Raw genomic sequence first — 144,179 nt, forward strand, 5'->3', positions numbered from 1 at the left:
CATAAAGTATCTGAGCAGCATAGATTTTTCTCACATAACACCTTAAATTAGAAGATATTAAATAGAATTCAGCTCTTTCTTTTTTCTTCTTTTTTAATTTTACCTTCACGTCCACCCTTCTGACTAGATCCATGGGAGTCTGGCATCTCTGGACCACACTGGAAGAAGAGTTGTTTTGGGTCCCACATTAAATGTACAAACAAAAACTGATGAACAAAGGAAAGGTTTTAAGTAAATTTATGATTTTCTGTTGGGCTGCATTCATAGGCATCCTGGTCCACAGGTTGGACATTCCTCTGAGAGGCTAGATATGTATGTTTGTTTCTGTGCATTCATTTACCCCTCAGTGTTGCTGATCCGGGACTCCGATTTCTAGATTATTGTTTCTGCCTTTTACTTGTAGCGTATTATTTATATTAATAACAATCAGTCTGCTTTTGCCTCAAACTTGTTATTTTCTAAACTGTGACTTTCCCGCCTGACCAATAGGTCTGAGTTTCCACATTGTCATTACATCATTGCTGCTCCTCTTTTGAGAGGTGATCTCTAGTCAGAAACAAGATTAATATATAAAGAAACCCTCATTTACTTCTTCATACTTTTTCTAAGTTATTAAAGTCATTCTCCCATAACAATGGCCAACAGGGGCTCACAAAAATTTATCCTTTAGGTAAAAAACACTATTTATAAAATTAATTTTAGGCAAATAAAACTTTAAATTTTATTCACTGAAAATGTGACCAAAATTTGAGTATCATGGTATTGTTTACACTTACAAAGCAGACATCCTGTTTAAATATGGCTTGGTGTTACATCTTAAGACTAGTTAGAATGTCCCTCCTCAAAAGAAAAAATATATACAAAAAACGCCCTGAACAAACCTTGAATCATTAAAACAAAATTCATATTTGTGTGGATATTGAAGGAGTCGAGATTTCCTTCTACATTTATAATTCATGAGGGACACCTTCAGAGCCTTCTACATAATTTAAAATTAGCCTGTAGTACATTTTTGCATCTAGTTTACTCACACACCAGTACTGTAAATATGTACATAGAATATGTTTTTTAGGTATTTATTCACTTTTGTTTGTAATGAATCTCTGATGTCAATTCTGGATGCTTTATATTATAGATCTATCATTATCTTGACACATACTGAGGAAATTTCATCAGACTTCTTAGCTTCACTCATATATAATGTGTAATGGGCAGCAGAAGAAACTCTGTATTTTTGAAATTCCCAGACACTGAGCATAAAAAATATATTTGCTTTAGTACATAGACCTCCGAGATATTCTTTACAGAAATGTGGAAAGTTACAATAGGAAGGAAGAGAAAAAACAAGTTAGGTAGCTGTGGTGTGGCAGCCTGCCCAATAGTCATGACAAGACTGCAATGTTTACTGTGTAGCATTTGAAACAACATCTTGCACTGCACTGTACAGAAGTAATTAGGGAGCGGCTCCCTAGGCTACTTTCATTAACACTATTTTGAAGGAGCAAAATAACATCTAGGATAAGTTTCATTAGAGGCACATCAAAGCTGATGAGGTTCCTATATTACATAGATACATATTACTATTATAAATATATATTATGTACTTATATTTACATACATATTATTTACAATTTTTTACCTAAAAATGTAGTTTTTAAATATTGTGGCTCAAAGGATACAGATCATGAGAAGACCATATCGAAACAAGTGAAATAAAGGTATTAAATATTTAATTGATATTCGGACTTACTCAGGGGAAAGTCAATTTTGGTTTTATATATGAATTACAACCTAACAGCATTTTTCAAAATCAAAATGTAAAAACTAATATTGGTGCTAGTCTGTTTTAATGGATTAAAATTCTATTATTTTACTCTTTGCATTAATAAGTTTCTATTTTACAAAAAATATTTATAGAATACAAGTGACATGGCTGAATCTTGAAATGGGAAATGAGTACATTACAGTGTGAACAACACATATCTAAGTGCCACAAACACATAAGAAGTAACATAATGAGGTTTCTCCTCTACGGTGATCCAAGTCCCTTTAAGGAGATGAAACAACTGGAACTCAGAACAAAACAAAACAGGAGAACAACTTATGTAAACTTTATTGTTTCATAAAGTTAACAAGTATATAGAAATTTTAGCAAAGAAAATGATGCCTATAGCTGAAATAGTAAGGTGGGGTCTCATAGAGGAAAAATGGTTTGGTTTCATGCAGAAGCCCTGGTACAATTAGAAAAGGAGAGAGAATAGGGCATTGTTATTTCTGAAAAAAAAAAAAAAAGGATGAAAAAAGGCATAGGGTGTATATGAGGAGGACAAAAGGAAGAAGGCAAATATAAATACCAGACAGCTTGAAAAAGAATTTATCTGTTGCGGGTAGAATAACGTTCCCTCGAGATATCCAAGTCCTAATTTTCTAGATTTGTGAGTATGTCAGGTTATATGGCAAAGGAGAATAAAGTTGCAGATAGATTTAAAGGATGCTAATCAGTTGACCTTAAAATAGGGAAATGATCCTGAATTATTGGAGAGAGCCCAGTGTTTTCACAAATGTCCCGAAGTGTCAACAAGGGAAACATTAGAGTCAAAGAATTTGAGAGGGAGCTATAACCATAATAGCAAGGTCAGAGAAGAGATATGAGGAGTATTCAACGCTAATTTGTGAACTTTGCAAATGGAAAAAAAAGCGGGGGCAGGGCCCCAGCTAAGAAATACTGGAAGCTGAAAATGTCAAGGAAAAGATTAACTTCCTAGAGCTTCCAGAAAGTAACGAAGCTCTGATAGGGTCACTGAATAAGACCTGTGGCATTCTTCTAACACACACACACACACACACACACACACACACACACACACATACACAAATTATAATTATTAGAAGATCATAAATTTGTATTGATTTACACTATTATGTTTGTGGTTATTTATTCTAGACTAATTGCCTGAAAGCTTGGTTAGTAATCATCTCAAGTGTAAAGATCAACACTTCAGTGAAGAAAGCCATATTTTATTAATGGTGTGAAAGAAGAATTCAAGAGAAAATAAAGAAAATTATACATTTTTAAGTAAAACAAAAACATTGGGGGCAAAGTAGATAAATTACCAAAATTTTTTCTGGATATCAGTACCTTAATTCAGTATGAACCCGATGAACACATACTATAAAATGTAATGTAGATAAAATATTTTATTTAAATTGTAATTTCAGATACGTGCACACAAAATGCATTATATCATAAAAAACTTTTCCAAAATGTACATTTATTGACATTTCATTTTTAAAAGGTATTGCCACAGGAGATAAAGTAATAATGTACCACGGTGGAGGAACCTTTCCCCCAGCCTCCTAGCTTTTACTGGCTGGTCTAACAATAAAATCGAAACAAGACAAGTTGACAGGAGAAGAAAACAATATTAATGTGCCCTTATGGAGGCCTCATAAAATGGAACCTAAAGAAATTACCAAAGAAGTTAGCTCTTACAGTTTTAGACAAACAATGCATTTGTAAAGAATTGAAAAGACAAAGAAGTTTGGGCTTGGGGTAGTAAATTAGTAAAGAAGTTAACAAGGTTTGCTTCCACAGCCTCGGTGGGTGGCTCTGTATTCCTTATCTCTGGTTGGAATAATGCCATTCTACCACCTGATGCAAGGGGAGTATCTTCCTTAGGATAGATTTATTTCCTGCTTTCAGAGAGACACAAAGGAGGGTCAGAGTGTCCTTGTACAGGCTGGTTTTCAACCAACTTTATTTTGAAATCATTAATATATCAAAATGCTGTATTTTGAGGTGGCAAATTTTACTCCCACCTTTGCAACTTCCCAAGAAGTTTAACAGCCCAGAACTAGCTGAGGTGTTAGACTGTTCCATCTCACTGAACCAGTCTCTTAGTGCTGTCAAGAGGACAATTCAGTCAATGAGTTGGGTTTCATTTTAGAAGCAGGTAATACAGGTGGGTTTACAAGCTGAGGCCCATGGTGCAAACAATCAGGTATTTAAGAAGAGGAAATGTTATTGAAAAATTAATAATTAAAGCAAATTATAAACCAGTTTTTTAGTTCTGAGGGTAGCCAGTTGATATTTCTAGATGACAGGGTGAAAGACTCTTTTGTAGTTCGAATGTCTCTGATGTTTTGGGTGCTCACTCAGGTAAACTTTCTGAGTGGCCCGTACAATAATAGCAACAAAGATAGTCTAAACATGAGCTATTGTGTTGATTTCTCTGAAGTGTGTATCAAATTGCCTCACTTCAGTTTAGGCATTCAGGAAAAAGGGCAATTTTAGTTTCAATGATTTCAAATCAGAAGAGTGGAAGAAAATTAAAAAAATGAAAAACATGCATTTGAAGAGCTGTTGATGTACATCTGAGGAAACTAGAAGAATGTAAGATCCAGTCCAGTTTACAAGTAAATAGTAAACTCTCAAAGACAATGATTAGAACTAGAATCTTATATCTACAATTGTATATTATAGTTTATGCTGAAACATTATCCTCTCTCTACAACTGCCCCCATTTTTACTAAAGACAGTTAATAGTAGAAGTAATTGGTTTATAAAATAAAGCTAATTATATTTGTCCTCATTATTTATTTACATAAGAGAAGCAAGTAGAGCGATTGATTACATAGGCTCATATTAAATAAGCTTTCCTGGAACTTTTTATAAGTGACCTCACATATAACTTTTAACAGCCTCCTGAGGTCAGGAAATACAAGCCAAGTACTTATCATCAGACTTTGCCTAAAATATCTATATATTTGGGTGAATTTCTTTCTTCCTGAGGTCTCAAAAATATCTTGAGGCCCCTAGGTCTGTAAGAAGGAACCTTCCTTTTTCATTTGGTAGGGATACTGGGAACCCTGTAAGCAAGTTACCAGGACATTTTCCCCAAGGGACTTTATTTACACCATGAAGTCAACCTTAGGTTCTTAAAACAAGCTTGTCATGTCTACGTCCATTCACATCCTCACCTGTGACCTTCTAGCCAAAGCTTGGCAGCACGAACAGTATTTTCTTTACGTCTTGTTACAAGAGATTCTTTTTAAATTAATGTAAATAACTGTTGTGTCATGAAAATACAAAAATACTGACGGAGATTTTCCAGAATCTGGAGGAATCCTCTAGAGAGAAAAAAAATGTTTCAATTTTAATTATAGGTATCACTTACCAAATTGTTGTAGTTATAGTTAGCTTAAGAGAAAATATCTGGAAACCAAAGATTAAACAATTAGTAATATTTCAAGTAAGAATTCACAAAAAATTATCATGTTCCTCAGTTCATTTAATAATATTGTATTAATTATTTTTGTGCTTGCTCTTTCTGTTAGCAGTTTCATGAAGCCATTAGTTTCTCTGTTTATGCCCTGTAGTTCTAACCTAGTTCAGCGGTGTGATCTGTAAGTCATCAGGGACCTATATTCCAGAGTACTTGTCAGGATCCTGTCCATGAATCTTCTGGTAGGTGAAGCACTTTTGTAAGAGTATCAGAGTAAATCCATAAGTGTCTGTAAATGACAAAAGACTTTCAAACATGTATATTTGTTAGAGATTTGATTAGACTTCATTATAATAAAATTGACAAGGACATTTAGTTATTGGACAATGCCTTCCACATATTTTAACACATCAAATAAGCCTAATAAATGTAACATCCCTCTGTATAGGAAAAAGAAGCAATACTTTTTAGCTTTTTCAGAGAATTTCTGAAATATACCTTAAGGGGGCAAAAGGACTTTATTTAGAATTTGATTTGGGGAAATATGTCAAAAAATCAAAATATTTAGACATTTGACTAAATGGGTTCATAGATCATTATGAACAATAGTTAATTACCTATTTTAACCAAAGTAACAATAATAGATTGCAAAAGAAAATATAGAAGATTGTATAACTGTTAGCAAAATTTAACTCTTTTAATACTGAGAATATTTAGTCTTCTTAAGTAACAAAAGGCTTGTTTAAGACAATCTGAAGCATAGAACATTATTTTGGTAAAACAAAATGTTTGCTTTCTAAACAGCTTATCCCAAAAGCAAAGAAGACCCTTCATAATCTTACCAAGAGTAGAGCAATAGTCTAAGAAAATTTTTTTCTTTTGATAAACAGAAAAATAAATTCCAATTTGGCAACAGATTTTTATATTAAATTTTATTTACCTTAGTTTATTTCAATCTTAGCCAGCTAGACCACACATTCAATTTTCTTTCCAAAGATTCCACTTTTACAAAGCCTTTAGAACTTCTTTTTGCTTTTGCATTTAAATTTTGTCCCATTATTCCTCTTTCATATTTTGTCCCTCTTTCAGGCAAAATTACATTTTTTCCCTCTATAAAAGTATTTTCATTCCTTATACCTTCTCTTACTAAACATACACATCCTATTTTTTTGCACTAAACATTATTTTCTGTATTATATCTAGTAGTTTTAATTATACATATTAGTAAAAATTCTGCCCTGGCTGGTGTGGCTCAGTGAATTGAGTGCCAGCCTGAGAACAAAAGGGTCACTGGTTCTATTATCAGTCAGGGCACATGCCTGGGTTAAGGGCCAGGTCCCCAGTGGGAGGTGCAAAATAGGCAACCACGCACTGATGTTTCTCACCCATTCATTCTCTCTCCTTTACCCTCTCTCTAAAAATAAATAAATAAAATACTTTAAAAATAAAAATATAGAAATTCTTAACCCTTAGAGACCTTATTTTCTAATGAAAACTATGTACGGGCATACCTCATAAATATTGCGAGTTCAGTTCTAAGCCATTTTAAAAGTTGAGTATCACAATACCAAGTTATAATGTCTGCTGTCTTACATTCAATTTGTAAAAATATACATTTGTGAAGTACAACAGAATGAAGCACAATAAAATGAGGTGTGCCTATAAGTACTTACAAACCGTTATAGTAGTTTTTTAAATAAACAAATTAATGAGTATATTTTATAATGTTTAGAAGGATATGCTTCTGCATAGTATCTGTTTTTTATTTGAACAAGACATTTTTATTAACAGATGCATATATCTTTGGTTCCTCTGAAATAATAGGTCAAAATTAGGTAAATTTAGACTTGAATAGCAATTAATTTATCAGTATTTTATCTCATTTGGAAATAATACAGACATTTATTAAATTCCTATAGTTCTCATTTCATTTATCTTAGCAACATTCCAAAAGTAAAAGTTACTAAAGAGATTTAAAATGCTCTAATCAACAGCTCTGGCCAGTGTAGCTCAGTGGATTGAGCATGGGCCTGCGAACCAAACAACCTCAGTTCAATTCCCAGTCAGGCCACATTCCTGGTTTGCTGGCCAGTTCCCAGCAGGGAACACATGAGATGCAAACACATTGATATTTCTCTCCCTCTCTCCTTCCCTTCCCCTCTAAAGAAAAATAAATAAAATCTTAAAAAACTCTCATAAACAAACATTACTGAAATGTTTACTTAAAAACTTTTCATTTCACCTGTATCTATTTATTTGTTCCCAAGAATTATGTCTAGATCACCTATAAAAACTTTATTAGACCTTTGATAACATCAGTCATTAGGTTAAATTATTATATTTGGCTGAAAATTTTTATAATAGAGATATCAGTAACTTACATGAATAATAAACTAAGGTAGAATAAATTATTTTATCTGCAGTGTACTTAAAGTTGATAGCATGCCTAATTATTTAATCCGAAAAATTCAAAATAGTGTTTACTGAAATTATACTAGAATACATGAAACTGAAACTATTCAATTTTAAGCACTTATTTGTAAGTAAATTAAATAGAGCTCTTGTGTAAATTAAAAGTATCTGAGATAGAAAAATACCATCTCTATAATGTACATATATAAAACATATAGGCAGGCAAAACAAACATGTGTTAGTTCTCATTTGAAATTATTAGCCATGGTTCATCTATATCATAAAACTCACTAGCTTGTAAATCATTGTATTTTTGGCAGATAAAATAAGGTTATAATTTGGGTAAGAGAAACTTTTAAATAGTTTGTATTTTTTTAAAGGCCTTCTTTTGTTTATTTTTATTAATCTCAACACACTTATTTATTTTTTATTTATTCTATTGTTGTTCAAGTACAGTTGTCTACATTTATCCCCCATCCCAGCCATCCCCACCTCCCTCTCCTGATTCCACCCCACCTTGGCTTTGACCTTGTGTCCTTTTTAGTTGTTCCTGAAAACCCTTCCCCTCTTTCCCACCATTATCGCCTCTCACCTCCCCTCTGGTTAATGCCAGATTGTATTTAATTCCAACGCACTTTTAATTACCTAACTGAGCATTTACAGTGTAAAGTCTTGGTAGAAATTATACCTTGGAGGTACATACAGAAGAAAAATGCAAATTTTCTCTTAGGAGTTTTGGAGTATAGTTACCTACTGTACAAAGTCTTAAGCAATTATTACTTTAATTTTTCTTCTTATTTAAAGTGCAGGGCAATTGTTTTTACCAATGTTCTGCTATTTACAATACCTCAAAATCTCTAAAGGCACATAGGAAGGGGTCAGAGTAAATTTTGAGTTATTCTGCATCATGCTTTTGTTTTTCTTAAGACTTAAGTTCCAAATAAATAATTATTTACTTTAACTCTTATTTTTTTGCATTCCTGTAAACCATCTTCAAAGGACATTGCATAGGAAGGTTTCTGACTGTCAGAGACTGATTATAGAGCCTTGCAAAGGATATATTGTCCACCCTAGGTTCTTCTACTAAACTTATTTCCTAGATTTTAGTATTTACATGAGTAATTTGGGGGTCTAGAGATTAGACCACAAATATTTTAGGTAATTTAAAGTTAAAAATAAGCATCTAGCTGTTTAAGGAATTTTCTTGGAAGGTAGAATAGTTAATTTATTGAGGAGATGAGGCAAATTTATAAAAGAGGAATTTACATGAGTCGTGTACTTTATTTTGTTCCAAGTTTAATTTCTGAAAATTTAGGAGAATCCCTAAAGGAGTCCCTAGAAGCTAGGTGTTACGCTTTTTTTTGTCCATTTTTTTAAAATTTGAATTTCTTATAGGTACCAATAAAACAATTATTTAAAATGAAAGGATGAAAGAAATAGACGAAAAACTGTACTTGAAAAATAACTAAATAAAATTTTAAAAAATAAAATAAATAAAATGAAAGCTCCCTATTTTTTTTTAATTTAGAAGTTTTCCCAGTTTAGAGGATCCATTGTTTGACCATTGATGAGTAGGATTTTCTCAACAGAGCATTTTGCTCTTCTCTGTTGAGAAGCAAAACAATACACGTTTTTATGGCTTAACCACTGTTTCAGACGCATCTCAAAGAAAGTGGAAGAAAAATCAGAGTCCTCACAAGATCAAAGACGTTTAGTCCCAAAGACAGTCTATGAAAGCATAGATCTTTGTTGCATAGGCAGGAAGGCTGTCATAGTGAAAATGGTGTCTCTGGTTGCTCATAGAAGCTTGAAAAGCCTATAGTCACAAACTTGCTAACCTGTGACATCAGGCCAGTGCTGATGTTGGAATGGCCAGTGCTATTGGAATTTAACCAGCCTTGACAAAGCAATAAAGGTGAGATGCCAAAAACTCTTTTAAGGACCTGGACCCCTTGTAACACCATCTGAGAGCTGGCATGGCTGTACTAAGAGTGTGCTGTGTATGACTTCACACTGAGGATCCTTGGTCTATTTGACTGGCCACAAGACATACCCAGGTAGGTAAGTCCACTTTATGGATGGTGGAAAACAGAAAAAATATTCTCACTGATCATAAAACTAAGCTTTCAGAACATAAAAGACAAATAAATTAAAAACCTTATGCAGTTTTTACATAGGGAACCCACTGCAAAAGTTGTCCAAACGGATACCAGTCAGTGAAAACTATGAACTCAGCAGTCTGTGAGGACAGCTTGAACTTATGGGCCTCTGCCTGACTTATTACCCTATGGTATTTCCTTTTTATGACAAATGTCACAACAAAGAAAAAGGTGACCTTCTCTGAAAGAAAAGGGTCAATAAAAATGAGTATTCATTTACCAAATATCAGTCACTATGTACAAGGAACTAGTTCCACAAATACTTTCTTCTACTAATTTATAATTAGAGAGAAAATGTACCTCACTCTTTTTGCTTCCACCAAATCCCACAGAGATCTGATAGGGTGACATGGTAAGAATTTTTACTTTCTGCTGGTTTTTTGACAGAGAACACAGGATCTCTTTGTGTGCCAATAGCATTCAATTACTGAAGATCCTGCCAACCACACCAAATATCAGGGAAGAAAAAGAAAGTATTCAACTGTTCTAGGCTTTTCTGGCTGTTTAAGAATTAAACAGACATGAGGCAGATTAACAGGACAAAAATCAAGTTTAATTTTGTATGTACAGAAGTCCCAAAGATACAGGACCAATGTAGGCAGCTTGTATATTTTGTAGACAGAGAAACAATAAATTTGTAAAGAATTGACAAGACAAAGAAATTTGGGCTTAGGGTAGTAAATTAATAAAGGTGTAACAAGGATGTTTCACAGCCTTCTGAGCCTTGTATTCCACTATCCTTGGAAATAAGGAAGTCTCTCTACCTCCTGGTATAGGGAAGATCATTTTTATAGGGGGATTTAATTACTGTTTCCTGGGAGACAGAGAGGCGGGAGGGGTCCTCCTTGCACTGACTATTTCTCAAGTAACTTTAATTCAAAACAATCAATATGAGAAACTGGCATATTTGGGAATGGCAAATTTTGCTCTCCCACAATGGTTTTAAGAATATCTTTAGGTTGAAATAATATAATCAATTCATAATATTCTACTTTAATTATAAACTTAAGGTACAATGCATTTAATTTAATCCCTTTCAACATAATGCATGTAATAACTTATAAATAATGAACATTATTATTTGCTATTACTATTACTATTCTAACCATAGATCTATCTCAGTCCACTATGGTTTTTCCCTAACTAACATAAAATGCTTAATAGACTATAAGTAACTTATTTGTTTGTTCTTTATTTTAAATTGAAATTGTTTCAGTGGGTAATAGAATTTTACTTACTTTATCTCTTTCTTTAGATAGACCCCAGGGCATTTTACTAATTTGAGCACCTCTCTATTAACCATTTTGAGATTCCAAATTGCATTAACAAGAATATTTCAGTCCACCAGCCCTCAAGGTCTTATTTGTGAAGATAGGAGTAATTGTGAAATTCCTATCTGCATTGCCACTTATTCCATTTTATGTGTGAATGTGTGGATAAAAACAAGCTGTTGGAATGCACATTGGTATGTAAGCATCAGTCTTTTATGCCTTTTCATCTCATAGGTTACCTATGTCTAACCCTGATTCTATAGTAAACATTTCAAAGAAAGAAATGTGTTTTTAAAGAGAGTAATTTTTGATTTAGGAAAGGAAAATAAATGTTCTAATTATTTTTATTATAGTAGCATTGTTGTAATGAATTACATTAATTTTGTCTATAGAGCAATATATTTATATATGAAAATAATTATTCAAATCTATAATATTGTATTATTTAGTGGTTATGTATTTTTATAAGTAGTCCAAACTGTATAATTGCTTAATATCAACCACTCTTATCATTTAAGTTTGTTTTTTTTATTTCTTCATTGTTGTTCTCTTGCACTCTGGATGTGTTCAATATTTACCAATAAAAAGACTGAAGCTCCTACTCCAATTCTCTAAATAAGAAACATTTTATTGAGTTTGTCTAAAAATGAAGTGGTAGGATTTGTAGACCACCTTTGTAGGCGAGAATCATTTGAATGATCACTAACAAACATGTCATATGTTTAAATGGAAATAGATACAAAATCTAATAAGAACTTTCTAACTGCAGAAGTATTCCTCGCTTTATTTCTGGTTGTACCTTGCAATTTTTCTCCTAATATCTGGTCTGTAAATTCTGGAAATCAAAATTATTTTTGGAATAACCACAAGGCATTATTTTACTTTTTCACTTCTTTGACATAGCTGCTAATGCAAAAGCCACATTGAATGTAAGGGAAGGTAAAAATCAGGCAAAAGTCATTAAACTGTAATAGTAGTCATTGGAAGAAAAATAAAATGTCAACTTCACTTAAGATAAACATGTATTTGATTAAATAAATTGAAATACACCTTTAAAACAAAATTCTGATCTTTAAGATCTTTAAAATGTTTTTTGCAATAATATGAGAGGTGAATTGTAGCTACCAACATTTCAGCGTTTGGCAGACATTTTGTTAAAAATGAACTGAGCTGCCATTTCAAAAAAATGTTCAGAAAGCCTCCAGCCATGTACTATGAAAAACAGGACATTTGTTGAAGAAGATACAAGAAACAGGGAACAATAGGACAATGATGCCTCAGTCCCCTTCAAAGAAGGCACCTTGGGACCTCACACAGTTCTCCCGATCACCATCAGCTGCCCTGTCGTTATTTTCCAGAATCTCATCTATGGTCTGAAATCTTTTCCTTTTCAAAGGTGGTTTTAGTTTTGGGGAAAAGCCAGGAGTCACAGGATGATTTTTTTCTGGCTGGACTTAATATATTTAATTTAAAATTGAACTTTTTAAGAGAAACTTAAAATTTTGAAAGACTTGTATATGCCACTATGAGCGTCCTAATTCTTAAAGACTTCATAATTATATCAGTGGTGATATTAACAGATAAAATTTGTTGATGTTTTAAATAAAAAGGTATAAGCCTTAAAACTACATAATTTAGTGAACCAATTTAAAAAATTTATTATATTTTTATTACCATTTAACTACCTTATACCCTTCTCCCTCCTGTAATCAGCACAATGTTGTCCATGTCATGAGTCCTCTTTCCATTGCTAGAGTCCATCCTCAACCAACCTTCCATCCCAGATAGCTGTCATCTGCTCTCCATCTATTTTCCTTGTTAGTGTAGTCTGTTCATTAGATTCCACATATGAGTGAAATCATATGGTATTTGTCTTCTCTGACTGGATCTTTCACTTAGCATAATGTTGTCCATGTCCATCTACGCTGTTGAAAAGGGTAAAATGTTCTTCTTTTTATAGCCATGTAGTATTCATTGTGTAAATGTCCCATAGGTGTTTTATCTAGTCATCTACTGATGGACACTTGGGCTACTTCCATTTCTTGGCAATTGTAAATAATGTTGCACTGAACATAAGGGTGTGTATGTTCTATCAAATTAGTGTTTTGTGTTTCTTCAGATATATTCCTAGTAGTGTGATTGTTAGGTCAAAAGGCAGATCCATTTTTAATTTGTTAAGGTATTTCCATACTGCGTTCCACAGTGGTTGCACTAATCTACATTTCCACCAACAGTGCAAAAGGATTCCCTTTTCTCTACATTTTCAGCAGCCCTTGTTGTTGATTTATTGATGATAGCCATTCTGACGGGTGTGATATGATGTTTTATTGTTGTTTTAATTTGCATTTTCCTAATGATTGAGCATCTTTTCCTGTGTCTATTGTCCATCTGCATGTCCTCTTTGGAGAAGTGTCTATTCAGGTCCTTTACCCATTTTTTAATTGGATTGTTTTTTTATGGCATTGAGTTTTGTATGTTCTTTATATATTTTAGATATTAACATCTTATCAGATATGTTGATGAATATGTTCTCCCATTTCATGACCTATACTTGGAAAATTATAATATTTTTAAGAAATAAATCAAAGAAAGTACAAATAAGTGGAAGCATGTACCATGTTCAGGTAGGAAGAATTAATATCATCAAAATGTCAATCCTACCCAAAGCAATCTATACATACAAGTGTAATTGTATTCTTTACACACAAATGTGCAATTTCTATCAATATTCCAATGACATTTCACTAAATTAGAACAAATATTTTAAAAATGTATATGGAACCACAACAGGCCTCCCATGGCAACAGTGATCCTGAGAAAGAACAAAGTTGTACAAATCATGCTACCTAGTATCAAACTATACTATCAAACTATGCCATAGTAATCAAAACAGCATGGTACTGGCATAAAAACAATACATAGGCCAATGAAACAGAATAGAGAACCCAGAAGTATACTTACACATTTATAGTCAATTAATATTTGACTATAGGGGAAGAAAGAAAATACAGTGGGCTAAAGATAGTTTATTTGATAAATGGTGTTGGGAAAATTGGACAGATAACATGCATAAAATAAAACTAGACCATCTTCTCATACCACACACAAAAATATATTCAAAATGGAGTTAAGACTTGAATGTTAGAGCAAAAACCATAAAAATCCTAGAGGAAAACATAGTAAAACCTCAGATATTGCATGTAGTAATATTTTATCTGATATATCTCCCCAGGCAAGAGAAGCAAAAGATAAAATAAACAAATGGGACTACATCAAACTAAAAAGTTTTTACACAGTAAAGGAGACTATCAACAAAATAAAAAGTGAACTTATACTTCAAATGAGTAACATATTTCTTCAAAGTGAAAATTATACCAGTGGAAATTAATGTTAATATGAAAGTACTAAATTTTTTTATTTATTTATTTTTATTGATTATGCCATTACATTTGCTCTATTCCCCCCTCCCTTCCCCTCCACCCTGCATACCCCTCCCCCACCATTTCCCCCTTTAGTTCATGAACATGTGTCTCAAATTCTTTAGATTCTGTATTTCCCCTACTATTCTTACCCTCCCCCCTATGTATTTTCTATCTACTGTCTATGCTACTTATTTTCTGTACCTTCTCCCCCCTTCCCCTCTTCCCACTCCCCCTGTTGCTAACCCTCCCTGAGATCTTCATTTCTATGGTTCTGCTCCTGATCTAGCTATCCTCTTAGTTTGCTTTTGTTTTAGGTGTGGTTGTTAATAACTGTGAGTTTGCTGTCCTTTCACTGTTCATCTTTTTTATCTTCTTTTTCTTAGGTAAGTCCCTTTAACATTTCATATAATAAGGGCTTGGTGATGATGAACTCCTTGAATTTGGTCTTATCTGAGAAGCACTTTATCTGTCCTTCCATTCTAAATGAAAGTTTTGCTGGGTAGAGCAATCTTGGTTGTAGATCTTTGGTTTTCATGACTTGGAATACCTCTTTCCAGCCCCTTCTTGCCTGTAAGGTCTCTTTTGAGAAATCAGCTGACAGTCTGATGGGAACTCCTTTGTAGGTGACTGTCCCCTTAGCTCTTGCTGCTTCTAGGATTCTCTCCTTCATTTTAATCTTGGCTAATGTAATTATGATGTGCCTTGGTGTGTTCCTTCTTGAGTCCAACTTCTTTGGGACTCTCTGAGCTTCCTGGATTTCTCGGAAGTCTATTTCCTTTGCCATCTTGGGGAAATTCTCCTTTATTATTTGTTCAAATAATTTTTCAACTGGTGGTTGTGCCTTTCCCCCCTTCTGGTACCCCTATAATTCGGATGTTGGAACGTTTAAAGATGTCCTGGAGGTTCCTAAGCTTCTCCTCATTTTTCTGAATTCTTATTTCTTCATTCCTTTCTGTTTGATCATTTTTTTCTTCCTTCTGGTCCTCTCCCTTGATTTGAGTCCCAATTTTCTTTCCATTACTATTGGTATCTTTTGTATCACCATTCATTTCAATTAATTTAGCTTCCATATGTTTCTCTAATTTGTGACTAAAATCAACCAGTTCTGTAAGGATCCTTATAACCAGTGTTTTGAACTGTGCATCTGAAAGACTGGCTATTTCTTCATCACTTAGGTCTATCGGTTCTGGGGCTCTGAGTTGTCCTAGAGCCATTTTTGGTCTATTCGTGCTGTTAAGTGAGCGGAGCGAAGCCTTAGTTGTTTACCAGGACGGGGTGACCCAGGTCGCTAGTTTGTGACGCTGTGTGTGGTGGCGGGGTCAGAGAGGGAGCAAAGGCGGTCCCCTCCGCTAGCCCAGCGCAACCAGTCACTCCGCACGCCTGGGGTTTATCCAATGGGAATTGTGCAAGCCTGCTGCACCGCGCGGGTTTCCCTTCTCACTGGTTTCTCCGCCGCGCCTCTTCCCTGTGCGCTCCGGCAGCCAGCTCGCTGGCGATCAGCGCCCTCGGTTGCCTGCGCGCACCGCCCCGGGAATTTTTTCTTGCTAACCTGCTCCGCTGCTGGCCTCGCTCCTCGTACCGGTCCAGCCGAGTATCTAGTTGTCCTTTGGACTCCGTATTGTCGATTTTCCGTGTGGCTTGGTTGTGACTGCTGTTAAAAATAGTTGTTCTTAGATTTGGTTGTGCACAGAGGCGAGGTGGATCCTCCATCTACGTCTCCATCTTGGTGGAAGTCCCCTTTCAGACCTCTTTTTAATTGCTTCTTTTCTGGGTGTACTTGCGGAAAAACACCCCTTGCACCTTCCCGAAAATCTCATAATCCACTGATATCAGGGTGTCCCCTTCTGCCATATTCCTGCTCAAATATTTAAGGCTAATCGAACTGATGGGCACGCCCCGGGCCTGGCCTGGGCTCTCTCTCCCGGTTCTTCTGTCCAGAGGACGGAAAATCGCCAGCAACCACCACGGCTCGGGTTCCCCCAGGAGCTGAAAGTACTAAAATTTAATGGTAAATTTTCAGATTCCACATTGCAACTTTTAATAAATTATCATATGTTGAGTTTGGTATAATATAAAGAATAGCTAATATTATTTAAGAAGACTTATAAAATACTTTCTTTTTTCTCACTAGATATTGTGGGAGCTTTGCTTTTCTTCATATATTTTAATAAAAAATATCAAAATTGTTATCTTCTACTAAGCCAGCAATTTAAATATTTACATAAGTGAACACATATACTATGTATCTCACTAACTTTTAATTATTTTGGAAACATAATTTTTATTTTTACAAAAGACATTAGTTTTCACCAAATTGCAATTCATTTCATATTGTAAATATAAAACAAACATTTTTATTTTAATCTGGAAATTTTAGTTTAGATTTAGTTTAGCTACATTAAGATAAAACTCACCAAGAGTCTCTACAATTTTCGATAGAAGGCAGACATTTATTGTCTCAAGCCGTTTTGTCTCTTGATCTAAGTATGCATTACACAAAGTTCACTCTGAGATAAATAACTGCGCTGTATATATTTTTGCTTTGTCCCCCTTTATATATGTAAGCTATGTTACACAGTAAAAACTTTTTAAAATAAAGTTCGATAGCGTATTTTTGGAAAACCCTTCTTTTTATTGCAAGACCCTCCCCCACACACCACAAAGCACAATGACTAGAAAAGTGGATAACCGAGATTGTTGTGGTTAGCTGCCCTGTAATCTGCCTTGGAATAACACCGAATCTCTAAAAATTAAGCACATATTAATCCCAGCAATATATTTATACCTTTATGCTTTAAATACCAAATTTTATCATACAAACATCATGATTACCTATAATATTATTTCTTCCTTTCTGATGTTTATACTTTGTTTCCTTAACATTATTTCATTGGCTAAAAAATGTCATACAGTATTGAATAAAATAGATAAATGCAGTCTATTCTATTTTTTTTAATTTCCAAAAGAGCAGTTTTAACAATTCAGTTCCAAGTATGGTATTTGATCATTTTCTTTAAATTAAAGAATACATATTGTGGAAACCATTTATGTAACTTAAGAAATGTTTAAAACTTTGAATAAATATGTAACTTTATTCGATGATTTTTCCACAATTATTAAAATGACTATATAGGTTACTTCAGTTATTCTCTCATTGTGGTAAGTTGCATACCTATTTTTAATGTTAAATAAAATTTATTTTTTGTATAAACCCAATTTAATCATATTATTATTATAACTATATTTCCTTGTTTATTGTATTAAGTATTTTGAGCATGTTCATGATGACCTACAAATATTCTTTCTTATGAAGATTTCAAGATTTATTTTTGAAATTAACCTGACCTCATAAAATAAATGGAGTAGTAATCTTTTTTTCATATTTTTCAAGACTTTGTATTTTATTTAATTAAATTTATTACTTTGAGATCATTGTAAAATTACGAGTTGTAAGAAACAATACACAAATATCCTTTATGAATTTACTAAAATGGAAACATTTTGTATAACTATATATATTTCACTATCAAAATGTTGATATTAATACAATGAAGACAAATAATCTCATGAATTAAACAACATATTGTGTTGCCCTTTTATATTCCCACTGCATCCCTCCTAACCTGTACCCCATCCCTGACCCATGATAAAAATAATGTTTTCCACTTCTATAATTTTATCTTTAAAAGTGTTATATAAATGAAACCATAAGGTATATAGTTGGCTTATTGCAATCAGTGTAATTCTCTGGAATTATATCTAGCTATTGCCTTTATGAATTATTATTTCTTTTTATTGTGGTGTAGTGTGCCCTGGTATAGATGTGCCACAGTATGTTGAACTATTTACCCACTGAAGGAAATTCAGGTAGTTTCAGTTTGGAACTATTATGAATAAGGCCTATATGAATATTCATGTGTAGAACTTTGTGTGAATGAAACATTTTCCTTTTTTCTAAGGTTAAATGGCTGGGAGTATAATTTTTGGGTCATATAGTAATTACATGTTTTAGCTAACATACTTTTTAAAATTGAAGTGAAATTTGCATAACAAAGACAACCATGTTAAAATGTGTAATTCAGTAGCATTAATGCATTCATAATGTACAAGCATTATCTATTTCCAAAATAATCCATTACACCCAAAGGAGGTTTTATACAATTAAACAATCTCTCTCCACCTGTCTTTACTACCAGCCTTGACAATCACTAATCTGCTTTTTGTGTACATATTGAACTATATTTGATATATTATATAAATTGAATTATAATTATGTAATTTGTATATGTGACTTTCTGTGTCTGGCTTCTTTCACTTAGCATAATGTTTTCTTATGTTTCTTAGGTTTCTTAGGTTTATCTATTACTGTAGTGTGTATTAGTACTTAATTCTTTTTTAGAGCTAATTCATTATAAGAATATAGTACATCAATAAGTATAAATCCATCTGATGATGGGTATTTGGCTTGTTCCTACATCTTGGCTATTATAATTAGTGTGTCTATCAATATTTGTGTCCAAGTAATTGTTTGAATATGTGTTCCCAATGCTTGTGAGTATATATCCAAGAATGTAATTGCTGGGTCATATGGAAGTTCTATGAATGACTTGTTGAGGAATCACCAAAATTGAGACAGCATTTGTGAGGCTCTCTAGTGTAGGAAAATTCACATGTACTTAACATATTCTAATCCAAGGTAGGGATTTTTAATAGAGCTCATCATAATTTGTAAGTCCTTAGATTTCAATTCTTGATGCTTGTGTAACCTCATGAAGCTGTCGAAAGTCATGATCAGTTCCTCAAATTTTCTTATCTTGTTAGAAATCCAGCTGATTTCTACTGAATTGGTAAAAGTCTCAGGAAAACAATAGCTTCTATAACACTAATAATATACTAGGTCTCCAAATCTCCCTGGATCCTGGCCCAGTTATTTTTCAGAGTTAGAAAACGGGTTTTAAAATATTTTTCCAATCTTTGACTATTTTAAGTGGGAATATCTATGCAGATAATTAGCCTGCTATTAATAAAAATGGAATATACAGATAAACTATTATTTTATTATTTAGTTGCTCACACTAGAGATTCATTCTAAATGAGTGCCAAATCTATTACTCACTACCTGCTCTGAAAAGAAAACTTTTTCTTTCCATTACATTCAAATACATTCCTGTGTGCAAAAAAGACATTCATCTCTTTTCTTTGAGGTTTATACTTTGCCAGTAACTCTTTCAAAGCAGTTTATCTGCCTCTGTTAGATATCATTTTGCCGAAAATGTTATATTCCTTCACGATCAATTCCAAAAATGTCTTTCTTGTTCTTTGAGAACTCTTGAATTTTTTCTAGAATATTTTTGAATATGTGATTCCTGGAAGTGAAATAATGTTTTCTGCATTAAATATAAAATGCTGTATGGGGTTGATGAAAAAGGGGCATGAGCAAGTTTTTATAGTGGTGGAATTATTCAATATCTTAGTTGTATTGATGTTTACACAAATATGTGTGTCAAAATCAATAGAATTTTACAACAAAAAGGTGAATTTTACTGTATATCAATTTTTAAAGTGAAGAAAAATATAATTGGGAGGGAAAGAAAGCTTGTGTAATTTTCTCCTTAAGAAAATGTAAGTACAGATTGGCCCACATACTAACCATACTCAAGGATTCATAGCAAAAGTCAAAGAGTATTTATAGTCCTGGCAGACTCATTATTCTGTGCTCTCTAAGAAAGTCATTGTGACTTTCTGCATCTGATCTACATTGTTCAATATCGTAGCCAATAGCCACATCTGGCTGTGTAAATTTAAATTTATTAAAATTACATACATTAAATTTTAGTTTCTCAGTCACTCTAACCACACTTCAAGTGCCCAATAATAAAAATATGCTACAGGCTACTATTTTGGACTGGGCAGATATAGTGTATCCCCACTATCACAGAGAACTCTATTAAGACAGTTCAGTTCTAGATAGTTATTTAATTAATTTTAAGAGACAACCCAACAATTGAATTTTTCCAGCCCTTCATCTTTGGAAATATCTGTTAAAAAGTACATATGCTATACCAACTATCTTGCACAATTTATATTAAATATGAACTTACTATGAGCAATGTGTTATATGCTGGTTAGTAGTTATAAAAATAATTCAAGATATTATTCTGTTCCTTAAAACATTTAAAATAACAATAAAATTAAGTATATGCAAATACACACTATAGCTTAAAGTAGTTCTTAACATAAGAATGTCATCAAGCATGACACAATCCTAGTATAAAAATAAAGAAGAATAAATTTTGTCACCATAAAAATGCGTATGAATCGCTTTTTAGGTCATTAAACTAGATATATTATGGAATAACTTGGGGCCATAAGAATGTGTGATACTTTATAAGAAGATGTAATGAAATCCATAAAATATTCTATGAAATATCATAAGGTACAATATTCTAAGTGGAAAAGAGGATAGAAGTAGAGATAGAAACCCAGAGAATTCTGTGCTTAACTAATACATTAAGAAACCTAAGCTAAATATATCTATCTGTTCTATGGAGGAACATCATACTAGACATAATTCTTGAGATTTGTTAGTCCTTGATACCAAGTAAGCACTTTTACCAAATATAATTTAGTTTGCAAAGTTGAGTAATAGTTCTGAACTAGAGTGATTCCATTATGTAAGTGTGTTAAGAGTATGACTATGATAGCCTGAATGTGGTAGGTTAGGGTCTAGTGTGGAAATAGGGTTAGTAGTTAGGCACAAAACTAATGTTTTGATAATAGACATGGAAAGGTGTGGATGGATGGGAGAGACAGCAACACAATTTCACCTCTGCCGTAGCCAACCTGATATTCTTTTTCAAAGAATGCAGAAAGAATGGATACATTTAGTAGTGAATAAAATTTTGTCTTAAAGAGGCAAATGATCAAATAAGAAAGAAAATATTTTTATAAATAGTACTGATCTTAGGATTTATTGCACCTGAATTTCTATCTATAATGAAAAAATTAAAACTACTAAAAGTGAAAGAAAATTACATCTCACATAATAATTGCTAATATTTATATATCACTAAATATTTGCAGTATAATCTTTTTTTTAATATTTTATTTATTTATCTTTAGAGGGGAAGGGAAGGAGAGAGGGAGAGAAATATCAATGTATGGTTGCCTTTCAAGCGTCCCCTGCTGGGAAGTGGACTGCAGGGAACCGGTCTGCAACTCCGGTATGTGCCCTGACTGGGAATCGAACCGTGATTGTCTGGTTCGCAAGCCCGCGCTCAATGCAGTATAATCTTTTTATTACTATGTTTGTAGGTTGCTTCTTCTCCACAATCTCCCCAACACCTGTGCAAACTTGAGCATCTTTTCATATGTATATGTTGGCCATTTCTATGCCTTTTTGGGAGAAGTGTGTGTTCAGGTCCTCTGTCCAGTTTTTAATTGGATTGCTTTTTTGTTGTTGTTGAGTTGTATTTTATGTATATAAATTATTGAGTTGTATTTTATACACATAAATAATACATATATAAAATTATTTATGTATGCATTATATATAATATACCCACATATGGTGAGTATATTACATATGTGTATACATATATATGTATATATGTGTCCAATTTTCAATTGGATTTTTCATTGAGTTTTATTATATATTTGGGTATTATATATGTGTATATACATATATAAATAAACATTTATATCTATATAAAAACAAAGCATGCATTTTATTTATATATAAATAGTTCACATATTTATATATTTATACATATATATTTATGTATAAATTAATTACATATATACATATATTTGGGTATTAACCTCTTATCAGAGGTGTTGTTTGAAAATATCTTCTCCCATTTGGTTGATTGCCATTTTTTGATGGTTTCTTTTTCTGTGTATAAGCTTTTTAACTGTACATAGTAATGTTCATTTATTTTTGCTTGTACTTCCCTTTGAAGTGAAATTAATAAAATTCTCTCTAAGGCCACAGTACTAAACTAAACAAATCATTTTAAACAAGAAACTTAGCAAATAGCAAAAATGGATTGCAATCTTGAGATCACTTGCTCGTAAACCGAAAGTAGAAATTTTAAAAAGTAAGACCAAATGTAATACAATAAATTCACTTTAAAATATGTGTAATATTAAGGTATGTTAGATATTTTTACATTATATTTTTATAAAGATCATAATTTTCTACGATATTTTTAAAAAGAAATCGTGTTTAATACAATTTTGACATCCAACATTGAGTTATTTCCAATTTTATCACTAAATTATCATAAATTAAATGTTTCTGTTAATCATACCTACAGATATTATAGTTTTAGATTCAAGAAAATGCTTTTTCCCTAGCTATATTAACTCATTAATAAAATACCAAATACCTCTTTAAGATCAGCAAGAATAAATTTCTCTCATTACCATCTCTCGTTTTCTTTTTTTTTAAAATATTTTATTTATTTAGGTTTAGAGGGGAAGGGAAGGAGAGAGGGATAGAAACATCAATGTATGGTTGCCTTTCGTGCGTCCCCTGCTGGGAACTGGTCTGCAGGGAACAGGTCTGCAACCCAGGCATGTGCCCTGACTGGGAATCAACTGCAATTGTCTGGTTCCCAGGCCCGTGCTCAATCCACTGAGCTACACCAGCCAGGGCATGATCTCCCCTTTTCTATCATTGCACATAGTTTAGAATCTTTCAACAGGGTTTTAGTCCTATGTAATTCTTCAATTCAGAAAATATAAATAAACTCAATTTTTTTGTATAATGCATTTTTACTTTCAGTTGTCTTACTATCCATATTGATTTTATTCTCCTGTTTTCTAACTTATTTATGTTGACTCCATATATTTTATAATCATCAAAATTCATGACAACTGAAAAAATGTGTCCATCAGTGGTAATTCATTTATATTTAAATATTCCATAGTATAAAGTATATTAAAAGTAATTTTAGTAGCAGTTAAATATATGGGTAGATGTCTATTTTGAAAGTATACATTATTTTTTACAACGAAATTCCATAATACAATACATCTGCCAATACCCATAGAAGCAGTTTATGAAATGGCGAACTATAAAAGATTATGTATTATATCTTTTCATTAAAATATTTGTGCATTGAATGATTATTAAAATATAATTTCACATCTTTAACTCAAAAACCTGTGTTGCTTATGTAGGAAATGTTAGATTGAATCACTCTAAATATGCACAAATATTCACAACTCTTCTATCTGTCCTTTTGGATAATGGGTATGAAAGCTTACTCTGAAACTGAAAAGTACTCCTTTAAGTGTAATATTTTATGAAAATGCAATTTTACAATTGACAGTAGAAAGGAAAATTGCTTTTTGTGTACTTACTTTAAAATAACTATTAAAGTTTCCTCTTTTCTTTTGAGATCTTGACATTAGCCCAGACATCAGCAATTTTTCAACTTAACTACAATAAATCCATTAAGTAAGTTATTAAATTTCTCATTAATAGCATGGGTGTCATGTTTGACTCTCTCCTATCCTGGATTCAAAGAAGTTCAATAGATTAATGCTTTCTATACTCAATTTATAATAGTTTCCTTTTATGTCTACCACTTAGTCTTTTCATTTTATATTTTTTAAGAAGCATAAACTGACAACATAAAAAAATGTTGATTTCTGTTTTCTTTTCTTTCTTCTTTGGTATTTCCAGAAATTTTCAATAGAGATATTTTAATAATTACTCAAGTAGTTGAGTGCCAAGGCTTGAATTATCATTTGATTTTATAGCCAAATAATCATTTGAAATGCCTGGAGACAGATGTGAATATGTAGATACAAAAAGTATAAATCGGAGTTTCTCAATATGGTACTTCAATGAACTATGTAGGCCTGTTTAAGCATAATCTAAATTCTATATTTTATAAATATATATAATTAAATACTAATATCAACATGTAACTTAACCTATTAAAAGCTTGCAGAACTCATTAATCCACAATGTTCTCTGAACTTTTATGTCCCCAGCACTTCTCTGAGTAGTAGAAATAGGAAAGGCAATAAAGGCTAATAGAGACGGCCTCTAAGAAGTATGCACACCGTGAAGAACTCAGGCATGTCACAAACACATAAGTTTGTGCTATAAGGAAACATAGACTGAATATTCTATCAAGACTGTGTAAACTAGGTGTCTTCCCATAGGAAGGAATACTTGAACGGATAGCTGATGTCTGAACAAAACTCAGGAGTTAGCAGAACAGGATTCTAGCCGGGAGGAAGGGTACCTTCCAATACAATAGATCAGACACCAAGGGGCTTTGGGAAAACACAAAGAGCTTTAAATAGCTGTAGTGCATGGTACAAGAGGGAACAGTCATGAAATAGGCTACAGAGATTATCAGATGCCAGGTCAAATTGATGATGTTAAGGAATTTTGGATTTAAATCCAAGGCAAAAGGGAGAGTTGGAGAACCTTGTAAAAGGTGTGCACATGCTCAGATTTGCATTAGTGTGAGCAATGCAATGCCAGGTTTATAAGTTATGGACCAAGAAAATCTCGTGTGAGGCAGCCTTAGTAAAACAAGGCTTAATTGTATAAAGATGGGAAAAGTCTTACTTGTGTAAAGATGGGAAAGATGAAGTAATCTGGGTGAAAAACAATACAGATAAGACCAGGAAAAGACTTCTTTGGCTGACAAGTATGAGTGATATTTTAATAAATATGATGTCTAGAAAGTTCACCAAAAAAGATTCCCCTTTTAACATTTTAAGTTATGTTCAATACATATACAGTATTGAATCTGCAAAGGAACATAATAAGATAATTTTCAACATATATAAGCATATAGTTACAGAATGTATTGTTGTGCACTGATCCTACCACCTCAAAGAAATGTGTTTAGTAGCCACCATAAAGTAATCTCCACCATTACTTGTTAGCCTTTGTATAAAGCAAGAAAACATCCAAGAATTTTCAAATAAATTATGAACATTCCTATTTTGTGTACATATTTAGGCTTTATTTTAATGATATGATCTTACTAAACGAGGATATATGTTACAGACCTCTTTGAAATAATTTCCTAAAATCTACTTTTGTCTCACAGTCACACCTCTCTTTTTATAATGCTTTTCATTAGTGTAGATAGGAAAGCAAAGTTTGGATTTCAGTCAGTGACAGTAAGCTAACTCTACATGGTACAGCTCATTTCTGTTATTAAGCAGGATGAATGAGGTACTATTTTATTCTGGCTTAAACTGAAGGCTTTTAGATTACATGTGCATATTAGTGCACCATTATACCCTGACAAATTATTGGCTATTTTCTTTTTTCAAAAATAGGATGAAACTTTGACCACATTATATTAAGTGTCTTTTTGAGAAAAGAATTATGGGCCACTACTTTCATTTTTAAGAAAGTTTGCTTCTTACTCTGTTCTAAATTGAAAAACAAGTCTAAAGTTAATTGAAGTAACCTATCATTTTTCTTTGCAGAATGCAACATAACTCCTACAGGATCATTTAACATTTATGCAGATCATTTTTTTCAGTGCACTTTACATACCAGATTCATTAGCAGAGGAAAGCAGCTCCATTAAATGAGGAAGAAACCACTCTTTCCACCAAGTTTTCCTCTATTCTTGACCCTCTGCATTCTTTTGTGTGGTCTTTTAACCTCATGATTTCTTGGTAATGATGTTCTACATGTCTACAAGTTTAATATTTGTTTAGAGAAAATTTTTTCAGTAAAATTATAATATCACACAAAGACAATCCAAAGACAAACCTATAGTTTCAATTTATTGGGAAATATAAGAGAATATGTTTTTCTATTACTATTTAGCCATGTGATATAATCTATGTATCTCAAAGCATATGTGTGATATAAGGGGTTTGTGTTTAGAGTTATTAGGTAATAAAATCTTATAGATTATAGTCATGATATTTATAGATTTTAGGTGACATATGTTGAATTGTTTAAATAAAATAATTTCTATATAAATTTATTCTTTTCTGAGTGACATAGAACAAGCTACCTGTACATGTGACGGTTCATGAATCACTATGGGAAGATTGAACATAGTTGTGTTTTCTGAATTTGTACAGTAATTTATTTTAAAATAGCTCTTCTATAAAATATGTAATCTCTAAGTGCATGAAATTTCTCTAATGAGAAAGGAAATATAATAAGTAAACATACAGCCTCTTGGTAATTCATCAAATAGTTATACCTTCTTGTGCAGCAATAGATGCATACACATCATTCAGGCTTAATGAAGATTAGCAAAACTATATGGCAAGTTTGGGCAGTTGGTCAGTAAGTCTATTTTCAAAACCAGCATAAAGGCTACTCTAACCATTACCACTTCTTTATTGTACTCAGCTATGTTATTTACTCTTACACTATGCTCAATGTACCATTCTGAGTATAGGAAGCTTGTAATCACTGGACAGCCCATCACTATTTTCCAGGAGTGAGATTTCACTAGCCTGAATGGAGTGGTACAGTGCAAAATAAGTTGTGGAGTCAATTGGTGGCTTTAACTTAGAAAGTTGAGGCTCACTTACAGCATGGAATAAAAGCGTCGTTCATTTCCATTTTACTGGCGTTTCCTTGTTTGTGATGGCAGTGAACCATGAAAGCATACTATCACCATAAAGATTGTCAGCAATAGTTCCCACATCAACAACTGTGTGTATCCTTTGGACAGGAACATACAAAACAACTTAGGCATCATGAGTGTAGTGTATGTGCAAATGCCACCAAAATGAAGTAGAGATAATCATTCTGGCAGACTGGGATTTGATGGCTATGTGCTACCTAAACAGCATCCCTATATTCAAAGACACTGCTAACCTTCACACAAATGAGAATTTCATGTACATGCTCTTCTGTGTACCAATCCCAAACACATCTTTTGAAGATATGTTCTATAGTATTAAAGTTACCAAAGTACTTTTATGTCAATAAAGTGGAGAAGCAAACTTTGGGTAAACTGCTGAGGGATAGTCTAGGATACATTAAGATGAGGCTGTTGCCTGTAAATGCATAGTGAGATCCACCATTTCTGCAGTAAAAATCATTTTAGCTGCAGCAAGTGTTGGGATAAACCTCACTGTCTCCATTATCAGGCCTCAAAATAATTCAAAAGCAAAAGTGGCATTTAGATGTTGTGGAGACACTGATCCAACTCTTTTTCCATGACACTGGGAATGTTTCATCTTCCACTGATACTACTTCAGACCCTGTTATGTGAGAGAAAGGCAACTACAATTTTTCCCTTCATATACTATATGTAGACAACATTAAATCTACTAGAGAAAATATGTGTGCATGTAGAAATACCCAATACACACATGATAAAGTTGTAACTATAAAATATCACCACTTCAAGAGGATACTATAGAAAGAACAGAAAGGAGAAAGAGAATGGATGGAAAATGTTCTATGGATGATCTCTCTAAGAAGATATATTTAATCAGATCCTAAGAAGTTGAGTCATGTGATGTCTTAGGGTATGTATATAGGAACACTGAGGTTGCTAATAAGTTGGTAGGTACAAATAATTAAAAGACCACTGTTATCTGCAATGTAGTGAAAAATTACAAGAATATATAAAATGGAGTTAGAGTAATGAGTTAAAGTAAAAGGAGTGAGGAGAGAATGGGTAATGCCTCTATCAAGACAGTGTAGGGGATAATAAAGAATTATTAGAATTATTCTAATAATTCTATTATTCTATTGTAAGGCAATGGAAAGCCATTGCATATATGGTTTGATCAAAACTGCACAAAAACAAATATAGGCACACACATGTACACATACAAGGTCTGCCCAGAAGCTATTCAGCCAAGCAATATGAAAAATACAGACATTTAATGAACAAGATACAAGATACAATAAACATTGTGTATTGGACAAGGACAGTCAGACGCCTTCAAATTAGGCACCTTGTGGCCTAACAGTTCTCCCAATCACTATCAGCTGCCCATTGTACCTTCCTGAATCTCATCTACAGTCTAAAACCCCTTCCCTTTCAATGGTGATTTTAGTTTTTGGAAAAGCCTAAATTCAGAGGGTGCCAAATCTGGGCCTTGAGGTGCTGAGTCTCCTGGGTGATTTAATGTTTTGTCAAAAAACTCTCCCTGAGAGGTGATACATGCATGAGCTGATGTATTGACATGATGAAGCTTCCAGTCACCAGTTGCATATACCCATGGACTTCTACATCATTTAAAAAGTTTCTGCGGAAGGATTTTCAAGCTTAATGCAAAATTTGATGCAGATTTATTGCTCTACTCACTCAATAATTTTGTGACAGCCACATAGTACACATGCTCACTCAATAGCATCTACTGCCCCCAATGACTAGTACAGTGAAGTCATCATTGTTCATTCATGCACATTCCAGTCCACTCTCGTTGGCTGCCAGTTTACAGCAATGCTGCACAAACCATTTCTACTATATTAACAGTGGTTAGACATTTTCCGGACAGAATTCATATATCCATATATCTATATGCGTAGGTCAATGCTTATTTAGAACTGTATATTAGTTTATTGTGTTATATATTTACATAAAGCATATAAAATATATAAAAATAAATGTTAACTGCTATGCAGAAACTGTATCAGAGAGATGAAATTGAGGATAATTTTCTCCTAGGGCAGCCATAACAATATACTACTGACCAGATAACTTTAAAGAAAGAAATCTATTTCCTCAAAGTTCTGTAGGCTAGGAGTCCAAAGTGAAGGGAGTCTAAAACCCATGCAGATTTGTTTCCTTCTGAAGCCTGTCTCTTTGGCTTGCAAAGAGTGACATTAGCTCTTTGACTATCATGGCCTTTTTCACTGTGCACTCCTGGTGTCTCTTCTCCTTTTTATAGGAACAATAATGGGATCACATTAGGGCTCAACCCTTATGACCTTGTTTAACCTTAAATACCTACTTAATAGCCCTATCTCTAAATACAGTTACATTGTGAATCAGAGCTTCCACATATGAATTTGGAGGGGGACAAACTGCAGTTCATTAGAGGAGAGAAGAAAGAGCAATCACAGTTTTTTTTTAACTAATCATAAATAGCACTGGAATTACATATTGCCTGTAAAATGGAAAAAAAGGAAGTAAATCTAAGTGAAATTTAACTTGGTAAGAGGTTAGGAAATTGAAGGAATAAATAAATTATGTGAATTAAGAACACCATTTGTATTGGCTCTTACATGACAAGAACTTGTTTTAGGCACTGGTGAGTTGGCAGCAAACAAATATTTTAAGTCTAATTCACTATGAGAGGATTTAGCTTTATTTAAAATTCAGAGATAGGTTTTTTGGAGGAATTTTCATGATAAGCCTTATAAATACAAAAAGAATTATAGGAAACAGACTTCTCAAAAAAATCCCAATTTATAAATAAAGCATTTTCATTTGAATAGGATCAAAAACAAAATAAAACACTTGAATGGTTGTTTTATATATAATCCAGACATCAAATGATGCATAATAAAACTTGCAATGATTAATTGGGCATTGGGTAAAATTAATACTTTAAATTTACTATCTGTACAAACTGATAAGAGTTGGAATATGCAGTATAATATTATATATACATGAGTTGGTCAATCTTTTCAATATTTCATATTCTCTACCAAAGATTAATTGGTAGGATCATTATGAAAGACCAAGTAATAACTTACACATGTATAACCAGTCAGTATTATGTTATAACCAGAAAATTATTCTGTATTATTAAACATACATTCTGATTCATATTGACTAGCCCTCATCTGTTTATTTTTAAATGTGTGATAATTAGCTTTGAAAGTTAAATCACTTAGGCTTTCTATGCAGGCAATGGTTAAATTAGATGCTGACAATAGTGAGCTTCATCATGGCAGCATTTTGGAAGCACAGCAAGCATGTCGGTTATAATTAGAACATTTGGACAGGGAACTAAAGAAATGAATTTACATTGAGGATCATCACAGGTAACTGTGAACATCATCATTCTGGTTAACAACAATAATACATTAAAAATTAAGCTGATCTTCTTAAAAATTTCAACCATAAATAATACTATTCTTAAGAGTGTAATAAGAAATTTTGATTTATTACTAAGTACACCTTCTGTGAAGAGGAGTAGTTAATAAGCTGTTGAACTTAAAATGATAAAAAAGAAGGGTGAGATCTGGGCCATTATAATTTTAATAGAAGGTGTATTATAATGCACCACTTCTCTTTAAAAAGGTTTTACAGTTTGAGGATGTTAGAATAAATTTGGACATGGTCCTCCATCTCCATCTGCAGGGGGGTTTGTATTTATATTTTTTCTCTCTGTTATTTTAAATACAGGCAAACTTAATTATTTTCCTATAAAGGGTTTGGTGATTGCTGGGGAAAGGGCATATAGGGGGACTAAATGGTAATGGAAAAGTATAATAAAGATTATATAAAAAGTAGACTTCCAGCCAAGTTGGAGCATAGGTAGATATGCTTGGCTTCCTCACACAGTTGAAAGAAGGACAACAACAAAGTTAAAAAAAAACACCAGAACCACCAGAAAATTGAACTGTATGGAATTCTGACAACCAAGGAGTTAAAGGAGAAACATTCATTCAGACTCATAGGAGGAGTGGAAATGACAGTCAGGGCAGAGAAGATGTGCAGCAAGGCAGTAGCTGGATGACCAGGTGGCAAGGTGGAGTCTGATGAGTCAGACAGTCCCATGTTTGCCTTCAGATTAGCTGGGAGGAACAACTGGGGAGTGAGATAGACTGAGCAACCCAGGGTTCCAGCAATAAAGGGTGGGCAATTAAAGCCTCAAAACACCTACTATAAAAACTTGTAGGGGTTATAGTGGTGGGAAAAACAGTCTCATAGGAGAATCCACTGGAGAGGCCAACAGAATTTTAGAACATGCATAAATCCATGCATCTGGAAATCAGCACCAGAAAAATGTAATTTGCTTGTGGGTAGAAGGGGAAGTGACTGAAAATGGGGCAAGAACTCAGCAAGCAGCCTTGTTTCTTCTCTTAACCTGCCCCCCCATACAGCACCACAATGCAGCAAAGTGGGTTGCCTCACCTTGGCCAATACTGAAGGTTCCACCTCTTACAACATAACAGGTGTGCCAAGACAAAGAAATATGGCTCAAATGGAAGAACAGATCAAAACTTCAAAAAAAGAACTAAGCAACAAGAAGATAGCCAACCTTTCAGATGCAAAGTTCAAAACACTGATTATCAGGATGCTCATAGAAATGACAGTATAGATCAAAATAGGGGAAGAAGTAAAGGCTGCGCAAAGTGAAATAATGAAAAATGTACAGGAAGCCAAGAGTGAAGGGAATGAAACCGGGATTCAAATCAGCATTTTGGAACAAAAGGACAAAATAAACATCCAACCAGAATAAGATGAAGGAACAAGAATTAAAAAAAAACTGAGGGGAGGTTTAGAAATCACTGGGACAACCTTAAATTTCCCAACATCCAAATCATAAGGGTGCCAGAAGAAGAAGAGGAAGAGCAAGAAATTGAAAACATAATAGAAAAAATAATGAAGGAAAATGTCCCCAATCCGGCAATGGAAATAGACTTCTAAGAAGTCCAGGAAGCTCAGAGAGTCCCAAAGAAATTGGACCCAAGGAAGAACACATTGAAACACATGATAATAACATTATCCAAGATAAAAGATAAGGAGAGACCCTTGAAAGTAGCAAGAGAAAAGGAGACAGTTACTTATAAAAGCATTCCCATAAGACTATCAGATGATTTCTCAAAAGAAACCTTGCAGACAAGAAGGAACTGGAAAGAAGTATTTGAAGTCATGAAAGGCAAGGACCTACATCAAAGATTACTCTATTCAGCAACGCTATCATTTAGAATGGAAGGGCGGATGAAGTGCTTCCCAGATAAGTTCAAGTTCAAGGAGTTCATCATCACCAAGCTCTTATTATATGAAATATTAAAGGGAATTAGCTAAGAAAAAGATCAAAACCATTAACAGTAAAATGACAACAAACTAACAACTGCCAAACCTAAAAAACTGAAACAAAACCTCAGCAAACAACTAGAACAAGAACAGAATCACAGAAATGGAGATCATGGGGTGGGTATCAATGGGGAGGGAGCAGAGTGAAAAATGGGGGAAAAGGTACAGGAAATAAGAAGCATAAAGTGTAGGTACAAAGTAGACAGGGGGAGGTTAAGAATAGTATGGGAAATGGAGAAGCCAAAGAACTTATATGTACAACCCACGGACATGAATTAACTGGAGGAATGATGGTGGGAGGGAAGGCACAGGGCTGAGGGGGATAAAAGGGAGGAAAGAAATGAAACAATTGTAATAGCATAATCAATAAAATATACTTAAATGATACAATTCAAAAAGAATGGCTGATAGCCCAACCGAAACATCAATTTTTCACATGTAGTATCCACTTCCCCTTTCTCTACTAGCTAAATTGTGTTTGTTATGATAGTCTTTGAAATCAAAAATAAAAAATAAAAAAAATTATATAAAAAATAAAGGATTGGGTCTTGTCAGATAATTGAAATAACATGGATAGCCTTGTGATTAATAATTATTTGATTCAACAAAATGTGAATTTGTTTGTTATGCATTTTGGTTCAACTTAGCATAATTTAATAATTCTGAGCACCAAATTTCAATCATAGTAAAAACACTCAAGTTTAAATGTTATTTGATAAGGATCCAGCCATTGCACTGTGAATACTAAAATAAAATAACTTACAAAAACCAAGCTTTTAGCATCAAAATAAATAAATGGTCTGATAATTCTCTCTGATTAGTAAGCCATCAAAATGTATTAAATTTTTAGATGAAAGTAAATATGTGTAGACACGATGAATTATGTTTGGAAAAAGAAAACCTTTGTTGTGTAGACTAAAGGAAAGACTAAGAACAATAGACCATCAATACACTCATACACACAGGAATAAACAAAAGTAAGTTTACAGTTGTAGGTATGAAAAATAATACAATAATAAATAATACAAGAATAAATGGTACTCCACTTATAAACCTACTTTCGTTATTTTATATATACATATGCATGTGTATATATACATATATCGATATATATCTATATGTACGCTTATTTATTTACTAAAGAAGTCTCACAACAAAATGAAAACAAAAATAGAATATTATCATATAATGTTAGATGTGGATGTTTCCTTACCTTAGATGTCAAATAGTCTCAGCTTCCTTCTTTTCTTAACTCCTGACAGATGTTTCCTCAATATGCATTGCTAATAGTAAACAATGTAGAATTTGAGAGGGCATTTTGGTGAAATCTGCCATATCTTTTCTCTTCCTTCCAAGGTAAGTATGCATTTACTGAATTAGTCTCAGCAGTAAGAGTAGGCATGTGATCCTACTAATCTCATCTACTGTAAAGAAATTCACATGCCCAAATTGCAGACAGTAAAACACAGAAAGGTGTGCATTAGAAATATGTAGCTCCAATAGTACCTGGCAGATATTCACTGATCACAAGAATAAGGCTTAGAATGAAGCAGACGCTAAAGATCAGACTCCCAGAAAAGTAGAATTGCAAGAAACAAACTTAGATCCTTGATGACATAGTGAGGGACTCAACTAAGTTTGAAACTAATTAACCCCCAGATGTTCTGTAATATGAGTATTTATACTCATATTTGCTTATGGTTTAAAACAATTTGAGTTTAGTTATTCATTTCAGTAATTGTAGCTGAAAAACTCCAAATGTTAAGCAAACCGCCCTCCATTTTGATGACCCTTCTTTACATACTTAGCAATTGTTGATTTTCCCCTGAATAGTGACAACTGTACCTGATTACAGTATATTTGAAGTCTTCAAATTACTCCATAGCACAGGAATTGTTTTTGTCACTTGATTGGGAAACCAAACGTTAAATGGGGTAGACAAAGAAACATGACATCCAGATCTCCACCCAGGAAGGACTTGGTGTCCACCTGCAGGAACCGTGGTCAGCAAACAGCCTCCAGTGGTCAGTTCCCTCATGATCTATTTCAGCTGTAGGGACCCACTTCACCCACTGTCACACCCTTCTCAAGATGGCCTGAATCTGTTGACTGAGCCAGGTAGCACTAAAAAGGTCTTGCCATTTCAGTCTAACACAGAATAAGTCACACAGGAAGCGCTTAGTTTTGCGTGCCACAACAGATTTGATGAAGCTTTTTGCTGGGCCTTTATCACAGTTAAACTTTCAGACCAATTCTGTTTTCCTCCACCTCACTTTGATTGTTCTTGATCAACATACATTTTGTAACCCAAACTCTATCTTTATGTCCATTTCTGTAACATGAAACCTGAAACATTAAGCTCTAAGCTATATTTAGCATATGTTGCCAACCCTAAAGGTACGTATTAGAATTTTAGAGAGTAACATTTTTAAGTGTTTTACTTAAAATGTAATCAAGACATATATCAACTTTATCCATCTCATCATTATAACACCTATTGAATTTTCTAGCATTTTCTATTATTTCTTCAGCTTAATTAGGATTAAGTAACATGTGCATGGATTTTTTTTGTATGAATGCTCTTGGGATGGTTAATTTAATGTGTTAACTTGGTTGGCCCAATCAATGCCCATATACATGGTCCAGCAATAGTAAAGCCTGCTTGAGTCTGGTTGGTAGGATAATAATATGGGTGTCATAATTTACAGTTTTAGTTTGAAAATTTCACCTAAAATGTCGTATGGTGTGTTTGAGTGCTATATTGCTGTTACAGAATTACATGCTTATGATTTTTTAATAAAGATTTTTGTACTAAAAAAGGGATGTTATTTGTGCTAGACCCTGTGTTTGGCCATTATACTGGGTATTTGTGTGATGATATTTCAGAATAAGGTTAACATTTAAATTAGTGAACTTTGAAAAAGTAGATTGGTTCTGTTTCTCTGCAAAACACCAACTAATAAGTACCTAATATATAATAGATGCTCAATAAATTTTAACTTTTGAAACTAATCAAGAATTTATGATAAGGGGCAAACTTGTAGAAAAAATGTGTGGCATAGTACATGCTCAATGAAGACCAATTGTACAAAATAGCCTATTGATTATTGTACAAGATTAAGGTGATGATGAAATTCAGATATAGCAGACATTTTCCCATTGAATTGAAGACATGTATCTTCCAATTAGGCATGAGTATTTAAAAATGTTATATAAAATTAAAGAATAATCAGAGTCATTAACATTGGATATTGCAGTTAGCTACAGTTTTCTGCAACTGATGAAAATTATATGTTGAATACATACACGTAAAGCTATAATGTAGAATTGATAAAAAGAAATGTACAGCTAGGTAAGTTATGGTGTCAATTCAGACACTTCAGCTGCACCATGGCCCAATAGTTATACCAAACTGGGGACAATAAATACATTTTTCTTATTTTTTTATTTGTTGATTTCTGAGAGAGAGAGAAGTAAAGATAGAGATCATTTTTCCCCCACTCAATTCATTTATGACTTGTTTCCTGTGTGTGCCCTGGCTGGGGATTGAACCTGAAACCTTGGTGTATCAGAACAACACTCTATACAGCTCAGCAACCTGGCTAGGGTTAATAAATACAATTTTAATTTAAAAATTTATAAATAGCCCTGGCTGGTGTGGCTCAGTGGGATCAAGCATGGGCCTGTGAAGCAAAGGGTCACTGGTTCAATTCCCAGTCAGGGCACATGCCTGGGTTGCAGGTCAAGTCCTCAGCAGGAGACATATGAGAGGCAACCACACACTGATGTTTCTCTTCCTCTCTCTCCCTCCCTTCCCTTCTCTCTAAAAATAACTTTTAAAAAATCTAAAAATACCATGAATAAATTACTACAGATTACCTTGGAAAACAAACTTTGAAGTTTCATAATATGATAGGAAAAAAGGATTAATGATCAAATAAAAGGATATAACTATAAGAAAATATAACTCACATTCACCATATCAAAGAATAATATCTGCCAGGTTAAAAGTAATAATTTAAGATAGAGCTGCAATAATTGTCAGTATTGTAGAGTGAAATGTAAAAAAATGTGTTAAGTGATTAGAAGTAAAGTTGTCTAGTGTCTTTGTATTGTTCAGATAAATCACAGCAGCACTGATTAGTTTGTGACTTTCAAACAGTAAACATACATGAAAATTTGCAAGGAATGCACTAAAATAACAGAATGGTAGTGAAATATGTTCATTCCAAACTAGCAGAGGGAGAAAATGGAAAGTGGAGAAAAATCAATTCAAAATGGTTAAAAATGTGAAAAATATAAATTAGAGAATACTGTGTTAAAATAAGTCAAATATAGCAATAATTAAAATAAATGTAAATAAATTACATTTTCTGGTTAACAGAGTTTGTCAGATTGGATTAACATATATCTATATGCTGTTTGCATGAAAAGATATGTAAAATAAAAGAATACACAAGACAGTATTAAAAGGTGAAAAATGTAATGCCAGGTAAATGCCAAGTGAAAGAAACATGAGATATGTTGATATCATATATAAAAATTAGTCTCACCAGTAATAAAAAATTTTACACTTGCTGCACTTCATACACTGGTCTCCAGTTATAAAACCAATCTGCATTATCCTAAAAAGGTGAAACACATCTTTCTCAATTACGAATAGCTCAAGAAGAAAAATTATAAGAATAATGAGATTAAAAAAATTGACTAATTAATACATACTCTTCTCAAGCACACACAGGCTGTTAATAAATATTAGACTCACACATAACCATAATACAAATTTAATAAATTTCACAGTATGGATGCAATGATTGTTTCTGACTAAGTAGTAAGAAAAAGAATAACCAAATTACCTCAGAAAACCTAGGAATGTAAGTAAGTGATATAAAAAGCAATACGCTGAAGATGGCAGGCCAGATACAATATATCAGGAGATTCAGTGGCCATTTGGCTACTGCACCACTTCTAGAACTTCCCCCATCTGACCTTGTTGTTATAACAGATAATAAATGTTTTTATTATTTAACAATCTTCACAGGTAATTAATATTATTACCTATGAAGCCGTAAATAATCTAAGTTAGCCATGTCTACTTGTAAAACATGGTTTCATAATACCTTACACCAGATATTGGTGATGTTGAGGTCACGCTGACAGGCACACACATTCACACAGACATTCAGAGAAATAAATTATAAATTAAAATATTAAGTTAAATACATTTACATACATTGCTATTCATTGTCAAACTCTACTTTTGGTCGTTACAAAAAAATTCTCTATTTTTTTTCTCTCTCTGTACCTCATTGTACCTCAGGAGAAAGGAGTGAGTTAACCAGACTGGAGAGTTTGGGAGGAAAATCAGGGCAATGCATTACCTTCCTTCCTCCCCTCTTGGTTAGCAGCAACCTATTTCAGGAAATAGAATTCTCTTCTACAGCTCTGTGTCATCAGTTTCAAAAGGGCAGACTGGAGATGGCAGTTACACAGTTTTAGATAGAGAGTTAAATTCAACCAAGTATGCAGATTTTTTTGTTTAAGCAGGAACTATTTAAACAAAATGCAAATTATGGGATTTGTGGCAGTGGATTTTAAGCAGAGAGTGAAACATTTGGCATGGATACGTTGAATAGGTTTATACTCTGGCAGTTTTTAATGAATATCAAGCAACTTCGTGAATTTGATGACTTGCAATGTCCTTTTTTATGCGGCAAGACTGGTTTTATACTTGTGTCGTTGGCGATTAATGGTTGAGACACCTGGGCAATGCTGACGGACGATTCTCCATGAATATTCCTCTTGCATTTCTGTATGTATTTTGACAATGTTTATTTCAGACAATCCATTCAAAGATATTTATATAGTAAATAGCCTTGTAGTACAATATAAAGATAATTTCTCCCTTCCAGAGAGAAGGCAGGTTTATTTGTTTTTCAGGATACTAAAGATAATGTCAACCTCTGAGGCAAAGATAGAGCATGTTTGCTACTAGTATCCTTAAGAGTTTGAGGTTATTCTAAGCTTGGGTTCTCTCAGCCGTGACACAAATCTTCTGTGTGCAGCCATGTCTCATTATTCCGTGGGATGGGAGGTGATGCAAACATAGAGCTCACGCTGCATGTGCCTGAAGTAACAAAGTCTTCTGTCTCTGACCAGAAAACTGTTTTCTCTGTCAGTCCCATAAGCTGTGGCAGGCTAATGGTTCAGCTTGCAGGTAAGGTGAACTCTCATATGGTACCCAGTCCGTGAGAAAAAAAAGTCTCAGGTTATTTTCTGTTTCGATAAAATGATTGCTGCTGGCATTTTGGTGTCTATTTTTACAAGACAAATACTTAAAAATATTTTAATGGGAAAGCTACTGTATTACAAATTCCCTGTGGGTTTTAGCAAGAAGTATTCCTCAAAAAGTTCTCTAAGGACATCATGGACCTCAAAACCTTAGGGATGGTGTGGGCCCTCCAGAAAAGAAGGTACCATCAGGGTTACAAATAAATGACAAAACTCTAGGTTGTACTTGGTGTTAGGTTGGCTTTTGCTACATAAAATGCCTAGTATGATTTACAAATAAGGCTGGGGCGGGGTTAAAAATTGTTAGCGTCTGTCAGGAGAACCATCAAAGCTGCTTATAATCTGCAAGGCAGCTGAACTCTACTGATGCTACAGAGCTATACTGAAGTCTGGGCTTCAGATGGCCTCTAGGGTCTGAAGTGAAAACTCAGAAGAGACTATCTTTGACTTCATGTGGTTTGTTCAGGTTGACTCTGTATTTGTTCCTTACAATGAACATAATTATAGCTTTATGTTCTTGAAAAGTATGATATGGTTTATTCATAAACAAAAACAAAACTAGGAACCTTTTGGCAAAAAGAAACTTTCACCTTTTTAAGTTGATAAAGATGGACAATTCTGTATATTCAATAAAAACCTTAAGATTTTTCTAACCCTTGCTGCTAAAAGTGTGCTCCACTAACCAAAAGCATCGGCATCAGCCACAATGTATCTTACAAGTGAGTACATTTCTTGCACCCCAGTCCAGGAACTGGAATGTGACTGTTAGGAGAATCTTGGGAGATTTTTACTTGCGTTGAATCTTCAGAAGTATAGATTTAGGGTTGTCTCTGGGGATTAGGCATGCTCAGGAAATTGAAAAAAATTAAAGATAAACCAAAGATTTGAAAATTGTACTTATCAAAACATGGTAAGTACATGAAAACACGAAAAAATGAAGAAAGAAAAGCTGATTAAGCTAGAGAAGACAAACGTTTCCTTAGGAAATAGAATGGGCTTTTAAGTGGCAGAATGTTAAAGAGTTTAAACATGAAATCTTAAATACCATAAACTTATACATAAAGGACAAATAAATGCCCTTACTTCTATAAAAATAGATTTAAACCCTTGCTAGATCAGAAAGAGTGACCAGTGCTCTAAGACATCTAACCAAAGCAAGAATCAGGTTTCAGAGAGTAAATTGAAATGGACTAAGGAAATAATTAAGTAATACTTCTTAAAGCTACAATAGAAAATGCAAAATAACAGCAAACACAGTTACACAAGTGTTTATATAAAATCTGGGCAGTTTTGAGTGGAATAGGTCAGGAAGATAGCATAAAATATTTCAAGATAACTGAACAAATTTCATCATGAAACAATATTTGACACAATGAATTCTATTATTGTATGAGTGTTTTGAGGAGACACAATTAGGAAATAGGTGGAATTTGTAAGAGAGACAATACTTTACCCATCTTAGGTTTTTAGCTGGAAATCTTTAACAGAAAGACAGATTATCAAAATAAAAAGCAGTTTTATTAACATATGCAGTGCATATCATGCATGAGAAACCTAAAACAAAGAGTAACTCAAAGTGGTGTCTTAGAACTCTGGCTTATATATTATAGCACCTTCAACAAAGAACAATACACCTGCAGAGAAATTTAAAAAAACAAAACAAAAACATTTAGGCTTCCGAGGGTGGCAGTCTTGAGAAGGTTAAAAAATGGGAGAGGACTATTACAGTAAGGTTTATTTGTATATTTCTTTGGTGCTGTCTCTGGACTAATCAGAATCTGTCTCTGTTAAAAGAGAATTTATATCCTGTCTTCAGGAGGAAAAGAGGAGTGCATAGAGAGCTTTTTTGCATTTACTGTTTCTTAATTTAAGTCAAAGAGACATATCTTGAGCTAACATATTAAAAATCAAAGAGAAGACAAAGAATAAAATACAAAAAGGAGTGAGATACAATAATGGATGGAAACTAAGCTGTAGACAGTCTGCTGAGAGAATCTCTCATGGGTAGAAAACTGATATGGGCATGGGTCTGCAGTGCCTGTGGCGTCATTGATGACATATGAGACAAATTCACAGGGACTACCGAGTCCTGTGGAGGAAAAGGGACTGCTCGGCTACTCCCTCAAGGGGGTAGTGGCTCAGAGTGGCCTTAGCCACTCTCCCAGGGGTAGAGCATGCTGATCCTTGCCTAGCCAGGCTTTTATTGGGTTTAATTTGCACAGGAATACAGGCAACGCTCATTAATCATTGTCAGGCAGTAAGGATCAAACAGTAGAGAGCATACAAAGAACTATTAGGGATTCTTCTGAGTCAGGGTCTATCAGCTAAAAGGCTACAAAACTTTGGGAAACAAACTTATTTTCTGGTCGGGCCTTTATCATTTAACTAAGAGCATTCTGAGCAAAGCAGGCTTCACAGGATTGTACATGTCCTTTCCCAGGCCTGGTCACCTGAGAAGCCTGCCCTTTCCAGCACAGGGCTGCACCGCCCTCTGTCATTGTTTCAGGCTTAAGTCAGGCAGGGGAGGCAGATAGCCAAGGAATTCTTGGAGACTTCTCCTGGACAGAATGAGGACTCAGGCTTTGTCAAAGCTTAGGGGTGAGGGTATATCATCCCCTTTCTCCACAGCCCCTCAAGTCCTTCCCTGGGGCTTCCACCTGACCATGCCTGTCTTAGGTTGTTCCCCCCCTTGGGGAATCTTGCCCGTCATTGGCTAACTGATCAAGCATTGGGAGCCAGTTATGAAAAAAGGAGCAGAAGCAGTGCTCCTGCCAGGGAGATAAGCTTTGTCTCCTTAGTGGCTTATGGTCTGAAGGTCAATCACTCAGCCTTGGCCATGGGGGAAGGGGGTTACAGCTCCTGAAACCAAGCAGAGTGGCTCCCAACAGAAAACCTTCTAGGTAGAACTATGCAAAATATGTATACAATGAGTGTATGTACAAGTATCTTGAATACCTGATGATTTTAGTAGATACAAAGGTAATTGATTATATTTTTGAATTATGAAAGATCCCACCATTCAAGACCCAAAAGAAGACATTAGCAAAATATCTGAGACAGAAAGCAAAGAAACGTAAATTTAAAATATTTTATTTCACTAGAAAGAACTGAATTACATTAAGTAGGAGAGAGAAGAGTCAAACTATAGAGTATTTAAATTGTTTAATTTTAAGTAAGCCATCCTTAGGAAAACAAAAACACTAGTGACATATTATGCTAGGAAAAAATTACCACTGTAGAAAAATATGTAGCATAAAAATGCTATCAAAGTTATGCATTATTCTAAAGGAAAGGTAGTGTGAAATGAAGCATGTGGCAGATGCACCAATGGTGGCTTTAGTCCAGAAAACCACTGTGGATAAATTTTCAGTTAAAAAACAATATGGAGTTAAAGAATTGCCCAGGGGAATGGGGTCCATAAGCTGAAGATGACACTTGGCACAGGACAGAGAGGCCTACTCACGAGAGGTAGTAAAAGCCATGCTACTAACAAATTCCACTTCCACATAGGGTTGTTCTGCCAAATATATAGGTGCCAAGAGGAACCATTAAGTAAGAGCTTGAGTAAGCCTGATGGGAAAGAAAGACTGGTCAAATAAACCATGGTGATTGAGAATGTCATCTTTGCAAATTTCTAAATTTTGCCAGAAGGCTGGGGTGTCTCAAATGGTGTTCTAAGAGAGGAAACATTTGTATAATGGAATTTCCCTCCAAATGTTCTAAACATAGTGCCATGATTAACTTCCTTATGTGAAATTTTTTTCCCTAATCTAGCTTATATTAGCAAACCATAGGCTCTGGACACTTGGCATATATTCACTAGAACACTGGCAAAGCTGAACCCCAGATGTTCCCTCTATGACATTTCCCTCAAATCCTATTGAGTTTTTGCTACGGTCTTTGGCAGGACTGAGTATGGGCTTCTAAAAACAAAATTTTGTCAAGCTTAACTACACTAGTGCCTAAGATTTGGCATGTTTTTCTAAGTTTATGGGAGGATGTGCCAGTGTTGAAATGATGTCTTTTAAGACTGGATTTTTTTTAAAGTGAGGCATAGCAGAGACTTGTCATTGATCTTCTACAATTTTTTAAAGAACTAACTCATTCAGTGAAACACCAAGACCATAGCTCTCTAAGGAACCATTGATTCACCAGCTTTTAAAAAGAACCTCTCTGATTTGTTCAGATAGAATGGCAGATGAAAGAGGAATAAAACATTGGGGAAAAAAGTTAATGTGACTTTTTTTTACTTTAGATTATTATGAGAATGTTACTTTGAGATTAAATTATTAACATTAATTTACAAGGGAAATTAATAATTGAACTTTACGTTTTCCTTTGGAAAATTACAAATGGAATGATTTATATACAAATTTAGAAAATATCCATTAACACTGTGTTTCTAATATCTTAATATTGTTATCTAGTCACAGAGCAGGCTGTTTGAAGAGTTATGTTGAAAAAAATGGCCAAAACAATTTTGGGTCAAATAATAAAATAGTGCATTTTGAGCCTTGAGAAGTTTTAATTAATGAGATATTCCAATCCTTTTCATTTCTTTTGGGGGGCAAAAATTACTGTTCATCAGTGATCCTAGAAAAATTCTCACATGACCAGGGGTTAACATGGAGATGAGGCAATCATCATCTGCTGATCACTCCTCTGATTCTGGATTAGCCACAGCTTTAATGCTTAGGTCCTTAAATTCAACCAGTTAAGAAACTTGGCAATGTTAGACTAGGAATGTTCCTTCTTCATCTCTGAATTTAAGAAGAGCCATTTCCCCTATAATCGCTTGACGACTTTTTACCACCTATTCCTTATCTTCTTGGGAAAGAGCAATGATTAAATTTGATCTGGAAGGAGAAAATGATTTGTATCGCTCATTCTTTCTCTGAGTTTTGATTTTTTTGGGGGGAATAGACTCTCATGAAAAATCTCATTCTGCTTTGTTTCTCTATAATTGAATTTTACAGGCGATGTTCTGATATTGCATAGGAATTCTTGCCTCGGTCCCACACTGTCTGTAAAAGGCAAGGGCAGAAATGCTCTCATTCTACAGTTCATTAAGAATGAAGCAATAATGAATAAAGAATAAACTGCTCAGCAAATCATATTTGAGTCTCTTTATGCAGTACTCCTTTATCATGTTTTTTTAAATAATTTGAGAATTTGGATAAATAAAATTAATTTTATTTGTCAGACGCCTTCTGACACATAGACTCATGTTTTCTTTTTTGTAAAATTATCACCTTTTGCAATAAATTTGTGCCAATATTGCTAATATTGTACTTTTCATTATTTTGCCAAAGAGCTTTCAATTGTAGTTCCAAGTTGACTTGCCAGAAGAATTCAATTTTTACATATGAAATTAGTTTATTATATTTATATGACACTTAAAATGCTTTTTATCATAATATTTATATGAAATTATACAGAACACTTATGTACTTGTTTACTCAATATAATATAAGATTAATGAGGGAAGGATGTGTTTCTTATTGGTATTTAAACCCTAACACTTAGTTCAATGTCTGGTACATTATAGGGAAATCTATAAACACCTGTTGATAACTGAATAGTTTCAACCTTTATGCTAAATTTAATTTTTTTCTCAAGGAGCATCAATATATATTAAATACCTAGTGATATATGATAGGAAATGATATAAAATATTATTGGTTCAATAAACTACTTTTTCATGAGTTTGAAAGGCCAAGGATAGGAAGTAATTTGCTAATTAGCAATGGAATTTAAATCTGAAAATTGCTATGAAGTGCACTTAAATCTCTGAGGTATCGTGGAAAGCTAAAATTAAACCCATACTATTGAGAGGAATTCATGAAGCATTATAAAAAGTACAGATTAGAGGAACACAATGCTCTTCTATAGCAATGATATAAAGTAATAGAGAGGTATTAAAACAGAGATATCCTATAATGCAGATAAAATATGGGGGGTAACTTCTTTCTATAGTTGTCCCAGTTTCCTACAGGTGTCTGTTTCAAGCTTATTTATCAATCATTAACACATAAAATTTTACTTCTGATATAATGATACATATTTGTTCCCTTTGTGGGGGAAAGAAGAATGGGCTAGTGGGTATGGCATTTTCCTTAACCAGGACAGCACCAGTCCACCACAAACCCAGGGGCACAGTAAACCAAGATAACAGCTAAGTAGGTACAAGTTACACTCGCTTCCTCCCAGGACCAAACTGGAATTACAGCTAAAATATAGAACAGTCAACCTGAATAACCAACTGAAGACTAGCTGAACAGAAGACTTGTGATGAAAGATTTACAGAAGAAGCCACATCAAGATTGGTAGAAAAGATGGAGAGGAGAAAAAAAAGCTGGCCCTGAACCACTTGCGTCAGTTAAGAATCTGGAGGGATATCTCAGCTTCAAATGTTCCTTCCCCCTGAGGAGCATGGGGCCTCAATCCCGTGCTGGGCTCCCCAGCCCAAAGCACTAGAACTGGGAAGTGGAGCCTATATAACATCTGTTTGTGAAAATCAGCAGGGATTCTGTCCACAAGGAGAGATGAAAGTCTTCTAGAAACCCAGATGCCCTCTTAAAGGGCCAGAGCACACTATCTCATTTACAGCCACTCACCCTGCACTCCTTTGGAGGGAAGGTGAGTGAAACTAGAGTCCTATGAGAAAAGACAAGTTTTGTAGCTCTAGGGAGAAAGCTGAAGGGACAACCACCAGTGTCTCTGTGCTGAGTCCATAACCTCCACTGCAGATGTCATTGTTCTTGGGTGAAAAACCACCCTCCTTATGGCATCCACCTGGGGAAAAACAAGGTTCCAGCCCCTGGGTTCCCTGTCACCCTATTCTGCAGAGCTCACACCATGCTGAGAAGTCAGCTGTTTAGGCAGAGTTGTGGAGGTCTGGGCAGACTCGGGGTATCAGTGACGGAGTTGTGGAACTTTTGGATGGGCCCATTACCCCTACTTTTACTTGAATACAACAGGCACTACCTTTTGACAAAAGATATACTAGCCCTATGTCACCCTGTAGAGCCTGATCTCTCCAGGAGGTCCAGGTAGAATGAGGAACAGATTAAATTGTGTAGCCTTAGACTGGAGGCCATTATTTTCCTCACACCTTCAACTGGTACAGAGTTTTCCCTTCGCATAGAGACATGTTGATTAGTTTGGGCCTGATGATCTCTGCTGGCCTCTTCCTGACAACACCTTGAGACCCCACCCCTGGAAATTTTGCTGAGTGGCCTCAGACCTATGACTGACAAAGAAATTGATCCTGTATCATTCTGATAAACACTGCCTGCTCTTACATGGTGTCTCATTGATACTCTACTTCATGCAAATTGCATATAGCCAGGGGCTTGCAGTGAATGTGCCTAAATGGCTGCCATCAGAGGGAGGCAAGCAAACTACCATCTTGGGGAGCCTTGGGCCTTTTGCTGACCAGATCTCTGGCCCAGTGCTGTTGAAAGCTTGCCTTGGTGTGCAGCTGGGCTTTTCCTACACATATCCAGGCCCAGCAAAAGTGGCCACAGACTGTGGATCATTTTATACCTCCAAACTGGTTGCCCAAGGCCAGTCACAGGCAGCACCTGACATTGAGAGGCACCAGAGTCCCTCCCAAGAGGCCACAGACCCAACACATCCAGTGGCAAGTTTCAGACAACATCAGAGCCAGATCCATGAGTTCCACAAGCACAACATCCAATGGGAGATCCTGACAGGCATTAGACCATGCTGAGGCAAATTTCTCTCCATGTCATCATCTCCCGCACAACAGCTGGGACACTGTCGTGAGAGTCAGTCCTCACAGTCAGCCAGCATGAAGATTAACCCCACACTTAAACAGGACAGCAGCAATCAAGACTTGACTGCAATGAAGGGCTCACATAACTCATAAAATGGACATTCTGGGAGTACCCACCTTGGATAATAAAGGAGATGGTGTCACTGGGTCCCACAGACACCTACTATGTAAGACTGGGAGACACAGCAGACCCACCCAATTAACAGAAATAAACATAAAGAAATAGTTAAAATGGGGAGATAAATAAACACACCTAATGAAAGAACAAAAGAAATTTTTTAGACAGAGCTAAATGAAATGGTGGCAAGCAATCTACAGATAAATAGTTCCAAAAATTGCCATAAAAATGTTCAAGGAACTTAGTGGCACTTCAACAAAATAAAAAAGGACATATAAACCATAAAAAAATAACCCATCAGAAATGAAGAATACAATACCTGAAATGAAAAAAAAAAAGCCCTACATGAAATTAACTGTAAGTTAGATAAAGCAGAAAATTGAATCAGTGATTTGGAAGACAAGGTAGAAGAAAACACTCATCTAGAGCAGAATAAAAAAAAAAGAATTTAAATTACGATGATACATTAAGGGTCTTTTGGGACAAGAGGAAACAAACAACATATACATCATAGGAGTACCAGAAAGGGAAAAGAGAGCAAGAGATTGAGAGCATATTTGAAGAAATAATGATTTAACCATCCCTAACCTATTGAAGAAAAAAGACAACCAAGTTTAGGAAGCACAAAGAGTTCCCCAGAAAATGAACCCAAAAAGACCTCTCAAAAAAACATCATACTTGAATGCCAAAACTAAAAGGAAAAGAGGAAATTTTAAATGCAGCAGGAGAAGGACAATTAGTTAACCCAGAAAGGAGCTCTTGTAACACTGTACACTGATTCCTCAATAGAAATATTTCAGGCCAGAAGGGATTGGCACAAAATAATCAAAGTGATTAAAAGGAAGGACTACAAACAAGCCTACTTTACTCAACAACATTATTATTTAAAATTGAAGAAGAAATAAAAAGTTTCCCAAACACAAAAAAGCTAAAGGAATTCATTAGCATCAATTTAGTATTACAGAAAATGTTAAAGGGTCTTTTTTAGTAAGAAAGAAAAAGAAAGAGAGCAAGAAGCATAATTAAAAAAGATAAAATGTAATAAGGACAGACCTGTCAATAGCTGTTTTAAATGTAAATGACTTAAAGGCTCCAAACAAAAGACATAGGGCAGCTGATGGATAAGAAAACAAGACTCATACATGTGCTGTCTACAAGAGACTCACCTGAGAACAAAAGACACACAGAGACTAAAAGCAAAAAGACTGAAAAGATATTTCATGCAAATTGAAACAGATGAGCTGGGGTAGCAATATTTATATCAGACAAAATAGACGTTAAAACAAAGACTGTAATAAGACACAAAGAAAGATAATACACAATAATAAAACAATCAATCCCAAACGAAGATACAATCCTTGCAAATGTTATGCAACCAACATAGCAATACTTAAATATATAAAGCAAAGATGGATGGCTACAAAAACAGAGATCATAGTATAGTCATAACAAAAAAATAACACTCCTTGGATATAAATGGATAGATCATCCAGACATAATGACAACAAGAAAACAGCGGCCTTGACACACTACATCAAATGGATTTAATTATGTCCAGAACATTTCACCCCAAAGTAGCATAATGTATAGTACTCTCAGGTTCACATGGAACATTTTCTAAGATAGACCACCTGTTAGGACACAAGATGAGTCTCAAAAAATTTAAGAAGACTGAAATCATATCAAGCATCTTCTCTGACTGTAATAAAATGAAACTAGAAATAAATCAATAACAAGGAAAAAACCTGAAAACACACAAATATGTTACTATTTATGTTACTAAATATGTTACAGCTAAATAACATGTTACTAAACAAAGATGGGTTAACAATTAGATCAAGGGAGAAATCAAAAGATACTTTGAAATAATTAAAAATAAGAACACAACAACCCAAAATCTATGAGACATGGCAAGAGCAGTCATAAGAGGAAAATTCATAACATAACAAACCTATCTCAAGAAAAACAAAAAATCTTAAATAAACAGTCCAACCTTAGACTTGAAGGAACCACAAAAAGAACAACAATGCCCAATGTGAGTAGAAGAAAGGAAATAATAAAGATCAGAGCAGAAAAAAACAAAGTAGAGGTTAAAAAACATCAATGAAATCAAGAGTTGCGTTTTTTTAAAGTAAATGAGACTGACAAACTTTTAACCAGACTCAACAAGAAAAAAAGAGAGAGGCTCCAAATAAAATCAGAAGTGAAAAGGAGAAATAACAAATGACACAACAGAGGTGCAAAGATTATTTTAAAAATACCATAAACAAGCACATGCCACCAAATTAAACAATCTGGAAGCAATCAGTAATTCCTAGAAAGATCTGATCTTTCAAAATTGAATTAAGAAAATCTGAAGTGAGTACAACTAATGAAATTGAAGCAGTAATTAAAAAACCTTCAACAAACAAAATTCTTATACCAGATGGCTTCACCGGTGAATTTGTTCAAATGTGCAAAGAAGAAGCATCACCTATTTTCTGCAACTACCTCAAACAAACTAAGAGGAGAGATGGCTCCCAAGCTCATTTTATGAAAGCAGCATTATCTTAATTTCAAAACCATATAAAACACTATAAAATATAGGCCAATACTGCTGGTGAATATAGATGCAAAAATCTCAATAAAATATTAGCAAACTGAATCCAGTAATACATTAAAAAAGATTATCATAGAACTAAAGAAGTAATCCAAAATTTATAGAGAATTACAAAAGACTCCAAATACCCACAGCAATCATGAAAAGAAGACAAATTAAGAAGTATTACACTACTTGACATGAAACTATATTACAAAGTCATCATGATTAAAACAGCCTGGTACTGGCATGAAAACAGATCCATGGAACAGAGTAGAGAACCCAGAGATAAACCAAGATCAATATGGTCAAACAATATTTGACAAAGGAGGCAAAAACATACAATGGAGTAAAGACAATATATTTAATAAATCATGTCATAGACAGATATGTGCAAAACTAAAAATAAATGACATGTACTCCATATACAAGAATAAACTCAAAATAGTTTAAAGTATTAAATGTGAGACTGGAAACTATAAAAATTCTAAGAAAAAACATCAATGGTAAAATCGCAGACATTTCTTTTAATAATATTTTTTGACATATCCTTTGGCAAAAGAAACAAAAAATAAATAAATGAGCTACAAAGTTGAATTTGCACAGCATAGAAAACATCAACAAAATGTAAAGATAACCCACTGAATGAGAACACATGTTCACCAATGGTACAGGGTTACTATCCAAAATTTATAAGAAATTCATACAACTCAACACCAGAAAACAAACTATCCAATTAAAAAATGGGCAAAGAACCTGAACAGACATTTCTCCAAAGAGGACATAGAGATGGCCAGTAGACACATGAAAAGATGCTTAATGTTACTAATCATCAAAGAAACACAAATTAAAGTCACAACAAGATATCTCCTCACAACTGTCAGATTCATATAATTAATTCAAACAACAAGTGTTGGCAAGGATGTGTAGAAAAGAGAACCCTTGTGCACTTTGGGGGGAAATGCAGACTGATGCAACCAGTATGTAAAATATGTGGAGTTTCCTCAAAAATTTAAAAATAGAATTATTCTATAACCCAGTGATTCTACTTCTGGGTATATATCCAAATTAACCCAAAATACTAATTTGAAAAAAAAAATATATATATATATATATATACCCCTATATTTATTGCAGCATTATTTTCAATAACCAAACTATGGAAACAATCCATGCCCATCAATAGATAAGCAGATAAAAAGGATGTTTATACACACACACACACACACACACACATACATATATATATATAATATTACTCAGCCACTAAAAAGAACAGAACCTTAGCTTTTGTGACAGCATGGATGAACTTACAGAGTATTACCCTGAGTGATCTGTCAGTCAGAGAAAAACAGATACCATATGATTTTACTTATATGTAAAATTTCAAAAAGAGAAACAGACTCATGGATACAGAGAACAGTCCGATGGTTGTCAGAGGGGAGGGGATCAAGGAACTGGGTAAATAAGGTGAGTTGGTTAAGTAGCACAGATTCTTAGTTTCAAAATAGTCTTGGTGTTGTAAAGTACAGCATAGAAAATAAGGCCAGTAATTGTAATACTACGTATAGTGCCAGTTTGGTATAAGAAATATCAGATGGAGGTGGGCGCCTTCTAGTACAGGCTTCCCCTGCTATGATAGTCATTGTTGCGAGAGGCCATGTTTAGCTTCAGTGAATTTCTTTTGAAGACTCTTTCAACATGTTTGCCCATTTCATGATGGTTGATTTACAAGTGCACCTGCCCACACTGCATGGGTGTTCAGCAGTTTTTGACCAAAAACAGCATGACCCTAATGCCCCACCCTCCCTATTTACCTAGTCTCACCCACAGTAACATTTTCTTTTGTTTGTTTCACTAGATGAAAAAAAGTCCTCAAAGAGAAACATATTGCTGATGTGGAAGAGGTGAAACAAAAAAATGGTAGAAGCACTAAAAAGCATCAAAGTCAGCAAGTTCAAAAACTGTTTTGAGCAGTGGAAAAAACATCTTGATAGGTGTATTGCATCAAGTGGAAAGTACTTTGAAGGTGACTAAAGTTTGAACATGTAAGAATGAATGAATACACAATTTTTATTAAAATATTTTAGGGTTTTTGGTGGAGCCTCCTTGTATATGAGAGTCTGATCACTATGCTGAACACCTGAAACTAATACAAAATAATATTAAATGTAACTGTAATTGAAAAAAAAATAAAAGAAGGCTGACTAGAATAAAAACACTAAGATATTTATTTTGAATTTTTAATCTATACTCATAAATGAAGAACCATCTCTAATTTTTCAGTTACTTAACATTTTTTGAACTAAGGCTATACTAGTTCATGAAACAAAATATCCCAGAGACACATATTTTTATTTTCTCTACTTTGAAAAAATTTAAGTAACAGAAACTATCTGTCTATTGCTGTTGGAGACTGTCCTACCTAGTTTCAGGAGCTGTAAGCTCTCCAACAGGTGAAAAGGCCCCATGGGCTAGGGGACCTTGAAACCATAAACCACTAAGGAGACAAAACTTATTGTCCTGGCATGGGTGCAACCTCTGCCCCCTTTACTTCACCCTGCTTGGCCCCTGGAGGGTGGCAGGATAGTCAATGATGGGTAAGATTTCTTAAGGAAGGAACAACCTAAGACAGGCACAGTCAGGAAGGGGTTATAAAGGAAGGATTTAGGGGATTATGGAGGAGGGGCAAAAGACCCTCATCCCTCAGCTTTATCATAGCCTGAGTTCTCATTCTCTCTGTATAAAGTCTTCTAATCTCTTGGCTATCTTACTTCTCCTGCCAGATTCAGTCCTGAAGCAATGCTGAAGTGGGGTGCAGCCCTGTATGGGGATGGCAGTTCCCAGCGGGGGAATAATCAGGCCTAAGAAAGAATGCATAAAATCCTGTGAAACTTGCTTTGTAAAGAATGCCCTCAATTTAAATGATAAGAATCCGAGCATAAAATGAGTTTGTTTCCCAAAGTTTTACAGCCCTTTGGTGTCACTCTATCTATCTGACCTTGACTCAGAATAAGGCCTTATAGTTTTTGAATGATATCTATTGCTCAATCATTACTGCCTCACAATGACTAGTGAGCTTAATGTATATGCCCTGCATTTCTATGCAAACTAAATCCAATAAAAGCCCAGGGAAAGAGGTTCTCAAGGTCTTTTTCCTCTGAGACATTAGCCAGCCTTTTCTCCCCAACCAGATCATGTCTTGATAGATTTATTCTCATCCATTGTGACCAGGAGAGCTCTGCAGGACAGAGATCCCCCACACATTAAAAATATGAAAGAATTTTCTTATGAAAACTCTTTTCTTTGATTTACTGATCATGTTAGGTATATATCCACAGTTTCTTATAAATTTAGGTAATGACTGTTCTTGATTTTATTGTACATATTAGAGTAACTTAGAAAGTTATCCTTTTTACATCCATGTTCAAATACATATAATATAGTGTTAAAGAAAAATGCAGCCTAAAAAGCTTATTTAATTAATCAAAACCCTAACAAAACACAGATAGTGTTACAAGACAGGGACTGGTTCAGAGAAGGTCTGCCTCAAGCCAGCCTGTAGTGTGTGGGTTCTTCACTTTATGTAGGGAAGATGCCACAACATGAATCCCGGTAATTTTGAGAATTTATTAAAACTTGGGAGAGTGAAACAAAGACAAGACCTAGAGTAGAAGAATTTATCTTCTTTTTTTTAGATAAGTCCCTTTAACATTTTATGTAATAAAGGCTTGGTAATGATGAACTCCTCTAACTCCGTTATATGGGAAGCACGTTATCTGCCCTTCTATTCTAAATGAGAGCTTTGCTGCATAGAGTAATCTTGCATGTAGGTCTTTGCCTTTCATGTCTTGGAATACTTCTTTCTAGTCCCTTCTTGCCTACGAGGTTTCTTTTGAGAAATCAGCTTATAGTCTTATGGGAACTCCTTTGTAGGTAACTATCTCCTTTTCTCTTGCAGTTTTTAAGATTCTCTCCTTCTCTTTAATCTTGGGTAATGTAAATATGATGTGCCTTTGTGTTTGCTTCTTTGGGTCCAACTTTTTCGGGACCCCGGAGTTTTCTGGACTTCCTGGAAATCTATTTCTTTTGCCAAATTAGGGACATTCTCCATTAAGTTTTCAAATAAGTTTTCAATTTCTTGTTCTTCCTCTATTCCTTCTGGCACCCCTGTGATTCAGATGCTGGTATGTTTAAAGTTGTCCCAGAGGTTCTTAAGCCACTCCTCATTTTTTTTTGAATTCTTGTTTTTTCATTCTGTTCTGGTTGAATGTTTATTTCTTCTTTTGGCACAAACCATTGATTTGAGGCCTGATTTCTTTCCCTTCACTCTTGGTTTCCTGTACATTTCCCTTTATTTCACTCTCCATAATCTTCACTTTTTTCTTTCTTTTGAGACCATACTCAACCATTTCTGTGAGCATCCTGATTACTAATGTTTTGAACTCTGCATCTGATAAGTTGCCTATATCTGCAACACTTTGTTGTATTTTTTTCTGGAGTTTTGATCTGTTCTTTCATTTGGGCCATATTTTCTTGCCTCAGTGCACCTATTACATTGTACGAGGTGGAGCCTTAGTTATTCTCCAGGGCCAGGCAACCCACATTGCTGCCTGTGGCTGCATTGTTCCCATAGAAGGAACCATGCTGCTTGCTCAGCTCTTGGCCAGCTTTCAGTCACTTCCTCTGCTAGCCACAAGCAAATTAGGCCCTTCTGGGGCTGATTCCAGGATGTGTGGGTTTGTGTATGTTCTAGGACCCTGTGGGTCTTTCCAGTGAACTCTCCTGTGAGGCTGGTAGTTTCTCATGCAGCCTCAACCCCCACCAATTTTTCTGGTCAGAGGTTTTGAGGCTTTATCTCTCCATGCTGGAACCCTGGGTTGTGTGGTCTATGTCACTCCCCAGTTGTTCCTACCAGTTTATCTGCAGATAAATGTGGGGTTTCCTATTCCCCCAGCTTCTACTTCACCCAGCTCACCAGCAGCCACCTTGCCATAAGTCCTCTCCATCCAAGCTGCCTGTCTCCACCCCTCCTTTTGGTTTGGGGAAATGTTCCTTATTTAACTCCTTGGTTGTCCCACTTCCATACAGTTCAATTTTCTGGCAGTTCTGGTTGTTTCTTGTTTTTAAATTTGTTGTTGTCCTTCTTTTGGTTGTGCCAGGAGGCAATATCTATCTACCTATGCCTCTACCTTGTCTGGAAGTCCTCAGATGTCATTAATTGGATCTCTGTTCTCTATTTCCCAGGCCAGGGAGATTTAAACTATGTGTTCTTTGGTTATAGAAGAGAGATAGGAACCATTTGGTTTCAAGTGTTCTTGGCTAGGGGAGACAAAGTCTTATGATTCACCCGCTGGTTGTAACTTGCTCAAACAATTTGTCCTTGTTTAATTTTCTTGTCTGTTTCCCATTCCACTTGCTCAGAAATTTTCCTAGTTTTTTACTATGCTGTCACAAATGTACATTCAAAATTAGGTAAATTTAGGAAAACTACTAGAAATAGAGTATTTATTATAAAAAGTGTAAGCAATCGTGAAAGAAACCAAGAATGGTGACACCTTCCAGTTCTGGAAATGACATGAAATCAGTGCCACTCTTTGAACTGAAGAAGGACAGGAAACTTAGAGGAACCTGGGCAGAGCAGCTGCAGATATGAGAGCTGCTCACCCAGAGCTGTGGCTTCTTTGATAGTATGTAGCCACCTCATCGTGACCCAGAGCAGAAGAACCTGAGGCATAAGCTCCCCACTTACCCTTTGTTCAGATCTATGTGCAATGTGAATACTCCTACCAATAAAAATAAAAACAAAACGAAACAAAAACCCTTTCTTTACTCCATAATAATCTTTCTTTAGATACTACTTTATAAAGAAAAACCCCCACAAAACTTCAAATGATGAGTATATATTTGCTGTCTCTAATTTCATTCTTCCTATTTTCTATTGAGCTACCCTCAAGGAGGCTTCCACATAAACTCACTTCACTGAAGGTACTATTTACATGGTCACCAGTAACCTAAATATCACTAAGTCCAATAGACAATTCCCAGCCTCCATCTTAATGTACTATCATCAGCTTTTCATACCATTAGTCACTTCTTTCTTTTTGGTACATTTCTTCATTTCATTCTGTGGCATCTTCTTCTGTTTCTTCCTTAACTTACTTTCCTCTCCTTTCCATTTTCCTTTTCTGGCTTCTGATTGTGTCTTCAATATACAATGGTGGAACATACCTGGACTCTGTCCTGGAGCTTCTTCTTCACACTCTCTATACTCACTTCTTTAGGTGTTGAGTCTCATGGTTTTAAATACCACCTACATATTAGTAACTCTCAAAAATTTTTAAGCTCTAGCATTAATCCAAACTTCAGACTTGTGTGTTGAAACACCTACTCAAGCTCAATATGTTGCCCAGAGAAATCTCATGCTCAATATATCCATAACTAAAATCTGATTTTATTGGACTCGTTCTTCCCACAATCTTTCCCATATCAGTAAAGTGTTATTCCAGTCCAAAAACAACTGTGGCCAAAACAATCAAAACCACAACAGCAAATTAAAAAAAAAAAACTTGATGTCATGTTAATTTTTATATTTTTCTCTTCCTGCACATCTAATCTGCTTATAACTACTTTAGGCTTTAACTGTCAAAAAATAAGCAAAATTCATCTATAATTCACTAATTCATTATTCCACCAACCACTGCCTGAAGCACTGCCATAATATCCCAACCAATTTCCCTGATTCTGTCTTTGAGGCCCTAAAGCCTAGTCTCAAAATAAAAGGGAAAACATTTTTTTAAGTAGATCATCAGCCATGGCTGGTGTAGCTCAGTGGATTGAACACGGGCCTGTGAAGCAAAGGGTTGCCAGTTCGATTCCCAGTCAGGGCACATGTCTGGGTTGCAGGCCAGGTCCCCAGTAGAGGACACATGAGAGGCAACCACACATTGATGTTTCTCTCCCACTTTCTCCTTCCCTTCCCCTGTCTCTAAAAATAAATAAATAAAATATTTTAAAAAATAAATAAATAAAATAAAAGTAGATAATCATACCTCTGCTTCAAAACTTTAATAACTTTCAGATGTAGTAACGTATTCAGAAATTTGGGGATGTATTACGCATCCTAGAGTATCTGCACTCCCTACTCTGGCCTCCTCGCTCTGACTCTGTTTACTACTTTTTTTCTTGGTGGGTCTACTCCCCCACACTGGTTTCACTACTATTCCTGTAAAAATCCTGGTATTTATCTGCCTTGGGAAGTTTGCATTTGTTTTCCTTTAGCTTAAAAGATTCTTCTTCTTTGTAAATATAGATTCTCTTTCTCTTTCTTTCCTAGCACAAAGTTATTGTTCTCAAAAAGGCCTTCTCAACCAACCTTCTCATTCTTTTCTTCATACGTACTACCTGGCACATATTGCTCTGATATACTATGATTTTATTTATTTATTTTACTTTATTTTATTACTTTCTTCCAAGTTTTTAATGTAATATCAACAAGAGGAGAGAGTTATGCCGCCTTTTTGCTATAACTCAATAAGAGCTTCCAGCATATAGCTAGTATGCAATAAATATTTTCTGAATGAATTATTTCTTTTATTTTGCTTTTCCTTTAGGTTAATCATATTTATTTTGCCAACAGTGGATTTAATTGACCTAGAATTTTATATAAATAAAAAATACAATAGACATTCTTTGAGATCCAGCTTCTTTCAGCATATTTTTGAAATCTATTTTTACTATTGAATAGATTAGTAATTCACATATGTGAATAGTGCTATTTTTGAGGAATGTATTGCACTTGATGTGTCCATTCCCATATTAGGAAAGAAAAATGTGCTGCTTCCAGTTTGAGTCTACTGTGAATAAACTACTAGGATTACATATGTCCACAGTATTTTTGGTCATATATATATATATATATATATATTTTTTCTTCAATACAAATGTAAAAGGTAGAATCATTAGTTTGTAAGAAACTGCTAAACTATTTCTCATCTTATACCATTTTGCATTTCCTACGAGATTTTTGGTGGCTTCAAATTATCACCAAACACTCCTTTTTATTTTTATTCATTCTAAGTTATATAATGCTATCATGTTGTAATTTTTAATTTACATTTCTAAATTAAATAAAGAGTTGGCACTTTCTCATGGGCTTATTGATGATTTGTGCACAATTTTGATGAAATAACTGTTCGAGTCTTTTGAGCCTTTTTATTTGATATTTTATTAAATACTTTAAGGAGTACTTTATGTGGTCTGTATTTAAATTATTTATTAGAACACACAATGATAATGTCATTTCCAAAATTGTGGTTTATCTACCCATTTTCTTAGAAATGTCATTGGAAAAGCAGGATCTTAAAAATTTTCATTTTGAAGTCTGTTTATCTTTTTAATTTATTTTACAAATAGTATTTTCTGCATTTGGACTATTAAATCATTGTTTATCCTAAGGTTACAAAGATAATTTTTCTCAGTTTTTTCTAGAAGCATTATATTTTAGCCTTTGTGCTTAGGGTTATTATATATTTCCAGTTATTTTTTTGTATATGTGAGGTGCATATGTGTGAGAATTGAAGTTCATTTTCCCCCATATGAATAGTCAGTTTTTCCATTACCACTTTTAATTGACTTTTTTTCTCCATAGAATTACATTGGCCAATTCGTTGGAAACCAACTCATCATGTAAATATAGGTGCATTTCTGATTCTCTATTTTTCTCTGTTGATTGCTTTGTCTATTCTTACATCAATACCACAAATTCTTGATTAATATAGCTTTATATTAGCTTTTTAAGTAAAGTGGTGTTATTACTCAATAAGTTCCTTTTCTAAAGACTAATCTAAGTATTACTTAAATTGGACTTTTTATTTATTTAAATTTTTAAATTAGCTTATCAATGTTCACAAAGGGGAAGTATAGAAAAACTTTGATTGGAATTGTGTTAATCTTATAGAACAATTTATGCAGAATTGGAACCTTAAACAATTTTGAATTTTTCATTTCATCAACATACTATGTATCTTAACTTTATTTGAATTTTCTATAATATATCTTAGGATGATTTATAGTTTATAATGTATATGTTCTTCACATTCTGTGTCACCTGTTTTCCAATGACTAAAAACAGTATTTCATATTTTTTTCAGCTTACAGCACCTTAAATACAAAGACTTTCTAATACCACCAGAGTAACCATCAGATCTAAAATCAAAGGTCCCTTTTACTAGATTTTAAAATTTAATTTTATAGCCCTGGCTGGTGTAGCTCAGTGGATTGGGCGTGGGCCTGTGAACCAAAGCATCCTGGTTCGATTCCCAGTCAGGGCACATGCCTGGGTTGCAGGTCGAGTTCCCAGTAGAAGACGTGAAAGAGGCAACCACACACTGGTGTTTCTTTCCCTTTCTCCCTCCTTTACCCATCCTCTATAAATAAAAAAAAATTAAATCTTAAAAAAAATTTTAACTGATTTATATATATTTTACCTATGTCAAACACCTCCATCTTATCTTTCAGATACAACTTAATGTTTACATCAGTTTTTTTTTTAAATTTTTTAGGGGAAGGGAAGGAGGAACACCAGGACCTGCCTGCAACCCGGTGTGCTGCTGGCCGCCTCTTCGCCCGCCCGCGGCGCAACCTGAGCCAACACATCACAGTTTCTTTACAGCATACCCTATATAAAAGCAGCACCTGCCTGTAACACGATGCCACTGATAATTCGTCAGTACCCTATTAAGGTCTCAGAAACAAGCAGAAGTTTGATTTGAAGCCCTGAAACTTGCATGGACTTAGTATTTCACATTCCACACTTGACCTTCATAACAAATTACAAGCCATGGGACTTAAGATCTGATCCCATAGAACTTCATACTCTTTGATATAACTATCTTTCCATTCCTTAACTTATATTTTCTTATTTTGCCAAAATCAAAAACACATATTGACATTGATTTGCATTTAATTCACAAATATTTATTATGTATTTGTTGAATTAATTAGCACTTTTTAATGTAAACTATTGATTGGATGAATAAAACCATTTCCCAAATTCCTTCTAATAGTGTAATTAAAAATTACTAGATACACAATCTAGCTTTCTTTCCATTTTAACATTATCTACTATAAATTGTGAAAAGGAGTAGTAATCAATAAGTTTCACAAGTATTGATGTCTTCCTTCCATTTTAAGAAGACAGAATACTTCATGTATATGTATATATATGTATATGTATAACATACATATGCATATGTATGTGTATGTGTGTATGTATGTTTGTATATAAAATTACACATACAGAACTCCCTTTCTCCTCAGCAAAAGACCTTACTAAAACGACATGACAAAGGAGAGATTTGTGCACAGTTCGCTTCATCTTATAACTTTTTTAGATCAACTGATTCTGTGTACAGCAACCTAAATAGCAAATCCTATGCTATATTCGTGAACTCTTCCTCTGAGCATTAATCCGAAGTTGCCATAGCAACAAGTTGGTAAATCAGTAAATGTATATTAATATTCAGATAAACCTTGAACAATTGTGACAATACTTATTTATCAGATTCCCTCCCATTTCTTGAAATTTTTCTAGGTACAGCTCTGCTGAATTCTAATTATACACCTGCTTATGTCAGTTGAAACTCATTGTTTTAGAACCTTAAAATAATGAATGCTTTCTATTTGGGAAAATATTATATTGTAGTGATAGAAACATTTTTTTATATTTGTCAAAAGTCAAAAATACAGAGACCTTTCATGTAAATGCTAAGCAGCAGCGATAAAAGTAGTGAGCAACACTAATAAAATTCATCTTAGAGAACTTTTTATGAGTGTTACATTTACTCGATAAACTCAAACACATAAATATTAGCCAGAGAGAAATAGTAACTTTGGGGTTGTTTTTCAGCAAGATAAGGGCCATTAAGTTGAAACAACCCATGTTTAAAAAATGGTGTTGAAAGGAGTTACTGGTAGAACAAATTTCAAGTACCAAATGTACTCAGATAATATGTGACTTTCAGGAATAATGTTGCCTCAACTTGGTCAAGGAACAATCACTTAGGCAGGGAATATGTGCAGTAGACAATAAAGTCTATTATCGTGATTTATTTAGTGCCATTAGAAAAATTTATGAGGGAAATGAGGGGTCATAAAAATATTCAATGGAGGAAAATTAACATTAGGTCTTTAAAAATTAAGTAAATGTAATATGAATTTTTCCTCTCTCTCTCTGACCCCTCTCAAGCTACACTTAGTCTCATTCTCTTGCTCTCTCTTTGTATTTTTTCTAATGCTTGACAAATTACCCAAACTGGTATAAAAAACATTGTCTCTATGCCAGTGTCTCTTATTTGAATGGATGATAAAAAGCCTCTAGTGATTTGAATCTAGTTTTGCTATTTATTCTATGATCACCTCTGTATATCAATTTGATTTTGAATACTAGCCTCCAAGTTGTACTTGCACATACTGCACTGGAAAATTTATTTGTTTTTCACTTTTATGCCTAGGTTTTGGTTATAGTTTCTTTATATTTTAGAGTATATTCATAGGAGCATATTGCAATGAAAACTTGGCATATATATTTTTGTTATTTTTTATTTTATTATTATTGGTTCCTGGTAGTTGTCACCACTATGTATGAGTGGTGTTATTTTAGGGAAGTAATGAATGATTTTTGAACTAGAGAGATAAAGTCTCAATAGAATACACCTACTCTGTGCTTGATATTTAAAGTCTTCAGCACAGAGTTTCTTAACTTTGTGTGCTTGGATGGTCTTTACCGTGAATGAACCCTTTGAAATGTCAGATATTTTTCTTTTCTCTTTTTAAATATTTAAATGTATTTTTAAGTACAGAAGTTGTGTTAGATGGGCACTGGACATACCAGGGGAACACTTTGTAAAATATATGATTGTGCAGCTGCTAGGCTGTACACCTGAAACTAATACAAGATATTATTGAATATAAAATGTAATTGAAAAATAAGATTAAAAAAAAGACAAGCAATGAAGTTTCCTTTGCAGTCAATATTGCCCTTAAGATTTATATAGTAAAATCAGTATTTATATGCTACTAATTAGTATGACTAATATTTGTATACTTTGGGCTTATAGGATAATTCATCAATTAGTTAATAAATTATTCATAAAATAAAAAGGATCCAATTTATATTTTAAATGGCTATCATCCTTTAAGATATGACTCAAGTCCCACTGACTGCTCTCCATGAGGTTCTCTTTGGCACCTCTCTCTGTCTAGCCTTAATAATCTCACTCTGCTGGATGCTGAGAATGTTAACCTCTCTACAATTTATTTGTCAATCAATTGGATGCTGCACTGGGGTATCTCTTCTATTACCCTTTGAATTATTGTATTTTTATTGCTGTTAGTATTTCGAGAGTTTCCACATTTCTTTATATTCTTCAAAAGTTCCTAGAACAGTGTTACTGCAAGTGTTCCAGTCTGCATACTTTTTAAAATAAAAAAATGTATTCATTAACCAGTCAAATACGTATTCATTTGTTCCTTCACTCAACAAGTATTTGCTCCACGCCTGGCCCTGCACCAGGTGATGCTTGGACACAATGATGACCATGACCCCGGCTCTGGCCTCAAGGAACTCCCAGTCTATTGAAGAAGACAAACATTAAGCAATCATTAATTTCATTAGATTAACAATTAGAAAGTGATGACTACTGGGGAAGAAAGTAAAAATCATGAGACTATCAAATAAGGAGACCCGAGGTCAGGGTAACATGTGAGCAGACCCCTGAAGACTGAGATGGGATTAGGCAGCCGCTGAAGAAATACTCCTGAACTGAGTCAGGGTGGCCCCAGTAATGGTGGCGGGGTGATGGTAATTGCACCTTCACTCTGCTAAGTGCAGTTATAGATGAACTCACTGACTCCTCAATATAGGCCCATTCTGCTGCTGAAAAAACTGAGGTTCAGAGAGATGAGATGATTTATTTTTGAAGAAAAAGTGTGTTATAGCACATTGCCAACACCTATGTCCAAATAATGTTATAATAACTAATCTAGTCACATCATTCACCATGACTTCTAAATTAAATAAATGGCCATCTCTTTATAACTAATTTTAAATTAATGTCATTATTTTAAAAAATGGATAAGTATCGCAAAATGCTGCTGCAAAATTTTCAAAGTCTCTACTTACGGTATTTTGTATCGTATCTATGGTACTTAAGCTAAAATATAGAAAAATTGGGTCCATTTAACCAAATTCCATGTGGGCAAGAACTTGGAGCAGATTTAACTCACTGCCTGGCACATGACTACAGAGCAGCAAAGACAGTAGAATCCACTAATGGCTAAATTTGGACTCATAGACGTGCTGGAAAACCAAGAAACTTAATCAGAATGCTTACTCATGTATGCATGTAATTATAAATACAAAAGGTGTGTTATTGAAACCACAGAATTTGATGAAAGATCAGTTGTAGAATATGATGGGGCTATGTAACTAAGAAACCCCATTAACAAAAAGTTATTAAATAACAAGTTGTAAGAGAGAAAAAAAGTAAGGGAATGAAAAGATGAGAAGAACTCTCCAAGAGAATCCTCAACTGTGGAAGACTTTAAAATATAGATATTTCTCATAGCTTAATTGGCTTTGTCAACAGCATTTAAATGACAGGTGAAAAAGTTCCTCTCTAAAAAGAGTTGGGATACAGCATAATAGTAGGATAATCAATGGAGCGCAGTGAAATTTGAAGGTAAGTCTGGCAGAGAAAATATAAATGTATCTAGAGAAAAGGATCCTGATGAGACTTGACCAGCCTTGAGAAAGATGGTTTTTCAAAAAGCAGGAGTGAGAGAGAACGTTGTGAATTCTTAGGGGGAAATAAAACACATTCCCTTCACTTGGCGGTATTAGAAGGAGTGTTTGATGCAAAGCCACAGGTTGAGAGCTGGCTGAGAAACTCGTGATGACTTCATGGCCCGTAAATTCTCGGAAGACAACAAGTAGCGCGGATCACACTACAAGCACCAGGCTCACAGGTGGTGTTGGTCGGGAGATAGCTGCTCTTCCACGATATAATGGAGGGCATTTCAGCCCGTTTCTAAAGTCCTTTACCTGCTGTGAGGACAGAAAAGGAAGAGGAAGTACGCACTGTTGAAAAATTGTCCACTATCAGCTTAAGGAAGTCCAGAGTCAGTTTAGTAATTGAAATACAGAACAGAAGAGGACTGTTACATCTCAATCAAAAACAGCCCACACTCCAGGGCTCCACAAATGAGTGAGGAGGACTCAGTGTTGCAAAGCTGTGGTGGGCCAGAAAACTGCTGTATCTTTCTGTACAGGCACAGTGAGTATCTGCTTTGGGTAAAAAAAAATGATACTTTATAGCTCACTGATCTTAGTAAAAATGTGTGCCACCTCACTACCCTGTGTGAAATTCTGCGAGAAACTGCCATGGAGCAGCATTTCAAGATTTGAGTTTTCTAGAAAAACTTATGAAAGATAGCTTTTAGAGTGTATACTTTAATATCCACTCAGTTGGAAATTGAAGCTTAGAGGAATGGCCATATGATATTGCATTCTGCTCTGCAGTTTTGTGAAAAGATATTTAATTTTCTCTACAGTGAACAGAGAAAGACCAGGTGAAGTTTGAAGCAATGCAAGGTGAGAGGGACTATCCCTGACTCTTTCCCAAATGCGATACTGCTAAGTGTAGGAAAAACTAAATCTGAAAGTTGAACCATGTCGGAATTTAAGCATAAATACAAAAATCATGTGACTGAAATCACAGAACATAATAGAAGAGTATCAATTGTAGAATGTGGGGTGATCAAGTAGCTAAATTTCTCAGATGTAGAAAACTGAGGACAGAATTTCAAAATTACAAAGAACTGAAAATGATTTCTAAACTGGATTTCTCAACTTCAGGTCTATTGAGATTTTGGTCAGCATGATACTCTTTGTTGTATATATTGTCTGTCCTGTGCAATGTAGGATGTTTAGCAGCATTCCTGACCACTACCCACTAAATGCTAGCTGTACCCTTTTCTCCATGTGTTCAAAATATTCCCTGCAGAAAAAAAAAAAACTGCCCTTGATTAAGATCCACCACTTTAGGCAAGAGACATTTGGCAATGTCTACAGAAATCTGTGGTTGTCACAATGAGGGTGGGGATGTGAACTGCAAACATCTAGTTAATATACGCCCAGGACACTGAGAAACATCCTACCGTGCACAGAGCTGTTCCCTAAAACAAAGAATTATCAGCTCAAATTGTCAATAGTTCTGAGGTTGACTAACCTTACCTTAGAGCAATCAAAATACCATGCCATCCTTTCAGAGTGGATCACTGTGAGCAAACGCATTTTTAAATAAAACAGGCAAGAACAATTTGAGGTGTCAAAGAATGAACTGCTAAAGGATTAAAATTGGATACTAAAATCATATCAAAAGTAAACCCTGAGAATATCAAAGATAATAAACTTTAGAATATCAAAGTATTTGAAATGACACTTAGTTTTTCTGTGCTTCCATTTTAATTAAATAAGACAAAAAAGTTTCAATATGATGCAACTAGAGATCTGATTAGATTTCCCAACAGACATAAAGCAACCAAGGAGAGATCAATATTACCTTTCATCCTCTTAGTGAACTTTTCTGGGTAATGAAGAGGGAGAAAGTTTAAAAATGTAACTTCTTTTTTTAAAGGTTTTATTTCTTTATCTTTAGGGGGGAAGGGGAGAGGGAGAGAAGGAGAGAAATAGTAATGTGTGGTTGCCTCTCAAGCTCCTACTGCGCACCTGGCACAAAACCCTGGCATGTGCCCTGACTAGGAATCAAACCAGCCACCCTTTGATTTGCAGGCCAGTGCTCAATCCACTGAGCCACACCAGCCAGGGCAAAAAAAAAATGTAAGTTCTTTTTAAAAGCTTGAAGTAGGAAGGTACAGCTTCCTCTCCAGCACTCTCAGTGGTCCCAGAAGCTACTTCTGATATGCTGCTCAAAACACATTAGAGAGAAATGAAAAGTTTTACTGAAAGTTTTACCGAATGGTGATCAGTAAATGGTGATCATTTTCCTTCCAAAGTAGAATGCTCTGTGAAATCTGTGTTTTTTGCATAAATTACTTTAAAGCTCCAGCCATTCTAATGAATATTACCAGATCTGGGAGTTTTCTCCAACACAATGTAGGGACCTCCTGTCTCATGTGCTCTGCCACTGAAGTGCACATCGCAGTACTTGTTCCTGCATTTCTAGTTGTGCTCACGACTGGCAAGAAGTCATCTCTTAAAATAACCATTGTACAGCACTAGGCCCTTGTATCCTAAAACTGCCAAGTCAACAGGAAATTTTCTACATATAATGACAGCTCTATGAGCAATTCTAACCAACTTGTCAGACTTGGGCTGTAAGAGTCAAATGATTCTAAACATTTGGCAAATCACTTCATACCACTGTATGTAGAAAAGCAAAATTTGGTCAAAGTATATCTTTAGAATAAGGATTTTTTTAGATGGTAATTTTTAATAAAAATGCAGATTTGGGAAAGCCAAATAGGAGTTACCCTTCATAAGAGATATTTTCCATTTACAATGGAAATCTTCATTTGTAAGAGTGTCTCACTCAAAGTAAAAGGGAGAGGAGGATATGGAAATCTGTAGAAACTTATCAATGAAGGAGGCAATAACTTAAATAAATCTATATAACAATATGACTCTTATTTACTGTTCTTTTCCTGGCAACCTCCTATAACTGACACACCACCCACAATATCTTATTTTGCGTTTGCCGGAAGGTGGTATTTAAAATAATGTCTTCTTCCATTTTGGTGAGTTAATAGCTTTCTTTGGTCCTTCCATGTATATAGGAGGTATACTTGTTATTAAAATTTTTAATTTATTTTTCTTGCTAATCTGTCTCATGTCAATCTAATTATAGGACTAGCCAAAAGAATTTAGAAGGGTATTTATTTTTTTGTCTCCCAAACATGTGTAAACCAGAAAAGTAAAGGCACTAAGAAGGTGCTTTAATTGAAAAAATACACATAACTGAAATTTGGTTCAAAACTTTGGTTTATGAACTGATGAAAATCACTAATTTTCCAACATAATGTGAGGAAATCACTTCTGAAGAAATTAGATGATCTAAATTTTCACTCCAACTCACTTGCTATCCTGTACCTACATGTATCAACCATGTCATTTGCCTGGTTTGTGTCTCAGTTTTCATGTTGTTGATGGAAGAAGTCCAAGCCTATAGAAAGTTTTATAGGAAATTATTTGAGCCAAGATTTGAGAACATGACCAGAAGTAAGTTGTCAAATATAATGAGAAAATGCTTCAGGACATGGCAGTTTCACAGCTCATTTTATACATTTAGAATCAAAGGAGAAAGTATAAAATGGTCACATGAAATCTGTTTGTTAATGGTGAATGGGCCCAGATGTTAGACCTTGGTCTTTGAGTTCAGCTGAGAAAAGAATTCAGAGTCAAAGAAATCAAACACAAGCAAAAGTTTATTTAGAGAGTCCTATAGGTCAAAGATCTGAGTCATGGAAGAACTCAACCAGCTGGGCTGCATGAACTAGAAAATAAGTCACAGCAGCAAAAGAAGGGATTTTGGAGCCTAGGAGAAAGGCAAAAATCATATACTGAGGGGAAGAAGAAGGGGAACGGCATGGGTGTGGCCTTTCAAGGTCACATTCTCCACTGACTGGTCAGCGCCAGGGCAGGCGTCATTAGTCATCACAGATGGTCCTGATGTCAGCCATAGTGTTGCCCCAACCTGGCCTCCTTGCTTTTCTGGGCCTGGAGCTGAAATGCCACTAGGGCTAGATATCGTTGCTGGTTTGATCAAAACTCCATCTGTGTGGTCAGTGACCTGAAGCTTTGTTCCTAAGATGATTTAACTCCTGTCAGAACTTCATTGTCCTGAGGACTTAATGCTTAAGGGAGTGGTTGTACAAGGGCTTTATGGGACTCACAGGAGGCTATTCTTTGTCCCCCTCTTTGTTCCTCCTCTAAGAAGATCTAACTTGTGACTAGCTATATTCAGGGGAAGAAAAGTCAGGGGAGGGCACAAACTCCATGACCAACAATATTAAAAGTTAGGGGTCGAAACCACAATACCAGTGATATATTAAAGGAGGAAAAATGTCACCCCAGGGGTGAGGTCCCACCCTACACTACTTGTCCTCCCAGTTTTCGTCCTTACTTTCTGCTCCGGTGCCCTTCCGTAGCTGGCCTACTGTTCCTACTCTGCCCGTATCAGTCTGAGTGCTGCTATATCACGTTGGTGGTAAACTGAGGAAGTGGGAGAAGACAAAGCAAGGATTGAACAAAAAAGCAAAATGGAGACATATATGCTTCTTTTAAATTGTTGGTTACATGATCAGTAACACCTAACATTTACAGTACATAGAGATGGTGTGTGGGCCACAACATAGCAAATGAAGAGTTTGGTGGTCCCATGCTGTGGTTGTCTTGTGCTCTGGTGTCAGTGTTTGTACTTTTGAGGGATCTAGATATAAAAATACTCTGACATTTCAAAAGTATACTTTATCCGAAATGCATAAAAATAATGGACAGGTCTGCCCGAAGGTAGAGATTGGCCTTTGCTGAGAAAGCTACTGGCTGGGGATATGACAGCCAAATAGAAATTTTTTTAATAGACTATACTGTGTGGCTACTTGGGGTTACAGAGGTTGTAAGGTCTGCCATGCAGCCCCCCTGAACTTTTGATGTTTATCACATAGCCCTATTTTTGTTGACAGAATTTATAAATAAGTGATATCAAAACATGCCCTGCCTACTCACAGCCCCTTTTAATTAAATGATTAATTTCAATATCTTTAAATACAGTGAAATGTTTGAGGCATGCAATCACTTTTAGGCTAGAACTAAAGCACAACTATTATACTTTCTCCACTGTTATTCAACATGATATTGATGTTTTAAGTCAATGCGTATAAAAACAAAATTTAATATGTAACATCTAAATATCCAAACAATTTTTGAGTTTTTTTAGGCCTTATCTTAATTACTTAAGGACCACATAGTACTTAAAGAAATAATGCATAGAGAGAAAACCAGGTCTGATTTTCCAACAATTAATATAAAGCAATATAGTTGCAATCCATATTCATGTCTGTGCTTACTAAAAATTAAGGGACAAAATGTTATTATTTTCAGGTGGATATTTGTAGGTTTAAATATATCAGACACCTGCAAAATGGTTTAAATGCAAACTTTCTGAATACAAATAATACAGAAGAAAGAGCTTACAAGGATAATATAAACAATTGACTCTAAATTATAATGAAAACAGATCCTATTAAGCATAAAACTGTTTTTAAAGAAAAAAATGGAAAATAATCAGAAAAACTTTTTTTTGTGGAAATTTTAGCCTAAATAATTAATTAAACATATAAATGGGGTGGCATAATACATTTGTGGATGTAACATATTAAAAACATCAATGTTCACACTCCCTTAATAAAATTCTGCAGGTATCTTTTGCATAAAAAATATTTTACCTTTGCTTAACCAGTATGTTGCATTCTAGTGCCCTCTAGGTGGGAGACAGTTACTCCTGCATTGTCACTACACTATAAAATTAGCCTATATTATTGTTAATCTTCATATGGTATTCAAAATACAATTCCTTTTAAAGCAGCTAATATTTGAAAAAATCTTGTCTTGGATATTCATCCACTCTTATGAACAAAACCCATTGGAAGTAAAGTAGGATTGTAAGAAGCTGGGAAAATTCCTTGACAAATGGAATGAGGAAAACTGACACAGAATTAAATGGCCAAGCAATTTACAGCAAGATAACAAATCACAAGATTGTATCATTCTTAACCAAAGACACTTAGGAGCAAATGGTTTAGAGGTTTCAAGCTGTGCCAGGGGCAGACCCACCTAGGTCCCAGTCCCTCGGTCCCTCTTTGGTGACATTCTATGAAGGTGAAACTGACCAGAAAATGCATTGACCTTATACTCCTATTTCGATCAATCAGCGTATTAAAGAATACACCTGGGGCCTTGGCTGGTGTAGCTCAGTGGATTGAGCGCGGGCCTGCGAACCAGACAATCGCAGTTCGATTCCCAGTCAGGGCACATGCTGGGGTTGCAGGCCGGTTCCCTGCAGGCCAGTTCCCAGCAGGGGCCGCACAAAAGGCAACCATACATTGATGTTTCTCTCCCCCTCTCCTTCCCTTCCCCTCTAAAGATAAATAAATAAAATATTTAAAAAAAAAAAAGAATACACCTGGAAGCTGATGCATATTCTATTGGGATCCTCCCATGAAACCTCCCCTAAAATGTCTTCTTTCAGAAAACATAAAAACCCTGGAGACAAGGGACCCAGTATGCCCATATCTTCCACTCCTTCTTTCCTCAGGCATATATCTTTGCTTTCTTTCTCCTAAGGTCTAGAGGTTCCTAGGAGACTTGCAACCAGAGGAGAAGAGGACAGTGGCAGGTTATCCTGGACTAACCCCTTGAACCTTTTCCCAAGGGCCCTCCTTTGGCCTCTGTAACTTGTCTACTGAGTCCACATGGCCCAGCTGGCTCACTTCTGCCTCTGTGACTCTCTTTCTTACAGGCCAAGGCAACCTCCCTCAGGTTTGACTCTCACATTTCCAAAGGGCCAAGGCAGCTCCACCTAGACTCACTCCTGTTGCTATAATCTTGCTTCTTCTATCTTAATCTCTTCCTTGATTTCACTCTGCCCAACTTTAATAAATGTACAGTCAAAATCATCTGGACTCATGTCATAAAATATTTCCCGCACGAAGTCAAGAATCCATACATTACAGACTGTTCTGGGCAGTCCTGCCATGGCCCTGGTTCCTTTCCTTTGACAGAAGATACAGCAAATTACATTTTTAAGTCTAAGTTAAATTTAATTAGCACCCCTACTTCTCAAACCGAATCTTTATCTTCACTTTATATACTATTTCCACACATTTTTGTCTTGTATTTAAGAAGAGTTAGTAAATACTGATTAACTTCATAAGCTTCTGAAGATAATATACTAATATAGTGACTTCATGATGTTATTAATATAGTCCTTACAAAGAAAGTTAGCCTTCCAGGGAAAATTTCCCACTGATTATATTGCAAGGGAAAAGAATTCAAATAGCTTGATTCTAAATAAACAGAAGTGAGCTGGATAAAGCTAATGTTACTAAAGATACAGTGGTTATAGCACTTCTGGTCAGGAATATGGGTGGTCTCTGGAATCGCAAGATCTCAGGGAATACCTAAATCTTAAATTACTATGTAGGTCCCATATTCTAGAATCTTAGAGAATAAAATATATATTAAATGGACTATATGTGACCTTAAAATATCCAAGGATACAGCTACAAGTAATTGTAGGTAGTCTCCCTTCTTAGTTTGAGTGCATTTATTTTCTTTAAAAGTTTCTGTTTATACAAATGGATTCATAATACCAAAAACCCCTTGAAATACCTTAAAGTTTAAGTAATCCATCCTTTTAGTTCAAATGAGACCCATCTAGTTTCAAATCAAGGGTTAAAAATATCTGTTTCTAACATTGTCTATGACATAATTTTCTAGTCTGCCATTCTGCTTTCTTTATCTTTAGTGACAATATGTTAATTGTTTCTTTTTAAAAAGCTTATGACTGAAAATTACCTTTAAAAGAGGAATTTAATTAGTAGTACTCAGATAAGGTCAAGGATAATGCTTTATGAAATAGCAACCATGATTATATGGTTATATATTCCAAACTCTACAGACCTTGTCTTTATATGTATGACCCCCTTTTTCAAGGCCACAATTTCTCTTAATACTCAATGTCCACTTATTAATTAAAGCCGATTTTATATACTACTTTGTTGGTTTCTCAGGTTTCTTTTCTTCTCCCTAACTTTGAGGGGCTTATTTTACATAATACAATCTAGTGACATCTTATAAGTAAATGAAAGGGAAATAAAAAGTAAAAGTTCCTGGAGAGCTAGGAAGATTCTTTGTAGAAAGATGGTATTTCTTTATGATCCTAGAAATAAATAGAGATGGGTAAAGAAAAGTTCACATTTAATGAGGAAGAGGCCATAATCCTCCACTGTGGTTGGGCAAGGGAGCAATGTAGAAATGAGCAATTTGTCATTCTGACAAATTCGTCGCTAAATCCAGAGATTCCTGTTTTGAGTGTGACAGGCTAAAAGAGATTCAAACCACATATAGCCAACCAGTATAATACATGTCTAGTAAAAAGCAGGGTAATTTTTCAAAAGGGAAAACCCCTGGCTCATTAGGGGACTTTGGAAGACCGTACTATGAAAATCATCAAAAAATTAAAATTTTTCAATAAATATGAAGTAAAACTAAAGCCAAAGAATACTGGAGCAGGAGTAGTGATTTCATATTTTTTAAAAAGGAACCACAGAGTGTGCATTATAACCTTTGGTATCAGAAGTACTAGCCCTGAGCAGGAGAAGGGTTGTGGCAATGGGAAAAAGCAGCAGTTTGTCTGATAGGTTGTAGCTTCTGGTTAAAGAGCCCTAAAAAAAAAACAACCTGGAAAACGATATTTTTGGTGGAAGCTTAAAATAATTGAAATTGGGTAAACATATTGGTTTAGATTTTGTTTTCTAAGGAAGGAGAAACATAGAAAGTGGGAGTTACTCATGCTTTAGTTTGAGGATATGAGATTGTTATTATCATCACTTATAGTGGACAGATTTTAAGCCGGGCCCACAATCCTCTCCACCTGGTGTTTGTATTCTTATGTAGTATCTTCTTTTTAGTGTGGGTGGGATCTGTGAACTATTTCTAATAAATGAAACTTGGCCAACATGGTGGAATAGAAATCATAGCATTACATTTTATAAGGTTTTATCTTAGAAGGCTCACCATCTCTCTCTGTGTGTCTTTAAAGAAACCACACTGTGAGAGAACCTGTGTAGAGGTCAATGTGGCAAGGAAATATGGGTGCTCTCTGGAATCTGAGACAGACCCGACGCTCAGCCAGAAATCAGGGCCTTAAGTAATATAGTCACAAGAAAATTAATTTTGTCAACCACCTCAGTGAGATGGAAAGTATATGCGTTGTCAGTTGAGCCTCAAATGATGACAAAGCCCCTGCCAATGTTGTTATTCCAACCTTGCATAGACCTGGTTAGGCCATGCCCAGATCCCTGACTTACTCAAACTGTAAGATAATAGATGTGAGTAGTTTTAAGAAGCTAAATTTGTGGTGACTTGATACTTAGCACAGAAAACTAATACATTATTAAAGAACAGTGGGAGAGAATAAAAATTGTATACCCAAAAAATGTGAATTATTATGTACTGCTAAACAGTATTAATGAAATAATTTTATTCTTATCATCTAATACTATAAAATAATTTATCAGATAAATTATTCTTCCAATTTATAAATGAGAAGAATAATGCATAGAGATATACTTAGTAGATGCATGTATCTTACCTAACATAGATAAGGAATTGCAAATCATATTCATTTCATCTGTGCTGTGTCCTAGTTTTCATTCAACATGGACCATTATAAGCCAGAGCGCTCATCCTTTTCTGTGCTGATGAAAAGTTGTTTAGCCTTTCTGCTCAGTTCAAGCATCAGGTACAGCAGGAAACCTTCCCCTAATCCCTTAGTCTGACTTAGGTGCATCTCCTATTTATTCTCATGTTCATTTACTCATGTGCTATTTTAACCCATGTAAGTTAATCATGGATTACCTGACATATTGCTTTAATATTGATTAGAGCAGTGACTAAGACATGCAAGGTTCTTGTTTTCATGAAGTTTATATTTTAATGTGGGATGTAGAAAATATATAAATAAAAGTTAGCCTTTTAAAACCATGCTAGCTATGCAGAAAGTTGAAATAAAAACTGATTGATAGAAATAGCCTGCATAACTATTTTATTTTATGCAGTTAGGAAAGATCTCAATAAGGTGGTATTTAATTTTTATCTAAAAAACAAAAAGGAGTCTGCTACATGAATTTTAGAAGAAAGAGAGGTCCACATAGGAGAAATGGCCTACGCAAAGGTCCTACGCTATGCTCTGGTGCTGAGGCATGTGAAGGGAGGCTATGGTTGCTGGACCAAAGATGTTAAGCAGAAAGGTAATAGTAAGTGGAATTGGAGAATAAGATAGGAGCAAGGTACTAAAAGGCTTCAATAAGCGCTCGCTCACCTAAGTGCTGCAAAGAAGACAGACATTAAGAAGAATGTGGCAGAGAGAATGCCAAACTTGACAAGAGAACACTCAGTTAAGTCATAGGAGTAAAGGACAATTGGAGTGGACTAAGGAGTGATAATGATGTGATCATGTATAGATGTATTCCTGAAGACAACTTTTTTTCTTGAGATTTTTTTTTGAAAGAAAGGGGAAAGACACAGCAGAAAGGAATGCAGATTAAGATTGCATATGTATGCTGGTAGAAATAATTTCGTAATGAGAAGAAAAATTAACACATGATTCAGCAGAGAAGGCATATAAGACAGCAGAAAGACCCTTATAAAGAAAAGAAAGAATGCAAGGACTAGCAGAAAAGGAGAGAGTTGGATGGAAAATCTGAGTCCAGATATTGATAGAATGGAAATTGAGGGCCTAATATTGTCCTTACATTTACCTTAATCCCTATAGGTATAATTTTATGGTTATTTTTCCGTTTAATTTTCTTTTTTTAAAGATTTTATTTATTTATCTTTAGAGGGGAAGGGGGGAAGGAGAGACAGAGAGAAATATTGATGTATGGTTGCCTCTCATGCATACGTCCCCTGCTGGGAACTGGCCTGCAGGGAACCAACCTGCAACCCAGACATGTGCCCTGACTGGGGATCGAACCATGGTCGTGTGGTTCACAGGCACGTGCTCAATCCACTGAGCTACACCAGCCAGGGCTCAGTTTAATTTTCTACTGCCACAACCAAAAGTTAAGTTTTATGAGAACAAACTTTAGATATTTTGTCTATTAATTCACAAAGCCAAATATAGTGTCTTGTACATGGTAACTTGATTTTTAAGTTGATGAATAAATTTGAAAACATATGTTCTTTTCACTGGTATAAATAAACTCTGAAAAAAGTAGGATGGAACTTTGAACCCAGCTTACTACTTTTCTTATTTGTTTCATTTAATTTTTGTCAATACATTTTCATTAAATGGATAAAGCACTCTGTGGGAAGAAAATATGACTGTAAAATCTGTCACACCTGAATTGTTCTGATTGTGAGTCAGACAGTTAGTCTTCCCAGTTAGAAAGCAGTAGGTAAATAACAACAATGAATGCCACACTTCAGTTCTGTTATTTAATTTTTTAGCTCACTATAAGGTTGTCTTTTTTGTGACACATCATGTTTTCAAATAATGTATGTCATTTTTCCACTGTACATGTAAAGAGCATAAGTTATAATTCTTATTACCTATTATTGTATGAATCATTCCAAAAATTCCAGGTATTTTTAAGTGTCTCAAGAATTTCCAAGACTGCTAAATTACTCAACAGAATTTCTGTTATTGAATTTAATTCTATTTCTATTATATCCATGACCTAATATGCATATATGTGCCTATATGCCTATTTCTTTACATGTTCATAAGACAGAGTGAGTCAATCAAACAATTGGTGTTTAATGTTTTTTATAACTAATTTATCATGAAATATGCATATATGCCTATAGTCCCTTTTAATCAACTTATTCTAAAGGTCAATATGTTGACAACATATTTGTATCTAATATGTTGTTAGTATTACATCAGAAAAGATTTAGAAAACTCCCAATAAATTTGAGGTATGTTGAACTCCATTTCAACTCTTCAGGTTATTGTCAGTTTCCTTAATCCTCTATCTTTATAGAGCTTTACATGGTAAGGCTGACAATCACTTTATAATAACAAAGAAAACATTCAAAATTAAATATTAGGAGAGGTTTAAAGAAGTTTTAATGAGCTTTTTTCTATTTTTAAAAGCAAATGTTCTCTTCTGCTTTGCCAACTCCCTAACCCTGATTTTCCCATCCATAACACAAACACCATCTTTCTTTAGTAGTAGATTTCATACATTATTAAGAAACTAGAATCCATGTGATAGAATTTTTTACCTTACAATAAAAAAATCATAAGCCATATTTCTTTTTTCACTCTGTTACATTTGATTCTATTTCTCCTAGTCTCAACATCTGATTCCTTGGGCCACAACTAACTGCTACTTATCTAGTTCCAAATATATAAAAATCTATGAAACCGGTGAAAGTATGTGAAATGAGTCTTATCAAACATTGGGAAATAGACTCTGCAGAACTGTGATCATCCAAAGAAGGGGAGAACAACAAAGGAATGCTTGCTTGTGCCAGCATTCCACTGGAGATCACGTTCTGGGTGACAGCATGAAGAGGCAGAGCCCAAGCAGAGTGCAGAGTAGCTGGGCAAGCAGAAATCAAAGTAGCTAAAATAGTCTGAAGTAGCTAAAATTTCTGGACAGATTATAAGGAAGGAGGAATCTCTATAAAGAGAAGAGGTTCTACAAGTTTTTTTGACTCCTTTTAAGTAGGTGGCATACAACAAAGTTAAACATAGTTAGATTCCCAAAGCCTGGCAGGAAAAGTTACATGAAAATTCTGATCAGGACAGAGATTCTAGAAGTTGGATAGAAAACGCAGGATTTCTAATTAGAGTATAGAAACCCCATCAAACATAATAAGAACTCAGCTGACATACCGGAAAAGATTTAAGAATAGGGATAACCTAGTTACAGAGTACATAAAACTCAATCCATGCCCTAATAAATGCTGAAAACATGCCTCAATTGGGTCAATCCGAGGTAATATTAAAAATTGCCTGCCAGGAAAAAAAAAAACAACAGAAGCCTCTTTAAAGAAGGATAACAAATGTTCAGTCCAGCATACATGATTTTTCAGCATTTAACTTAAAAAGCACTAGATTTTAGAAGAAGCAGGAAAATGTATAAGGGAACTTTAATAATGGAGTCCATGGAAAATGGCATCAATATTTTTAAGATATTATAATTAAAATGTATAGGTGATACTGTATCTATTATAAATATGTCCTAGGGTATGATATGAATATGCTTGATGAAATGAATAGAAGAGAAATCACTGAAAATATTAAAGCTATAAAAATGAAACATTTACTACTAAAATATAATATAGTATAATAAGTAAATAAAATTTTACTATTAAAAGTAAAAGACAAAATATTTGCTGAAAATAATCATGATGTTATGCAATATGACAGACAAATGATCACTGAATTTGAATGCACTTGGAAAACCATAAAATTTAAATAATTATAAATTAAAAGTCTCAGTAAACAATAAAGTAATATCAGTTTAGCACACAGGCATCTGAAGTTGCAAGGAGAGGAATAGGAGAACTGGATTGAAAAAAAAGACCAAATGAAATAAATAATAAAAGACCAAGTATTTTTAAATCTCTTACCAAAAATGCAAAAAATTTACAGATCCAATAAGTTAAAACAGGAAAAATTTAGAGATACTACAATGTAGTCATATTACTGAAATAATCATATACAGAAAACAGTAAAAGGGAGTAGGGTCTTGAAAATAGTGGGGGAAAAGTTACAACAATATAATCTATATTTAACTTCTATTGGGAAAAATGAAGGCCAGAAGACAATGGAATTACATGTTCAAAAGGCTGAGAAAAACAGCAACAACAATAAAAGTTGTCATCAAAGAAATTTGCACCTAGATAAAATATAAAAAATATTTTTCAACTTTCAAAATGTAAAAAGTATATATAAATAAAATTGAGAGAAACTCTTGGTTCTAAATTAGCTCCAAAGGAAGTTCTTCAGTCTGAAGAAATGCATAACAAGTGAAAAATAGTATCTAAAAAATAGGCAACAAAGGAAATAGTAAATATGTAGGTGAATATAAAACATTAAGCATTTTTAAATATAAATAATAATATAGAGCAAGTATTACACTAATGAATTATCATATTTGATATCAAAAAGACAAAGACAGGGGGAATTCTATTGAAATATGAAGTTGCATGTTTTAAAATATTGTAAATAAAATAAAAAATAATATTAACTAGATTACGATAGGTATGCGTAGTAAAATTTTAAGAAGCAAAACAAAATGCTAAAGATCTAGATGGAATAATTAAATCAGTAAAAGTAGTCAAAAATTAAGAAGGCAGAAAAAAACAAATTTTATTTTAAATCAATCAATTAAAATGCATATGAAAAATAGATTTATTTCCAATCAAATGATAGCCTTAAAAACAATCATGTTTAAATAGCATTATAATGAAAAAACACTAAAATTTTAAGGCAAAGATTGTAAAAGTAATTAAAATAAGGCCAAACCACAGAAATCTACAAGATATTTATTTTATTATTTTATTTTTAATATATTTTATTGATTACACTATTACAGTTGTTCCATTTTTCTCCCCTTTGTCCTGCCCTGTACCCCCCCACCATTATTTCCCCACCTTAGTTCATGTCCATGGATTGTACATATAAGTTCTTTGGCTTCTTCATTTCCCATACTATTCCTAACACCCCTCTATCTACTTTCTATCTACAATTTATGCTTCTTATTCCCTGTACCATTTCACCATTCTCCTCCTCCTCTTCCTCACTGAGAACCCTCCATGTGATCTCCATTTCTGTGATTCTGTTCCTGTTCTAGTTGTTGGCTTAGTTTTTATTTTAGTTGTTTAGATTCAGTAATTGTTAGTTATGAGTTTGTTGTCATTTTCATGTTCACATTTTTGATCTTCTTGTTTTTCTTAGGTAAGTCCCTTTCACATTTCATATAATAAGAGCTTGGTGATAATAAGCTCCTTTATCTTGACCTTATCTGGGAAGCCCTTTATCTGCTTTTCAATTCTAAATGATAGCTTTGCTGGATAGAGCAATCTTGCATGTAGGCCCTTGCCTTTCATGACTTGGAATACTTCTTTCCAGCCCTTTCTTTCATGTAAGGTTTCTTTTGAGAAATCAGCTGACAGTCTTATGGGAACTCCTTTGTAGGTAACCATCTCATTTTCTCTTGCTGCTTTTAAGATTCTTTCTCTTTAAACTTGGTTAAATTATGTTGTGCCTTGGTGTGTGCTCCCTTGGGTCCACCTTCTTTGGGACTCTCTGAGCTTCCTGAACTTCCTGGAAGCCTATTTCCTTTGCTGGATTGGGGAAGTTCTCCTTCATTATGTTTTCAAATAAGTTTTCAATTTCTTATTCTTCCTCTTTTCCTTCTGGCATCCCTAAGATTTGGATGTTGATACATTTAAAGTTTTCCTGGAGGTTCCTAAGTCTCTCCTCATGTTTTCAAATTCTTCTTTCTTCATTCTGTTCTGGTTGAATGTTTATTTCTTCCTTCTGGTTCAAACTGTGGATTTGAGTCCTGAATTCCTTCCCACCACTGTTGGTTCCCTGTACATTTTCCTTTACTTCACTTTTCATAGCCTTCACTTTTTCCTGTATTATGGGACCATACTCAGCCATTTCTGTGAACGTCCTAATTACCAGTGTTTTGAACTTTGCATCTGATAGGTAGGCTATCTCTTCATTATCCAGTTGTATTTTTTCTGGAGCTTTGATCTGTTCTTTCATTTGACCATTTTTTTGACTTGGCACACCTGTTATGTAGTAAGGGGTGGAGCCTTAGGTATTCACCAGGGCAGGGCTACTCACATTTCTGTGTTGTGGCTCTGTATGTGGGGAAGGGCTCAGAGAGGGAATGATGCCATTTGCTCAGCTCTTGCCCAGCTTTTAGTTACTTCTTCCACTACCAACAAGAAATTGGGACCTTCTGGTTCTGATTTCCTGGTGGGTGGGTTTGTGTATGTTCTAGGACCCTGTGGATCTCTCCAATGAACTCTACTGTGAGGCTAGGAGGTTCTCCTGCCACCTCAACCCCCAGGGTTTTTTTCAGTCAGAAGTTTTGAGACTTTATTTCCCCACACTGAAACCCTGGGTTGTTCAGTCTGTCTTGCTCCCCAGTTGTTTCCCCCAGTTTATCCAAACAAAATGTAGGACTTCCCACTCTGCCAGCCACCACCTGGCCTGGTCCTCCAGCCACTGCCTTACTGTGATTCCTCTCCACTCCAGCTACCCATCTGGATGAATGTTTCTTCTTTAACTCCTCAGTTGTCTGACTTCCATACTGTTCAATTTTCTGGCCGTTCTGTTTTTTTTTTTTTTTTTAATTTGTTTTTGTCCTTCTTTAGGTTGTGGGAGGATACAAAGTATATCAACCTACCAGAGATGCATTTTAAATAAAAGGTAAAATAAATTAAATGTAAAAAATTAATAAGTAGATATCATAAAAGCAGTAAGCAAATTATTGTTACAATAACTGTACTAACATCAGGGAAAAACAGATTTTATGTCAACCAGTATTGTCACTGGCAATGAGGTTCATTTTTAATAATTAAAAACTCAGGTCACCCAAATAATGAATATATATATAACCCATAATAGAGCTTCAAAATATATGATGCCTAAATTCACATAATTAAGTGAAAAAGTAGAAAATCAACAATCTGTAGACAAATACCCTTTCTCTACAAAACTGATATAGAATAGAGAAGAAAATGAACAGATATGAAAGAGTCGACAATGCCACTGCCCTTGAGCAACTTGACATCAATAAAACATGAGTCACTCAGAATATCCATTTTTTACAAGCATTGCTAGGATGTATATGAATAATTATACTATTTTAGGTCATAAAATAAATCTTAAAAGATTCATAATTCATAGACTGTTTTCTGAACAATAACAATAATAAATTAGAAGTAGACAACAAAATAACTACAGAATCCTTAAATATTTGAAAATTAATATCACATCTGTAAAATCTCCTTGGTAAGAATGTTCATAGAGGAAATTAGAACATACTTTGAGCTAAATGATAGTAAAAATAACTATATAATAATTAGTGAAGTGTAGCCAAAGTAGGTTTAGAAAAAAGTATAACTTTTAAAAATCCTTATAACAAACAATCTTTTAAAAATTAATAATCTTTCACTATAAGAATAAAGCAAAAAAATCAAAATAAATATTGAATAAAATATAAAAATATGTAATAAAAATAAAAGCAGAGATCCATAAAAATTAAAATTAAAGATGATCAATGTTATGCTGTCCTTATAGAATATTTATAAAGTAATGAAACTTAGGCTAATAAAAAAAAAGACAGAACACGTTGTTAATATAAAAAAATAATAGGCCCTGGCTGGTGTGGATCAGTGGACTGTGTGCTGTCCTGCAAACCAAAGGGTTACTAGTTCAATTCCCAGTCAGGGCACATGCCTGGGTTGCAGGCCAGGTTCCCAGTAGAAGGCACTTGAGAGCCAACCACATGCTGATGTTTCTCTCCCTTTCTTTCTCCCTCCTTTCTCCTCTTTCTAAAAATAAATGGACAAAATCTTAAGAAAAACAAAGAGAAAAGCAACAGATTTTAAAACATAAGACTATATCAAATAATTTTATGATAAATTCAACAAATTAAATGCAATGAACAAGTTTTTGAAAAACACACATTAAAACTTACAGAACAGTAGTACATTTTAATAGCTCTACTTTTAAAAATAATTAAATAGTTTAAAATTTACCTTAAAGAGAATTCAAGATCCAGATAGCTTTGATGATGAATTATGAGCTTTACCATATATCTGATTAGGAAATAAAAATCTTATACAAAATTGATACCAAAGAAACATATCCAAATTTCTTTTATGAGACCAGCATTTCTCTGACACCAAGAGCTGATGAGGTTATTATGAAAAAAGTCCCAATAGCCCTTATGATGAGACACAAAAATCTCTCTAAAATTATTAGTCAAATACAGAACTGGATTTACAAAAGGACAATACCTTATAACAACTGAGGTTTATCCCAGATGTTCAGTATCGGTTTAACATTCAAAAAATCAATATGTCAGTATAGAGTAAAAATATTTGGATCAACTCAATAAATACTTGCAAGAAGAAGGTTTAATATGTCCCATTGTTGGTGAAAGGATTTTGAAAATTTGTATCTACATATGGAACAGTCATTGGATGTAAGTTGGCTTTAGGGAAAGGGTATGATTTTGAACAGGGTTCCTGAAAGGATTTATAACCAACACATCCAGCAGCTGAGGGAATTAAGACCTGAAGGAGTAACTGAGTATTTCAGAAGAGTATCCACTACAATCTTTTACTTGCAATACAGAGATTCACTTTCTTAGCATAAGTTCTAGAAGCAACTAGTCTTCAGGCCACAGCTTATATTTATTCCCTCCTTCCTCTATGGAGAGTAAAACCGATAAAATGGCATTGGTCTGGTCAAGATAAGATAAAGTGTATAAAACAAAATGGCATCACTCATGTCAACCAAGATGGCTGTCAGTCAACTATGACTATTTGGTTCAAGAGGGAAACTACTGCTCTGACTGGTGTAGCTTAGTGGATTGATCGCGGGCCTGCAAACCAAAGGGTCATAGTTTGATTGCCAGTCAGGGCACATGCCTGGGTTGCAGGCCAGTTCCCAGCAGGGGACCCACGAGAAACAACCATACATTGATATTTTTCTACCTCTCTCCTTCCCTTCCCCGCTAAAGATAATTTTTTTTTTAAAAAGAGGGAAATTACCTAAGTCACACTAGACAAATTTAACAAGGAGACACCTAAGATATCTGTACATGTGACCAGAACGGCCATGTCTATAGAATGGGACCACCCATAAATGGACTCCTGGGGAAGTCCCCCTCTTGCCCTCAGGGGTATCAGAACACTTGAGACCCAGAAGGGTTAGGTACAGCACTCTCAAGTGTACAACTGAGGCAGGCTTCAGACCACTGCTGAGACAGCTCAGCTGCACACACCAGAGTGCTGCTCCATGCCATGCTGATCTCCCTTGCCATTGGCCACCGGAGACTCTGCCCAGCAGGGCTGACAAATTCATCTGCCCCACTGTCCACCTGGCTCCTGAGATTCTTCCTTGCAAGACACTGATGGCTCCCTTGCTCACTGTGCTGTCTCCTGGACCCACAGACTGAGACTCTGGGACTCGGGTCCATTATCCCCCAATTCTCTAGTGTGATGTTGTTACTGATAGTTTCTGGGTGATTACTATGTTATTAGGTTAGTATGGATTTTGATTAAATCTGCATTAACAAAAGCTAAGTGACCCTGCCTTAATAAATTCAAGTGAATATCATAACCACCTGCATTGTCTCCCTGTTATTTCTTGGTGCCAGTGTCACCTGAATAACTGGTGGCCATACAGGCTACTCTAAACTTTTGGTTCTTACAGCCCAGATCAGATGACCTGAGTGAAGACCACAGGATGGCACATAGGAGAGACTGTATCACAAACATATGTTTTTGACTCTGCAACTCATTCTAGATTGTCTTTACCTTCAAGTAGTACATCAATAGGTATCACAGGTTTTCTTGGTCAAGTGAATCAGAGACTTGTCCTTAAGGAGTCCAAATTCCTGGTCACCAAACTGTGACCAGGAAGTAACTACTGACAATCATTTATGGGATAGAAACTCAATGATATCCTTCATTACATTACCTGGATTGCAAATATATTCTTTCTTACCACCACTGGGTAACAGCAGAACCACCTGCTTTACATGAACACGATAATTTACATCTGCCAGGATGATGACTCCTTGTCTGCTGGACCCTTGGCATGAAAGGCCCAGTGTGTTCAAGCAGCAAAAATATAGTTTAGTAGGTTTCTTGTTGTTTCTCTTGATGGAAGCAGACTTCCTTTAGGAACTAGGACCAAGCCTACAAAGCACAGAAACCCAGATGAGTAAGGGACCGGGGTGGGGGGGGGAACAAAACAAAACAAAACAGGTATGTCCATGGAAGCCAGTGATGATCCTTTGACTACTATATGTCAAATTATATACTCAATATTTTTTTCTGTACTCCTCCAAAGATCTAGATATTCTCCTCATTCCAGTAACAGTTACTAAAGTAAACAGCTATACATTCCTTTAGGGAAATCACTGAGAAATTTCATATCTTGTATACCTACTGTAATGTCACAAAATACTTTCTCCTAGGTCCCCCCTTTCTTTCAATGACTTTCATGTCTGTGCAGTTAAATTTTGGAACCTGAGCAAGGGATTGTCTTTCTGTGGGAGCAGGTGCCATCAGCCTTCTAAATATATATGCTTGATTTCTTTAGGTTAGATATTTTAAGCAATACTTTTGATGCCTCTCTTTCTATCTTGCCTTAATAATGCCATGTTCCATTAAGCATCATTGTAGTTCTCTACATGTAAAGTCCTCTTTGCTGGAACTGAAATATTTGCACTCCATGATCATTGCCTCCATTCCGCTTTTAATAAGCAAGATCTACCTGCTAGACTTTAGTATTTTAGGTTCCTAGCATCCCCCTTGCTAGTAGAAAACTCAATATTGTTACATCTCATACCTTCAGCCATAGCCTAGAGAGGACAGCCACAGATAAGTTTCTCATACTTACTGGTCATTACAACTATTGCAAGCTTATTGTCCTCCAAATCCTCTGGTGGTGCATACTCACTGGGAGGTTTCCTGCATTTATGCATTATATATACTCTCTAGAACGACAAACCTCTCGAGAGTTTGATCCCTTCTTATACCATCTTTTATGACAGTTCTGGCATTACTATTTCACTTTACTTGGGCCTCCAGTTTTTCCAATGTTTAAGACCTCTCTTAAAAACATATTGATTTTTTGCTAGATTACTAAAACCTATATCTGATAAAGGGTTCCCATGCTGATAAATTGTTCATTATCAAACTTTATATTCTGCTCTCTTCAAATTAGAATCTTCTGCCTCCTACTTATGTACTCTCTCAGCTTCTCCAGGTACTGGCTAACTAATTTATCATTTGGATCTCTATGCTCCACTCACTGGCACAAGATTTCCCTAAAGGGTTAGGCAGTAACTTAATTCTAGTTAAGAATTAATTAACTTAATTCTGGCTTAGTACTTAGAAAAAAAGCTAGGAATGTCTTTGGTGGAGTGAATTGTTTTCTTGCTGGGCAAAAACATGTGCATCATCTTGATGAAAATGAATGTGTTAGCCTCTAAGAGGGTGGATCGTATGGGGCTGGCCAAAAGTACATTTACCTTTCTCCACAAAATAAAAGATGCAATTTTATTTTCACAAATAACTTTATTGATTTAGATATTTTCAGTGTATTGGCTATCTCCCGCTGTTGGCTTCTAGTGCATAGAATCCAAGAGTGCTGGTAAACATCTTCCAATGCATAAGTCAACACCACAGCAAGTAATTACTTGGCCAAATATTCATATTACCAAGATACTTCATGAAACGCTTTTGACACATTGAGTTGGTCACAGCATCTTCTCCAAACACTGCACAAATTTTTTTTCACATTTCAGTTGTGTTTTTACTTTTTCAAAAAATACTGAAACATAATACGCTGAAAATGTTGGATATTTTCTTCCATCTTCAATACTAAAATGGCTGTACAAAAGTTCACCAACTTTGGTAAGGTTTTTAAAAAATGCATGCTGATATGACAGTTGTCAAACTGCAATCTAACAAAATCCCATTTGATAGAGCATCAAAAAAAATAAAACACCTAGGAATAAACATAGCCAAGAAGGTAAAAGACCTATGCTCAAAAAACTACGCAACACTGAAGAAAGAAATTAAGGAAGACACAAACAAATGGAGACATATACTATGTTCATTGGTTGGAAGAATAAACATCATCAAAATGTCCATATTACCCAAAGCAGTTTATAGATTCAAAGCAATAACTATTAAAGTACCAATGGCATATTTCACAGTTATAGAATAAACACTTCAAAAATTTATATGGAACTATAAACTACCCTAAATAGCTGCAGCAATTTTGAGAAGAGGCAAGTAAGAGGGATCACAATACCTGATATCAAACTATATTGCAAGTTTGTTGTATTCAAAGCAGCCTGGTATTGGCATAAGAACAGTCACATAGACCAGTGGAACAGAACAGAGAGCCCAGAAATAAACCCAAGTCTCTGTGGTCAATTAATATTTGACAAAGAGGGAAGCAGCATAAAATGAAGTAAAAATAGCCTCTCTAACAAAAGGTGTTGAGAGAGCTAGACAGCTACATGCAAAAAATAAAACTTAATCACCAACTTACACTATACACAAAAATAAATTCAAAGTGGGTAAAAGCTTTAAATATAAGTCATGACACCATTAAAGTCCTATAGGAGAACATAGGAAGGAAAATCTCAGATATTTCACAGAGCAATATTTTCACTGATATGTCCCCTACAGCAAGGGACATAAAGGAAAGAATAAATGAATGGGATCTCATCAAAATAAAAAGCTCCTGCAAAATAAAAAGCTCCAAAATAAAAAGAAAACAGTATTAAAATGAAAAGAGAACCAACCATATGAGAAAACATATTTGCCACTTATATCTCAGACAAGGATTTGACCTACAAAATATATAAAGAGCTCACATGACTCCACTCTAAGAAGACAAGCAACCCAATTAAAAATTGGGCAAAGGACTTGAATAGACTCAGCTTGCCACTTCTTCAAGAAGGTCATACAGAGGGTCCAGAGACATATGAAAAGATGCACAGCATCACTAGCCATCAGAGAGATGCAAATTAGAACCACAATAAAAGACCACCTCATACCGTTGAGAATGACCATTATGAACAAAGCAACAAAGAACAAGTTAGAGAGGTTGTGGAGAAAAGGGAACCCTAGTGCACATTTGGTGGGATTGCAGACTGGTACAATCATTATGGAAAACAGTATGGAATATTCTCAGAAAACTAAAAGTGAAAATGCCTTTTGACTTGGCATTCCACTGCTAGGACTATATCCTAAGAACCCTGAAACACCAATCTAAAAGAATCTATGCATCCCAATGTTCATAGCAGCACAATTCACAATAGCCAACTGCTGGAAGCAACATAAATGCCCATCAGTAAATGAGTGGATCAGAAAACTATGGTACATTTACACAATGGAATTCTATGCAGCAGAAAAAAAGAAGGAGCTCCTACCCTTTGCAACAGCATAAATGGAACTGGAGAGCATCATGCCAAGTGAAATAAGCCAGGTGATGAAAGACAAATACCATATGATCTCACCCTTAACAGGAACCTAATCAACAAAATGAACAAGCAAGCAAAATATAACCAAATATGCTGAAATTGAGAACAGGCTGACATTGACCAGAGAGGAGAGGGGAGGGGATTATAGGAGAAAAGGGTGAAGGGTTTGCAGGAACAATTATAAAGGACGCATGGACAATAACAAGTGGGGTTGGAAACAGGGGAGGGAGGTGGAGAGGGCTGGAGTAGTAGGGAGGGGTTGGGGAAAAAGGCAGAAAACCATACTTGAACAACAATAAGTGTTACAAAAATAAATAAAATGAAGTTAAAGACAATTAACCACTACTAGAGCCATAGAATGGAAAAAAAACAAATGAACTTTCTGACTAACCCAATACTACCTCTTTTATAGACTTCAGACTTCAGGGGAATGTGAGAGTTTAGGGTACCAATCCAGATGTGCCCCTTCAGGCACTATGATCACATTCCCTTCCAGTCAGAGTTCTGACCTTGGCCCAGCAAATCTGCCCAATTGAAAATGTAACATTCACTGAAGTCCTGCTGCTCAGAAGCTTAAATTTGAGCATGATCCTCAGCTTTCTCTGTTCCCTTACCGCAGGAGACCACAATATCTTAATATGCTGCTAAGAAGGCTTTCTGACTTTCACATTTAGCTTTTAATTACTGATTAATTACCTTCAGCCTCATTATCCACAAAAGTGCCCGTAGCAAGAGCTATCCACTTCAAAAATAACACATTTTGCCTGCTAGTGAACTTCCCTCTACAGATTATTTCATCTCAGTTCCCTTTAGGTGAAAATCTTAATAATTACACTTCTATCTTATGCCAGGTTATCTCTGTTCAACTACCACCAGATGAGGTTCCCTCTGTCATCAGGCTAGCTCATTATCTAGCTTAAAATTTCATCCCAATGTCCACTCTCTCTGCCTAATGATATTATCAATTATTACAGGTCAGTTACCTGGAAAGCAAATATTAAGATAAAAACCAACGGGTAGGAAATTACTTGGGGATGCATACCTTTTGAGGGAGGGAAGTAAACAGGACTAGATTGAAAGAGATGGACTAACCCTTTCAAAAAACTGTGAAAATGAGATGACCCTACTGATTTACCTCTATCATGGAAAAGGGTTAGTACTGTATATATAACCCCAAACAACCCAGCCATTGGGTTGAGGCTTACTCAGGAAGAATGAGTGCATTTGTCAGCCATATCTAGAAAAGGCTGACAACTGAGTATTTTCCAGCAGCAATACTCTCAGAAGTTAGACTGAGAAATGAGTAATTGAGTAAAATATCCATTATCTTAATGTTTCTTTCAGTTTTGTCTCATTTTACCTGCATTTTCAGCAGCATTTATTATAGTTAGTCATGATTTTCATGAAATGACACTATTTGGTTTCCATGCTTCCTCTATAGACACTATTTCATTTATAATTAACTCCTTTTTCTATCTAAAATTTCTCCTTAGGCTATCTTGTCTATTCCCAGACTTAGATATCATCTATACATTTAATAATCTATAATTCATATCTATATCCATATCTTCCTTCTGAGCCCCAGGTTCATATATCCATCTGCTTGCTGGACAAATCCACTTTGATGTCTAACAGGTAATTAGAAATTAAGTTTCAACAGTAAGAAGAACAAATTCTTATTTCATTGGTTATGCCAATCTAAATGTATTTGCTACCAGCTTTCTAATTATCAGCAAATGCCATTATTATCCAGAATGGTGCTCATACCAGAAATCTCAGGGTCATTGTTAATAGCTCCCTTGGCTCTCAACCCGTATGCAGCCCATAGTCAAAGACTATCAGTTGTCTCTACTGCCTTCACCTTACTTTTAGCCACTATATTTTTATTCTGGGTGGTGGTAACACTCTCCTTATTGTTTTTTTTTTTTTTTTTGGTTCTAGCCTCGCTCACTTATCTCTTTCTCTCTTTATCAGTGAGAGTAACTATTGTGAAGCATAAATCAGACCATGTCACTTTCACCCTGAAAATAATGTAATGGCTTTTCATTATGCATAAATTACCATTGCTTCCCATGGTTCACTAAGCCCATCTCTATGTAGCCTCCCCCTCAACTGATCTTTCTCATTACGGTGCTGCGTTTCTACTCTAGCTGCCTCTTTCCATTGCCTCAAACCAATTAAGGTTTTTCACATATTTGAATCTTTGCACATATCTTTTTTTTCTTTTGTTTTCTAGGTTTACTCTAATTCTTTGTTTGGCTCTCTCCCACCTCTTTCTTTCCGACCTCAGCTTGCCACATTCTCAGAGAGCTCTTCCCTGCCCACTTGTGCTGAGCCTTGCCCAGCTCCTAAAGCTTGTCTTCCTCTCTGGTTACACTGTGGTCATTCATAGACTTTATCACAGCTCACCACTCCACACATTTTAACTCCTCTTTGTGTCTCTCCTCTAACAGACCTGGCACTTCTTGTAAATTTGGACCACTTTACTTCTTGTAAAGTTTGTTTATGTCAGTAGTTGTCTGAAGCACAGATAACTTTTATTATATATTTTAGGAATGTTTTTTAAAAATATCATATTAATAAATACCAACTGTTTTTCAAAAATGAATCATAAGAAGTTTGTACCCTCATAGAAACTTCATCATTTTTCATAACACACATATATCCTGAAGGCAGGCACATTTGCTCTTTCAAATAAATCATTTTTAGACACGAGAGGACCTTTCCAGTGAAAATTTTTAGTCTTCTTGTGAGTACTAGACTAGAGCATGGCCATCAAAAGTCGCATCAACATTCAGTGAAATCAGTATTACAGAAAAGACAAACATCATTCTAACAGTTAAAACCTGATTATCCTGATTGGACAACAGAACTTTTTATAGGCGGTAAGAGGGTTTGGATATTTAGGATTATCAGAAAAGAGTTTCACTCATAGTGATGCAGTGGTGCTTTACTTTTTTCTTTATAATGTTTTAAAATGTAAATATTTATATTAAAATGCATATTATTTTGAAAATTAAATTGGCCATCTAGTTATTAATGTTTTATTATTACTGACTGAGGCCATTTGTTTTCTTGAATGCCCATGGTGGACATATCTTATTTTTCATTTTTCCTTATCCTTATTAAAATCAAGGACATATGTAACTATGTTTAAGTGCCATAATTAAAAAATGTCCATGTATTAGTTTGTACATTCAAGGCTGACTTCACTCCTTTACCTTTTTTATTTGGATGACAATATCTTTTCTAGATCATGGTTATTATTTCCTAAGTGGCCTCACTCAATTCTCTGCAGGCCTGAATTAATTACCAGTTTCTATTTGTCTTCTATTGATTTGGGCTATTTGTACACCTCCCAATCACTGTGATTTGGTTCTTTACAACCAATTCTTATGGACTATCTACTATATCCCAAGAATTACTTTAGGCACTAAGGTTACTTTTGCTAGAGAGAAATTATAAAAACCCTGTCTTTAAGGAGTAAATATTTTAGTAGGAGCAGACAGACACTAGAACATAATATATGAGAAAATAACTGCTATTAAAGAAAAAAAGAAAAAGAAAGGAGAAAGACAAAGTGGGGTGGTGGTAGGGATGGAGGAGAATATTACTATTTTAAATAGTATTTAATTACTTTAGATAAGGGTAAACTTCCTGAAAAAGGTATGACTTAAGAGACATTTTTTAAAGAAATAACACAAGAGACCAATGTGGAAAGAGTAAGGGAGAAGGAGAAGAGGTCAGAAAGGAAATGGTAAGAATGGAGCTAGAATAGGTAGCCGGGCAGATCCCTTAATGCCTTGAAACTATAATAAAGACTTTTGTTTTTATTCTAAGTCAAATGAAAAATCATTAGAGAGTTCTGGGTAAAGTTGTGATGTGATCTGACATTTTAAGCCCACTTTGGCTATTGGATAAGAAACTATTTTAAAAGCTTAGGTAAGAGAAGTTAGTGGTTTCGACAAAGAGGAAAGTGGTTAAAAGCAATTAGAGTCTGCATATAGTTCAAAGCCAGAACCAAAGGATTTCCTTTGGTAAATGATATCAGCCAGTGAATAAAAGACATATCATCTCATTTACATTTAAATATTATTTCAGGTTATTTTACTTCACATTTATAAGATACTTACCACAAGAGCATCCAGCACTTTACGGAATGACTAAATATAAAATATAGACAATAAACATATGTCAAAAATGAGAGAGCCTTGTATGATTGATTCTAGTGTCAAAGTCAATACTTGCATAGAGTATGTGTGTCTATATATATATATATAGTCTGCTTTTGCAAGATACTGTATGTTGTATATATGCACACTTGCAAGATAGTATATACATACACTATACTTCCAGAGTAAAAGTGAGGGTTTCCAGAGTGAAAAGAGTTAGTTGGATTCAGTTTTATGTGATCTGTGCATGTATATACAAAAACCTTACATATTTCATAGATATACAGGAATCTATAAATAAAGCAACTGAAGAAATATATAGCACCCAAGTCTGTTGCAGCAGAAGGGAAAAGTAAGGCGCATTAATTTTTTGCAATGAAGTGCTCAGTAGTAATAACTCATCTGCTCCCTGTGGTATAACAGTGGCCTTTATGCAAGGTTTTCAAAAATAATATTTGTTGGACATAAACTGTTTAACTTCCAATGACCCTCATCTTTCAAATAGGTAATATTTTCCTTCAAGATGAATTATCTCATTAGATACTCCTAACAGCAAATTAGAGCAGTATGTGCTATTACTTTACAGTTTTGAAACAAAATAGTAAATTCATGTATTTCCAGAAGATAGATGAAAATCCATGTTGATTACAGAAATCACCCTTAGTGCACAAAGAACACAAAAATGCATACACATATGTACATTTCCATTTAGCATTTAAATTCTAATATGCTTTTATAGATATCTAGAACATTTATTTCATTTACTTTCATTTCTTCTTCCCTCTTCTCTCTCCTCCCCCTCCTACTATCTGTTTGACATTGGCTTGTTCAAATTATCCATTGTTCAAAAAATTTGAAGTGAATAAGAATATTCATCTAAAAATTTATAGTGAGCCAGAAAATGAGACAGATCTTACAATGCATTATTTTCATTAAGACTATTAAGACAGCCCTGGCTACTGTGGCTCCCTTGGTTGGAATGTTGTCCCATTCACCCGAAGTCTGCGGGTTTGTTTCTGGTCAGGGCACATATTTAGGTTGCAGGTTTAATTCCTGGTAAGGGTGTGTATGGGCGGCAACCAATAAATTTTTCTCTTTTACACCAATGTTTCGCTTTCTCCCTTTCTTTCTCTAAAAGCAGTGAAGAAATACCCTTGGGTGAGAATTAAAATAAATAAATAAATAAAAAGATCATTAAGATGAATTTTTGTTACAGTAATTATCTTAGTAATGGAATAAAATATCTAATAGTCTATGTACAATTCAGAAATCATTTTTTATCATTTAGAAATACAGAAAAGTAAATCATATTTGATATAGTCTTTAAGTATATAATTTCAGATATCTATGGAAATAATATGTAAGAATTTAGAAAAAAAATTAAGTATGTTTGTCACTGCAAAATACAAAGTAGTATATGGAATATTATTTACCTATATTATTTTATTTCTCAGGACCATGGTTTTGGCAAGAGAATCTTAGATATTAGATCATACATACAAGTAGCAAAAGGAAAAATAAAAGTTGCATTCATTAAAATTATAAATTTTGTGCATTAAAGGATAGTACCAAGAAAGTGAAAAGACAATTCACAAAATGGGAGAAAATATTTACAAATTATATTTTTGATGAGTCTAAGGATTTCTATAATTCCACAAGATAAATAATACAATAAAATTGGGCAAATGACTCAGATAGGCATGTTTCTCTCTAGATAGATGATAGATTAGATAGATGATAGGTAGATGATAGATGGATAGATATGGATAGATATAGACATATAGATATATGGTATACTCATAGCCAACAAGCATAGTAAAAGATGCAAGATGTCATTGGTCACTAGAGAAATACAGATTAAAATCACAGTGAAATACCAATTCACACTCACTAGATTGGCTATAATATAAAAATTAACAAAAACAAAAAATCAAGAAATTAAGTGTTGGCAAAGATACTGAAAATTTGGAACTCTCACACCTTAGCGATGGGAACATAAAATGATACAACTGCTATGGAAAAGAGTTTGGCAGTTGTCTAACAAATTAAGTTTAGGCATGTCCTATGAACCCATAAAATCCTCTCCTTAATGTATACCCAAAAGATTTAAAAAGAGACATTCAAACAAAAAATTGTACACAAATGTTTATAGCAGCACTTTTCAAATAGCCAAATGATGGGAGCAGCCCAATTGCCTATGGGTGGATTAATGGGCAAACAAAATGTAGTACATCCACATGGAGAAGCATCATTCAGCTAAAACAAAATGAAATACTAGTACATGCTAAAACACAGATGAACCACAAAAACGTTATATAAATGAAAAAAGCCAGACACGAAGGCTACATATTGCATGATTATATTTATATGAAACATCCACAGTAGTTAAATTTATTTTTTTTAATCAGAGCTTTGTTTGCTATGGACTGTGAAGAGAGCAAATAGGAGTGGATACTTAATGGAAATAAAACTTCTGTTTGATATGATAAAAAATGTTCTGGAATAGTTAGTGGTGATGGTTACACAGTACTGTGAATAGTTAATGTGACTAAATTGTACCTTTTAAAATAATTAAAATGAAAAATGTTATGTGATTTTACCAAAATTAAAACAAATACAGTCTGTTGTCAGAATCAAGGTAAGAGAATGCTCTACAATGATCAGAAAGAGGAAGAAGGAGAAAACTGATTTAGGAAGAACTGCAAACCTTAAGCTAATCATTAACTGCTCTCTATTCCATTATCTCCTAAAAGGAATGTGAGATATGGGATTTAGTGAAGAATTTAGACTAGATTTATATGTAACCAAGATTTCCACCCCCAATAAATGCAACAGCTTTATTTAAAGCGTTTCCTATCTTCTTTTTCATTGCACCATTTTCCTGGCTTTACTTTGTATTCCACTAATGTGCTTTCCACTTGTGACAGGCACCTGCTGAATCTTGTGGTTATTGAAACAACCACATTGAATCAAGACATTTTTTCTTCCTCATCAAAAATACTTTGCCTTATATTATATTCCCTGAGGGTGCTTTTCTTTGAAGAAAATTTTATAAGCCCACTAATGGAAATATATCAGTGAGTGAAAAATTCAATTGCTTAATTCAATTCAAATAACACTTATTGGGTAGTTTTTCTGGTCAAGCTAAAAGTTCGGGTTTGGTTGAGAACATAACAAACGTGAAACAGATGCTGAAATTTAAAAAAATTATCTGGCTAGATGAGAAAAATGTAGGAAGAATTTTAAAATCAGCCTAATAATAATAACAATGACAATAATAATAGCATATATTTTTGAGGTCTCACTTTGTTTCAAGAATGGCATTTAACATTTTAATTCAATAGCTCATATTTTCAAAATGAACTAATTAATTAGATCCTAATATTCAACTCATTTCTACAGATGAGGGCACAAAATCAAGGACTTTACATGACTTTCCCAAAGTGATTTATTTTAGTAAGTAGGAAAACATGGAATTTGAACCCACACATACCTAGTTTTAAAGTCTACTTTCCATTAAACCCATTACATTGTCTTGCTACATCTAATTCATTAAGTGTGCATGTAGAAAATACAGATATTATTATGTAATATTATTATTTTTGTATTTTAGTCCAAATTATATTTTAAAACTCTACAAGTTAGGAGATATAGTCACAGACAAGTTAAAATCTTTTCTCTCATTACTAAGGTTGTTTTAAAATTCAATTATAGTTCAAAAGGTATGTTTGTGTGAAGCCAAACACGCTAGGCAGTGCATCAGGGGTTGTTTGTTTTTTCTGCCATTGTATTTGATGCCATTATTCTGTTGCAACGTTACATGTATGGTCCACACAGATCTCTACTATGTTGTCCCTTCGATCTACACAGAAACTCCCTTGGATCCAGCTCACCGCTGTCAAATACTCAAATCCAGCTTTTGGATCATATGAATTTCACACACATATATAGCGTTATTCTACACTTAATATTTAGAAAGTAGCATCTCATCAGACAACAGACTCTATCTGTTCAGCAGCCTTGTAATTTTTTGTACTTCTTCATCAACCCTATTAAGAAACAGAACAAGTAATTTGATATCCATTTCACACATTTGAAAATTTTGATTTTTCCATATTATGTAACTTTCTGAATGTTATGTGATTAAAATCTGGTAGAATAAAAAACTAATCTGAACTCTTCTGTATTTCCACTTTAGAGTTTTGAAAGCAGAATTAAAGTACTATGAAAATTCATCAAAGAAAGGACTATGTATGGTCAAAATAGTAAAGTGGGTAGAGAGTGGGATTATTAAAATAAGATCAGAAAAGGCTTAAAGATAAAATTATTATTGAAGTAGATAGTAAAGAAGAAATAACATCCAGGTGATTGTGAACAGTAAGTAGGTTTTTTGTATTTAACATTAAGTTGTATTAGATCACTTACTCTGGTTGCAAGTATTCTAATAAACACAAAGTTTCGTGAGCTCTGCTCCTTAACACTCTAATTATGAATTAATGTTTTGTTTATGGCCCATAATATGTATTTACTTTCACAGAACATTTAAATTTTCTATTTAAAGCTATCAATTATGACAGTGCTCTGTCACATGTATCAGTGGAAAAAAACATATGGATACAAGGCATTTTTCTGAATTATTGAAGTAGATATCCTGAAGACTACTTATGGAAGAAGAGACCATTTAGGCATCACTAATAAAGTGAATTAAGGAACTAAAACATTTTACAGAAAATTCAGTGAACCATACCTTAGGCATCCATTATATTAGAGCTACTTTAAACAAGCTGATGAACTTAGTATGCCTAACCTACTAGTCGGGCATTGTTTTCCTTATTTTAACAGTAAGGTAAATACGATTCAAGTTGAAGGACTTATTAATGAATTTAGTTGGTTGAGAATTGAATGAAAGTCTTTCTGACTCCAAAGCCCTAAAATTCTCATTTATTATAACTAGCACATTTTCAAACATTGGGAATAACTGAAAGAATGAAATATTGAGCACAAATATGAAAAACAGTTTATATTATTTGTTCCACATATCTAGAGAGGTATAATTTATATTAACAATTGACCTCTTTAATGAAGATTTTAATGAGTTTTGACATATATACACTAATGTAAATACTATTATAATCATGATATAGACTATTCCCATCACCCTGAAAATTTGCCAAGTCCCTGTGCAGTCCATCCTTTTGCCTCATTTTCATCCCTCACAAATACTTATCTGCTTTCTATCCCTCTGGTTTTACCACTTCTAGAATGCAATATAAATAAGTTGAGACCATATTTAGTCTTTTGTATTTGGCTTCTTTCACTTCAGACACTTTTCAGTGTCGATTATTTTCTTGCATGCACAGCACTTCATTCTGTTTTATATTGCTCAATAGTACACTACTGTATGAATAAATTAAGTTACTTTCTACCCATTCTCAAATTCTTGAAAACTTGGTGTTTTTTAGTATTTAGTTTTTTTGAATAAAATTATTATAGATTTTGTGTACAAGTCCTTTCATAGTCATGTGTTTTTATTACTCCTGTGTAAGTACCCAGGGGAGATGTTACACATCATATGGCAACTGTATGTCCAACTTTACAAGAAACTTCCAAACTTTTTCCAACCATATTTTGCCATATGTAACGTGTATCCACGTTTTTGGCCCAAACATGCAGGGGAAAAAACTTTTGTTTTCATTTTTTAATTGAATTTTTATTTATTTATATTTAGAAACAAAATTGATTATCATATTCCAGGGTATTATTTTGCATATGGATACCATTATTGCTTTCTGGAGTTACACTTTTAATAGACAAGCATAAATAAAAGAATTACAAACATTTATATACCATATTTTTCAGACTATAAGGTGCACTGCCCCTGCAAATTTGGGAGGAAAATGGGAGTGCATCTTATAGTCCAAATGTAGCTTACCTGGCTCACTTTTTGCAGATGGGGAGGCCTATGTTATTTTTGTTATTAAATATTTTACCACATTTTTTGCTTCAATTTTTTTTTCTATTTTCTTCCTCTAAAACCTAGGTTTGTCTTATGGTCCAGTGCATCTTACAGCCCATACAAAATTGGAACTACTCATGTATAATGCACATCCTTGCTTTTCCCTAAAAATTTTGGCAAAGAAGTGCACATTATACAACAGCAGAATACAGTATTTGTTTTTCACCCCCTCCAGTAAAGTATGAAAATTCCATTTTATCTATATCTTCACAAAACCATGTTTTTTTAAAAAATTGTAGCCTTCCTAGTGGATATATAAAAATATTGCATTGTGATTTTAATTTTATTTCTCTGATAATAATGTTAAATATTTTTCAATGTGTTTCTTTGCCATTGGTACATTTTTGTTCGTATATCATTTCAAATATTGTTCGTGTTTTTATTACCATTATTTAATTGTAAGAGTGCTTTTTAAAACATGTTAACACAGTTTGTTGCCAAATGTGTAATTTTCTTAAGAATATCTGTTGAAGAATCAAAGATTCTAGTTTTGATGAAACCTGTAAACCATAATGGAGAATCTGAGTGCATTTTTTATATCTGTTGCTAGCTTTCATGTTCCACAAATTTCTCTTTGCTTTCTGACCTACATCTAGGAAGGCTGATAAGAAACCCCAGATGCTTCTTTATTTGGTGTTGGCTGAAATTCCAAATTAGGTAAACCCCAGTCTGGGGACTAGAACCCTTGCCATAGCACCACCTGCTCACCACAAAAAAGCCAAGTACACTCTCTTTTTCTGTCAGTTTTTGAACCTGTTTGGGGTCCTGTCCTGATCTCCTCAGAAAGCTCCATTAAGTGATTAAATAAGTCTTTAAAAATATTTTATTTATTTTTAGAGAGAGGGGACAGGAAGGAGAAAGTGGGAGAGAAACATCAATGTGTGGTTGCCTGTCATGTGTCCCCTACCAGGGACCCGGCCCGCAACCCAGGCATATGCCCTGACGGGGAACCAAACCGGCGACCTTCTGCTTCACAGGCCCATGCTCAATCAATCCACTGAGCTACATCAGCCAGGGCTTAATAAATCTTTTTATGCCCTCTTGGTGCATATGTGATATCATCAGTGTTGACATCTGTATTGTCTATTGCTGCTCTAATAAATTACCACATGCTTTGCAGTGTAAAACAAAGCAAATTTAGTATCTTATAATTCTGTATGGTGTGAGTTTCACAGGACCCAAATTAATGAATTGATATGGCTTCATATCTTTATAGAGGGTCTTGGAGAAAACTCATCACTTCACTTTTTCTGGCTCTTATATACCACTGCAATTCTTAACTAATGGCTTCTTCCCTCATCTTTAAGCCAGTAATACAGCATCTTCAAATGTTTCTCTGACTCTGATACCTCTACTTCCCTCTCCCAGTCTGAAGAACTGCTACTGTTACATTGGGCCCATCCAGATAACCTAGGGTAATCTCCCTGTTTTGAGGTCAGCTAATTAACAACCTTAGTACCACTTGTACTTGAATCTCCTTTACCACACAGGGTAACACATTAACAAGACACAGGGATTAGGATGTAGATGGACGTCTCTCAGGGGTCATTATTCTGTCGACCGCATCTGAAATATACTGCTGCCTCTTAGCATATATCAAAGCAAATGCAAAGTGACAAAGATTTCTTTTACTGTTTTCCTACAGAAATCTTATAGTTTTAGCTTTTATATTTAGGTCTTTTATTTCCACTTTGGTTATTATTTTTAATATAGTAAAAAGGGAGTGATACAGGTTCAATTTATATATGTATATTTCCAAAATTATTTCTAAAATGTTTAAAATAATCAGATGAATAATATCTTTATGTACACAATTATGTAATTTTTATAATTAATTATTCTGGCAGTACTTGTTGAAAAGACTATTCTTTCCCTACTGAATTCTGTTGGCAACATTCTCAAAAATCAATTGACAATCAATATGAGGATTTATTTATGAACTATAAATAGATTATAAATAGATCTATTCCTGACAACCCCACAGTGTATTTATCATTACACAATTTTGGTCAATCTTGAAATCAATTAGTGTATATTTTCCAGTAATGTTGTTATTCAAATTATTTTGGCTATTTTTGTTATTTTAAGTTTTCACATTTATTCTTGAAAGAAATTGTCAAATTCTACCAAATGATTGAAGACTTATGGACCAAACAGGACAATTTGGGAAAAACTGGCATCCTGACCATACTGAGTATTTTGATCCATCATTGTAGTATCTTTATTTATTTGTTTAATCTTTATCGTATTTTTCCATTACAATTTAGTCCCATTATACTCTCCTTCCCCCAACAATCACCACACTGTTGTCCATGTCCATGAGTCCTTTATCCGTGTTGCTCAATCTCTCCATCCCCTAACCTACCTCTGCCACACACACACTAGCTATCATCTGCTCTCCATCCATGAGTCTGTCTCTGTTTTGCTTGTTAGTACAGTTTGTTCATTAGATTTTATGTATGAGTGAGATCATGGTATTTGTTTTTCTCTGACTGGCTTATTTTGCTTAGCATATTCATCAGGTTTATCCATATTGTTGCAAAGGGTAAAAATTTCTTTTTATGGCTGAGTAGTATTCCACTGTCTAAATGTCCCATAGTTGCTTTATTCATTTTATTGATTGTGAATTGGGCTGCTTTCATATTTTGGTGATTGATTGTAAATAATGCTGCAATGAACATATGGGTGCGTATATTCTTTCAAGTTAGTTCTTTGGGTTCCTTCAGCTATAATCCCAGAAGTGAGATCACTGGGTCAAAACGCAAACCCATTTTTAATTGTTTGTGGCATCTCCATACTGGTTTCCCCAGTGGCTGCACCAGTCTGCATTCCCACCAACAGTGCAAAAGGGTTCCCCTTTCTCCACATCCTAACTCGCACTTGTTGTTTGTTGATTTATTGATGACAGCCATGGCTTTAATTTGCATTTCTCTGATGATTAGTTATGTTGAACATCTTTTCATATGTCTATTGGCCATCTGTATGTCCTCTTTGGAGAATTATCTATTCAGGTCCTTTGCCCAATATTTAATTGGGTTGTTTATTTAGTTTGTTGTTGATAGTTCTAAATTCTCTTAATAATATTTTATAAAATTTCAGGGTACAAGTGTTATTTGTTTTATTAAAACAAATTTTGTTTATTAAAACAAATTTTATAAAATTATCTCTAAGTACTTCTTGTTATTCTTTCATTCTATTATACAAATAATTTTTCAATTCAATTTCCAACATTTGTGTCTATGGTAAAAAGATTTTTTTGGCACGCTGATCTTTTATATGTGGTCTTGGTAATATATTTATAAATTATAGTTAATGTTTTATGTGTACATTAGAATTTTTATGACTATTTCATGTTGACTGCAAAAAAGGACTTGAACTCCTCTCACTAGTCGTATGATATATTTTTCTTAATTTGTTATAATTACTGTTTTAATTGTATTATGAATAAACCATTAAATGGTTAATATAAACCTTTGACTTTTTCCAATCTTTAAAGGAACATATTCAGTTTTCACCATTTATTATATTACCTGTGTATTTTTAGACATATTTTATTAAATATGGGAAGATTCTCTATCATTTATTTTTGAAAGTTCTTATTTTTCATTGAGTTAATTTTATATTTTTGAATTTAAGTTGATAATGCTGTTTTGTCTTTTGCTTGTTAATAGGGTGAATTCTATTGCTAAGATTTTGAATTTTGAACCAATCTTGAATTTCAGCCATAACTTTTTCCCACCTGACCCTTTTCTTCTTTATGATGTTTATATTTTTCTATATGATTAATCTCAGTTTAACATTTTGTGTAATGTTTTTATATATTATAAAATAGTGAGTTATAATTCTTTTTATTGTAATTACTTTGGCTTTGGTATTAAGCTACATGAACTTCCTAAAATATCTTGCAATGTGTATTGCCCTCTTCTGTTTCCTGGAACAAATTGTTTAGAGCTGATATTTGTCCATTAAATGTATGGCAGGGTTTATGGGTGAAGATTTGGGGCCAGATGTTTGTGTGGGTGAGTGTATGTGAAGATGTTATCTACAAATTCAAGATACACATATTTCTTTTTTTTTTTAAATTTCTTCCTGAGTGAGCTTTATATATTTCAAAGTATGTCCCTTTTATCTAAGTTTTAAGGATTGATTGATACAGAGTTGTTTATAATATTATTTTTTTAAGATTTTATTTGTTTTTAGACAGAGGGGAGGGAGGGAGAGAGTTAGAGAAACATCAGTGTGTGGTTGCCTCTCATGTGGCCCCTACTGGGGACCTGGCCTGCAACCCAGGCCTGTGCCCTGACTGGGAATCGAACTGGTGACCCTTGGGTTCTCAGCCCGTGCTCAATCTACTGAGCTATACGAGCCAGGGCTTGTTTACAATATTCTTTTATTATTCATTTAAATTCTGTAGGATTCATAATAATGTACTCTTTCTCATTTCTGATATTGAACATTTGTGACATTTAAGTCTGTAATTTGTTACTTTATAGTTTTTTTTATAAGAAATTTCATTCTACTGTATGTAATATTTCGTATTGCTTTGACTTATTCAAGACTTACTTTTTGTGGTTGTTGTCAGGAGTTAGAAATGTATGTGGTGATTTTGTTATTATTGTTGTTAATTGGGTCTTTTTTCACTGCCATTTTTTTCGTACATAGGGTTTTCTTAGTTTCTTCAAAAATGTGTTTATTTTTTGTCTTTCATTAATGTTGGAAAATTCTTACACATTGTCCCTTTCAATATGTCTTATTACCCCTTCACTCTTCTCATTCAGGATCTGTAATTATAGAAAATTTAGACTGTTTGATATTATTTGATCAATTCAGTTTTTTGTTTTATTTTGTTTTGTTTTTTCCAACACATTTTTATTTTTGTGTTTCTATTTGGATAATTTCTATTGACATATGCTTGAGATAACAGATTCTTTTCTCTGTAATGTGAGTTATAAAAACAAACTCATAAAAATATTCTTCATGCCATATTATATTTTTCATTTTTACCATTTCCAATTATTTTTTCTGTAGTATCAATTTCTCTGCTGAAATTCCTCATCTGTCTCTGCATGCCTACTTTCTGCTAGAATTTTAAATATATTAATCATAGTTATTTTAAACCCAGTCCTCATACACCTTTCATCTAGATCACTTCTAAATGTAATATTTTTGAATTTTCTTCCTCTTGATAATATACAGATTTCTTCTTTTATCCTCATGTGTGTTTTGTAGATTTTTAAAATTTATTGCCATAGGTTACTTATAAAAGAAAAATTAAAGGTTTAGGCAAATAAAACTTTTGTCAAGAAATGAACACTGCTCTCCTTTTAAGCCATTAGTTTGATGAGTGGAGTGAACATGTTCTCGGTAGGACTCGCATTGTAGTTTCTGTGGTGACCTCGGTGAACGACAGGCCCCCGACACTGCCTCCCCAAGGCTGCTGTGTCCTCGGGCTTAGAGGGAGACCAGAAATGATGAAGGGTTTTTCATCAGCTTGTGAACACTTAAAAAAAGAAAGAGGGAGAGGATATTTTTTTAAGTTCTTTTCCCATCCCAAACAATAATAGTCTATAGTCATTTTATCTAATTTTAAGGCTCTTAGTGGGAGTAGGTAAAGTGGGACCTTCTCTATTTTGCTCCAGCTTCAGTCTTAGCCCAGTCTTGCGTCTCTGAGCCTCAGTGGTAGGACTTTCTCAGTACTCCTACAGCTTCCTCGGAGATGGTCAAGCTCTCCCCGGACTCAGAGTGAGCTCTCAGGGGTGTCCAAGCTGCAGCCCGTGGGCTTCATGAAACTCAAGATAGCTATGAATTCAGTTTTTCAGTAGAAACCATAAATTTACTTAAACCATTATGAGATTATTGCATATGATTACATGTCACAATATATTTAATATGTAGCCCAAAACAACTCTTCTTCTTCTAGTGTGGCCCAGAGACACCAAAAGATTTGTCACTGCTGCTATAACATAGCCGGGGTGTCTTGGCCTCCCTGAGTGGCAGCAAACATCTGCCTTGCATTAGTGCAGAATCCTGTCCAAAGCAGTTGTCGGCCATCTTCTAGTGCCAGATACTATTTATCAGTGTTAATAAAGTGAAAAGGAGAGGTGGGGCTATATTTACGAATCCTCACTCAGCAACAGTTGATCTTTGCTTAGAGCCAGGTGGGAGGGTTTACATAATAAGACAATTCTAAAATGCCTACAGGTACACAGTTGGAGTGACAGAAAAGGGATCCAAGTGGATTTCAGACCTATGAACTTACTAATGAAGTAACAAGAAGTCCCCATTTAATAACCCACCTTTTTCCTATGGAAAAGGCACAAATTTCTTTTTCATTTTGTAAGTCATAGTAGGGCCTAAAGTACAGGTTTCTGAAATATGTGATTGCACCAGGTTTTTTTTTTTATCCCAGCTTCCATAAATATGTGAACCCAGTTTCAATCTTCAGTTATGAAAACAACCCTTGTTCATATTTTTGTATTCTTCCTTTCAATGGGACTCCTGCCACAAGTTTCAGGTTTGTGCCAGATGGTTGTAAATTGAAAAACAAATAAAAAGAGAAATAAAATATCTTTATCCTTTCACTCCCTGGCCACATGCATCCAATAAAAACAAGAGAGAGCAGATGAGATCTGATAATTAATAGACTATTTTACCAGCTAGCATTGTTAACTGAAGAAAAATCTGACAAAAAGTTTTATGCAACACTAGAAAATGGATGTTTTTTTAAATTTCTTTTATAAAGTAAGGGCAAAGGAATTCCAAACAAAGGTGAAATTTAAAAAGTGTATTTTTAGACATGAAATAGTTTAGGTCAGCTAAATTCTAAGCTGCTTATTGGTACTAGAGGCTGGTTAGAAATGGTGATAGTAGAAAAGGAATTTTCTTGAACCATGAAAAAATGCATCGAATGATTGAACTCTCTTTTTGACCTGTTCTTCAGCCTTGTCAGCTTACTTTTCTCATTATACATAAGAACTTAACAGAGAAGAGGCAGAATCAATCTCTAAAAATGCCAGAGGAAAATGGATGTGTCTTCATTCCTTTTGCAAATATTCTCCCTTGTTATCAGAAAGAAAAGCCATTCTGACGAAAAAAGTGAAGACTGCTCTCGCTGAATCTCCTTTCTTTATTCAGTTCCATCTTTCTTCCCCTGTCTATCTTGTCATATTTATAGTCATTTCTTTACCTTTTCTCATCAAGCTTCTTACTTTTTTCAGATCTTTCCCCTTCTTCTTAACAATCTCCTTTCCTCATCTCCCTTTACAAAATATATCATATTTCATTTTTACACAGTATCTACTTTCTTTTTTCTTCACTGTGACACTAATTCCTTACTTCTAAATTGAGTAATAGGAAATTGAATTGCTACCTATTTCCTTCCAAGTGAAATAGCCCAAAATCAATTACTGGAGACAGGTCAACCAAAGGCCTTGTAGAAAACCATTGATCAGTGAAATACTAGCCTGTATAGGTGTGTATGGTGTTTGTGTATATGTGTATCTGTTTATGCTGTGAGTATGTGATGGTAAAAATAGCAAATGCATAGATAACTTATGTCAGGACTTATAAAAATGGTGATAGTCTTGAGCATATTTTAAGTAGACTTATGGTGAATTTTGAAACTTTATTTTAAATTTATCCTGATATAAAAGCATGCAGGAAAAATTGACTTGCAAAAAACTTTCTAACAAAAGAAGTGGAAATATATTATTTATTTTGTTTATATATTATAATGAATAGTGCAATTTCATTAGTAAGATAAATTAGTAACTTCATTTATTTTGTTTATTCATTGTATATAGAAAAAGTCAATCTCCATTTACAAACATAAATAATTTGCTTCAGGTTTATTCTCTTCCATGTTGTTATTATTGTGAAATCAATGAAACTTCTATATGTAAAATCCAATTAGTCATTAATATAGTTATGGTAAAAAAATTCTAATGACAAAATTCTAACTAGATTGACTATGTTGAAGTTCGATTGATGGGGTCTGAAAGTTTATTATAATCAGGATTAAAAGTACTTGCCTAGATATTAAATTCAATCAGGCATTTGGACATGGTCATACCTTTGGCGTATGATCTTAAAAATATGGTTCAAATGCCACCTCTGGAGTGCACTCATTTGTAAGAAACAATTTTTAAAAGTGAAATTTTCTGAGCTAATGTTGAAAGGCATATTAAAAGAAAATTATAGGTTCAAAATGGCATTACTTTGCTAAAGACCTTGATGCCAGAATTATATTTACTACTTACTTAATAACTGTTTTAACCTGTTCTAGAAATATAACCTTAATCAACCAGTCTGGAATTTTCTGGTCAACACAAATGAGGTAACCTGCTACATGAAGCTTCACTATCTTCCATAGAAAGAAGAGATAATATATACGATAAAACATTTTCCTCCCAAAAAAGTTATCATAGTGTTAATATATATATATATATATATATATATATATATATATATACATATTTATTTATTTATTTATTTTGTTACTAGTGCCCTTGCTCCATCCTTCCTCCTACGAAAAGCTCCCTTTTTGCTCCTTCTAGTTGATAGATGGAATGTTGCTTGATTTATCAACAACTTAATAATTAATGCAAGTTAGATTTTCAAATTACTTGGTTGAATTTTCTTTTTTAACAGGTAAAAGTGCCTATTCTGACAAATATTGCAATAAAATTAATAAATGGTGTTTTTTTTTGGAAACGCAAATTAGATATCAAGCAAAATGCTTTATTTTAATGCAAAATTTTGGTTTTTCAAATATTTCAGGCTTACTTTAAAACACCCTTACCAGACCAGATGCACTTTCTAAATGATAATTGAATAATTTGTCTATTTCAGGAAAAGCAAACCTCAGTGAAGTAAAAAGAACAAGTAAAGAATTGAAGTATTTGGTATAATGAGTTTATTTTATCTTATCACAATGTCTTTTAGATAAAAGTCATACTAGAATTTATCTTTGTGTTATAAGGCATCTATCAATCTAGCAACTAATCAGAGAAACCAAGATACTCACTTAGAATATTAATAGCACTTGGAGTGGTTCCAGTCAAGATAGATGCATAGGCAGAAATGATTCACTTCCTCACACAACCAAAAGAAGGATAACAACCAATTTAAAAACAAAGAACAACCGGATCTGCCAGAAAATCATTTGCATGGAAGTGCAACAACCAAAGAGCTAAAGAAATTCCAGACAGAGAGGAAGGGCAGAGACAGGCAGCCAGGTCAGAGAGGGCATGCAGAATGGAAAGGCAGTGGACTGCACAGGCAATTCCACACTTAAGCACAGATAAACCAGGAGGAACAAGGCAAGAGCCAGACAGACCATGCCACCCAGGGTTTCAGTATGGGCAACTAAAGACTCAAAACTCCTGGCTGTAAAAACTCTGTGGGGGTTGCTGTGGCAGGACAAGCTCCGAGTCTCACAGGAGAGTTCACTGGAGAGGCCCACAGGGTTCTAAAATGTACACAAGCCCACATACCTGGAAATCAGCATCCAAAAGGGCACAATGTAGTAAGCAAGGGAACTGACAGAAAGTGAGACAAATCAACTCAAAGAGCTGATTAAATTCAGTTGCAAAATAAATAAATCAAGGCTACACAAAGTGGAATAAAGCAAAATATACAGGAAAACAACAGTGAACAAAAGAAGGAAACTGGAGCTCAAATCAACTATCTGGACCAAAAAAAAAAAGAAAGAAGCATCCAACAAGAACAGAATGAAAAAACAAGAATGTAAGAAAATTAGGAGAGGCTTAGGAATCTCTGGGATAATTTCAAACATTCCAACATCCTAATCATAGGGGTGCCAGAAGGAAAAGAGGAAGAGCTTTCAATTTCAAAGAAATTAAAAACTTTTTTGAAAACATAATTAAGGAAAACATCCCCAATCTGGTGAAGTAAATAGACTACCAGGAATTCCAGGAAGCCAATAGAGTCCCAAAGAATTTGTATGCAAGGAGGAATACACCAACACACATCATCATTATGTTACCCAAGATAAAAGCTAAGGAGAGAACCTTAAAAGCAGCAAGAGGAAAGTAGAGGTTACCTACAAAGGACTTCTTATAGTACTAATTGCTGATTTCTCAAAACAAACCTTTCAGGCAAGAAGGGGATGGAAAGAAGTGTTCAAAGTCATGAAAGACAAGGACCTATATCCAAGATTACTCTATACAGCAAAGCTATCATTTAGAATGGAAGGGCAGATAAAGTACTTCCCAAATAAGGTCAAGTTAATAGAGTTCATCATCACCGAGCTCATATTATATAAAATATTAAAGGGACTTACTTAAGAAATAGAAGATTAAAAAAATCAGCAGTAAAATGACAACAAACTCACAACCATCAACTGAACCTAAAAACAAAACAAACAAAACAAAACAAAAAAATAACAATTAAGCAAACAAGTAGAACAGGAACAGAATCAGAAAAATGGACATCACATGGAGGGTTTTCACTGGAGAAAAGATGGGGAGAATGGGGGGAAAAGGTACAGGGAATAAGAAGCATAATATGTGGGTACAAAATAGACAGGGAGGTTAACAATAATATAGGGAATAAAGAAGACACAAAACTTATATGTACATCCCACAGACATGAACTAAGGGGGGGTGGACATTGCAGGGAGAAAGGGGAGAAAAGGGAGGAGAAAAAATGGGGACAACTGTGATATCATAATCAATAAAATATATTTAAAAAAGACTATTAATCATACTCCTGTTCAGTTTTTAAACGTTTTAACTTGTACTAAATATTATGCAGAAACAAAATGTGTAAATCAAAAGTTATCCAGAAAGTTTAAAAAGTCATGTATTTTTCTTTAACAACCTGGGATAGAAACATAATAGATTTACAGATAACATAGTCTAAAATAGAGAATAAAGTTAGAAAAGCATATGTAGATTTTCTGTATCTGTAGTTGATAAGAAGTAATTCAAATGTAACAAATTCCATATTGTTAAATTCACTACTTTTAAAGTATTTGGTAAGAATTTAATTTGTACTTGTTCTAAAAGTGCAGCTAAATGAGACAAGAATTTTAAAATGTAATTTCATTCTATTTCTGTGAAACACTCTCCAAATCCCTGTTGGTAGACAATCAGCTCTGAAGGTTGTCATAAACTAGGTAGGGGACTCTAATAATTAATGCTTTATCTAAAAAATCATTGTGGTGTCACCCTCAAAATAGTCATCTTCTTTTATTTTTTCTTCTATATAGCTATCTTGGCAAATGACAGCAAAATTGCATTTAAATACTTTACACAGGAGACATAATTTGATGACTGTTGGGAACCACCTTGCCTAGTTTCAGAAGCTGTAACCCCCACATGGCTAAGGGTAAGTGAGTGACCTTTCAACTATAAGCCACTAAGGAGACAAAGCTTATCTACCTGGCAGGAGCGCCACTTCTGCTCCTTTTACTTCATCCAAAACTGCCGCCTACCAATGCTTGATCAATTAGCCAACGATGGGTAAGATTTCCCAAGGGAGAAATGACCTAAGACAGGCACGATCATGGGGAGGCCCCAGGAAAGGACTCTGGACTCTATAGCAAAAGAGGGTGATGGACCCTCACCCCTTGGCTTTGATGTAGCCCGAGTCCTCATTCTGTCTGTGAAAAGTCTCCTAATCACTTGGCTGCCTTACTTCCCCTGCCTGACTTAAGCCTGAAACAATGACAGAGGGTGATGCAGCCCTGTGCTGGAAAGGGCGGGCTCCCCAGGTGATCAGGCCTAAGAAAGAATGCATAAACTCCTGCGAGACCTGATTTGTTTAGAATGCTGTCAATTAAATGATAAGGGTCCAAGCAGGAAATGAGTTTGTTTCCCAAAATGTTATTGCCCTTTAGGTAACAGACCCTGACTCAGAATAGGCCCTCAGGGTTCTTTGTGTGCTATCTATTGTTTGATCCTTACGGCCTGACAATGATTAATAAACTTTACCTGTATTCCTGTGCAAATTGAACCCAATAAAAGCCTGTCGGGCCAAGGTTCGGTGCGCTCCCCACTTGACAGAGTAGCAGTGCCATCCCTTTTCCTTCACAGAACTCGATAGTCTGTGTGAATGTATCTTATCTCATCCATAATGCCACCGACACTGTGAGCCGGTGTCCACATCAGAGGACAATAAATCGAAACAGAAGTTAGGAGTTTTTGAAATATGCAGTGAAGTTAAATAGTGCTTCTCGAAGTATATTGAATGTGGCATCAGTGTGGTTGGTCACCAATTCAACTAGAAAAAGTAAGAAAAAGTGAAATCAAGTAGCTTCTCCCTTAAGTCATTGGATTGAGCATATTCTCAATGGGAATATGCACTTACCTTAACGTGAGCTAATTTTAAGAATAAAGTAAATCACCAGTAATTTGCTTTCTAAAGTAAACCACCACTAGCATTCTATAATCTTTATTTTATTTTAATATGTATGTGTATATAATGAGATAAAGCATGTTTTATGAGTGTAACATTATAGACAATATTGAATTAGCATATGAGATACTTTTACAAGCATAATTTAGTTAAACCATACAAACAACTCTCATATGTTTTAAAAATGTAACAGTACAGCCTGTACATTTTTATATGTTATTAAATTTTGTCCTGTAACATTACTTAACTAGCTATGTATTGGTAAAATATTTGGATGCATTATAAATTATTTAACCTGTCTATTATTTTTACAAATGTAACTGGTTTGTAGATTTTCACTTTAAAAACAATACATCTTAATAATATTTCAGGATACATTTGCACAAATAGAATTTCAGAAAATTTTAAATAAAATCTTACGTATATTTCTAAATTTTGTAGCCTTTCAAAATGAGTAAAATTGATAATGTCATTGTAAATTTACTCTTAGGCAACTCATCAGGAATCGGGCCATTAATGTGTTTTTTCCCTGGCGTTTGCCTCTGATCATTATAATTTTACATAGATAAATTGTATGTAAAGTTGAAAGGAGTTATTAATAGTGGAGGATTATCATCCTTTGTTATAATACTTGAATTAATATGTGTACATATTCAATGGCACGAAATGTACCTTCCAAGGCATGCCATTTTAGATTGGGGAGTTCTCTCACCACACATTTTTCCTTACATATATATTATTCTTTATCTATTCATGTTTATTGCTTTGGGAACAACAAAACAAGTTTCATTTATCTTCTGAGTAATAAGTAAATGTATTTAATGGGAGTTTCTTTTCCCCTACTCATCTTTTTCATTTTTGTATCATTCTGTTTTGCTTTTCTTTGTTTTGTCTACCTTCATATAAGATGGTTTTAAATTCTACCAGAACCTAGTCACTTTTCCATTTACACACTGATTTTTAAATATGGCATCTATAAGTAAAAATGATACTCATGCATAAATTTACATTTCTTCTATTGGTATAAACATCCAATTACTAAATTAAACTAATATTTATTTCACTAAGTCTCTTCCTTTTTCACATAATTTTTTAAAGTCCATATATTTTTATTTCTATTCTGTGCCTATTTGAGTTTCTCTGTCTCTCTTCCTCCCTCTTTTCTCCTTTTATTTTTTGTTCATGAATAGTAAAATTAGGAAGCAGGAATACAAGAGTGGGTACTTTAGTACAGAGTATGTCATTTTTTAAGAAAAATGAAAGCTTTTCTTGGCTACTTTATGAGATATGGGACCACCTTTCTTTATTATTTCCTATAAATTGGAGATGTTACACTAAAAAATTAAAGAAATATTAAATTATGCAATAACCTGAAAATCATATGATATTTAATATAATAGTAAACGATATACATAAAATAAAGATTTTATCTGTAAATTCACTTGGGTACTTTTTCTTTTGTGGAAAATCTCTGATGTACTATATTTCATGCTACAATATTTCCATTTTGAGCCCTGAAATTTTTCCATCTCATTTGTTCATTTAATAAATATTTGCTTCAGTAAACCATCTTTGTGACAGGCAGTTTTGTAGGTACTGGGAATAAATAAGCAAATAAAATGATTCAATATTTTTATGCTTATAGAGCTTGCAACCTAGTAGGGAGAAAAAGAAAGTAAACAATTTAAATCTATAGTCTGTTACACAGTGATAACAACTTAGAAAATAATTTTGTAAGGAGGAGCAGTGGATGAAATTTCAGGGTACAGTTATTAATGGGATGCACAAACAAGACTCTCAAAGTGTCATTTGTATAAAAACCAGGAGAGATGAGGAAAATGAGCTATACAAAGATCTGGCTAAAGAACATTGAAAACTTGCCCTGGCTGGGTTTGGTTGAGCGGATTGTGTGCTGGCCTGCAAAGCAAGGGGTCGCTGGTTGTATTTCCAGTCAGGGCACATGCCTGGGTTGCAAACCAGGTCCTCAGCAGTGGGTGTGTGAGAAGTAACCAGACATTGATGTTTCTCTCCTTTTCTTTCTCCATCCCTTCCCCTCTCTCTAAAAATAAATAAATAAAATCTTTAAAAAAAAGAGTCTTGGAGACTTGAGAAAGAACTAGTGAAGAATCCATGAGGTAGGTACTTGCCAGTCAAGAAAGCAGTATGATTCTGGAGAGAATGGCAGGTGTGGTTAAGAGGTAGGGGATGACCAAAGAGTGCACATTGCTGTAAGTGACTTTCTGTAGGTCTAGATCTTTGGTTTGTACTCTAGGTGACATAAAAATCTATTCTGAGTTTGAGAAGCAAAATGACATTAGTCATATTTTTCCGCTTCTTTGAGGTGTAATTGGCAAACAAAATTATAACATAGGGAAGTATACCACATGACAATATGATATATGTAGTACCTTGTGAAAGGATTTCATATATTAAATTAACGTATCATCCTACATGTTTACCCCCACTTTTTGTGGTAATGTTATACTTTTAAAGGTGCATTCTGGCACTGTTGTCTTGAAAATAGGCTCTAGTTTGGTAAGAGTAGAAACTGATGAAGTGACTGTCTGGTGTTATATTTCACAGCATTTCTACACTCGAAATTCATCTTGCCAAGTACTATCTTATTTTGCTTCCTGGTTGTGGCTATATAAAATCCTTTTCTCCAATTACATCACATGATGTTCCATGATTTTCTTCTACATTACAACAGACAAAAGGCATAGTCCCCTTGAGGAAAGTTAAATGGCAAAGGTGAATGAATGTCAAGGTAATTACAAAGAGGTTGCCTCTGTGTTTTATAAGCTTTAATTAAGTACTATAGTGTCCTTCTGTGATACACAAATATTATTAAGCCTATTTTGCAGATGATAAAAATGAGAAAAGCCTAAAATTAACCAATCCAAAAAGTTCCAAGATCCAAATTATTTTTCTCCATAAAAATGTGTTCATACTTTTTCACAGATGAAGAACTATTTTTATCTGTGTCATTTAACTCTTACTACTTTTCTGATTTTCCTTTTTTGGCTTACAGACTTTCTCCTCCAGGAGAGCATTAGTATGTAGAGTCATGTGACATATTGAATTGAGCTCTGAAGTCCGTACATGTTAAGTGAACTGTTGGAGATTAATTGCTTACTGGCACTGTCGCTGCTGAGCACTCAGGATGGTTTAGCTTTGCTGGTTTCATTACACTTGTAAGAAAAGCATTTGAACCATTGGAAAGTTATTTATGCAGCTGAGTAGAAAAGTAAGAGTGTGAAAAAGGAAATTAGCAGCTACACCTAGAGGTTCTTTCTAAGAGGCAATTGAAATGATATAAAATACACTGGGAAATCACTGACAATTGACTGGTTTTAGTTGACTTTTAAATTTATTTTCTCAAAATATTTTAAGCATGTTCTTCATAATGAGATAGATGCTCTGCACATGGGAGGCGCAGGGGCAGGAGTCAAATCCCCTGTGTCTAAATGTAGCCTCTGCTACTCAATAACTGCATTCCTTTGTAAACATTACTAATTCTGTGTCTCAATTCTTCAGCTATAAAATGGGGAAAAGACTAATAACATCTACTTTATTGGGTTTTCTAAGATATAAAATACATAATATACATAACTAGAACTGAGTAAGCACTCAGTAATGTTATATGAGTTTTGTTATTATCTTTACATAAAGTCCTTGCCTCAGGGCTTTACAGTCAATCCTGAATTTTAAAACTAAAGACTTTCAAAGTTAGCATGACATACGTGGTAAGATCATTAGTCTGCAAAAGTTCAGAATAGGAAGGGATGAGCAATGGGGTTCAGTGAGCACAGGAGGATGTAGAAGAATTTAAATGTAAACTAAATCCTGACGAATGACTTCTTTTAGGACTGTGGTAGAAAGAATGCAATCCAGGAAAAAATGATAATTCAGAAGGCAGAAGGAATGTGCGTAAAGTTGAGAAAGCTGGGGTGAGTATGCACAGTTTATAAGACGGAGAAAATAAGATCATACATCAGGGTTTGCTTAGACTGTAAAGAGCACAAAAGGCTACTTGATTGGCTTTGAACATGAAAGAAAAATAAAGAAGACATTGATGCTTTGAACAGAAGACTCACATAACAAAAGAAGTTAGAATTAGGCATCAAGAATATTAAAGAGTTGAGTAATCACAATTTGAATAAGCAGCTCTGACACTGTCTCAAGAAAAGAGTTCCTAGGTCTGAGGAGCCAAAACCATAATAAAGCAGAGGTACAAAAGATTAGAAATATTTAAAAATTTTATTATCTACAAACCATAATGACTAACAAAATATAGAGAGGTGAGATCAAACAAGACTTGGATGAGCAGGAGTAGCTCCAAAATTTTAAACAAAAATACCCTAAAAAATGTTGATAGAGACTGGGAAATTATCAACATTTTCTAGCCTATCTTTATTTAAAATTAAGTAATTAAAACTTATGAATATAGTAAAATGTTTTGCACTGTTATATTAAGTAAAATTTAGAAAAATGCTTTTTACAATTTATTTAACCTACTTTTCTTTTTTCTCCACATAATGTCTACGTATAAATTGTAATATATCACCACCATACCATCCTTCATATGCAAATTTCTATGCTCAGGGCTGACTTCTGGGATTTAGGCCTTTATATCTAACTCAAATACCCAGATTAAAATGTTCCATTGGTAACTCAAACTAAGTACTTGTTAACATTTTGCTCATCAGTGCCCTTCGCTCCTAACCCTATGTTCCTTGTATCAGGAATGATGCCATCAAGCTAGAAATTGAGGGCTCCTCCCTAGTTCTTCCCTTTTTGCTTTATATCCAGCTCATGTGGTTCATCTGACACTATTTGTCACACACGTGAGCTTGTCTCTTTTGCTTCTTCCTTCTTATTTTTAGCTGGACTCACTGATTTTCTATCAGCACCCCTCAAATCCTTCTTTTATATTGCAACCCAGGTTGATCTTTTTATAACAAAAAAACAAATCATGTAATATTTTTCTTGAAAATGCTTCAGTAATTTTCCCCACCCTATTATGTTGTGATTTCTATTTGCCTTAGCTTTATTTGTTTCTGCACAATAAAATCACAAGGGCTAGACAAAGACTTTCTGTCTTATTTCTAGTAGCCTCCAAAACTAAACTTAGGTCCTAGCATATATTAATTGCTCAGTAAATATACATTAAATAAGTTATTGAAAATAATGAATACAAAATTATTCAAGTTAAAATGACTGAGTAAAAAACAAAACGTACGTTGAAAATCAGCTTCATTTGAATGAGGGCATTTATCTGATGAACTCTAAAGGCCCAATAAATTCTGACTGAACCAGTGATATGTGTAATAACTGAAAGGTATAAGAAAACTATCTCAATAATATATGTAAAGTTGATTGCTTATTAAAACCAATTATTCTTAATCCCTTAAAAATCTAAATAGAAAAGTTCTGTGAATTTGGATGGAAAATAAGAATCCATTTGAAGAATTGACATGTAAATGTGTACTTTCACACTATCATTTCTTTATATTTATTTGTCACTATTTACACAAAGCACTGAAGTGAATAAATTTTTTATTTTTTTCTGAAAATTAATTCTGCTCCATGGGGTTCAAACCAAAAGCACAGGTGAATGAAACAGATATAGCTTTATACTAAATGGATATAGCCAGTCATATTTTGAAAATTTCTGTGTTTGCTCTTTATTATTTCCCATAAAATGGTTATGTCTGCTTGAGAAAGGTAATGCCAATAATTAAGTTTATTAGATGTGTATATAATTAAAGTTAATAGTCCTTGAGCAGGGTCTTGAGAGTACTTCCATGAGGGAAGGGCACAAGATTTTAGAGCTCAGACTTCATAAATTTCTTTGTTACTCAGATACATTGTGTATTTTCTTTTTTATTTTAGGATACATTTGTGGGTACTTCAAATAGAGTGTTACTATAAATGCATCTGTAAATTTATTAAAATCTCCTTTAAAATTCTCAAGCTATATCAATTTCAGGTAGAAAATATAAAGTATTTTAATATTTAAATGAATTATTCATTGAGAACATTAAATTTAATAGAGTAATATTATGAAAGAAGATACATAAAATTTAAAAGCACCATTTAGAACACTGGGATACTTTAAATTTTACTAAAATTTATTTAATCTCATTTTATAAAATTAAGATTGAACATATTTTTTTTCTGATAAAAATACATGGAACTTCTCATACAAGTGTAGCTCTTTGTTTCATAAGTTCAGATGTCAAATTTCATAACCCATCTTGTGAGGTCGCAGGAAGCGGTAACGTCATTTCAGCCCCACGCCACTTCCTCAAAAATGTGGCTAAATTCTAGGAGATACACACTGCACCAATTAATTATTTGAAGCTGCCTGTTGTATTGGACTATCAAGATAGGTCCGTATAAGACAGAATTCCTTGTTTCTGGGCCTTGCTTGAGTCAGTGGATAATATTTATAGTACTTCGCCACCCTCTGGAAACATAGATATTCCCACTCTATTCCCATATCTGGTGTATGGGAAATTCCACAGGACTGGTTATGCTAAAATCTGTCTAAATCCACCACATCTGACTGTCAGAGACTTCTGTGTGGGGCAAGGGACACAGGTGTACCTGGATTACCTGTCACACGCCTCTTGCCTCTCCTACTTCACCTCACCCTTGACCAACAAATTTTTGTTTATAGTAAGATTTGGGGTAGAATGACAAGCCTTATTATCTTCTTTTGCTTCTTTCAAATATTTTTCTATAAATTGAAAATCTTGGATCCATTAAGACCTTATGAAAGCAAAAGTCAAGTAATCAAACATCTTTGAGCTTTTTGCCATAAAATGTACTTCTTAGCAAAAACAGAGCCCATTCCTAACTATTTGCCTTTATTGTGAAAAAAAAAAAAAAAAACAGGGAGGACTATAGATCCTGAAAGTTATACCTTTGAGAGTAGAAGGAAACAGATTTAATTGGTATTTAGAAATGTTTTGCTTAGTGTGTCAATATAAAATAGGACAAATATATTATTACATCAAAGATGTACTTGCTGATTCAACACAATCCCCCAATCCCTATGTTCTTAAGCATAATTGCATCATTTATTTATTTTACATATTTGTCCTTGTGTCCTTGTAGGTTAAGTTTAAAATATGCTGTGACATAACGGTCATCAGACAAAATAATATGTAAGAAACTTAGTTTGCATAAGAATAACTATGATCATATTTGTCTTCATTCATTTAGAAGCAGAATCTCTAAATCAATGGTTCTCAGCCATGGAGTTTTAGCCCACCATAACACATCAGAATCTCCAGAGTTCATGTTCAGAAAGTCAGGCAATAATGAAACATTTCTGGATATTTTTGCCATCACAATATTACCTTTCATTTCCTTACACTTCTCTTAATAACTTTATAGACTAAAAACTAATAATTAGAAATAATCTATATCCATTTATTTCTCTATAACATCTATCTATCTATCTATCTATCTATCTATCTATCTATCTATCTATCTATCATCTATCTATCTATCTAATCTGGTATCTATTTATATGTCTTTAAATAAGAAGCATTAGACGACCTGAGATGATTTATAGTTTTAATACGTGGAAGGTTACTGTTGAACAACAGTATGTTAAAATAATTCTGTAAGTGCCTTGGCTGGTGTAGCTTAGTGGATTGAGTGAGGGCCTGCTAACCAAAGGATTGAGGTTCGATTCCCAGTCAGGGCACATGCCTGGGTTGCAGGCCAGTTCCCAGCATGGCATGTACAAGAGGCAACCATACACTGATGTTTCACTCTTTCCTTCCCTTCCCCTCTAAAGATAAATAAATAAAATCTTAAAAAAATAATTCTGTAAGATTAGAACAACAGAATTAGTGGCCTCACTGTGGTGGGAAGAATAATACTAACAAATATTCCAGAAGTAGAGTTAAAAATATATGTTTATTGTTTTTTTGTTTCAAACCATCTTCTCATATTAAAGGATGAAAAACACCAGCTATAATATTTTACTCAGCAATAGAGCCAATTTGTCTTTTGACTAAAATACAAATTAATAAAACTTTTAGACCAGGTTCCCCTGCGTACACATAGACATTTATATTAAATATTAGAAATTAAGATTTCAAAGAACAGGATTCTTTATTTACTCATATGTTGATCTCCAGGGCCAAAAATGGTGTCTGGCACAAAGTACGCACTCAATAAATATTTGTTCAATACATACATGCGTGCCTTTTATTGGGAACATATGGAACACTAAAACAATACAGGTAGGGACACAGTCATATACAAAGCTGTAGTTGTGTTTGTGTGTGCTTGTATGTGTGTATTCCTACAAAGGGGCACAAAGTTGACTTTAAGTGATTGTTTTAATTATACATGTACAACAGAAAAGCACTTTTCTTTGTAAATGTTGAAACATTACACAGCATATAAATTTCACTCTCATCCTTATGAGGAGTAGCCACTAATATCATGTTGGTATCATTACCCTCAGCTTTGCTCTACGTATTTAGAAACTTTGGTATGTTCAAGTACAACCTACAGGTAGATAATATACCATACATACAATTTTAAAGGAATGGAGAGTTTATTTGTTTTACATTAAATACTTCATAATATTTTTATCAAAGTGCAACTTCCTTTTGCTCTCAACAACGTTGTGGAGATCCATCAATGATGGTGCACGTATATATTGAATTTTAAGTCTCCACATAGCATGTATATGCCATGTTAGTGTAGTCTTCTAACACAGATTCATGTTGACATCATATCTAATATTATGTCATTGCAAACAACTAGAATAATAAACTTAATTTTGCACACAAATTCACATACATAAATTTTTGTAGGTTAAGCCCTGAAAATTATTATTTTTAGGATATATGTATTTTTATGTTTTATTGTACATCTAAATCATCCTCCAAAGAATCTGCACCATTTTATTTTCTTACTTTACAAAAGAAACATTTTTCTTACTATTTCTAACCATTATTTTAAATCAAAATTTATATTAAACTTGTGTCAACTTAATAGTTTGTCTCATTTCAATTCCTCAATTAGCACAAAGGTTAAACATTTGTTAATTTTTTAAATGATTTTGGCTATTTTACATCTATTATTAACTTTTGTTCTATCCTCTATTTTTTTCTTATAGATTTGTAGTTTGTTGCACATTAAAGATTTTCTTCTTTTTTCCATTATATCTTTAAAAGCTTTTTTTATATAATCTGCGTTTTTATTTCTCTTCAAGCTTATTTGTTGTGATTTTAGAAATTTTAAAATTTAACTTAAAGTTTATAAAATTTTGTTTATGGCTTTTCTTTTATGAATCTTTTTGAATATGAACTTTCTTATTCCAGTTAAAAACATAACTTCAATGTATTATATTAATCTATATATACATAATACATAATATATATACATATAAAGTTAAGAATTAAACCAAGATAAATATTTTATTGTTACTTTATTATTCCATCCTCTTTGATGTATTTGATTAGATAGCATTTTATTCATGGCCTTGATACTTATGTTTGAAAGTAAAAAGATCTATTTTTATTTTCTTAATTTGCCCTTATGTAATTTGGATACTGAAAATTTACTAGACTTGTAAAATGAATTGAATCACTTCCTGTGACAAATTGCATAATATGGAATTGATTTGCCCTTTCATGGTTTGGTAAAACTTGATTTTAACACTGTTATTGCTAGTTTTATTTGTATTTCTTGTTGTTTCTTTTTGTTGTTGTTTTTATCACAAAGAGGATGTAAACTGGATTTGTATCTGTGAATAAATGTCTTGTGTTTTGTTAGGGGTATATTTCTTGAGAGTAAGAGTGGGTCGTCCAATAGGTGAACCTATGTCTCTAAAGGTTATGAGATGTGTTCCTGAAAGTCAATCTAGGGAATGCCAGTTGCTTCTTTTTTAATCATTATTGTAAGTTGAAATTTCTAAAAGTTAAAAATTTAAATTAAGTTGGAAAAATTTTATGATTTTAGTAATAAAAGTCATAAGGCATGGTTATGTCATTTTGAAGAACAGGGATTAAAAGAGAGTTATTCTAAAGGGGTAAAAAAGTTTGTGGAAGTTGCAAAAAGGCTTGTGAAGGTTGTGAAAGTTTTAAATTTATAAAGAATAAAACCACAGGCTCCACTACCCTTTCCTCCATGTAATTTCTCTCTCCTGACATTCTGTGATGACTCTGGTGGTACCTGAAGTTGTTTTCATTACACTTTCTCTTCCCCTAATCAGTGTGGGGAAGCCAAGTTGTCAGCTGTGAAATAAACCCTACATCAAGATGTGTTTTGTTAATGATGAGATAGAAGGTGAGGCTGCCCTCTGGTCATGGAATCACCCTAGAAAGATTTTTGGCTGGAGAACAGACAATTTATACAGGTAAATTTAATTTCCTTAAAACAGTTTATTCTATTAATTTTTTACTTATTTGGATAATTGAAAGATTATAAAACTGTATGAGTTTTCATATTTGTGGTTTTAACTTGTTCCTAGAATTCAATAGCAATTTTTTAATCAATAATGTATCTACAGTTATGTTTCTTACAAAAAATCATAATTTACCACATTCTGCATTATTGTGGATACTTAATAGTATTTCTGGAAGTTTACTTCATAAAACTTTTCAGAGAACCATCTTTTCATTTATTTGTCTTAAGGAATTTGTCTTTTGTTGTTTCTTTTACATGAAATATTTTTCAATGAAGTACATGTCTAATAATTGAGCAATATTACTGATAAGAATGTATGACAATACTACTTTCTAATTTAGTCTGATTTTGCTTGCTATAATAGAAATAATATATTGCTAGCTCAATACTTCTATCTTAAAAATATATCAAGGTAACTGTAATTTGAGATCTTTGGGAGACAAGAATAGAATAATTCTACTCTTAGTGCTTATCACAATACCAGGTGAATAGTGAGGGTGGGGCACTGAGGCATGCAGTTTTTAATCACAAACAGCTGAACCCTCTCACAGTGTGGGCAAGTGTGCTTGATCATAAAGCATGAAGTGGACAAACAAGTTGAAAGAGCCTTAAAAAAATTCGCTGAGGCTGAACGCAGCCTCTCACAACACCAGCTGGTACACTGACACAGATGGATTCCTAAAACACCTAGCTGAGGAAGCCAGTACTACAAGGGGCCTGCACTCTAGAAGATAATTCCTTTTTTGGGGGGTGATTCTCCCTTGTATATATAAAATATGGATACAAACTTATTATCACACATAATTACATGTTTTGTCATAGTTTTCTCTTTTCAAAATGGTGTTATTTTATACACTCTTTTCAGCATTTTACTTTTCTTTATAAGATCTTTAAAAATCTGATGCATTCCCACCTCCAGCCTGTGAGCTTACAGGATCCTACTTTATTCTTGTTAATATATATATACCACTCCAAAGTGGGCGTGTAAAAATGTGTTAACTATTTTTCTGTTAATTATGATTCATATTATTTCAGTTCTTGCCACAATAGACAAGTATTTCTGGATATGTAACTTTTGCAACTGATGTATTTATTTTTAAAGTATAGATTTCTAGAAGTAGATTTCTCTTTTGAAGGGTCGAGCTTTGTTTTTCTTTTAAAGTGTTGCAAGAGAGATGTTTCCTAAAAGGATGTTAAATTTTAGTTTCTACCAAATGTATATGATGGTATACCTTCCCTTACCTAGTTAACTGTGTGTGTTGTAAACTATTTCTAGTCTAAAATGTACATAATATATCTTATTTTAATTGAATTTCCCTTAATTCTAGTGAGTTTGTTCATTTTTTATGTTACTTCACCACTTGCTCTTCTGGGATTCAATACCCCTACTTCTTGCTCAATTTACTTGGCTTATGTATCCCTTTGTAGAATATAACTTTTCATTTTATTATATAGATCATACCTTTATCTGTCATTTTGCGGCACATTTTTAAATCTATCATTTTTATTGAGTTAGTATGATATCTTGTACCACAAAAAGGTTTTTTTGTGTTTACATGGTCAAAAATATCCTTTTTATTTTATGGCTTTTGTGTTTTTAGCATTTTCTACCATAGAGTATAGATCACTGATTTTGTGTTTCTGTACAAATCCATCTGGACATGATTTTGTAAGTAGTGTAAATAATGCTCCCTCCACTTTCTCAGGCTTTTAAATAAATAACCTGTATCATTTTATTTCTAAATAAACTACCGGTTTCTCCCTGAATTAAAGTTTCACATTTCTCATATATTAGAATCTCATCCTGGGAATCTACTTTGGGACTGCATAGCCAGTCCAACAGGTCTCAGGTGTTGGAGCTGTGTTCTGATGAATGAGGGTGCTAATCACTCATGTCTGTTTCATCACATGTTTTCTAACTGTCACCAGCATTTATTCTTTTATAGGACTTTTAAGAAGAATGAATCCTTTTAAAAGCAGATGATATTTTAAATAGAACTGCTTAAAATTTGGACAGTACATCAAATTTAATTGAATTACTATAGTAATGATACCGTTTTCTCATCCAAGAAAATGATAAACATAGTATTCAGCTTTCACTTAAGACCAGTTTTCTTTCAACATAATTGATGCCATTTGTATAGGTTTTAGGTCTTTTAAAAATATAATCTTTAAATGTTAATCTTGAAAAGAGTCTCATTTTACTTACCTGTGCTAAATTTAGTACAAACTAAATTATTTCAGCTTTATTGATATAGAATGATAAATAATATTATATAAGTTGATATACAACATAAATACTTGATACATGTTTATATTACAGAATAATTACAAAAGCACCTCAAATACCTCACGTAATTTCTATTTTTTGTTGTTGTTGGAAGAAAATTTAAGATACACTTTCTTTAAAACTTTCAAGCACATAATACAGTACTATTAACTATATTCCTCATATTGTCTGTAGTCTTCCAGAACTTATTCATGTTTAACTGAAAGCTGGTGCCTTTTGACCAACACTTCGCCCTTCCCCATTCCCCAGCCCCTGTCCCTTGCCAATCACCATTCTATTAGCTGTTTCTATGAGTTCAAGGTTATTAGATCCTACATATAAGTTCAATTGTACAGTATTTGTCTTTCTTTCTCTTATTTATTTTATATAGCAAAATTCCCTCAAGGCCCATTTATATTGTCACAAATAGCAAGATTTACTTCTTTCTCATGGCTGAATTATATTTTCTTGTATATATACCACATCTTCTTTATCTAATCATCCGTAAATAAACACTTAGGTAGTTTCCATATCTTGGCTATTGTGAATAATGCTGCAATAAGAGTATATACATATCTCTTTGATATCTTGATTTCATTTGTACCTCATATACACCCAAAAGTAGGATTGCTGGATCATATGGAAGTTCTATTTTTAATTTTTCTGGGTCCTCAAAACTGTGTTCCATACTGGCTGTACCAGTTTACATTCCCACCTTCCATGTACAAGGATACCCATTTTTTTCTACTTCATCAGCAGTTTTTATTTCTTGCTTTTTTGATAATAGCCATTCTCACTAGTGTAAATTGATATCACGGTTATGCTTTGCATTTTTTAATGAGTAGTGATGTTGAGCATGTTTTCATGAATATATTGACCATTTGTACCTCTTCTTATGGAAAATGTCTATTCACATACTTCTCCTATTTAAAAATTTTCATAATTTGTTTTCTGATATTGAGTTGTATGTATTCCTTATATAAGGAATATATTTGGATATTAACTTCTTATCAGGTAGATATTATTTTCCAATTATTTGATTTCATTCTGTAGATTGCCTCTTTATTTTGTCGATTGATTGTTTAAGTGCTGAATTGTTTAGATTGACTAATGTAGTCCTATTTGTTTATTATTGCTTTTGTTGTTTGTGTTTTTGTTACACCCCAAAAAATCATTCCCAAGACAAATGTCAGAAGCTCTTTCCTGATGTTTTTCTATAGGAGTTTTGAGGTTTTAAGATTTGTCACTGACCTTGTTAAAGGTAGTTAATTCATTTAACTCATTTTGAGTTTTTTAAATTCTTACTTGAGAATATGTGTTTTAATTCTAAAGAGAGGAAGGGAGGGAGAGAGAGAAATACTGATATGAGAGAAACATTTGTTGTCCTCTGCATAGTTAATATGGTATTCCGAACTGTTACTGATGTTTTTTTTTACTTCTAACATTTTGTGTGGAGTCTTTAGAATTTTCTATATATAAGAACATATCTGCAAACAGACAATTTTACTTTTTTATTTTAAGTTGCCTTTTGTTTTTTTCCTTGCCTAATTTCTTTAACTAGGGCTTCCAGAACTGTGCTGAATGGGTGTGATGAGAGTGAATACTCCTCTTATTCCTGATGTTAAGAGAAAAGTTTTAACCTGTTCCCATTGAGTGGGTTTGGCAGATAAGGCCTTTGTTCTGTTCAGGTATGTTTCTTCTATTTGGAGTTTGTTGAAGTTTTTGTCATGAGTTGATGTTGAATTTTGTTGAATACATTTTCTCCATTTATTGAGATGAGAATTTTATTCTATGAATATATTTATTGATTTGCACATGCTAAATTAACTTTGCACCTCACAGATAAATGTCACTTGATCATGGTGTATGATGTTGTTAGTGTGCCATTGAATGAGGCTTGCTAGTATTTTATATAAATTTTTTACATCTAAGTTTATTAAGAATACTGGTTTATAATTTTTTTTCACATAGCATCATCATTTGGCTTTGGTATCAGGTTACTATTGGCCCCATAAAGGGAATTTGGGAATTTTCCCTCCACTTGCATTTTTTGTAAAAGTTTGAGAAGGATTAGTCTTAATTCCTTTTTACATGTTTTATAGAGTTCATCAGTGAAAGCATCTAATCCTGGGCTTTTTTTGTAAATAGGGTTTTTGTTACTGATGTAATCTCCTTATTCATTATTGGTTTCTTTAGATTTTTTATTTCCTCATTATTAAGTCTTGGTAGATTGTATGTTTCTAGGAATTTGGCGATGTCATCTAGGTTATCCAGTTATTTGGAATATAATATTTCATTGTAGTCTCTTACAATCCTTTGTATTTCTGTTGTATCAACTAGAATATCTTCTCTTTCATTTCTGATTTTATTTGAGTCTTCTTTTTTTCTTTCCTTAGACTACCTAAGGTTTTGTCAAATTTGTCCTTTCAAAAAACAACTATTAATATTGCTTACAATAGTCAAAATATTGAAACAACCTTCATGTCCATCAGTGAATGAATGGAAACAAATGTCATATACATACAACAGAATGATACTCAGTCATAAAAATGATAAAACATTGCCATTTGAGACAGTGTGGATGGATCTTGAGGGTATAGGCTAAGCGAAACAAGTCAGACAGAAAAAGACAAAAACTACAGGATTTCACTCATATACAGTATAAAAGAAAAAAGAAACAAATGAACATGCAAAAGAAAAAAACACTCATAGATACAGACAACAGACTGGTAGTTTGCAGATTTGTAGGGAGGCTAATGAGGGCGGCGAGCAACATGGGTAGAGGAGGCCAAATATATGACAATGCATGAAAACTAGATTTGGTGGTGAGCACACTATGGTGATATCTGTGTGAGCACACAGATGTCAAATTATGATGTGGTGAACCTGAAACATATAATGTTATTTATTAACTAATGTTACCTCAAAAAGAACAAAAAAAACACAAAAAGTTATTAGATTTATTGATTTTTGTTGTTGTTTCTCTGCTCCAATCTTTATTTACTTACTTCTGTTAACATTGGGCTAAGTTTCTTTTTTTCTTCTGGTTTCTTGAGGTAGAAAGTCAGGTCATTTATGTGAGGTATTTTTTTTTTTAGTGTAGGCATTTATCATTTAAAACTTCCCCCTTAGAACTGCTTTGATTATATCCTGTAAGTTTTGATATGTTCTGTTTTTTCTTTTTATCTTAGATATTGTTTGTTTTTTTATCTCTATTTTGACTCATTTATTATTAGGAAGAAAGTTTTAATTTTTCTAAGTTTAGCTAGTATGCATCTTTTTTGCTAATTTTTCTGATCTACTCAATCTAGTTGTACTTTTTCTCTAACTAGAAATTTTTCTCTTGACCTTTTACATTATAATCACTATATAGTTGAATAATTCACATTTAATAAAAAAAACAAACTTTTGTACTTATATAAAATGCACACTGTGGGCCTGGCTGGTGTAGCTCGGTGGATTGCATGTGGGCCTGCAAACCAAAGTGTCACGGTTCAAGTCCCAGTCAGGGCACATGCCTGGGCTGCAGGCCAAGCCACAGAAAGGGGCACAAGAGGCAACCAACCACAGATTGATGTTTCTCTCCCTCTCTTTCTCTTTTCATTCCCCTCTCTCTAAAAATAAATAAATAAAATCTTTTAAAAAATGCTCACTTTCTTTATATATTAAATTTCTAAAATTACTTCAATCTATTTGTGGGCATCCTTTACTGTTCCACAGTTTGGTCTTTTCATATTGCAAAACTATACCATTTTCATACAGAGATTTTATTATATAATATGTGTTAGGACTAATTCCCCACATTCTTCTCTTAGAGATATGTATCGATAAATATAATGAGATCATTGTAAATTTGTAAATTAACTTAGGGGTAATTAATATATTGACAGTGCTGAATCATTCTATCCATAATAAGTCTTACCATTTATAAATTGTACATTTTTGTCTTTCCAAAGTATTTTAAAATATGCCTTAAGAAGCGATATACATTCTTAGGTCTATGAGCTTCTATTTATCTAAATTTTATAATTCAATGTGAACACAGTTTCATGTGTGTACATGTTCATCCTCTGGGTATGTAAATTGAGTCTTCATTTTCATTTTGTCTTTCACTAGTTTTATGTATAAATACAAATACTTAGTTACATATAGTGCCATCTATTTTTGTATTTTGCATATCAATATTACATCTAGCTAATGAAATAAATTATTTTAAGTAGTTTTTTTTATTTTCAGACATTTTATATTTTATAAAACAGATAGTATGCTTTCCTTTCTATTTTTTTCATTGTTGTTCAGTTACTGTTGTCCTGACTTTTGCCCATTGCTCTCCTATGCCCCATCCCATTCCCATTCCCACAGTCAATACCCCCTGCCATTATCCATGCCATGAGTCCTCTCCCATGTCCCTTGACTTGCCCCTTCCCCTTCTTTCCCCTGTTTTCCTTCTCTTCTCTCCCCTCTAGTCCTGGTCAGTTTACTCTTTATTTCAAGGTCTCTGGTTCTATTTTGCTCATGTTTGTTTTGTTGATTAAGTTCCACTTATAGCTGAGATCATATGGTATTTGTCTTTCATTACCTGTCTTACTTCCCTTAGCATAATGCTCTCCAGTTCCATCCATGCTGTTGCAAAGGGTAGGAGTCCCTTCTTTCTTTCTGCTACATAGTATTCCTGTAAATGTACCACAGTTTTTTAATCCACTCATTTACTGATGTACACTCAGGCTATTTCTAGTACTTAGCTATTGTAAATAATGTTGCTATGAACATTGGGGTGCACAGGTTCTTTTGAATTGAGTTTCAGGATTCTTAGGGTATAATCCCAGCAGTGGGGTCACTAGGTCAAAAAGCAGTTCTATCTTTAGTTTTTTGAGGAAATTCCATACTGTTTTTCACAGTGGCTGCACCAGTCTGCATTCCCACCCATAGTGTACTAAGGTTCCATTTTCCGTACAACCTCGCTCATCAGCCCTTGTTGTTTGTTGATTTGTTAATAATGGCCATTCTGACCAGTGTGAAGTCTTTAACCAGATTCATCAAGAAACAGAGAGAGGACCAAAATAAGTAAAATCAGAAGTGAAAGAAAATAAATTACAATCCATACTACCAAAATACAAAAGATCGCAATAAATTACTACAAATAATTATATGCCAATAAATGTGGAAACCTGGGTGAAATGGACAAATTTCTAGAAATGTATAATCCTCCAAAACTGAGTCAAGAAGAAGCAGAAAGCCTGAATAGGCTGATAACAGGTAGTGAAATTGAAGCAATAATCAAAAAACTCCCAGCACACACAAGCCCTGGACCGGACAGCTTTACTGGAGAATTTTACCAAACTAATGTAGGCAAGACCTAATGTCAACTCTTCTCAAACTATTCTAAAAAATCCAAAAAGAGGGAATACACTCAAACTCTTCTTATACGGTCAGGCCTGAATAGCCTCAGCAATTTTGAGAAAGAAGAAGAGAGTAGGGGGGATTACAATACATACTATAAAACTATATTAGGGCATACAAAGAGCCCATAGACACATGAAAAAATGCTAAACATCACTAGCCATCAGAGAGATGAAAATTAAAACCATAATGAGATACCACTTCACACTGGTCAGAATGCTTTCCTTTCTGAATCTTATGTCTCTCATAGGTTTTCCTTAACTAATTGAGATACTTTCAACCACACAAATATTAAATAGTTTGGCAATACTGAACACCCTTACATTGTTCCTGACTGCAGCAGGAAAACATTTTTTCTCTTAAATACATTTGTTGACTATTGAGATTCTAACTTTACGTAATAATAGATGTTGAATTTTATCCAGTGTTTTTAAACATTTAGAATGACAGGCATACATATTTTTCTCAGACTAATTACTATGACTCATTATTAACAGATTCCTTAAAATCAAATCATACTTGATTTTCTGGATGAAACTCACATAATTTTAATGTATTAGTCTTAAAATGTATCTGGTTTTACTTATTAATATTTTATTTGAGATAGTTGTTATAGTATTGGTAATTGAGATTAGACATTTTCATAGAATATTTATCAAAATTTTCATAAAGTTATAATAGCCTCATAAAAATAATTTTATAGTTTTCTATTTTTCTCTTTGCTCTTGGCCTTTTTAAAAACATTGAATTTATCTCTTCTTTGAAAGTTTCATCAAATTCAACTCTGAAAATGCTAAGGCCTGATAATTTATTTTAGAGAAACTAATATAAAACTATACTTCTGAAAAAAATGTTATGTTTTGACTTTTTATCTCTTGTATGTTAGTTTGGTGAAATTATATTTTCTTATTCATTTGTTTTTGACTATATTTACATAGCAATATTGAAAGGATTGTTTTTTGATTTCTTAATATTTTTATCTTGGAGGGTTACTTCCTCTCAATTTCTCATTTTCTATATCTCTGCTTTCTCCCTTTTCTTTTTTTAAAGTATATTTTATTGATTATGCTATTACAGTACTCCCATTTTTCCCCTTTTGTTTCCCTACACCCAGTACCCCCATTCCCTCCAGCTAGCCCCCTCCTTAGTCCATGGCCATGGCTCATGCATAGAAGTTCTTTGGCTTCTCCATTTCCTATACTTGTTCTTTACACCCCCTTGTATATTCTCTACGTATCAATTTGTACTTCTTAATCCCTGCACCTTTTCCCCTTTTCTCCCCCTTCCCCCTCCCAACCAATAACCCTCCAACTGATCTCCCTATTTATAATTCTGTTACTGTTCTGTTTGTTTGCTTAGTTTGCTTTTTTAGATTAAATTGTTTATAGTTGTGAATTTATTGTTATTTTAATGTTCATAAACTTGATCTTCTTTTTCTGAAATGAGTCCCTTTTACATTTCATATAATAAGGGTTTGGTGATGATGAACTCCTTAAGCTTTACCTTGTCTGGGAAGTACTTTATCTGCCCTTCCATTCTAAATGATAGCTTTGCTATATAGAGTAATCAAGGTTGTAGGCCCTTGTTTTCATCATTTTGAATACTTCTTCCCAGCCCCTCCTAGCTTGGAAGTTTTCTTTTGAGAAGTCAGCTGACAATCTTATGGGAACTTCTTTGTAGGTAACTATTTGCTTTTCTTTTGCTGCATTTAAGATTATCTCTTTATCTTTAATACTTGGCATTTTAATGATGATGTATTTCAATGTGGTCCTCTTCAGGTCCATCTTGCTTGGAACTCTTTGTGCTGTCTGAACTGTGTATCTATTTCCTTCAGAAAAAAATAGGGAATTTTTCTTCCATTATTTTTTTGAATAAGTTTTCAATTTCTTGTGCTTTTTCTTATCCTTCCAGCATCCATATGATTTGAACATTCTTATGTTTGAAGATGTTCCAGAAGCTCCTTAGTTTATACTATTTTTTTAAAATGGTATAATTTTAAAAATATTTTAAAGTATTTTCTTAAAATATTTTTTAAAATATTTTATTGGGTTTTTTTAGAGAAGATAAGGGAGAGAGAAAGAAAGGAAAACAATCATCAATGTGTGGTTGCCTGTTCTGTGACCCCCATGGTTATGTGGCCCACAACCTAGGCATGTGCCCTGACTGGGAATCAAATTGGTAACCCTTTGGCTCACAGGCCAGCACTCAGTCCACTGAGCCACATCAGCCAGTGCCCTACCCTTGTTTTTTGTTGTTTTTGTTTGTTTGTTTGTTTCTTGGATTCTTTTTTATTCTTGTTTTGATTGAATGTTTTTTTCTTCTTTATGCTCCAAATGATTAATTTGATTCCTGGCTTCATCCACTCCATTGTTGGTTCCCTGTAAAATTTTCTTTATTTCACTTAGTGTAAACTTCATTACTTCCTGGGTCTCTCTTATGCTGTTATATTACTCAGTGAGTACCTGGAGCATCCTAATAATCAGTGTTTTGAACTCTGCATCTGGACTTTCGGCCTCTGATAGATTATTTATTTCCATTTCTTTCAGTTCTTTTCCTGGAATTTTGCTCTGGGTTTGTTTGTTTATTTTTTTATTTGGGACATATTTATTTGCCTCCTCATTTTGGGAGCCTCCATGTGTTTGTTTCTGTGTATTAGGTGGAGATATTTAGACACCTTATCTTAGTAGCATGTCCTATTGTAAAGTGCATCTGTAAATTGGATGGGACAGAGACATAGGTAGTCTCTAAGGTGGCTCTGTGTAGGGGAAGGCTTAGAGAGAGTACAATGCCATTGCCAGGCCTCTGGAGTTTATTCCAGAAGGATGTTGTCTCCCGGCACTCGACTTTCCACTGCCTTTACAGTGGTTGCCTAGGTGCTGAAGTCCAGAAGCAAGGAATCTGCATAAGTCCTAATTCCACTGTTGGCCCTTTAAGCAGAAATCGATGAGAATCCTGCAGCTTCTTCTGCTGCCCTAATCTGTACTAGTTTTTACAGCCAGACCTATGGGTACTTATCTTCCTGGTGCTTGAGCCCTGGACTGGGTGGTCCGATCTGGGGTTAGAATCCCTCACTGCAGAGGTTTCCTTCCTGATTTTTATCGACCACACATGGGTGTGGGGCTGGCCCCTTCCATGTCTCCACATCTCCAAACCTCCAATGCCACTCTGCAGCTCTCCACGTCTCTGCACTTATCTTCACATCTCCATGTCTCTCCGCATGCATCTCTGCCCCTCCTACCAGTATGGATGAACATGGCTCCCTTAATCCCTTGGTTTTCTGACTTCCATACAGTTCAATTTTCTGATGATTCTTGATGACATGTGATTTGTAGACTACTTTTAATTTTTGCTTAATTATTTACTTACTTTGGCTCCCTCCTCTCCAAGAGATAAAGCTGTTTTTGTTTGTTTTATTAATTTCTAATGTCGTTGCTATCATGGTTTAGATGATCATAGATATATCACTGCTGACATGCAATATGGTTAATGTGTTATATATTGGGGAGAAACATACAAGCCGAGAAGTAGCAGAGCAGATGCAGTCCTGTGAACTTCCCTTTCTCAGCAAAAGCTGAGCATAGCTCTGCTGGATGCACTGTAAACAAGGCTTCAGCTGCCTGGGCATCTTATCGAGAGGGCTCCAAAATTAAATATTAGTCCTACTTGACACTATTTTTTGTGACCTAGCCTAAGAGGGATTGAGAGACACCTAGCTTCTCTAAGGAATAACAAATTGACAGAGTGATATTCAGGTCGAGCAGTGATGCTAATGATTCTACATTTGAAAAACTAAAGTCTTCATTCCAAGGTCCTCAAGGAATAACCTTGTGTGACAGACATGTGGACGTTGACCAGTGAGTGGCCTTGTCTTTGCACAAATATCCTCAGTAAAATTGACCAACATTATGCTAAGCCACAAAAAGGAGGAAAAAAAACGAGCCTCTTATGTCGTCCAAATAGGCTCCTCATTAAAAGTCACATAGTCACAGTTAGTTACTCTTATGAAATTTATTTAAGTTTTATTTTTCTCTTAACGTATGTCGAAGTTTGTGTTTTTGAAGAGGAGATTCACTCATCATTTTGGAATACAGCGTTTGATATGTACCTTTAAAATCTACCTCATGAGTTTCGACTAGGTGAAAGAGAAGTGCATTAAAATTTGTTTTTTTCATATCTATTTTTTATTTTATTTACTTGGTTTATTTTTCATAAATATATTGCTGATTTACTTTTGTAATTGTTATATTCCATTGGTAATTATAGCATTTAGTGTCACAAAGATTTTTGTCTTATTCAATACTTCTGGTTCATTGAATGCTTTTCCAATTTGCCTGGTCCATCCCTTTCTTGTAGGAAAACCACATGGAGGGGCCACATGTACCAGGGGCCAGAATAGCTTTTTCAACTTTCCGGCCTTGTATTTTCTTTGAGATTGTTACAGAGAGAAACTGGAAACATGAAATCTTTTTTGTCACCTCTTCTTTGCCTTTCACAGCTGTCAGATTAAGGAATGTGTTTCCCTGCCTTGAGATCATTCAGGTTTTGTTCAGGTTTTGTTTTCCAGACCCCTCCTTCTCCCACGTTCAGATGTCCACTTTCACTGTTACAGTCATTTCTGGGCTTTACTCCCCTGGGTTCCTCATACCTTGAGATGTGAACCTACCCTCTCCTACATAGGTTGTTTTAACTCTCCTACCTAGGGTGTTTTAACTCTCCTACCTAGGTTGTTTTAACTCTCCTACCTAGGGTGTTTTAACTTTCCTACCTAGGGTGGTTTAATTCTCCTACCTAGGATGTTTTAACTTTCCTACCTAGGGTGTTTTAACTTTCCTACCTAGAGTGTTCTTTCTTGTGCCTTCTAAATTAAGTGCAGTCGTTATAGGATAGAGTATTTTCTGAATATTTTTGAAAACCACAGCACTATTTGATCTTTTTATGTAAAGTAGTTAATGCTTTTTATGGTTGTTCATCCTTACTTGCAAAATAGGGCTCAGGAGAAAGCTCAGATTTGCTTGATGTGCTTGGATTCAATCCTACTTGAAGTTGATTTTTTAAATAATTTGGGAGTTTATTATTCATTCATTCATTCATTCATTTTTGGCAATTTTAGAATTCCATAGCTCCATGAGGTGATGGATATCCTTCATTTCCTTATTTCCATTGAAGATAGTATCTGTGGAATGTTTCTTTCAGTAGTTCAGTTGATCTCTTTGGTTTTTAGCAAGAGTTTGGGGAGATTCCAAAATTATGCTGCCATGGTGATCCCACCACCCATGATAAAAAATGGTTTTGGTTTTATAATCTTTGGACAGTTGTAGTTGCAAAAAATAATAGACTACCTTTCCCCACACAGTAGGGAGAGTTTGTGGGTTCTGTCTGATGCAATAATTTTTAAGTATATCTCTCATTTTCTTTAAGTTGTTTGATATCATTAAGAAGAGTGTGCCATAGTCATCACACTCTTTTCATGACTTTCTACTGTTTGATGTACAGAGTCTTCTTCCTTAATAGCTGGTTATTTATTCTCCTTATCTCCAACCAAGTGAAAATTCTCTGCAATTCACGATGATCTGTTGTTATAATTCCACTAGTAGCGATTTTGGAATCAGTGAGGTTTCTGTATTTGAAAGCACATGAAAGCAACCCAGTTGCAAGCAAGATTTGTTTTATTAAAAAGATAGCGAGAAAGCCACTTAAAAGACTAATAAAACAGGCCTGGAGACTGTGTGTCCAGGAGCTTTGCCCAAAAGCATGCAGATTTGTTCAGTGAAGATGTTTCTGCCAATGCACCTGGGGAGAGTTATTGTAGCCATGTCCTGCTGGTATCGCTCACATTGGCACTAGAAGCTGCCTCTGGAATAATGCCATTGGTGCCTTTGAAAACTGATTGTATATGGAAGCAGCAATGCTGTTTGTTGCCTAAATGGCTCTTCTTGGTCCTCTGATTCCATTTCTGGGCTGCGCCATCTCACTGGAAAGCCTATAATGTATTCTCATTTTCTAGTTGTAAGAGTAAAAAAAACAGCTTAAAATCTTATATATACTTTCAGCCTCTTTAGTGGGAGATAGTTACTGTTTTTTAAGTTAGACATTTTCTCAACAAAGGCAGTGTATTCACTGGTTGAGCAGAGGAGAATGAAGAATGCCTCTACAAGCTCCACAATAATTTGCCTCCACTTACTGTAATTCATTAAAAGAAGCATGGGCTCTATATCAGCAGTATGCATGCATGGCTTTGAAAGAAAACTATGTTTCTGTGTGTGTATATATGTATGTATGTGTGTATACACATTTATTTATTGGATTTTATGTTTAAAGAATGTTAAAGACAATATAAGATTATAAGTAAGCAAATTTTAAATTATTTTGGAATATGAAAATAACAACTCAAACGTATTTTAAAAACCAAATTTACTTTAAAAGACCAAATTTAAATGCATAAGATTTAATAACCCAAATGCAATTATTCATATTTTTATTTTACATGCAGTGAGCACTACAAATACTTTTTAAAAACACAAAACTTAAAATGGTGTGTCTTTGAAATGCAAAAAAATATTAGCAGTCAAGAATAGTTATAGTAATAAATTTGGGCTCAAAATAAAATGGGGAAGTGTTTGTGTGGTTGTGAGTGTTTAGCCAACAGTTGATTTCAGCAGCACAATTTTTCCATAGCCTCTCCTACTGTGGTCATACCTCGTTCTGTGCTCTGGGACACATGCTGTCACCTAAACCAACAGAATCACAGTTGACTCCTTTTGCCACGGCCCCAAGGCCTCATTCTTACTCTCCTGCTGACTCAACAGATGATAGAAAAAGGGCCCATCAAGGGTGTCACTTAATATGCTAGTGTCATAAACTTATTATTATTAAAAGCTATTTTCTTCACTCTTTCTTTCACCGTGTTTCACTGCTGGTAGAAATTATGAAACAAACTGCTCTCAGGTCAGACCTCACTGAAGAGAAATGAACTGGGCTTAAGAAAATTATCTGACAAAAATCTTATAGCTTTTATTGTATCTGAAGAGATAATTTATTCTCAGTGAGTGAAGCAAGAGGCCAAATCACAGTTCAGAATTTACCAGATTTGGTTAGGCGTGTGAATGGATGGCGGGTGGTCCCTGGGGGCAGTACACATGTGCACACCTTTCCAACGCCAGAAAAAGCACACTCGTCTTCATAAAGGCTATCCTCAGTATTGTCAGAGTACCATGGGCAATGCATACCAGATTAAATGTGTGTTAAGTAATGGCATTTTTAATTTCCACTTTATCTTCCAGTTATAAATTTATATTATAAAACTCTCAATAGGTAATGGAAAAATGAATCATAATAAATTCAAGGTATTCAGTATGGAGGAAATTTATCTGCAGTATGTGTTGCACTTCATTGTGCCTTGCAGTTCATTTCTGACTTTGAAGTGGAAACACTATCTGTTCCAGTAATTAAATAAGATAATGCAACCTTAGCTTATAATAAAATATATTTATTAATTACTATTTTATATGTATATGATCCTGGTAACAGACTCATGTGCTTAAACTCAAATACATATAACTTTATACATGAAATATATTTTATGACTTCACAAATCATTAACCTTTAAGTTTAATTTATATTATTTCTATGAGCACTTCCTTAAATTTAAAAAGGGATTAGTGACTAAAATGAACTATCTTACTAGAATTTAAGAAACTTCCTCATTGTGGCATGGATGTATATGATCAACACTGATGTCAAACACCATCTCATTGGCTGTTTTTAATTAAACCATTTCACTTTTTGTGAATTTTCAGTCATCCCTAAGCCATAAAACCAACAGAGCGTATCAGCTTGGATATTTTACTATCCACTATGGATGTAGGTACCTGGCATATCTGTAAGTATATACATAGAGAGGCATGCAAATATGCAATCACAAATCACCAGGTTGAGAAATAATCTCTTCTCACTCTTCTTAATAGCTATAGAGAAATCCTGGTTGCAGGCAAGTGTGAAAGACAATATGTCACTGTTATGATACAATCAGATGACTCTACTGAATGATGATAAAATATAGTCCTACATAGTATCTTTTATATGTAGGCATTCACAAAAGCATCTTTTTTTCTATAATATTTTACCTGTTAGTGTTCCTACTGACTGAACAGCAAGAAAGCTGTGTGAAGGATATCCCAAATCCTCTTTAGTATGCCAATTTTATTTCTTAACATAGGCTAGCATGCTATACTTTACTCCTTTTCAAACCGCGGACTGATACAGTGAAAATGAACACCTCAGTTATTCTCAGATCTTTGTTTACAGTGAATCCCTTGAAAAAGGTAAAATAGAGGGCAGTGGCAGGTTTTCATTTTTACCTTATAGTGTTTCCAGTTAATGCCACATACAGCTAAGAGACTGCCAAGAAACCAGCTACGCTCTTTGGACCCAAGTCACCTAAGCATTTTTATCAAATGAATGCATCAGGCAATGAAAGTATCTTAACAAGAGTGAAAGATTAGCAAGCGCAGATCTAACCACAGGGCCAGCTTCACAAGCAGGCCACACATGCAGTTACACGGGGCTGTATACTCAGAAGGACTGCACCGGATCGATGCTGTGCTGTTATCATCTTAATATTCTTAATTATTTTTCAACAAATGGCCAATATTTTTATATTTCACTGGGCTTTAAAGACTAGGTAGCCAGTCCTGTTCAACCACTGTCGTAAGTCAGTTATCTTCACAGAGAGGCCTTTTTGGTAGATCGTCCTAAGAGCCACTTGATGGAAGTGTCACTTGTTCTGTTCCTGCTCTTCATTTTCCTCTTGCACTTCCCTTCATCCCAAAGTCTTTGAATCTCTCCTTTGGGCTAGAACATAGGAAGGAAAGTGTATCTCTCTTTTCTTTCTAAACTCATGCCTGGCACATACTTAGTGTTTATGAAATTCTTCCTTAATCAAATTTATGTTTAGAAGGCATTAATTAGAAATGATAATTGTCCTTTTAGAGGTTTATTTTTGGTTCTTTGAATTATGTTAATAAAATTTATATAAAATATGCACATTTAATGAATAGAGAGCAATAGGTATTTTCAAATTGTACATGATAAAATGACCAATATTATTCCTGTTTTTGAAAGTATTTAAACAAAGTCAAAAATAACAAAAATAAACATTTTAAGTAAATATATATTACTTACCCTATGTGGAGACTAAGAACATGTATATGTATTTTTTTGTAGAACTCAGAAGTTGAGAAGATCATCCCTAATAGAAATTGTTTGATTCTTTCCTGTGAATTAAAATAAGCCAAGCAAATATTCATAATCCTTACAATAATCCCATTGCAACTGCCTGCTTTCCTGTATTCTTTGAATCACAAATCCTAATGAACTTCCTTCAATACATTTCTTTATAAATAAATACCTTAATATTCACATTGCAAATTTTTAAAAAATTGAAGCAATTTTATATTTGACTTCCTTGTTCTTTAGTTGTTTTTGCAATATATTACAGAAGAGTTGATCAACTCATTTGAAGATTAGTTCCTCCAACAAACAGGAATTTAGGTCAAATGAGCTAGGTGATCGATAGTATTTTTTCACCTTTATTGAGGTACAATTGAAAAAAATCAAGCTGTAATATATTTAAAGCATACATCATGATGGTTTGATACCTGCATACCTTGTTAAAAGTTACCTCCCATCTAGTTGATTAAAACATTCATCATCTCACATATTTATTTTGTTGTCATTGTTGAGAAATTTCTACCCCCATAGCAAATTTCAATTATACAGCACAGTGTTATCCAGTGTGCTGTATAATGTAGTGACCACATTATACAATAGATACTAACATCTTTTTCATCTCATAGTTGAAAGTTTGTTTGCTTTCATCAACCTTTCTCTATCCAACCTCCAGCCCCTGGGAACCCCTTTTCTACTTTCTGTTTCTATGAGTTTTCCTTCAAATATTTACATGTACTACATACAAGCTACAACATGCAACTTTCTGTCTCGCTTTTTTCACTTATCGTAATGCCTGAAAGGCACATCTATATCATTGAAAATGACAGCATTTTCTCCTTTCTAATGGCTGATGAATGTTCCACTGCCTATGTACACTACATCTTCTGTATCCATTCATCTGCAAATGGATACCTGGTTGTTTCCAAATCTTGGCTATTGTAAACAATGCAGCATAGATCATAGAAATACAGATATCTTTTTGAGATTACAATTTCATTTTTAGATATATACCCAGAAGCAAGACTACTAAATCATATGATAGTCCATTATGAGTGTTCAGAACTCCCATACTGTTTACCACAGTGCCTGTACCAGTTTGCATTCCCACCATCAATATATGAAGGTTCATTTTACTCCACCTTCTTGTGAGCATTCACCTCTGTCTCTTTGATAATAAGCTTATTATAACCACTTTAACATATTTGAAGTGATCTCATTACAGTTTTGCTTTGCATTTTTTCTGATGATTAATAATGCTGAGCATTTTATGCTCATTAAAATATACTTGTCTTCTTTAAAAATATAGTCAGGTCCTCTGCTGATTTTTTAATTGGATTGTTTGCTTCTTGGTTTGTTTTTGCTCCTGGGTTGTGTGAGTGCTATATATTTAGGCTATTAACCTTTTATCAGATATATAATTTGTAAATATTTTCTCCTATTCCATAAGTTGCTTTTTCATTTTGTTTATGGTTTCCTTTGCTGAACAGATGCTTCTGAATTTAATATTGTCCACTTTGTTCATTTCTATTTTGATATGTTTTTTTTGCTTTTGATGTCAAATAAAAATAAAAAACATTGCCAAGACTGATTCCAAGGTGTTTACCTTTATGTTTTCCTCTAAAATTTTTATAATTTCAGGTTTAATACATAAGGCCATTATTTTCTGACATTTGTATCACATTTAATTCAAAGTGAAAATATGATATATTAAGGGATTATAAAAATCTCATAATAAAATGAAACATTCAGTATTATGTAATAAAATTTGACAAAATAAACTGAAGAAAAAGGAGGAGGAAAGGAGAAGAAAAGAAAAGGAAGAAAGAAAGGAAGGAAGGAAGGAAAGAAAAAAGGCAAAAAGAGGATCGAGACTGAAATCACCAATCATTATGCACACAGGTCAGAATATCATTAAAATATTATTTATTGTGTACATTTTAATTATTAATTTTACTTTTGTTTAAGTGTATTCTTCTAAAATTGATAATTATTTAATAATGTTATAAAGCATATTTTCTGAATGTTCCTGTAAATAAACTGATTTATAAGAAATTATGCTCTTGAGACAAACTGCATATATATTCTTTAATTATAATTTATTGAATTAAAAGTTTTTATTATGAGCATTAATTTTAATGTGAAATACACATATATAATGTTATTATAATGTTATTATTTACATAGTTCTACAAAAATATTCATCCCTAAGGATTTTCACATATCACTTTAATTAAATAAGGTAGATTTAACTAATCTCAGGCATAATTATGTTTTTCTGAGGAGTCACCTATGACAATTCCAATTTTAAAAGTAATGAGCAAACCATCTGTTTATTTCTTCTCTCATTCCAGATGACTCTCTGGTCCAAAAGGGTCATAGGATTCCCTCTGGGTTCTAGAATTTCTAGAGAGAACAGTTTGGTTCTTGAGAAAACATCAAAGTCACTATGGATAGGAAATAGATCTCTCTGTACCCATGAAAAAAGAAAGGTAATGGGAAAGGAAGACTATCATAGACTGACTTAATCATGCTGCATGCACAACACTCAGAGAAGAAATAAATGCGGATAAATTTGGCATAACATTATACATATGAATTCCTACATTCAGAGAAGAATCAATTACCAGAAGTATTATCCTAAGAAGTCTATGTAGAATCTAGATACCCAAATATATTTCTGGTTATAATTCATGAGTTAAATATTAGGGAAAACTAATCACATTATTTAAATCTCCTAAAATTCCTAAAATTAAAAAGAACTTCATTCCCCTTGACCATAAGAAATGTAACTTTCTAATTTGAGTTACCACTGAAGTTCAATTTGAGTGACCTCATTTATTCTGCCTGAATAACAAAGATAGGCTACAATAAAAGCAATACTTGTATATATATATACATACATACGCATATATACATATACTTAAATATTCAAGTATAAGCAAAAGTTAATTTATAATAATTAATAAAATAGAAAAGTATGTTAATAATAATTAATAAATTAATAATACAAGAATAAACTCTGTGTTTGCATGCTCACAAATGTAAACCTAGTTTTGCCCACCCCTGTATATAATGTGTGTGTAGATGGATAGGTAGGTAGATATAGGTAGGTGGAGATATTTAATTTTGCCATTTCAGAATTAAATGTACTCATCCTTTCCTAATCCTATATCTTAGCTCAATTTCCTCAACAGTGTTAAAAAAAAACACATTGTTCTCACCCTTAAAAAAAGGAAATCTTACCTTTTGCAACAGCATGGATGAACCTGAACAGAACACAGACTGACAGCTGTTAGAGGGAACAAACAGTGAAGGATTAAGAAAAAACAAACAACAAACAAAAAAACCTCATAGACAAGAGAAAAAAGAGACACTTCATTCTTCTAAATGGAGAATAGTATTAAAAATCAAATATGTGGACCAAAGAATCCATAAGATTGTTGTTTCCAAAGAATACCAGTAGTCAGGATAGTACTATTAGTGGGCCACATTGGTTATAACACTGAAAATATAATTTATCTTTTTAAATCACAACTTAAAATTAATATATGCAATTTAATGATAGAAACATTGTTGACTGTGTATTTTTATAGCAACTGGAATATTTTACATATTTACCCTAAAGGTCAAAAGCTTTGCTTAAGGATGTAAGTATGCCTTTGTTCACAATCTACATCTCTTCTTTCTAGTTCATTTCTGACTTTGATTTTAATATGTCTTCATTTTATTAAGCTATCCAAAAAGACATAGAGATTGGTGCCTTATTTAAAGAACCAATGAAATAATATCTGATAGCCCTGGCTGGTGTGGCTCAGTTAGTTGGCCATCATCTTTCAAAGTGAAAAGTCACCAGCGGTGCCCTGGTGAGGGTACATAATTGGGCTGCAGGTTCAGTGCCTGGTCAGGGCATGTGTGTGAAAGACGCAGCCAGTGTTTCTTCCTCACATTGATGTTTCTCTCCTTTTCATTCTCCCTCCCTTCTTCTCTCTGTAGAATCTATAAAACAAAAAATTAAATACAAATAATGATAATATCAGATAAAATTAGGTCTAATATATTATCAAGGATAAAATAGTAAGAACACACACATTCCAACATTAATCAAAAAACTAGAATTTTGAACAACCTCACTACAAGGAATTATAACAGTGTCTATATTGCAGATCTCAGGGATTGCAACAAAAGCAGGTATCTAAATCCTACACATGGCTATAACATATGTTTTTCAAAACTATTTTAATCAGTAGAAAAAGTTTGTTATCAATAGAAAGTAACTGCCTGTGGCAGTCTTGACTTAGAAATAGAAATTTGTGTCAAAATAAGGTAGTATATATCTTACATAATTAAAAATAATTAACTAAAGCGTGACTCAAATATATGGATCCAGCTTTATGAAGAAATTATATCTATTCAATAGAACATATTATTAATGTTTGTGAAATGATAATTTAATTAACAGCCAGACCTGTCATTGAATATAGATCCATTTTATTTACAGTTTATGATTGAACAGTATCCCAAAAGAAAACTAATTAACTAGGTAATATTGAATAAAGTTTAATTCTAAATCCTAATTATTGAATAAAATTGCAACTTGAAAGCATTGTTTAATATGGGAAAATGTACTCTTTGATAAAAGAGAGCTAAGAAATGTTTTACCCATCTGAAATAATTAGCCTTCTGCCCTTGTCTTTGTAAAAGGTTAGACATTTAAAAAATCTTTATTTTTCCTTTATTCATCCATTTTATATGTGATGGGAGAGAGAGTGGTAAAAGGAAAGAAACTATGAAAACTTTCCCAAAATGCATCCAAAATCTAAAATTCTACATACATTTGCATATATATGTACACATATGTAAAAATATACATGCCATGTATGTATATGTAAATGTATGAATATATATTCTAAATAATGTTATAAGGTAAGAAGTAATATCAAGTTAATCAAATAGACTCAGGCCACACAGAATTCAAAACAGAGGGGGAAAATACAGTTTCCCTAAAACAGAGTGCAGATACAGGTTCATCTAACCACTTTCTTATCATATAGAACTCATTATTTAAAAAAACACTGGACAAATGATATGTCAAAAATAAATGATTTGCTTTAAAAAAGGAGCTATTATCAGGAATACCTTGTATCTCCAGAACTGTAAACAGAACCATGGCATTGCCCAAAAATTAAAAATGAAGTCATTATTACTATATTCAAAGGCTTAACTTTTGATGAGGCAAATAGAATAAATGTAATAAACTTAAATAAGTTAAGGATATAATTAATTCAGAGAATAATTTCAGAGAAGCCAATCAATACCAATACCAAATTTGGCACTGATTCTGTCATTTGTTATTTAGGATAATGTTTCTTCTTAGTGACAGGATGTCAAATACTTTCAAACAAATATGACATATGACAAGACCTTGTATGTGGTTCCCATTAGGTTCCATTAATGAAGGAATCTATTTTTTTACATATATGAGTATACTTGTACCTTAGAATGAATAATAATGGAAATAATAAAGTTGTTGTTTTAAGTGTTCACCTAATAAAATTAATTCTAACATTAATTTGTCCATCAGATTTCAATTAAAAGCGCTGACCATGAGCAGATACTGACATCAGCACCGGAGAGAACGTCATGAACAAAACTGTTCTGATTTCTGAGGTGTGCAGACTAGCATCTTTTCAAAGACAGTGTTTATGAAAAAGCAGCAAGGAAGTTTATTTATATATTTATTGGAAATTATCATTTTTGTTTTGGAGTTTATGGCTTATTATAAAGACATACCTAAGAACCTGGAAATAAGGGAATTAACATTATCCTATGACTTAAAAGTTAATTCAGAGTAATCAATTAGAGAAAAAGATCAGCAAAGTCATCTTAAAAATAAAGAATGGTACATTTACACAATGGAATGCTATGCAGCAGAAAGAAGGAGCTACTATCCTTTGCAACAGCATGGATGCAACTGGAAAGCATTATGTTAAGCAAAATAAGCCAGGTGGTAAAAGACAAATACCACATGATCGCACCTTTAACAGGAACCTAAACAACAAAACAATCAAACAAGCAAAATATAACCAAAGACACTAAAATAGAAAACAGGCTGACAGTGTCCAGAGGGGAGAGGGGAGGGAATTTCAGGGGAAAAGGGGAAGGGTTTATAGGAACTAGTATAAAGGACACATGGACAAAAACTAAGGGGGGTGGAAATGGGAGGGAGGTGGCAAGCACTGGGGGGTTGGGCTAGGATGGGAGTAAAAAAACAGAAAACTGTACTTGAACAATAATTAAATTTAAAAATACTTAAAATAAAGAATGGCTCCAAAATTTTCAAAACAAACTATAACTTGATGAAATATATTCACATAGCAATCATGTACCATTCAGGAGAAGGCTATGAGTCTTGGAAGTGAGGAAAATATACACAGTAGGAAAGACATTACTAGTCCCCATCCAAATACTCTAGATCCATAAGGGAGTGTGTTCTTCAATAGTATTTTCTTAAAATCAGATTTAAGACCTAATTGTATTAAAGTCTGTGGTTTAATACTGAGCACACCAGGAAAATTCCTGAATATAATTTGCTTTTTTATGGAATCTGCTCTCAGAGAAAGATGTTGTTATACTGATAAAAGTATTGTAGTCTGAGCCCTGACCGGGTGGCTCAGCATTGTCCACTACATCAGGAGGTTGCGGTCCGATCCCCAGTCAGGGCACATGCCTGAGTGGCAGGTTTGATCACCACTGGGGTGCCTACAGGAAGTAACCTACCGATGTTTCTCCCTCACACCTATGTTTCTCTCCCTCTCTCGCTTCCCGTCTCTCTACAATCAATAGAACCATATCCTCAGGTGAATATTTTAAAAATTGTGATGATATTTTTAAAGCATTATTTTCTGTGTGATGTTTCCAGCCCTCATTGTAAAATGGAATATTGACATATGGTTTTATCCAGCAATCACTCAGTGAATGAGGCTAACCCTGCAAAAAGGCCATGCTCAGTATGCTGACACAATTAGAGTTCTAAACCTGAAAACCAGAGAGCTGAATTATGACAAATTCATGAAGGCCTATCAAAACACAGGCCCAGTAATTGGCTTTTCAGGGCACGATCCAATTTAATGGTGAATCACTGATCAAATATAACATTGTTCCCCAAATTTCTATTTTCTGATATTGTAGGTCTGGGTGAGAAACACAGCTACAACTCTAAGCAATGGGGCACTATTTTGAGATGTATTCCATGCCTAACTCGAACCCCGTGGAGTGTATTGCACAAATCCCATCTTAGATTATGGGCACTGATAGTTCCACGGTCACTATAACATGCCAGTTAACATTCTATAAACTGCAGTATGTTGGTGGAAATGAACATGGACAGAGAACTGTGGAAAGTTGATTTCAGAAGAGACTCTGAAAACAAGTATGTTTGCATAAGCACGTGGTCTATCTCAGAATCTAATACAATATTGCAAGACTGTTTTTTTAAAAAAACTATGTTCAATAACAAAAACTTAAATTTCAAGCTAAACATGGGCCTCTATCATCCTAAATGAAGGCGTCTAAAGAAATTTACTTATTATAAAGACAGTTCTCATTTAATTCTTTATTTCTAGAACCTCTCAGAACTTTTATTCTGGCTATGGTTATCAAATTAGATAGCAGAAGGTAAAGAATGTCTTAAATAAAAGATAGATAGATGATAGGTAGATAGCTAGGTAGATAAATATTTGTATATATGTACATACACACACTTATCTGTGTGTGTGTGTGTGTATAAGTGAATAGTCCTTCAGGGTGGCGGGGGAGTGTTTTCCTTTTTCAGTACTTTGTCTCAAGCACCTGGCTTTTTTCAGTATTCTTTACGTTTTTTCCATATACTTTTGACTTACCTTTCTTTCTCATTGTTTCCTTCTTCCTGATCAC

The sequence above is a fragment of the Artibeus jamaicensis genome, unplaced genomic scaffold (assembly GCF_021234435.1).
Source record: "Artibeus jamaicensis isolate MK-2021 breed Jamaican fruit bat unplaced genomic scaffold, CSHL_Jam_final contig_3126, whole genome shotgun sequence".
Taxonomy (NCBI): domain Eukaryota; kingdom Metazoa; phylum Chordata; class Mammalia; order Chiroptera; family Phyllostomidae; genus Artibeus; species Artibeus jamaicensis.